The sequence below is a fragment of the Amia ocellicauda genome, chromosome 11 (assembly GCF_036373705.1).
Source record: "Amia ocellicauda isolate fAmiCal2 chromosome 11, fAmiCal2.hap1, whole genome shotgun sequence".
NCBI classification, from domain to species: Eukaryota; Metazoa; Chordata; class Actinopteri; order Amiiformes; family Amiidae; genus Amia; species Amia ocellicauda.
Genome location: NC_089860.1, coordinates 29,143,277 through 29,249,187, shown reverse-complemented (window position 1 = coordinate 29,249,187; position 105,911 = coordinate 29,143,277). Strand labels below are relative to the sequence as shown.

At 41.4% G+C, this 105,911-nt stretch overlaps 2 protein-coding genes across 2 annotated transcripts; both read left to right on the top strand.

Annotated features, from left to right (window-relative positions):
- Positions 1–32,863: 32,863 nt before the first annotated feature.
- Positions 32,864–40,944, top strand: myclb (MYCL proto-oncogene, bHLH transcription factor b). The gene is made up of 3 exons (XM_066717328.1): positions 32,864–33,356; positions 33,942–34,563; positions 37,863–40,944. Exons 2-3 carry the CDS (start codon positions 34,005–34,007, stop codon positions 38,468–38,470), a joined length of 1,167 nt encoding a protein of 388 aa, XP_066573425.1. The 5' UTR covers positions 32,864–33,356; positions 33,942–34,004; the 3' UTR covers positions 38,471–40,944.
- A 2,524-nt stretch (positions 40,945–43,468) lies between these two features.
- trit1 (tRNA isopentenyltransferase 1) lies at positions 43,469–83,045 on the top strand. The gene is made up of 12 exons (XM_066717327.1): positions 43,469–43,668; positions 58,189–58,329; positions 60,469–60,567; positions 61,587–61,744; positions 63,145–63,287; positions 64,030–64,141; positions 67,483–67,592; positions 68,928–69,005; positions 78,647–78,756; positions 79,479–79,596; positions 79,954–80,222; positions 82,197–83,045. The coding sequence occupies exons 1-11, from the start codon at positions 43,510–43,512 to the stop codon at positions 80,172–80,174; spliced, it is 1,449 nt and encodes a 482-aa protein (XP_066573424.1). The 5' UTR covers positions 43,469–43,509; the 3' UTR covers positions 80,175–80,222; positions 82,197–83,045.
- Positions 83,046–105,911: the final 22,866 nt, after the last annotated feature.

The following is a 105,911-nucleotide window of genomic DNA, read 5'->3' as shown; positions in this document are numbered from 1 at the left end:
AATCATGTTAACATTTACGTTTGTAAGACAGTTATAATGTATCCTGTTTCCGAATGGCCAGCTCCATTTATGGAAAGGGAAAAAACTACTTTACGACTTTTGAATCTAACCTGGAATGTGTTTAATCTATTTAAGTGGCTTAGTAAATAGTTTTACGGTCAGGTCCGGTCGTTTAGAACATATTTGGAATGATGTACAGTTTATATTACAAGACATGTGTTTTCCGAGGAAACAAAGAATTAGGCTGGTGACTCTTTAAGGTACTATGACATAGTATTATTATAATAATGAGGTGGTGAACAGCTGTGTTGCCGTATGTATGTATATGGCAACACTATCTGTTCACCTGTATGTATGTACATGTACCTTAATTGAACTACGTGCATGTAGTTAATTCAGACAATTGATAATAGAGCGCTCATCAAGTGATATCAATTAATCCATTTGGACAATCGTAGATCTGAATTCCTAATCTTTCCCTTTTCACACTGGGATTAATCCTTAAACGTGGCAGCGCAGGATGCTTTTATTCTGTAACTATTTTGCTGTTAGTTATTTCTGGGAAGTGCTTGAAAACGGAAATTGGCTAACAACGTGAAGTCTAATTATTAATTGTTAACCTTATATCCCGAACACAGACATTACATTTAATTGAAAGGGATTTAATTCTTAGCAATCATTGTGAATTTTCATTTCTGGCATTGCCGACATTGTCTTTTCAGGTGTGCTTCCAAAATAAATACATTAAAATACAATTAAAATAAACACAGCTTTAAAAAGCAGTTTGTCTTGTTCTGCATTTGTCTATTTGGTTAAGGTGTCGTTCTATCTTTCAGTTGATATCATTTAACCCTTCAATGGCTTGACTATTGTTATTTTACAAATGTGATATTCAAGTGCTGATGAGCTTTTCTACAAGTTGCAGGTGAAACCGCACCCTGAAGACAACATATTGTGTTATTAGAGGCAGGAGGCATTGAAATTCAAACCATTTTCACAGAGATCACCCTATAACACTAGATCACATATCTGTAAATAAACAGAGGGAATGCAAAAAAAAGTATGAAGAAAAAACAAAAGAAAAAACACACAAATAAACAAATATACCCTACAGCAACAGGATGCCTTTGTGCTCCATCAGGCGCTAGGTGCAGTGCTGTAGATGATCAGGTGAGGACTCAAGGTCCTCCACGTAGCGCTGGTCTACCTGAGATAATGTCAAGTTCATATAAACAGTAGTCAAGTTAAGACAGGTTATTCTAATACCGACAGGATATAGATAACAGGTTGGATCTAAGGTCACCATGGCTGTGTAAATACTACTACTAATAATAATGATAATACAATCATCAAGATCAGGATGATTAGATCATACTACTAATAATAATGATACTCACAATTATCTATATCATTATTACAATCATAATAATGGCATCAATAAACAATCATAAATTATGTAAGACTGTATTAAAACCGAAGTAAAATTGAATCTGTCTCTTCTATACTTACAAGGCCCAAGAGGCTGAGAATTAACAACAGGGCTGTTAATCGTACACTAAGTAATGTGTTCCTGATACCAACAACCCTATTTGTATAGGTCTTCCTATTTCCTGTCCTCAAACATTTACACTTACTTCCATTTATATTTATTATTGTGCTGTCTGTTCTGAGAGTAGTCTGGGTTAATGTTTTCATTGGATTCAGAATTTTTAAACACATAGCCCCATCAAGTCAATGCACCGCTCCTGCCTGAGACAATCTATATTGTTTAATTGCAATGATTATTTTTGATATGAAGGTCTAAAGGGCATATAGCACAGTTATGAAATGTATTGCGTCATAAGAAAGTTTACAGACGAGAGGAGGCCATTCGACCCATCGTCATACATGAGACTCTATGTCTTTATTGGAAGTATCAATACTGAACCTGTTGAAAGTAACTTATTTACGTTTCAAACCTCTATGAAAAATGCTTCAGGATTTTAACATTTAAAATGAATTATTACTGGTTCTTTATTTAATATTTTACAGAAATAGACTATCTGTTTGTTAACTAACGTTTGAAGCCTTCAAAAAGTTAAATTAAATCAAAACTGTATGATAAAAAACTGTTCAATTTCATCATATTGTGTTAAAAGCATTTGCACTTGACTGTGTCCTAGGTTAAACAGTAGCTTGCATACATTTGAACTGCTGTTTAGTCCCACTAACTGATAATTGCTTGAAGGGCCCAGTGCTCTTGTGCAAACACACTAACCTGTTCATGTCTTACAATAGTAGTATGAAATCACTGTGCAATTGCATTAATCTTATGTATAGTTTACAGTTCTGGGAATGTACATATACCTATGTGCAACACAGTTTGTAACTGGAAACTGGACTTAAAATGAACTTGAGTCAAACCAAAGTCATGTTTGACAGCTTTGCTAAATCTAAGAAAACTGAAGCAGATCAACAAATACTCAAATAAGTAAAAAGTTATGTCTACCTTTGACAATAAGTCTGCACAGATGGAGATATTATGGAAGGAATCAAAAGAACAGTGAATACTGTGCATTTGGAAATATCAATGGAAATCTACCCATTTGCCTGAAGAGAAAAGTATTTGATCAGTGTATATTAACAGTGCTTACTAATGGCTCTGAAACCTGTTACTAAATGCAAAACTTTACAGAAACTGTGGATGATGCTGCTGCTGATATAGATTTATTTATTTATTTGTGTATGTATGTATGTATTCAACCAGAACTCAACTCTAAAAGGGAAAAAGCCAGTCAGGCTTGTATGGTTGTGCTACTGAACAACTGGATTAAATAGTGTTCGATGTAGTGGATACTGTCTAGGAGACCTGTTTGTGGTAGTAATAGTAATAGTAATTGCTGAGAAGTGAGCAGCATTTATTAGTCTAGCAGAGAGAGTGACCTGCCAAAACTTACTGGTGTGCAATACGTGAGATGCAATGTTGATTTTCAGCTTCAGATTTCCAAGTAGGAGGAGTGCAAACATCCATACGGGAAAAGTTGGTGGGGTGATGCTGTAGCAAAGTTTTGCAGGAGGACAGTGCATTTAAACAGTGAGACCCTGGATTGTAGCCCTGTCACCCACATTGCGCCATAGCGAGCAAGTCAGGTCAGCCTCTTCTAGGGGGCGTGCTGGTGGGAGAGTTCTCTAATCGCATTTCACCCTCTGCCAACCGCCCCCTTTAGTCCATGCCAGCTGAAACACATCCACCTTGACTATCGGCCAGCAACCTCAAGAGGGTAACATTGGCAGGCTCTGGATTAAGGCCCCTGCCAAGTTATGTTTGGAAGTTGCTCTGCGGTGCAGTTACTGCTGACAGGGAGGGGCGTAATGAGCTACACTGACAACATCTTCTAGTGTCCTATGTGTTGAAGAGGGTCATCATTTTTATATGTGTCAGTGGTGCTGTGGGCCTGGATCATTTGTGAACAGAGATTTTGTCACTGCAGCTTTTTCAGTCCAGCTCAGGGTCTACCTTTGCGATTGCCTTTTGCTGGCACTTTGTTTTTCAGTTGTATTAAAATACACAAGTTATCAAGCTGGTCTAGCATTTGATTTTTGATTAAGTGTGCCACTGTTTTAACCATTATTCATTTAATGCACCTTGCTAGGCTCAGACCACCGTCTTTCAATACACTCATTGTGCTATGTTCAAACATAAAAATAAAAATAAGTTTCCCTTGCACTGGTTGAGAAAGTCTTTTTTTTTTTGTTTTGTTTACAGACATGGATAAGACAGTTTGATTTATTTTTGATGAGTTCCCTGAGGAATTATGGCAAAGAGACTGAGAACAAATCCTACATTAATAATTCCAAGGCATTTCTATTGTTCTGTGTTCATGACTGTTTATTTGTTCTTAGTATTATTATTATATGCTGCCTGTCTGTCATTTTTGTTATTAACACATATACATAAAAATACATCGCATTTTGTCAATCTCCTTTGGGGATTAAGGATATGAAAAAGATCCACACTTTCTTCCTCAGATTCACTGTACAGATATACAATTATTTTCACTAGATTGCATTTACACTACAATCTAAACTAATTAAACACTTATAATTCACATAAAAAACAAACAAACCAATCCTCAGTTGGCAGCTGTAATTATTGCATCTGAATTGTTATCATCTTCTGCATAAGGTTGCTGGAATGATACATTTAACCTTATAAAGCCTTATTTAGTAAGGTATCTGTAAGGGACAGGTATTTGAAGAGTAAATAAATAATCACTTCTCAATAGATGTGCCTACTGTTTGTATCTCAGGATGTTTTTCAATACATTGCCTATGACTCCGAAATGTCTAAATTGGTACCTTTACCACACAGGGAAATTATTACATGTAATTTAATTACACAACCTATTTTGTGTTATTTAGTATTTTTTCACCCACCACAGTTATTGTTACAATTAATACTCCTATTGTTACTACTACTGCTAACACTACTCATGGCATTTCCTTTGAGTAGGGCTAATGATTGATTATTACTATTTCGTTACCATACAAATAACATAGGAGTAAATTATTGTAACTTCTGGATGACTTCTATATAGCACACAGTTACCCAGATAGGCACTGTCATGTGTCATGGCAGAGACTCAATTTACCATCTATTTCTGTTCCTGACACTTATCTCCTTGAGACCCTCTGACAAGTGAAAACTGGACTGTACTGTAGCTTCTCATTAATGGAGAACTAATTAAATAGTCTCTGAAGAATCTATGAAAGGCTACAAATGAATGAACATCTTATTGTTAGTGTTCTAGTACCCAATTTATCCCACAAATTATTCGAGTATTCTGTAAAAAAGTTTGGGATTGCCATCCAAGCCCCAAGTCTTTAAGGCCATTGTGTTAGATGGTAAAACCTCCTGGACCACTGAAATGTCATATTTTTTGTTAGCTTATTTGGCTATTCTGAACAAAAGACCATTCTGAGCAAATGCAATATTAGAACAGAGAACAGAATGCGTTTGTCCTTTTTAAGTAACTGATAGTTGGGTGTAAAAAGTACTATAACATCAAAGAGTACAGCCCCTGTGTCAGAGGGATTTGAGGTGAGCTGATCTTTATTAGTTTGTATAAAACATAAAAAATAAATCTATTATTAGGTCACTGACAATGAGTAATCTTTTTCTTTGATGTAAAAAAGGCACCATTGTGAGACTGCTATAAGGACATTCATTTCCCATTGAAGGGATTCGAAAATTTGAATGTTTGCCCTCTGTTAGGTGCTTCGGGCCTTCAGGATCCTAATTTTGGCAGGTGCATCGTGAGAGAGGGAGTGTGTCTCTGGCCTGGATACAGATGCTGAACCCTGCCAGTGAGAAAGGCAGCCTGAGAGAATCCAAGCAGGCCTGTTTACACTTGTACAACAGAGGTGTAACTCTATAGTTATGTGGCAGAAGTATAACTTGCCTGAAATTATGACATACCTGTTCAGATGATACAGGATGAAGTCTATGCTTTTCATTTTTATTTTTATATTCCAACATGTTTTCATTGTCTACTATGTGCCTTTTCTCCTCCCCGTACCCTCAGTTGTTCTTTGTCTCTCTTGGTGTGTATAGTGCATATTTCTCCACTCATTTTCATTCTGACCTCTCCAACTCACCCACCTTCAACATACACAAACGCACACACTGTTTATAAGCACTTAATATAGGCTCCTCGGCAGATAAGAGTCAAAGTCCAGCCCTGTTGTCTATGTGGCAGCGTATGTGTGTTCCAGGGGGGTGAGTGGGGGGAGTTGGCTGTCCCATCCCTTTGCCAAGGCTGTAAGGAAACTGACCCAACAGCTGCTCTATCCTGCCATCCTGTTTGCCTTCCCTAGAACAGTACAATCCCACTACCCAGGATAGCGCAGGCAAACATAGGTCTCGGAAAAAGGCCAGCACTCTTTACGGGAAAACAAGGGATTTGTATTCATCTGCCAAATATCGCTAAAAACACATTACAATATGGGTGATATACAGCTCTGAAAAAATTAAGAGACCACTCCAAGTTCAGAAATCAATGTTAAGTGTTCTCTTTGGTTTGGCCTTGCTACTGACTCTACTGATCCTGTTGTGATTATTATAATTTATGCGGTCGACTTACAGTTTTCACAAGAAACATTTTCAAAGCATAATAAGTACAATAAATACAATCAATACAAAATTGCACTCCATAGTACAAATGTGTTCACAAGTGAAAAATATGTTGAGAGTTAAGTCCCAGTATGTGCTAAGGGCTTAACATAGAAAATGTGACTGTAAAATTATAGAAAATGCTATAAATACATACGGTAAGTAATCAGGAGCAAAATTTAACCAGAATACGAACACAAGTGCAGAGAGGTCCGGGAGATCAGGCTGCAGAAATTCAATGATTAATCAATGGTTGGTGATTTATAGTTTGTCTCTTAATATGTAAGTTGTTGCAGATAAAAGTATCTGTTTGTGTTTGCTGGGTGATTAATTGATTATGAATTATATTATGAATCAATCCTTTACCATCAGTCAATTTTCCTTTGACATACCCAGACTGTCCAAGAGTCATGGCACTCTTGAACAGATACAAAAGTCGGGAATCAGTCAAACATGTTTGAAAAGATTCAACCCCCTGCCCTCCCCAAAAAAAACAACAAAACAAAAAAACAAATATATTATCTACTGTCCCACTGAGACAACCCCAGGACTGTAAAAGGAAAGTCCTCAAACAGGAGTGAATTTTATTTTACATTTTATTTACAGCTTACTCCAGTCATTGTCTACCTCAATCTTTAAGTGAACGCCAGTCAGAGCAGAGCAGCATGTGTATGGTTGTATCTGGTATTATATTAAAGGCTTTGTGAATTGCTATGTTGCCTGTAATCAATGTTTTTCTTCATGCGTGTGTGCATATTTAAAGACTCTCACACAAAAAGTGGCTTAAATCTCTTCTTTTTCTGCCATGGTATAGTCTCCTCTAAGATGTGTTATGCGTTTCTTTTCACGTGGGCAACGTCTTTACATTATCAGGCTGTAGTAGGAATGTAAAGAAAGGCACGTGACTCTAGTGTTCTGGGGCTTGAAAACTCGCCCTCCACTTTCCTCCCTGCTTGTCCTTATAAACTCACATCAAAATATAAAAAGTCCCTGATATCAAAAGTCACTGTGCAGCCTTTTGTCCAAGGTGATTTTTGTGGAAGTAACATGGCCTTCCCAAAGTTAACCCACGATGAGTCAGTGGCAGGGCTGGGGTTTAGTCTGGGAGCCTCTTGGTAAACAATTCCCTTCTTCCATCCCTCCCTCTTTCATAAGCCTATAGGATTATCAAGGGATCACAGTCAAGTGTAAGGCTGGTTCCTCTCTTGGTTGGAGCTGTCACACATTGTTCCCACAAGTCTCAGCTGCAGTCAGCTGACCGGCTAAAACAGAATCACTGCATGTGGTGGAAACATCAACTGTGACATTCAGACAGGGGCTCAGACTCACATGATCCGGTATTTCACAGCTGCAGGTAGCATGATCTGAATTGTTTCTATTTTCTTTCCCATTGGCAGGTCTCAAAGTTAAATTTATAAACATGCTGCAGAGCAATAAGTCCTTTTGAGACCCAAGTATAAATATACATGTGTGAAAAGTGATCCCTAATGAACGTTCACTGCAGTAGATTTGGTATAGCAATTTGCCTGTGGTTGCCCAAATGCCTTATTCTGCATTCACTTTTCTGGGGAATATGTTCTCATAGTGGTGCATTGAGGCTTGCCATACCTGGCTAGGTTTTACCATGACTTCACTGTGATTTACTACATGGTACACCAGAGTAAAGTCTTAAAAGGGCTATTTCGATCTGAACACAATTTTTTGGTATCCTGCACTCTGTGCTATGTAGTATATTTATAAAGACTTGTAATTTCTCTCAATGTGAATATTACCATACAACTTACAATTGTAGGTGCGACCATTGAATGAATCCATTGACATATTGTGCTTATGAGGGGAACCCTGTTCCTGGGGGGCTGCAGTCAGTGCTTTGGGTGTTCACTTCCCCACCTGCTCTTGGCGCAGCATGGTAACAGTTCTGAAAGGGTCCCTTTATCAAATAAGTGCTTGAGTTAAGTTACTTAACTGAGTTAAGTTGAGGTGCATGGAAAACCAGAGGTCACTGCTGCCTTCCAGGACCAGATTTCCCCACTACTGATTTAAAACTCAAGCCTACATATTTACTGTGTGTATATTCAAGGCAGTTTGGATGGTTAATAATTATTGATATTCATTGCAATATATTTGTATCCAGATCCTTTATTCATGCTATCAGCTGAGTCTTAATGTTTACCTCAGACTTGTGACTATGTAATGACTGCAACGTCAACTTTGATCAAGGACCTTTGCTTCTGTTGATGTTGTCTTTTTTTTTCCAGAAGCCAATGCCCTCTCCCCTGCTTCCTGCCAGCCTGTTCGGGTTTCCTGGTTTTCCTTTAAATGTTGTTGCTGGTGCACTGCACACCAAGCCTTTGGAGTAATTGCAAGGGGTGAGAGTGAGTAGAGGGCTGTGCGAGTGAACTCATTGACTCGGTAACTTATGCAAGATAAGGGTGTCGCAGGCTGCTAATTAAATCGCCATGTTGGGAAACTGCTGTACAATTTTCTTATCAGTTGGTGAGCTGGTAGGCAGGTGTGATCTGGGCAGCATTGTGGCGTGGTGGATAGCACTGCTATCCTTACAGGTACTGGGAGCCAGGTTCAATTCAGGCCTTGGGTGTCTGTGGAATTTGCCCGTTGTAACTGTGTCTGTGTGGATTTTCTGTAGTTGCTCCAGTTGCCTCTCACATCTCAAAGATCAGTTAATTGGCTAATCTAAATTGCCCTGTAGTGGCGTGTTTGAGGTCACCAATCCGTCTGACCAGCGTGGTGAGGTATGACTAACTTGATGAAGGCTGATGGATGGATATGATAATTATAATCTTATCTGGGGGAGAAAAGTGATAAGAATTGCACTCTTACGGCATCTTCTAATGGTTGATTAGTTTGCACTCTTTTCCACTACAGATGTGTAATATGTTCTAGTAAACATATAGCAGTTTACAGTTTCATTAAAGGGCTGCGATCCTTAGTAGGAATTTGTCTGTGCGTAGGTCGTGACATGAATGTCTGTACATGGCTAGGTTACAATCTGTGATCTCTTTCCCTCGCTCTCTCTGTTTCTCTCAGACGATGAACTCTTCAAACATAGGACTGAGCAATCTCTCACCCCCTTGAACTGAAGGGCCAGCAGAGGCAGTGGTAATGTTGCGTTGGTGTGGGTCTTCTGGCAATGCACACTCCTCGATCATATCAAACACTGCCGCTGCTTCACCCAGCTGTCAAAGAGGGAGAAGCAGAACAACTGGTTTCCACACTGAGCCTCTTTGTCAAGACGTTCGAGAGACGCCTTGATCGCACATTTGATTTTTGTGGCTGAAATCTAATATTTTTCAAGTCAAGTCAAGATGGGATGCTATTTTGAAGTGGTTGTTTTTTTAGGTGTTGATTTATTTTTTCTTGTTGTTTGTTTCTTTTCTTTTTTTTTTAAGAAAACACCTGACACCAGCTGGTATTCAAGCTCTGTGGGTGACTCTCAGAAAGTGTTGATGTTATATGCGAATGAAGAGGGAAAAATTAACTTTCCTAGGAGACAGACTGGACTCTGCATTACAATTAAAGTCACTTTGCAGGCAGGTTGGGGACCAGTTTTTCATAGAGACAATAGCAGTGTGCAGCTCGTTTGTGGACAGGTTTGCCAATCAGGCCCGCAGACACACATGAGTGGGGTTGCTTGCATATTTAACAAAAGACCCCAGAAATAAAAGGTATGCGATCTCCTGCTTTGATTGGAAAGTGATGTCTGCCTCGGAAAATGGTCAACTAAGCTAGTACTTTTCCAAGCTCTTAATCTGTCCCCCCCTTACACCAATATCATATGATTGGTTGTGATAGAGTAGACACTCCCAGGTCCCACCACGCACACTGTGTGCCCTCCTAATCCATTCACCCACCAAAACTACATGTAGGATGAATATTTCACTGTACTTCTGCGATCTCTTTAAAAGTTGCTTTATCGCTTTATGAGTGATAGGTGGCTCTTCTCCTGCATGCATTGAATAAAATATCTGGAGATGAGAATCAAGCCGGGTCCTGAGTCTCTTTTGATAACAGAAAATAAATCCACTACAACAAATGCAGGTAAATAGTGCCTGCAGTGGATGTCTGTAGTAGCTGGTGTATGAATAGGCAGACCTGAGGGTGGGAGATCTACTTACGCTCCAGCAAGGACAGCAGCTCTGGACTTTGATGCAACTCCTTACTGGAGTGGAATGACAGCCCCTTAGAGATCATTCCCTGACATTTTCGACCGACGAGTGTTACCCGATGCACTGCGCCCGGCTCAGGACAGTTGCAGTTGCTATTATCTTGGTTGTTGGCTCCATCTGGTGGATTATGCTGGTACTATGTACCATATACGAGCACCTGCCACATTGGGAGAACAGCGCCCCCTAGTGGCAAAGCGGGGCTCAAGTTCTTTCTCTCTCTTCATCTCACTTCTGCTCTGCCAATCTATCTATCTACCTACCTACCTATCTATCCATCTATCTGTGTATCTACCTATCCATTGTCTGTGAGCCAATATAACACATTTGTTTAGGTGGGTTGAAAATGTCTGTTTATTCATGGTCAGTGGTTATGCACTATCAAAGTTATATGTGAACCTATTACTAGGTCCCATGAAAACCAGTGCCTTTGGCCAGTTGTCTGTTTCGGTGCTTTTCTCAAACAGATGACAGCATCCCTCACGATTTTCAGGCCACAGCATGAGGGACATTATATATATATATATATGGGTGTGAACTAACTACTCTGCCAAGTTCTCGGAAGCTGTTCAATTAAATATCTATGTAAATGGATGGCAAGTATAATTGAAATTATCACCCTGAGATGACACACAATCTCAGCCTGTGTTCAGGTGCTGCTGGAGAGTGTGATTCTAGCCACCGAGATGCCTGAGGTGTGGGGCTGCCATTCTGTACTTACATTAAACTGATCTCACTGCAGATCCTCTGAGATGACAGGATTACAAACCAAGTTCCACTGTTAATGAGATGGCTCACTTATGCCCCTGGTTCAGGTTTAACCCTGTCGCCAGATTACAGCACAAGCACCTTTGTTCCATTTTTTATTCTACATGCGGGCTGTTCTATTCCAGCACCTCACTTGTTAAATGTGTTGTATATCATGTAGTGTCCTGTACTGCAATTCTATCAACTGCGTAATTTATTGAATTATCGGGAGAATATAGAGGGTGAGAGGCAGGGGATGGATTTACACTAGTCCAACTTTGGGCTTAAGGGTGTTTACACAACTCTTTCCGGATATGAGAGCCTGTCAGAAATGGATTAATAACTTTCACAATGACTCAAATACACAAACAATAAAAGACCTAACCGCCTGGTTTAGTACAGGGATGAAGGAAAGGCGATTATCTAAAATAACTCCAAAGTCTCTAGCTCTACTGAATGCAATAGGTGGGGTTTCCTTGACTTATGGGGCAGTAAAGCTCTTCCCTGTCTTCTTGAGCATTGTTGTGGATCCCAGCTGGAGAACTTCTGTTTTTCATATTGGCCAGTTTAAATTTAGCTAATATCTGTTTTTGTCAGGCAACACTCCAGACCGGTCCTTAAATTGAGACATGCACATCAATGTGTGTGTTGTCAGCATACCAGAAAGACTGGCTTCCACATGTCATGAACAATGGGAGATGCCTAGGACAAAGGTGAAAGCCATTTATTTATTTATTTATTTATTTATTTATTATTATTATTATTATTATTATTATTATTATTATTATTATTATTATTATTATTATAAGTAGTAGCAGTAGTATTTTTATGTATTTATTTATGTATTTTTGCAGTTTAGATAGAGTGCAGGGGTACTTACATTCCCATCTCACTAGGCATTTTTATCAGTAACTCTGAGGTAAATTCATCACATACTCATCACAAGCTGGGAAGAAAACATCGGGTCAAAGATGTCCCGTATCCAACAGCAGTGGATTACAAAGACACAATTTTGGTTCAAAGATAATCAGTGAGCTCCTGATTGGGTCTGATTGATTCTATAGTTCTTCTATATGGAATTAATTCATGAAATGGAAGGTAGGAAATTATGTGTTACACTTATGACACAACTGTGCCATGTGCTAATGGACCACTGGCAAGGCTGTCCAGTTCCCTGCTGTCTTTTCTCAGCTGTCTGTTCCTGAGGATGCTTACTAGTGTTTATTTTTGTGGCAGGCACCTTTATGCACGATGATAAGGTTTACAACAGTACAATATAATCGATGAACAATAATATATTTAAAGCATTATACAATACCACACAAGTTCTTATGTAAGGATACAGAGCGTGCTAAATCCCCTCTGAAGCCTGTGGCACAAAATGGGCTGGTGCTTATTCACAGTTTCTGTGGTGTAAGTGGATAGTATTGACTTTCCCCTTGAAACGAGGTCAGTGTATTGAAAAGGCAGACCCCCAGGTCCAAGGGCACGGCCTTCGTACAGTTAAGAAAAGTGCCAAGCAAATGCAAATAATAAATTGGGAATTGTCTTTTAAACGCAACTGGGTTGGTCAGCATGCTGTGAAAGCATCAGTCATTCCCATCAGAGAAGGCAGGCAGTGGATTGTTATTGGCAGTCAAAGGCAGCAAGGAAGATTTGCAGAGTCTTAGCTAACCCTACGCTCCGTGTTGCTCTTCTCGCACCAGATAAAGCCCTGCCTGTTAAATAAGAGAGATTACAGTAATACCCTGGATTAGTGAGATCCGCAGAGATGATCTCATTAATCTGAGGCGCTTCTGTCTGAGTGACACTGTCCCCGGTCCCTCTCGATGAGGATGAATCACAGTGACTGAGCCTGTAGGTCTGTGGGGACGGAGCTGGGAAACATACAGGTTTTTATCTATTTTTCGAATTCATTATTTTTTTTTTATTAAAAAAGGTACTGGCTTTATCTGAAGAATAGTATTGAAACTTGATTTTAATTCCTTGCCATGCATAATGAACAACAGTTAGAAATTGCAAGTATTATGGTGTATTGTGGGCCCCAACAAGTTGTGTTAAAGAATACAAATCAATGCAAACCATTTAATCCAACATGCTGATTTCTGCTTGTTGTGCTGTATTAAAAGGCCTGGAGGAACACCAGGTTTAACTTTAAAATACTCCCAAGATACAATATAGATCAATTTCACCCTAGGAATCTGCATCAGTAGACAAAACAGTTTTGAAAACCTTAATCCTAGTCTCTTGTTATAAGCACAAGTGATTTTAATTGTTATTTCAGGGTGAGTGCTGATATTTATGTGTTTGTGTGTTTATTTTTGTAGATTCATCATTATTCTTTTTTATGATTTAATTATTCTTTCTTTCTTTTAAAATCCATATATCGGGCTACAGACCAGACTTGACAAGTGATTTAATATGTGAGTTAGAATAATTCTAGCTCTTCCCTGTCCAGTTTTGCTGATCCATCAGTCTGTGCCCCTGCTACATTATTCATGCACGTCATATACAGTGACACATCAAGACCCTTAGATTCACCCTGACGTCTCCTTACTGTGTCTGGAGAATCCCCCGCATCTCCTGTGCAGCGTGGCGGGGACTGTCTTGTCCAGATACAGGAGAAATGTGCAGATCTGAAATGTATGCATGGCATGGTGGCATTTTATTTAATTAAACAATTAACCAATTTTAGGGATTACTAATTAAGCAATTAACCTGTCTAAATTAAAAGCTCTATGGGACGCAAGGAAGATCAGTTGTGTGGTCATTATTCCAGCAGAGGGCGCACTGTGGCCTTATTTAGGGATGGGCTATTTTAGCTACACATTTTAGACGTGGATCGCTAATTAGGAATCGGTGGAATCTTATTAAATATCTTTATTTTTAGAGATCCAAGATAGTGTTTAACAGTACAGATAAACGTAATTACAAATGAAGAATAAACAACAACAAAGAATAAACATTAAATCTATGTATGTCTTTTTTTTGTTCCCGTATGACACTTTTTTTCTAATTTTTCTTTTGCTTATTGGGCTCATATTTACATAGGCTATTAAGGGTTTAAAAAAAATAAAGTCCTGGTGGCTTGATTAACTATAATAATAATAATAATAATAATAATAATAATAATAATAATAATAATAATAATAATAATAATAATATTCTGCATTTAAACAAGTCTGTCATCTTTTTATAGACCTTTCCATATATATATACAATTATTCAATTCCTTGAAATTGGAATCAATCACAGTGGTAGTCGACTCTTGAAGAATAGAATAGATTCCCAAAATTTGTATGTAACAGATTCGGAAATCGATTATGGAATTTGATTCACAAAACTGAAAGAGGTGATAGATGTTTCAATGTGTACTGCAGCAGTTATCATGTGATGTGAAGTGCCACAGCTACACACTGCAGTATTACTTAAACTCCTGTTACTGCACAGCTTTTTCTGAGCTTTGTTCCAACTTCCTTCAAGGCAGAGCCAAGAAATCAGATGAAAAACAATGAAAAAAAATCAATATCATAACTTTGTAACAATTACATGCTGCGTTTGAGTACAGCATAATGCTTTGTTTGGTCAAGCAGAATGTGAGCCTTGCTTTCCACCTGGGTATTCGGTGGCAGAAGGGCTCTTGTTCTGCCAGGCTGTCATTGGCTGTCTCTCTCCCTGGAAGCAACCCCGTTTTGGCATGAGGCAGACTGGCAGCTTTCATGGTCCTGGGCACCTCCTGCTCTTGTCTGGGCAGGGGATTTCTCAGGCCTACCACAGCAGGGCTTTAAACTGATTCTTGTTGCGAAAGTTAATCTGCAGTCTAGGGCCAAAAGCCATGGGCTGATGGCCCCTTGAGCTCCTCCCTGACCTCCTACCAGGAAGGCCGGCTCACAGCACACTCAGTGCAAGACAGTCAAAGAGGCCGCATATCTGCAAGATAGGAGGGCAGTTTGTTGCAAGAGATGAAGAACACCATGCCAAATGACTTATTAAGAGGAAAACATGCATTGAGGGGGATGAGAGTGAACTAACAATAATCAATCCACTGTTAATTTTGGTCGACAGCTGCTAAACTTCTGCCCATGAAATGCCAGCACATTGCTGAGGGGGTAAAATACCTCGAAAAACCCAGATTTTGATTCAAACTATACCCCTCATAGTCAAAATAAATAAAGACTTTAAAAATATAATTGAAATGATTGTCTATATGACAGTTCAACAAACTCTGAAAAGATTAGATCGATTAAATGGTATAGTTTAATGAACTGTATTCATTAAGCAAAAACACATCACTGAATAAGATTGTTTCAAATGGAGGCTGTGAACCTTTTAATTACTTTATATAGTAATACACTCACATTCTTTAGTTTACCTGGAGTTATTATTATTATTTATGTATGTATGTATGTATGTATTATTATGCTTTCTTCTCAACCTAAGCAGCTGTGAGCCTGGAGTAGTTTAGGAGTTCCCAGAGGTGCAATAACTAAACCTTTCAACATTTATCTTCTTCTGTTAGTGCCTGAAAGAAATAGCAAATTGCCCAAGTAACCAGAGCTCATTCACTGTGGCCTGGAAGCATGCAGGGCTGGCTGTGGAGGGAGAGTAAATCAGCTGGATCTGGGCTGGCAGACAAGCGGGTATGCTCTGGGCCCACCAGGCCTCTAAGTGTGGGCGACGTCGGTCACGGGCACTGTTGCCTGGCATCCCCGGGAGCTTTTTAGATCACTTATCAGCAGACAGTCTTGCCAGCTGTCCTTGCAAATGGATTTTTGTTTCACTCTGGCCAGAGAGCTCTCAACTCTCTCTTTGACGACTGGAGACAGTTGTCCAAGCAGCTGAGGCGCAAGCTGGAGAGACACAGAGGGAGGGAGGGAGAGAGAGCGAGGGACTGGAGCAGGGGGGTTAGGGGGAGAGAGGGGTCTCTTTATTTCACTAGATGTAACTGGATATTGCCCCTTTTGTATTTCAGATTCTTTTTTCTTTTACTTTGAAAAATCACGCACATATGTTCAAAAGTAACATTTGCTATCCCCCCCACCCCTCTCTTTAGATAATGGATTTGTGTTCCTTGGGCTTTTTAAAGTGGCTGTTATGTCTCACCATAGATTTGGTTCATTGTGGGATACGGGGAGAAAAGAAATGTACACCGCACTGTGATATAAATATTTTTTAGAGGCAGCTGCTCATAGTATATGATTCAACATTCGGTGAACATTTCTTTGGATTCCTGCTTGTTTTCCCTGATGCGTTTTAAATCATTTAATTAGAATCTCGTAGGGTTTTCTGTTTTCTGGAACTTTTTCATGAGAAATAGTTATTGCCTTCGGTATTTGTATGGTCCCAAAAGATCTGGTGACAAATCTGCTGGCAGGTTCTGAATTCTCAATGCCTTTTCTTCTGCCCTCTGGGTTTTCTCACAGTTTGTTTCCTCAAGGATTCATTTGGCTTCCCATTTATTTATATTATTATTATTATTATTATTATTATTATTATTATTATTATTATTTTGTATTATTTTCACTTGGCCTGTAAAAGCCTGTAGTAGTTGAGGAGTTCCAAGAAGGATAACATCTGTCAATTGACACAAAGAGATTGGTTATAAAAAAACATACATAAATAGCAAACAAACATACCAGAGCCAGTCAGGGAGAGACTGACCTCTAATCAAAGGGCTCTGCAAGCTTGTTTAGGTTACCATGGCTTTAGGAGGTGACAGAACGGTGGTCAGAAGCTCAGCCCACAAGAAAGCGGGTCAGCGACTCCACAACTGGCCATTTCACTTCCAACAGTTGCTGGGCTGACAATAAGGACTCCCCTGATTGGGACTCGTTTTCAACTGAACTAAACTGACGTCCTTCCAAATTGGCCCCGACACTCCACCTAATTGATTCTGCGTTCATTTTCACAATTGCTTCATAGTACATTAGAGTTAGACATGAAAGGAAGCCCGCTCCAAAAGTTGTTGAACTCAATCCAGTGTTTTTTTCCCCTGTGCTGTCATAAGGTCACTTCCCAGTAACAGAGCCCTGGCGCTGAGAGAAAACAAAATCAGCTTCCCAGTTTGTCACTATCATACATGACCGTGGTTGAAAACAACAGACATTGTGGTGATCAAAGAGGGACAACCACATCTTTGGGTTAAAATCAACAGATGACAAAACTGGAATGTGCTGTTCTCATACGGCGATGTGTTTAACCGAACTGTGTGACCAACAAAAAACAAAACAAATCAATAACGACAAATATAATTCATGCTCGTGTTGTTCCCTCTTGATTCGAGCACCACATATTTGTGTCCTCGTTTGAACATCACATTGTTTTGGTTTTCAGGGCCACCTGTTTTGTTCTCGCAAAGGACAGTACACACAAATAGAAGGAAAAGATACTGTTTTATTGGTATTAGTATTTTACATTACAATAATAAAAACAATCAAAACAAATTTTAATACTTGTGATTAATTTTTTTTTAAATCAATTCTTAAAATCACTTAAAATTTTTAAAATCTTAGTGATTAACGTAAACAATATACATGAACTTAAAATAAACAAGTGCACAAAACAATAAAACAAACTAGTGATTAAAGCAAAACTGTAAACCAACAAAAAATGGTCAAATACATTGAAATTAACTGAAAATGCACCGGACAAATCAAAAAACAAATAGAATGATAAAAATAAAAAACAAACCAAAACAGTCCGATGCATTTAAAATCAAAATCCTAACGGCCAATGTATTTGACAAAAGAAAAAACAGAACAAAACTAACCAAAAAACCCAAACAACTAGTGCTTTAAAAACAACTAAATCTTTAAAAACAGTTAAAATTCATTTTTAAAAGTCATTTTTAAAAAAACAATCTTTCATAAAATAGTTAAAAGATCTTGGACTCGGGCTCCAGCAGGGGGAGATGGCCATCCCCGGAGGTGGGTCCCATCATGGGACCCACCCATAAAAGGAAAAGATAGCCGACTTAAGATAAATCAAGGGGACATATATGAGAATGAAATGCTGAACATACAAAATGGCTATCCACACTAACCAGGTCAAACTTTACATCTGGGGAGTGGGGGCAGAAGGGGGACAGAGAGATTGAATACCAAGTTAACAGCTCAAATTCTCCTGAGCAATAGATTAACAGAGTGAAGTAAAGGAAGAGAATGGGAGATGGGGGGGTGGGGGGCTATTTCTGGAAAATAATTGTAGGAACTTGTAGCACGTCCTTCCTAAAAATATTACTTTATGCCGAAAATAATACAAATGTCTAAATGAAACAGGGAATTCTATTCTGAGTTAACAATGGGACTGATGACTAGTGTGTGCTACTGTATCATTCTTCAGACAGCCAAGAACAGCAATGAACTGACTTTTTCTAATGCTGCATTCCTGCTGTAAATGACTAATAACAAAAATGTAGCTTAAACTACTGTCCAAGCTTTCAGCCTGCAGGCTTTAAATTGCAAATTACTTTTTATTGTTTTTGGAAAGAATATTACATTAGAAAGCATGAGAGTTCATCGACCTGTTTGCAATCCATAATATATTCTGACATTTTGTTCTCAAATTGTCACCGGTACAGGACAGATCACATCAACATTACAAAGCTTCTGTAGATATTGAATTAGGTGGAAAAAGGGGAGCAAGCATACATGTCATAACATTCATAGTTCATAGTGCTTCCTTTCACTAAGTATATTATATATATTTGGGTGTATTTTATTCTATTTTAATTCATATTCCATAAATTACTGATGTAACATAGATTGTATGTTCTGCCAAAGTCACTGCTCTCTATTGTTTTGTAGCACTGTGCTTTGTTTCACTAAGAAGGTTGTTTATATTGCATGTGTGTTAAATTGCTTTCCTATTTATACATTTCCAGTATTCCTACTTAAAAAATATGTATTTGGGAAAATCAGAAATCCACAGTGTCTAACGCATTAAAGTACACCTACACTAATAAACCAGTAAGAGCTTTGAAGAACAGTGTCCTTGTATTCAACTTCAAATGCAACAAACAGGGTGAGAGAGCTTGTTTACAATGCCATGGCAGCCAGCGATGCTTGGAGAGCTGTCAGTAACACTGTCAGGAGTGGCAATCTTTTTTTCCAGGCATTTGAATTTGACACGATCAAACTGTCACTGTGACCGGTCACAATATAATAATCTTTTGCAGCATTCATCGAGGACGTGAAAAGCAAATCTGTGGTCACAGAGATCTGCACACTGAGGAGGAAATTTTCCCTCTCTTCACTCTTCCTCCGCTTAAAAACATTAAAAATGCTGAAATCAAGACTGAGAGAGTCAAAAAGAGGCTGAGGGACAGACCCCTGTGTTGTAACTGCAACTGAAGTGAACTGAATTTGCAAACAAACAATACAAGAAGAGAGAGTAAATAAATAAATTAAAGTTATACTAAATTAACACACTTTTCCAAAGGTTGTAAAGGATTTACAGTGTAGAGCATGTGTTTATTGGAGTTTCTTACAGCTTATCTTGTCAATCAAAATGCTTCCAAAGACCCCCCATAAATTACCATAATTTATAAAATGAATTCAGACTGTTGGTCAGTAAATAATTCACCAACTTTGGAAAATCAAGCCCGTAATAACGGTTCATATAGGTTTTTTGTTTTTTTTAATGCTGTTACCAATATTACTAAAAAGCAAGTGCTGGGTCAGCATTTTTCTCAAGTAGCGTTAATGAGTGTTTACAAAAATCAAAATGCAATTTGCAAGGAACAGAAGGAGTCTTCTTTCGAGTGAGCCCAAGGAGTGCTGCCGTCAGCGCATTGGTGACAAATGGCATTTCTGCCTGTCTGATGGATTGACAAATGATTACAGGGCTGAGATACAAAGAGCACGGGGAGGTGGCTGCTTGATCAATCACGCCAATCGACAGGTGTGATGTCTCGCAGAACTCCACACACATAGAGGAGAAGTCCCCGCTCAGCCAGCGCTGGGGCAACACAAAAGCCCCAACAGATGTCTGCCAGTGTAAGAGTTGCGTGGGGATTACAGGAAGCGGCACACACAGCCATCACGGCAGCAGCTCTGACGCCCCCTGACTAATCTTTGCCATTCTTCGTCACTTGATCTGATTGGGCTAACATCTACAAATATATATCTTTAAAGAACTGAAATCCCAATTGTGGCTGCTTCGTTCAAAACTGGGTCACATCTTACCAGCTGAACAGAATTCTAGAAATTGTCAAGCACCCTCTAGATGTGAGATTTCGGTTGGTAACTTTGCCTGTCTGCATTGTGTTTTGATAGGACTGTTTAAATTCACAGACCAATTAGATGAAACAGAAGTGCTTTGCAAGCATGTCCTGGCTTTTATAGAGGGAAATGCCAGAGATCACTACTACTTGTAGTGCTTGTGCAGAAAACAAACATACAGAACCAAGGTACAATACTCTGGATTGATGTGCTCTTGATGTATGCTCCGTCTTTTGCAGGCAGACCAAATCAGATGCTGAAAAGATCAAGCATATTCTGAATTTTGACAGTGAAGAATGCTGAGATGGCATTTAATATCACCTTCCACTGCAGCAAGAACCCTCGCCATTCAGATTTGTGTTGCTCAGCTGTCTGATCTGTTCTTCTCTTCTGCACTGGACTTTATTTCTAACCTGCCATGTAAGCTCTGTGCATTGCATGACAGAACAAGTCTTGTAATATTGGGGTTGGGTGTGATTCCCCTGGGTGGAAACTGCACTGTCTGGGCCTTGGCGTGTGACAGCTGGGGGAGGGGGGACAGGAGGAACTGAGCTGAGATTAAAGGACGCGATCGAATCCCCACCTCCTCCCATTTGGCTTCTGCTTCGATTGGCAGCAGTTTGGGGTCTCGAACAACAATTATTGTTATTGATCAGTGGGATTATAATACAGGAGTGCAGGGAGATGGGAGGAAAAGAGGGCAAGGGGAGTAGGAGACATCTGCTGAGAGCCCTTCTTTGGCTTTGATACTGAAATCATACTGCAAATGACAGAACATGTCCAATGGAAAATATGGAGGTCCATAGAGCTGGGCTGTAAACTAATAGGAGGCCAGGTGGCCCAATGGATGAAGTTGTCATCAGTTCAAGACCCAGTTTAGCCCCAGACATGTTGTGTGTCACATGTTTCTGGGCTTCTTGAGCTCTGTCATATGGATGCGACTTAAAACATTGGATCAATTATAGGGGACTTATAAGCAGTAATTGTAAATCACATTGTTCACCCTCCAGAGTAGACACTGTTAGTCGCTTGGCATAAAAGCCTCTGCTAAAATGACTGCTTATCATCTTTGTTTATGAATAGTTACTGTATCAACCCAACGTCCGGAAGGAAAGCCGATCAGACTGTACTGCAGTTTGCGTCCCCCGTCTATACCCGCACAGCATCAGATTCAATGTCCTGCGCCTCAGTTGTTTCTACTGAAGGCGCTCCCAGGCAGTTGGGTGTTGAACCCAATGTGACGTAGTGTGAGGGAATCCATCGCCCCCACTCTGCTGCTTGACTTCAGTCTCTGGCTGCCATTGACATGCAGAGGGCAGGACTGGCTGTCAATGCTGGGCTTTAAGAAAAATGAGGCCGCTACTTTGCATCTTCACAGCTGGCTTTGAAACACAATCCATCGGCAGCAGCAACAAAAAGAAGAAGCCCTTGAGCCCTGCTCTGTTTTCTTCTTCTCTGTTTTTCTTCTTTTTCACCAGCATTTCAAATGTCAAGAGTCTTTGTTGGTGTCTGGACAAAAGACAGCGCCACACATTACAGTATGGCTAATATATCTCATTAGAAGGTGTAATTGGATGCTCCCTGGATGTAAATCTGTTTTAGATTACACTTTGGGGGAGGGGGGCAGGGGGTAAAAAGATGGCTCGGGGGTTGGGAGGGCCCTTCATTTTAATGAAGAGGATTCCCTGAATGGCTTGAATTCCTACAGTGACCCCCCCCCCCCATCCCTACCACCACCACTGTCCTCAATAGGTGCTGGATGACTGAGTGGGTGTTAATGTGTGCTGCTTGACTTCTCTCCAAAAGATACCTTGCCCCCCCCCTTTCCCCTGTTTCACAAACATATGCTCCTCAAACAATTGGAGACACTTGAAGTTAAGCCTGAGTTGACCAAGGGAATAATCTCTTTAAAGGCCATTGTTGGGTTTAGCATTGTTAGCATGCAGAGCACAGTTACAAAGGACAGTTTTCCCAAAGTATTTTGTTAAAAGGGGGGCTGGGTAGTGTGAACTGAGGGAGGCTGGAGGGGGTGCATATAGGATTTTTATTTTTTATGTGCAAGGCTATTATTCCTCTCATAGTAATGAATATTTCTGCAGGACTGTAGTCTGAACCCCTGCACTGCTCCGTCAAGAGAACAGACGCTCCGGTCCATAACAATTGAGCTGGCACTGCGGACAGTCCCGATATTTCCAGAGCACAATCAATAATCACTTATCACTTATCACAGTTTAATGTTCATCGAAAGAGATATAAAAAGCAGGGGGTTAGAGAACGTGTCACACTGGGTGGTGCTGGAGTTGTAAAAGCATGCTGAGTCCATCTGTGTGCAGACTGGAAGTGAAGCGAACGCTGCCCGTTAACATTCAACGAACTAAACATCAAAGACAAAACCACCTCAGAGTTATTGTGCTGTTTCCTCACTGTTTTTCTTCAACTCCCTTTCTGTCATAGAGGACTACTCTTGATTACTTAATTTTAAAATCCCCTACAAGGTTGTGCATATGTGATGTTATATGTTAGCTCTTTCCCAAGGTCTTGACATTACATTTGTGAAGTTGCTTGGTGCGACAATCTGAAACCCTGCAACTGAATACTGCAACTACGGGCACATTTAACTTGAATGTTATTTTTTGTTGATCTGGAGAGTTTCACAGAGGAAGGTGGTCAGACAGATTTGTGTGATGAAGGGCTGGATTTAAACTTGCCATACTCAGAATCACAAGGACAGACAGAGAGCTGGATGCAAGAGGGAAACAACTGACTGACCCGATGTAGATTATTAATTATAATATGGCAGGAGTTACTGAGGATGACTTTCCTATTCTGATCCTACCATCCCTCTCTCTGCTTTGTGGGTTAGAAAGTGTTATCACAGTCCAGCTGAGCGCTCCTCCACAATGGCCAACAAAAAACATCAGATGACAGCTTTCGATGGTTTAAGTCTGGATTCTACTACGGTGTGTTTCAGTTGGTTAAATATACAGCTGGTTTCACAGACTTTGATTCGCACTAGTCTTGGCCTGTTCTACATAAAATAACATCGGGTTGTCTAAGACTAGTGCTAATCTGACGCTGAGAAAGCAGACCAGTGTTGCATGATGGTACAGCTGACATGTCCTGTTCCTTGAAAGCCTGCAATGCCACTGTGTTTATCCGAGGCCATATCCTAAGTAAATACATACATGCATTAATATTATTATTATTATTACTACTGCTACTACTAATAATAATAATGATGATGAAAATTCCTAACTAGAGGAATCCTGCTACCATATGTTGGCAGTTGACACTTTTTTTATTACATTTCTGAGTGAATTTGCAGCCCTGACCACCTGCTGCCACACACAATTAATGCTAATTAAGATGCAAAGTGGATTGTTCCTTCAGCAGCACAACCCCCCCTTCTCTGCTTTTCCCCCATTGGATAGACAGAGCCTCAACACAGACAGAGCTGATTCAATATAATGCATACACACTGTGGGCTGTGGATGTGTTGTGTTTGTAGGGATTGCCTGGTATACAAGATCTCTCCTTTTAGGAGATTAAAATAGCCAACAGCATCTTCAAATGCATTGACCTTCTCTCCCTCTCTCCCTCTCCTGTTTCTTTCTCTCGCTGTCCCTGTCTTCCACTTTTCCTCTTTCCTCTTTCTGTCTTCTCTCTCGTTTTCTCTCTCTCTCCCTTTATGTATCTCTCTCTATCTATCTCTCTCTCATTTTCTACCCCACTTCTCTATCCCTTCTTTCTCACTCGCTCTCTCTTGTCATTCTGTCTCCTGGTCACCTCCCCCTCCTATCTCTCATTCTCTCGCTCTGTCTCTCTCACCCCCACCCCCCTTTCTCTCTTTCTCCCCTGCAGCCCATCCCTGGCTACTAACCACAACCGTGCAGAGCCCCAGGGGCCAGGCAGCCGCCTTCCTGCAGTACTCTCCATACATTAACCTACAAACGCCTCCTCATGCATTATTTAGAGGTACTCTGTTGGCTGGTCTTTGAGTGTACTGCAGCAGAGAGAGGTGGGAGGGATGGGGTGGGAGTGGGAGTCCATGCTGGAAATGTATTATTAAAAGTTGGGTTTAAAGTACAGAGCAGATGAAAGACCTTAGACAGTGAAAGCCCCTACTGGAGCCATATTGCTGTTAATTCAACATATTAGGGCTAAAAAGGAAAAATGTAACAGAGAAGGATCATGGTTAAACAGCTATGTGGTCCTCTGCTCCATGTCGAGTCAGGACACCGCTGAGCTTTCATGATTCTCACAGTTACACTTAGGCACTGTGGTTTTTTTCCTTCCAATCCCGGTCTCTTGTATAATTTATTTTGCGTTTCCTGTGCCTATTCTGTATTACAGACCAAGCCTTATGTCTCTCCTGTCAGGATTTTGAAACATGGGCAAGTTTTCTTTTTTTTCTTTCCCTCACCCAGAAAATAAATGAATAAAATAAAAACATCTTGTCTTAACTCCGTATTTTGCTGTGGCACCCGAGTTGAATGCAAACTGATGATGTTCTCCCCGTTTACATTCCCTTCACCAACTACTTTTGTTTTGTTGCACTTTGATTGTAATGTGTCGTTCTGTTTGCTCATTATCAGTTTCAGGCTTCGAACAGGAAGCTGTTTTAGCTGGCAAAGCTCCCCCCGGCCTCTGTCTGGAGGCTGCATTATAAGTTTTGAACATTTTGATCTTCGCTGTAGTGTAATTTCCTGAGGTCCTGCAAGAGAGAGGGCTCATGTTTAATTCACGAACAAAACAAGATTTACAAGAAGTCACTAAAGTCATCAGTGAAAATGATTGTTTGATTGATTCATTTTTGCTGTGAGCTGTGTGAGTGCATGATGGTATGGGGGGTATGGAGTACTAGCTGTTTTAATGAAGAAGCGAGTTTATACGTGATTTTTACATCTCGTTCTTAAGATCATGCCTGTTCCATCACTCAGAGTTGAGAGAAGTATCCTGTCATCTAAAGTAGTGCCCAGTCATGGCCATGTGCAACCCAGTCAGTCTCTGTGAGTGTTCTTTGAGTAGTAACGTTCAGACAAACCCCCCTTCCCACACACACATGCACGCACAAAAAAACAACTACAAAAACAGCCTGTGTGAGAGAGGCATGATGGCCAGCAGAGGGAATGGAAAGGCGACAGATGTTCACAGTTCAGCTGCTCGGGATAAAAGCTCTCCACGGGGAAGAGCTGGCTGCAGGGCAGGGTCTTTCAATGCACTTCCTACTGTACAATCCCCCTGACACTGGGCTGGGGGCTCGGCCACTAGGACTCCCCAATGAATAGTCACACTGGTACCATGTAATGGCCACCTATGACTTGCAATTCAGCATCATAAACTTTCTTATGTTCTTCTCAGTTGTACATAACAATCTATATATATACACTCACCTAAAGGATTATTAGGAACACCATACTAATACTGTGTTTGACCCCCTTTCGCCTTCAGAACTGCCTTAATTCTACGTGGCATTGATTCAACAAGGTGCTGAAAGCATTCTTTAGAAATGTTGGCCCATATTGATAGGATAGCATCTTGCAGTTGATGGAGATTTGTGGGATGCACATCCAGGGCACGAAGCTCCCGTTCCACCACATCCCAAAGATGCTCTATTGGGTTGAGATCTGGTGACTGTGGGGGCCAGTTTAGTACAGTGAACTCATTGTCATGTTCAAGAAACCAATTTGAAATGATTTGACCTTTGTGACATGGTGCATTATCCTGCTGGAAGTAGCCATCAGAGGATGGGTACATGGTGGTCATAAAGGGATGGACATGGTCAGAAACAATGCTCAGGTAGGCCGTGGCATTTCAACGATGCCCAATTGGCACTAAGGGGCCTAAAGTGTGCCAAGAAAACATCCCCCACACCATTACACCACCACCACCAGCCTGCACAGTGGTAACAAGGCATGATGGATCCATGTTCTCATTCTGTTTACGCCAAATTCTGACTCTACCATCTGAATGTCTCAACAGAAATCGAGACTCATCAGACCAGGCAACATTTTTCCAGTCTTCAACTGTCCAATTTTGGTGAGCTTGTGCAAATTGTAGCCTCTTTTTCCTATTTGTAGTGGAGATGAGTGGTACCCGGTGGGGTCTTCTGCTGTTGTAGCCCATCCGCCTCAAGGTTGTACGTGTTGTGGCTTCACAAATGCTTTGCTGCATACCTCGGTTGTAACGAGTGGTTATTTCAGTCAAAGTTGCTCTTCTATCAGCTTGAATCAGTCGGCCCATTCTCCTCTGACCTCTAGCATCAACAAGGCATTTTCGCCCACAGGACTGCCGCATACTGGATGTTTTTCCCTTTTCACACCATTCTTTGTAAACCCTAGAAATGGTTGTGCGTGAAAATCCCAGTAACTGAGCAGATTGTGAAATACTCAGACCGGCCCGTCTGGCACCAACAACCATGCCACGCTCAAAATTGCTTAAATCACCTTTCTTTCCCATTCAGACATTCAGTTTGGAGTTCAGGAGATTGTCTTGACCAGGACCACACCCCTAAATGCATTGAAGCAACTGCCATGTGATTGGTTGGTTAGATAATTGCATTAATGAGAAATTGAACAGGTGTTCCTAATAATCCTTTAGGTGAGTGTGTGTATATATATAATTCAAATATCTGACAAAGTTGCTTATTTTGTCTTTGTTCATTTATCAGTGTATTAGAATTTGGATCAATACACTGTGTGCAGTACTTCAGTGTGATCTGTACAGATATGAGGCAGAAATCTAAAGCTGCTTGCGTTATATTACACTGTGTTAAGGTAACATTTAAAGCCTCGGAGTGCTGTTCTTTAGATAAAGAACCACCAACAGGAAGAAGGTGATAAATCAGTTGTGTGGTCTTTATTTTCATCTCCGTTTTATGTTAGTCTAGTCCTGGTGTGTGTAAATGAGGATTTGGGCTATATACCAGATCTTACCACCAGGGGTCGCTGTACTGACAGTCGCTCTGCAGCAGAAGCGCAATACCAACACGTTTGAACTCATCTAGCCATCCTTCAACCCAAGACTTCATCCTCCTCTGGTTTAGATCCGGATCGATCATCGCCCGAGTTTTTGTCCACATTATCGTCTGCTTATTCTGGAAAAGTGAGACATTCTGCAATACATTCTGTGAACTTCTCAAATGAAGAACTTGCACCATCAAAATAAACAGTGGGGGGAAAGGCAGAAAAGGAGGTGAAGAAGTCTGTAGTCCTGAATAGCAGGGGATGCTAAGATGCTATGTTTGGGGAACACAGGTCCCAACTCCCGAAAATGACAAGTCTCAGTGCTGCTGCTGCGGATCATCACATGGAGGAAGAGGAAAGAGGCAGGAGTTGTGAATGTTGTTGTTGGCAGGAGCTGTGCAGCAGATTGACACCCCGGCCTTTGATTGTGTCGAGTGTGGAGGACTGGCACAGGCAGCCTGCGTTCACTCTCCCTAATTACTGGCTCAATGCGCACTTCTAATAAGAGCCTCTCTAAGGCCTCTCTCCTCTCCCCCTGTGTCTGTCTGACAGCCCCCTCTCCCCCTGTTTATTAGGAAGTACCATTACCTCCAGAGGAAGAGTGCCTGCTTCCACACAAAGATGCAGATTTAATTATGGGGGGTGCTGCCTGCCCTTCACAGCCTGCATCGAAGCCGCAAGTGAGAGTTAGGTTGTTAAGAAAAATACATGATCGAATGTTTCATACTGAGATGGAAATGTTATTGTGAAAGCAGATTTTTTTTTCCACTCATCATTCTTAAAATTAGAATTTAACTTTCCTACAGTTTTATAGGCTAAGCTTTTTTATTTTTTTAAAGCTTTTAAAATTTTTAATACAGTATATTCACAGATGTGAGTTTAAAAATGCAAATTATTATCATGATCAATCTGTGGAGGGCCAGTGAAGATGAAATTATTACTTACTCTGCCCTGAACATCCACTCCACACACACACGCACACACGCACACACACACATGCACACACACACACACACACACATACTAGCAGTCACGGTCACAGTCATTCCAATATACAGCCAAGAACAGCGTGTACCAGTGGTTAAGCCTAAACTCACTGGAATTATTTTCCAAGAAAACACTCCATCAGGACACCACTATTTACTTCTTGCTATTTCTGATACAGAAAAAAAGCCCAAATTCAGTGTTTGGTAAAGCCACAGAATGTATTAGGCTAGTTTAGACTGCTTGTATGCCAAAGGATGTAAAGACCCTCACCTCTATTAAACCCAGCAAGAGATCAGGTGTGCTATACCACCAAACCCAGTAGGGGTGCAACAAAGCTGGCAAAATGACTGGCTCCATAGTTTTGGAAATCCCATTAAGTACTTGGGTGCCAAATGGAACAAATGCAGAATACACCCTAAGTAGAGGGGAGGCTGGGGCCGGATGGAAAAAACACACAATTCCAAACATTGTGTAACCAGAAGGTCATGTTGTGACTTCCAAACGTGGATGAACAGGGCCCCTTGTTGAAGGAGTCGCTGTGAGTGTGTGCATCCATCTGTTCCTGCAGCAAGTGCCTCAAAGGGAGGCACCTCTCTTGGGGTGGGGAGGGGGTGGCTAGTTGTCCAATAGGTGGCTGCCTCTTCTCTCATTAATAAGCACTGTGGGTGTTACTGCAGCACACAGTCTGATTGCAAGACACAATAGACAGGTCCCATTGAAGAAAAAAGGGGGCACCCTGGATTGCCTATTGGCCCATGCAGGAGATGCACAGGCTGTGATTGGACAAGACACATTCAAACTCCAACCAATTAAGGGTGAGAAAAGGCTCCTGATTTAGGCATTCTCTTCTTCTGTCCCTCTACCCTAGGGAGTGGAAATTCAGTGAAGTTCTGTAGTATACTTAGCTCAAGATAATAAAACATATATAAATATATAGCAGTTTTTTTTTTTTCAACAAATGTATTTGATTGTAACAAAACTGCTGTAGAATTCTGTCGGCTCAAACAACCACCAAAACCATTACCTTGTATCCTTCACTCCAATGATAATGATGATGCAAACTCAGTTTAAGCTTTGTGCATCTCCTAATCTTGTTGCTCAGGTTATTGCTTTTGAACATGTTTATCATGCTTAAATACAAAATTAAATCCAGACAGAAGAAACCCCACCAGGAATTATTGTTTTGTTTCTTCCTGTACAAAGTGACCATAGTTCTGTCTCTCTGTAGTGAAAAGCACAGCTAAGACACAAAGCAACACAATCTTTACAGACTGGACTGCCCTCGGGGCTCACAGACAAACTGGACTCAAAGTGGAGTATTTTGTTCGTTCACAAATGTTCTCCAAAAAAATATTAGGAAAGCCTCTAATACACATAAATCAATTGAAGTAACAAGTACGAAATGAAATCCCAAACCCGTAATAATAATAATAATAATAATAATAATAATAATAATAGTGGGGCAGTATATTATTGCAGGTTTGACATACAGCTGCATTCTGCACCAGACATGTGCCAGGCATGTCCAACACTAATTCGCAGGAATAACAACACAACAGTGACAATCATTTCGAGGCACTTCCATTTTGCTGTGCTAATAATGGCCACTGCAGGGAGGGCTGCCACGATGTGCAGTCATGTGTGCCCAAACAGATGTTCAACACAAATCGATTATATTATTTTGGATGCGTCTTTTTTCGGGCCGTCGTGGGGACTCCGCAGCTTGAATCATTCAATTAGGAAGGTTATTGATGGAGAGGGGGAGGAGGCTGGGCGCTGGGCTCTGGGGGCTGGGGGGTCGCTGCGCCTCCTGCAGGTACTCAGTCAGTGATCAATGTCAAGGTTCTGCAGCTCGAAGGGGGAAAGGTCAGAAGGTGTTAATGATGGCGACCTTGACTCTCCAGGGTCATCGTGGGTGACCTACAAGGTTCTCCTTTAACCCTTGCCCTGCTGGTAGCTCACCCTATGTGGGTCAACCTTCTCCTGAAGATTTTGTTTACCTTGGCAATAGGATATTTCAATCCTTTTAAGCACAGTCTAAAGATGCCGCAGGATAACCTGTAAAACAAGACTTTTATAAAACTTACATTTCTTTTTTAATTTTTGTTATGTGTTGTTGGGTCTTTGTTTTATTTTTCACAGCCATTTGGAATGTCCTAATTAAGGGGTCTATTGTTATTATTAGTAGTCGTAGTTGTAAGCCACATGAACAAAAAAATATGGACAATTGAATTAAACCAAGTGTAGTGTTGGGGTGGGGGTGGGGGTGTAGGTGTGAATGGGAGTAAAGTGGTAGAGCACTCAGATTGTACCTACCATTGTTGGCACTTATACTTAGCCTGTATTAGGAGGCAGAGTAAACAAACCCTGCTGATAATTTGACGATTTTATCATGTGCTTCAATTAAACTGGCTGTGATTTTGTTTGCCTTCACACATTCCTTTTACCATCTTACAGTGCGGTGAAACAGCAATAAACTTTTGCTAGCATGTCGTTTTCAATTTCGCACCGCTCTGTGCCGGGTTTCACTGTGCTCGCTTGTCCCCTGGTTTATTAGCTTTGGAACCACAGTGGGAGTTTGTTGACTTAGTGCACATGGCTTTTAACTTTTCTTTTTGATTGGGGAAATAAAGAGACGTTTGTTACTTGCTTTCTGATAAGAGATTACAGAGGAGTGTCTTGGAAAAAACATTTCCTAAGATGATTAATTATGAAGCTATTAATTATCATTTAATCTTTCTTTCTTTCTTTCTTTTTAAATTCACTTTTTAAAGTCCCTCTGTACACAACATTGAGCAGGGCTACTTCTAAGCTAATTCTGTCAGTTTGTAAATCCTCCAGTTTCCTTTATGCAGAGATACTTGTGGAATGTTGGCTATTGTTCCTGGTGATGAAGACAGGGCTAGATTTGAGCCACTTACACATACTTACAATTGCAGACAGTAATTGTTATTTAAATCATCTGTTTTGTGTTTAAAAGTGCCAATTTCAGCAAGATCCAAGTTGTGCAGGCACTGGCCTCAACATCATAACAAAAGTGATTCTGATTTTACAGAATGAGCTGCTGAAAAAAAAGGTTGTTTGAAAACCAGTGTAAGGGAAAATGCACTGAAATTGAACTGTATATAAAACAAATTACACAAACACTCACTCTCACACACACACACAAAACTAATTTTGATTTCTCACATTGTTGTGTAAAATCTTCCCCTGTTTCACACATCCCTCCACCTCTGAACACATACACAGTTCTGTGCTAAATCCTGGGACAGGAGTTTTTCCATTTACTCATCACACAGGGGACCAGCGGTAACCACATTAAAGCAAGTCAGGTGATGTAAGGTCAAGAACTCAAAGAAGCGATACAGAACAGTATCTGTCTCTCATCTCCCCTAGGTGAGTCTACATTTATTTTTGTGGTTGTTGTTTCTTTATCCCAAGTGTGCTTGACTATTTTGCTGGTATTATCACAATATATTTTTTTAAACTGTTTTTTTTAATGACTTGTTCATTTTATATTTGTGAAAGACACATTACAAACCAAACCAGCACTGGAGACACACAAGTCAGCCTTCACTATGCATCCACAGTATATGTTTTTATTTCATTTTTCTGCATTCAGAAAGTGAATGGTTTAATTGATGCACCATACAATATGTACATTTAAATGAAGACGACCCTGTTGAAAATGAGTAAAACAGACACCTCAACACATTTTTACGTTCTCTCTTGATTTACATCAAATAAATAAAAAAAGACCTGCGGTGTAATTAAAATTACCTTTTGTAATGTAGGTTGTATCTGTCCATTAAAACATTTCAGAATCTGCACTCTTTACACAGTACCCAAGTCCTTCTGCTCATCAAACTTCAAGAGCGGACGATCAATGAAAGGGAATAGACAGTTCAAAAATAAAACAAAGATGTGCTCATTTTTCCTGTGTGGAAACCGCAATCTGTCTGTGAAGTGTTGTTTGGCAGTTTGACTGAGATTAGGGAAGACCATCGACCCTGTCCACGTCTGGCTTCTGTCCCGACCCACGGGAGTTTGGGATCTAGAGTACAATGTATTGATCAACGGGATTAAAACACTGGGGCTGGCGGGGGGTATGTGTGCTTTATCAATATGTCTGCTTTTTATTAGGATTTGTCAAGGCTAACTGACGTAATAATAATAATAATAATGTTGATGCAATGTCAAACTGCTAACCTTTACAGAAATGCATAGAAAATGTGCAACACTAGACCACAAAAAAGTTTGACACAACAAGGCTGGAAAAAATGCTTATAACAACAACAACCACAATAATAATCATAATCATAATAATTAGATTTAAGGAACGTCAAACTGCTACCTTTTGTAGCCCACAAATGTGAATAGTTGAGTTGCTAATTAAAGACAATGTGTTCACCAGAAACTCTCTGATACAACCAGCTGCTACCTTTCTGCGCGTCAAACTACAGCTGGCGCTTCATCTGCGGTACATAGTAGCTGCGCCTTTGTCACACGACTGTACCTTTAAGGGGTGGGCGTGTCCACACCGATATTACCCGCCTTTATGCTAATGAGCCCGTCTCTCTCCCGGATCCCCGGCTAATATAGCGCTGCAGTCCTTTTAACAGCTCACAGCTTTCCCGAGCTGCTGCCTGAACCGCGGGCTGCTCGCACAACCCGGCCGTGCACCCCACTGTCCCGCTGCCCGGGATTAGGATCTGAGCTCGATGCAAAGGTTAATTAACTCTCTAATAGGGAGCTGTCGCATCATCTGCCACGCAAAATTGCAACTCGGAGAGAGGTGGTAGCTCAAAGTTTCTGCCTGCAGGAAGTGTTCAGAGACTGGTTCAGATCTCTTTTTATGAAGAATACAGGAAAACGCTTTTAATTGTTGTGCTCATTTTTCCGGCTTCTGGGAGAACTGTACGTTGCACACGCTTTCACCGTTTCCACGGAAGAAGGAAGTGTGCATGGGAAGGGTCTCTCTCCCACTGCCATCACACCGGTGTTTTAATTTGCAGGGTTTTTGTGCGTGCGTGCGTGCGTGCTTTTTATTTTTGATCGGATTTGGCACACTTGCAATTATTCGTTTGAGCAGTTATCACAGGTGAGTGTTGCTTTATTTTGATTGCCTGGCCCTGCTATGCATGCGAGGAGCCTCAGAGCGTAATAGCTGTTAAAAATACTTTGCTCTGACCCTGCTAAATGCACATTACCAAAGGAAGTGAGTGCCGGTGCAGTTGAGATTGAAGCTCTAGCTACCGCCGTGCATTACAATGTTGCTTTATTATGTAATACATTGCGAAACCTACAGATTTATACTCCAGTAAGTGAAGGCACATTGTATGCAGTAAGATATCCATCGTGTTAATTCGCTTTGTTCTTTCTCTCCCCCCACACCCCCCTTTAACCTATATGTGATTTTAACGTCCCTAATCTTATTTAATCTGCCGGTGTCTGCAGGGAGGTATCTCTCAGTGCAATTCTAAGGAGTGATGGAGGGTTTTGCAAAGGACAGTTTAGCAGCGGTATATTACAGTTAGCTACTGGGAAATTGTTGATTAGTTATTTTGTATCCTTATTGTCGTTACTTGAGCATGGACTGCATACAGGTATGCATTTTTGAGACGCATCTCTGTGTGTCACTGCTGCTCATGTTTGCTCTCCTTCTTACCTGTGCATTTCTTCGCAGATTGGGAGACAGTGTCCTATCCGAGCCCCCCCACCCCGACCCCCAATAACCCCGCAGCCACCAATGCCTGGGATTAATTCAAGCGCGCCTCGGTATGAAAACTGGGAGATGGAGTACGACCGGTACCAGCACTATTTCTACGATGACCACGACTCGGAGGAGGATTTCTACAAGTCCACGGCACCCAGCGAGGACATCTGGAAGAAATTCGAGCTGGTGCCCACCCCGCCCATGTCCCCGATCCGGTCCATCGACAAACTCGAGTGGGTTTCCCAGTTCTTGGGGCAGGACGAGGAGCAGGAGGGACAGTACAAAATTGACACCGAGGAGATTTTCGGCAACCTGAGCTCCATCATCATCCAGGACTGCATGTGGAGCGGCTTCTCGGCGAGCCAGCGGCTGGAGAAAGTGGTCAACGAGCGGCTGTCCGGTTCGGCGCAGGTCAGATCGCCGCACCCGGGCCAGACTGCCAGTGCCAAGCCCCAGCCCTGCCCCCTGGATACGTCCATTCTCAACAGCTCGGCTACGGATTGCGTGGACCCAGCTGCGGTGCTCACTTATCCGTTCAATAGTGGTTGTAAAAAACAGGCATCTTCAGGATCCGAGTCCCGCACGGATTCTGGTAAGACCTCTCCCTTGCAATAGCATTTAAAGGAACTGCGTAACTGTGTGTGGGCATGATGGACCACTAGGACTTTGTCCGGGGATTGGGGAAACACGCACAAACTTAAACATCCGTCTCATAGTTGTTGTAGTGGTGGTCACATTTTATCTTGAATGTGTAATATTCATTAAAAAAAAAAAACATAAGTTTTAAAACACCAGTCACAGTATCATGACACACGACTGTTTTCTTTCAAGTATAAAGACTTGTACAACAGCAACTACAAAAAACATATACAAGTTCTCATTCTGTAACATGTGCTTCTTAAAATAAGGTGATAGTTTAGTTCATGAGTTGGGTCACTAACTTTTCACAATGGAATACATTCACTCCTAAAGGAGCTTTTAAATAATTATGCTGAACTCTACACAAGATCAGTTGCGTTCCTTGAAACACGCACTGGGGTTTATTAAGCTGTTGGTGTAGTGCACCGCTTATTATTTGTTTGCTGCCATAAGTCTGCCCCTTTCAACTTGCAATTGCTATTGTTTCGGGTCGCTGTGATACAATAGCTCAGTTTGCCCCGCCCGGCACATCTGTTTTTATACAACTATATCCCATGCAGATTTCGAAACGCGTTGTGCTCCATAGAGCATGCGCAGTAGGGAGGTTGAGAGAGAGAGAAATGCACCAAAGCACTAGCAGACCGAGTGTCATCAGTTAATGCATGAATAAAACACCACGGTCTCGCAGATGACAGGAAGCAAAGTATGAGAGCAGGAATTGCATAATGGATCTAGCTAAACACATGACCTGAAAGAGTAGCCCAGGGATCTCGCTGCTCGGCTCTTTTTGCTGGGGTGAGAGATGACAGAAATGTTAAGAATTTCTGCACTGAGCGCCAAATCACCCCCTGTACACCACTTCAAACTATTCGTGTTATCAACAAACCTCTTATTATATGGATGGCAACTTTCTACGACTTATTTTCATTGACATAATTAGTATTATGATTGGGATCATTACTAACTTCATGCATACTGCAAAGCACAAATACTGATTGAACTGTTAGTTATGTTGGTTGAAGGAGTTCTGAAGCAACGATAAAAACACGGTGGTTGTGCTCTCTTTGTGGACAAGTCGCGGTGCTTTATATTGTAATTTATGTGCGGAATGTCATTAGTGGAGATCTGCTGCACCGTCGTTCTTAAAATTCCAGAACTGGCGCAACAATAGACGGGATTGTTTTTCCGTTCTAATGGGCGGGGCGAGAAGAGTCGCGGTCACGAAATCCAGCCAATAGCAGGACAGAGTCTTCGGATAGAACGTTGTGAAAGTCATTGGCGGCCAATCGGAGCAGCGGGGAGGCGGGTCTGAAATGGTGCGTCGCAGCGTGGGTTTCTTCGGGACTGAGCGGTTGAACTCGGTGAACTAGTTTTTAAATGGACACATAACACAACATGTGCATTGTAGAGAGAAGCAGTAAGTTGATGCCACATGTCGACAGTTACCCACGATTCCCGTTTGTTCTTAAGTTTGAAAAGTAGCTTAGTTTTGTGGTCGAAGGCTGACACTTAAAAGATCCTTTGTTCGTATTTTGTAATGTATACTAACGGTTGAAATCGTCTTAAGTGATGCATTTTTTTAGGATATCGTATTCATCACAAATACTTAAAAGCAAAACTAAGCCTCACAATAATAAATAATTGAACTAATACTTTTTAAATGGCACTTATATTAGACAATGGGTGTTTTTTATATATTTGGAGAGTAGCAACTATATAACATGGTTTGTAGCGTCTTGCAAAGTGATGAAGATAGGGGAGGGGGTCAGGGGGCCGAGAAAGTAGATGTGAATTATTCTGGTCATTTCGGGTGATTAAACCCATGCATATCGCCGTCTTCAAAATGCGATTGGCAGAGGGGAGGAATGGGTTATTTTGCAGCCACCCCTCTCCCCCGCTCCGTGCTCCCTCTTTCCCTTTGAAACCCGCACTTTGATTCAAGCAGGGAAGCCCTTGGGCGGGGCGATCCGATCCTTTCTGATTTATAGCCCGTGAAAGTGGCGCGTCAGCCGGGACGAGGAAAGCTATTCAGCGGCAACAAAAGCGCCCCGGGCCCCACCCCTCGCTCGGCCGCTCACCTCGCTTCAAATTCAGATTAACCCCATCGCCGCTGAGCAACAAAAGCGTGGATTCCGTTGCACGTTTCCCGGCCAACATGGAAAGCTGCGGCTGCTCGGACAGATCCAGTGTCTGCTTTCCAAGTCCTTTATCTGTTCCCCTGCCTGGGCGCATCGTTGAATCGCAAGGCATCCTTCTTTTGTTGTTGCTGATGCTGAAGGCATGCAAACGATCTCACAACGGGAGATGCATTGTAATTCCCTTAGCAGAACCCAATAAAACCATGCACTGTATCCTGTACAAGTGTGATCTGTTCATACTCTGCTTTTTAAAGTACCAGTGTATTCGAAAAATAAGCGAAATGCATTAGAATTAACTTTAAGTATATTAGTTTATAAAGAGAAATTTAATCTAAACAATAAAAACTTTATTGGACCCCCCCATACACAAATATACATAACCACCACCAAAAAAATGCACAGACACATACCTTGTTCTGGAAAAGAAAATTGTCTTCAGCTCTACTGACTTTTATGAACTCCTGAACATTGCTTCTTGATGGGTTATGGCCTGAGGCAAAACGGTTTAGCTGTTCTTTGTGGAGTTTGCTGAAAGTACAATAATGTGCCTCCCACAAAACCGGGAAAGTCATATGGAAACGAAGCTCAATAGAAAGAATGACTAAAACTAGATTCAAGATTAATAATAAAAAGTACCTTCTTGTTTCTTCATGCTTGCAGTGCACAATCTCAGACTATGTAACCAGCAGTTTCAGTCTGCAAACTAATTGTACCTGTAACAGGTTTAGGCACATTCATTTAGCTATTAAAGGTGTGCTAAGGTGTGGGATTCATGTTTGTTGAACACTTGGCATTAGATCGTTACACTCCAGGTGCACACTGCATTAAAACATTCAACACTTTGTAAAACCTGATTGGATTCAGTCAGTCAGTGATGTCGATCAGTGTGAATTGTGAGGGAGGGCTTATGAGAATCTCAATATGGGGCTGCTTTCCCATCACTGGCTGCTGATTTTGTCCTGAGATAATCTTCCGCTACCATCTGTCTTTATTTTATTTTCTTGTCGAACCCTGAAGCTGTATCAGTGCCATGTGTTTTTTTTAAATTAATTTATTAAAATAAAAGCGATGCAGTTTTGTGTTAACCAAGGTGTGTTGCGTTCTTGCCCTGCAGAGGACGAAGAGATCGATGTGGTGACAGTGGAGAGTAAGCAGAACAAACACCTGATGAACGGACGCAAACCGGTGACCATCACGGTACGGGCCGACCCCCACGACCCCTGCATGAAGCGCTTCCACATCTCCATCCACCAGCAGCAACACAACTACGCCGCTCCCTCTCCAGACACCCTCCCTGAGGATGATCCCCCAGTGGCCAAGAGAATCAAACGGGAGCCTTCCCCAGAGCCGCTGCTTCTGCCACCTTCTCCTGCCCCTACCCCCTCCCCTGAGAAGCCCTCCTTCTCACCCCAGCACAGTCCCGAGACCATGCCTGGGAGCCCGCAGAGCTCAGACACCGAGGACACGGACAAACGGAAGACCCACAACTATCTGGAGCGCAAGAGGCGCAATGATCTGCGCTCCCGCTTCCTGGCGCTGCGGGATGAGATTCCCGGCCTGGTGGACTGCCCAAAGACCCCCAAAGTGGTAATACTCACCAAAGCCACTGAGTACCTTCGCCTCCTGCATGCTAGTGACAAACACAAGACCCAGGAGAGGAAACAGCTCAAGTCCAGGCAGCAGCAGCTCTTACGGAAACTGGCTGAATTGAAGCGATCTTAAAAAAAAAAAAAAACTCAAAGGACAAACAAACGAAAGAACAAAATGTAAAACAATAGACATTGATGAACACAGAGAATCTTGACTTGCCTTTTGCATAGATGGAAGGTGTGTGTTTTGGAGGAGGGGGCAGGGGGTTTGTGGGGGTGATCTCAAAGACCCTTCTGGTATGATTTATTGCTTTTCTTTCTTTGCACATTCGCTTCAGACTGATGACAAGGCGGTCATCTGAAGGGACAGGAATGACACTGTGGTTCGCATTGAATTGAAACTTTAAATCCCATAGTTAAGCCTGGGTTGGGGAGGACAAGTGCCAGCTTTGGAAATAAGTTGCATCTCTTCCATTCAATACATTGTTGCCCCTTGGTGTATCATAGCATTCTTCTATACAGAATAATTATTTCAGATGTCCTGTGTATTCTGGGAGTGAAATGTTTTTGTTGCCAACTTAGCATGTCATTGAAAAGTTTTTACTTTCTTGCAACCTACACACCTATAGAACCACACAAAAGACATTGAAAATAGTCTCCACTTTCAGTATTTCTAGTAACCAGATATTGGTTCTTAATTGAGCTTTTGCAAGAGGAAAATTGTAAAGTGTATTGTAGAAAAAATACCAATAAGATAGTCCAGCCTGATCGCAAAACTAATTTTTAATTGTCACTTTAGTTTGGGTAAAGGTAATGGGTGGAAAATGGATATGATAAGGAATTGAGTCTGATTTGTGTAGCTTTACTGCATTACTCTCGATCCTTTGAAAGCAAATGCCTGGATTTCTGTTAGGAATAATATCTGAAATAGAATTCCTATTGAGGGCTGCATAAATTAGTTTATGATGTGAATGAAACTTGTATTTTAAGGAGCCAGACTAAGAGAGTCCTCAAATTTCATATACATCCCATTTTTGAAATCCGATTTTTATTGAAAATAACTGGTTGATATCTTGGTATTTTCCCATCAATGCATCCCTGGGACAGTGCTTAGTCCAGCCTTGCTGTGTAAATAGACCTTGGTGTGTTTGTGGATAATTGTACATAGCTGTGAATGATCCTGCTGTATAGATTCATATCTACTGTAAATAATTGTACTTCAGTTCAAGAACCAAAATCAAAACTTTTTGTTGAAGGACTTTTTGTTTGTATGTTTTTCTTGCGTTCTCAAACTTAGAGTGGACCTGTCAGGCTCTCTAAGTATATTTCAGAGCTTCTATTTTTGTTAAAAAAAAAAAAAAAAAAAAAATTAAATAAAATAACACTACTGTATTTCACTTTAACCACACTAGTCACTTTGTGATACTGTTTTCACTGCCTGTACTTTTTGTTTGTTTGTTGATTTTATATACAGTATCTGAAAACAAAGCAAAATTTTATACTATATTTTCCTACAATTTTCTGTTTGTGAAAGCTGGAGACTCTTGTTTTGTTTATTTTTTTTAAGGTTATATAATGTAGAATATACCGGTGGTTTGTGCTTGGAAATATTGGTTTCTTTCAACCATACTTGCATCAGGAGAAATCGATACCTATAGTGCATGCTTGCACAGACTGAGAGAGAGTGACACTAATAGATTTTATTAATAGTTTTTTTTTTCTTTTGTTTTTGTTTTTGTTTTTATAACCAACCCTGGCAGATTGGTGGAGGAACTTTCTAAGGATGTGTTCATTGTGCAATTTAATTAGGTTTCAAAGGCAAAGGGGGAGGAATCCACTAACGTCCCAATACATTCCTAAAACATTTTATATTCTGTTTTTTTTTTTATCGCCAAGGGAAGCTTTGAGGTATACATGTCAAAGCTTACAACAACCCTTACAACCAATCAGAATTCTTCCTTCCAATAGATTAAATAAATTGCACCTTTCCCCCCCATGATTTCTTAGTGGTGGGGTGGGAGGTGGGTGGGGGTGTGTGTGAGGAACTGATTAGAATACCATCTGCTGGTATAAAGGGAACTTTAAATGCTGGTGATCTTTTTAGAAGAGACTGAAAGAGATGTCTTGTTTTAGAAACCCCAATGCCCACAGTCTTTTTTTAACAGGCTGGTTTTATTCAGTTGAACAGTGGGCAGAGGTCATGTCACTTAATAAGTTTTAGCCTTTGCATTCCCTGCCTTTTGATCTGGTCTTGTGTTTATGTGAGTTGACTCTCCTTTGTGTTGCTGTGGGGACTGCTTGCCATAGGAATTAGCGATGCAATTTTCTTTATCTTTTCTCTTTCCCTTTTTTCCAGCACATACCACCTCGCTTTTCTTTAATTGTGTACAAAAGGAAAAAAGAGCTTTATGAATGACTGATCTCTGTGGATTTTGGTCCATCATTAGTCTGTGCTGTCAGCTTGTTCTTTTTTCATTTGGAATGCTAATTTGATTCTAGAATGGCTGCAACCTCAATTTGTTTAGCACTTTGTGTTCAGTACCTCATGAGAATAATAATTAAAAAAAATCATTCGAAAATAATAAATTGTTTCAAAACAGGTTAAAACATTGTCTTTTTGTTTCTGGTCTTTTAAAAATGATCTTTGAGTAAAGGTGTGGAAAAAGAAACATCTAAATAAGAAAATGGACATGAACAAACATCTCAAATATGTTCACTTGTATTATACATTTCCAGATTTTTAGCAGCATATTAAAAAAAAGTCTCTTTTTTTTTTTGTGTCAGATTTGAAGTATAACCATTTATATTAGCCCCCAAACCTTTGATTTGGTAAAAAAAAAAAGTAGAGTTCTTTATATACATATTTTAATTTCAATATTAGTATTTGGCTTTTTCTTTCTGCACACATTTTAAACCTTTTTAAATCTTCTTGTTGGCAGTTTTTCCCATTACCTTAAAGTTTACCTGAATTGGAAGGAAGTTACATAAAATGAAACCCTTTGACTGGACTATTTTCTCTGTAGATGTGGAAGGGGTTTTACATGTAGAAGTTGTTAAAGAAAAGACCATTATTATTATTACATTCTGACAGTAACTGATTCATGCCACAGTTTGTGGGCTACATATACCATACTTCCTACAATTATTCTATTTGATACCTATTATTAGTGTATTTGTGAGATGATATAGTGTAGTAAAATGCAGTATAATAAATACAATCTACAGTAATATTGAAATGTGTATTTCAGAACAATACAGTGCAGTACAATCAGGCAATGTCCATAGACTTCTCTAGGGTAATAGACTAGACAGTAAACAATGGCTTCATATATAAATAATGAACACAAAACAAAACACTTAAATACTTTTGCCCATTTCTCTTCTGTCCTACTTTCCTTCGCTCATTAAAAAATGAAAAGAACCTAATAAATGGCACTGTGTCAAATATTGCACTGGGTGGGGTCAGTCTACTTGCAGGAATGATAACTCCATGCCTGTCCGTGTCATAAGTCAGAGGAGCAGCTTATATACTACTGCTACTGACCTACCTACTAATAGTCAAAAACTAAATTGAAATACAACTGCTTATATTTATCTATGATACTAACTTCCATGCTGCCATATATAATACATTTTCAATAATCATTTTGCAAAAGTACAGTCACATGCAGACTGTACTTACAGACTCCCGCTCTATCACACACATGTCAGGTGCAGACCTTGGCATAGGCTATAGGGATTCTCAGTCTGTGCAAACAGCACAGTTTACGCCTAGGTTGTGTGTTTTAGGTTCATCCTATGTGAAGGAGCGTCTTATCAGTAATTAATATATTTCAAGCAGAAGAACACCAATGGAAAACAATTTACACACACTCATGATGACTACAACTGAGACAACCAAACACACATCACTGATCAGTGATTAGATCTATAGCTTCCCTTCTCCATCTCACGCCTTCAGTTTATTCCATCTTCCTATCTCTTATGTGGTCGTCTTCTATGTTTTTTAATCTCTTGGGATCCATTTAATAGCTTCCTTTGTTCATCTATCTATCGTGGTTATAGCGAGATTGATAGATTTGCTATCTAACCTGCCTCGGTTCCAGATAAAAAAGTATGTATGTATGAATGTATGTATTTTTTTAATTATAATTTCAAGTATTTTGTTATATTTTATAATGTAAACAACAAACATGGATGGCATAAGGTATATTCCCAATTGAGATATTGGAGATAAGTGTAATATTTTCCAAGAAGAACGTGTGATATGATTTTATGCTGCCGGGAAATCTTAATATCTAAGTCTGGTATGAACAAAAATGAATGTAACTGCTATTTATATTTTTGACATGTAATGTCCAGTCCACCAGTCAGAAACAAACTGATCTGGAGTCATTCTTAGACTGGATGATGACATGATCCCCATTCACAGACGCACCTGTGTGAGTGGGTGTGTGAACTGCGCTGCGTTTCCACGGAGACACGCCGTGGACCGCTCTCTTCTCCATGGCAACAGCATCTTCCACGTCCCCTGCTCGGCTCTATGGGTTTCTATGGAAACCGAGCTGGTTCTACCGGCTGAAAGTGTTGCTGCTCGAGGTGTGACATGTTGAAACGCCAAGCACACATGCGAAAGGCTAGTGTTTAAGTTGAGAGTAGAATGGTGGGCTACTGTTGAGTATCACAAACTATGCGAGTATTTGGTTGTGCATGACTTAAAACACTAAAAAAGAATACATACATACATACATACATGCATCCATACATATACAAATACATGCATGCATACATATTCACATACATAAATACATATACACATACATAAATGTTGCGCCCGAAGGTAAGGTCATTATCATTAACATATTTCACTGCTGTGAGTATTGTATTAATTAATCATAGGCAAAGAGAAAACCATAACCTGTTTTAGGAGACACAACACGAAATTGCAAGAACTGCAGCACGAATTCGAACAATGATCATACCACACCTTTATGTGGCCTATGTATGTATGTATGCATGTATGCACGCATGTATGTATGTAAGCATTTCACTGAGGGGGGGAGTGATGCTCAAACTCCAAGTACCAGAAGCATCCGTCCCAATTTCCAAGACAACGGCTTCTTCGTCGCTTGGTAACCGCTCGCTCTGCCCCCCCTGGCTCGCGCTGTCATCATGGCCGCCGCCTCGCTCGCCGTGCAGCGCGCAGTGCAGAGCAGCGTCCTGTCGCCCCTGGTCGTGATTCTCGGGGCAACTGGCACCGGCAAGTCCAAACTGGCTATTGAGATCGGTCGACGGATGCAAGGCGAGATAATAAGCGCCGATTCGATGCAGGTAAGCAGTTGTCAAAAGCAGGCAACGCGGGACACGTGAGGGGCCTCTTAAGCCGGGGACTCGCTTAGCAGAGCTGGCCGAACAGCGTGCGCGCCGAGCCCCTGAGCACAAGAGGCAGGAGCTGGGAAACACAAGGTGTACAGTGTTGTTGTGACAGCGGTGTTTGCAGGGCGTTCCTACACACGTCCGTTTTACGCACATTGTATACAACGATCTTGTATCAGCAACGACGTACTGCTATGATTTTTAGACATACTTAATGCGAAAAAAAGGTTGCACATTAATTCTAGGTGTACAGTGATATTTCTCTATGCTTGTAAACTTGTACTGTCATTTGTCACTGTGTTGTCAGTTTGCAGTATTTAGGCTTTGTCGCGTTATGGTGATTTACAATAATTGATAGAATCAGGTAACAGTGGCAAATACTTAAATGTGCCATGCCATGTCATAGTGGTTATCAAATATAGATGAGTTTCCATTGTTTCGCGGGATGTTTTTAGGTTTCGTGCATCGTTCATTTATATTTCAAACGGTTACTTTACATGATTCCATAAAAGGTATTTTAAGAAACAGCGTGAAAAAACAAATGCAGTCGTTTTTATAGTTAGTGACTGCTTCGTCATTGAGCACTCTTTGCACCTCATTTCGGTAGCTCGCTATTGAGATGTGATGGATGAAGGGTAATAGTACAAAATATTATGTTTCTGAATAATTCATAATGTGTTTACATCTGGAGACAAGGCTTCATTGTTGCTGACTAGGCAGCACCGAATACGGCTGGCTTCTAAACATGGAGGACCAGATGTAGTTGTCTGTAATAAATTCCGCAGTTCAGAACAGACTGGTCCAGTGTGAGAAACTGCATGGTCTCCTTCCTGCTCTTCGGAAATTACTTCATCTTCTAGTCAGCTGAGCACTGAAATTCACAAGCACATAGAGTCGGTCCCTTGTTTGTCCACTTTGCTTTTGTGCTGGCAGAAAATCCCTGGACATACAGGCCTATTGTCTGGACCCCCACCCGCCTCAACCCTCTGCCCTCCCTCACCACCTCACCCCAGACACCAGTGCAGAAGCCCTGATCCTGGAAAGCAGGATGGGATGCAGTGGAAATAGTGGTTAAAGGAATCACAGTGGCAGGCAGAAAATCTTGTAAATAAACAAACTACAGGGTGACCTATTGGATGCACTGTTATTGTGAACATGGCACATTCACAGATGAGATAAACATTGTAAAGTGAGACAAAATAAGTCCTATTGCAATGTAGAGATTGCTGTTTCTTCAGAGCAAGCACATGGGAAAACATTGATAACAATCCGAGAATAGAAAAGGGTGACACCAGGGTACTTTCCCATGTGTCAGTATAGCTCTATATGTATTTTGTTGTTGTTTTGTCCACAGTTTATATGCTGACATCAGTTTTTTTCAGTTTATAGTTGCAGTCTGTCAGACTTGTTTTTTAAGTTGTCTACTATCATGCCCTGTGTGTGTGAGATATAGCATGCCCTTCTTGTTGTGCCGTTACCCCTTTCAGAAGAATTAATCAAAATAACATATTTTGTTGTTGGTGGTAGTGAGGATGGAAAATAATATACATAACCAAAACCAAAAAGAAAGAAAAATACATCGTTTTGGTAAGGTTTAAAGGGTAGAGTGGGGGAAAAAACTATTTGATCCCCTGCTGATTTTGTACGTTTTCCCACTGACAAAGAAATGATCAGTCTATAATTTTAATGGTAGGTGTATTTTAGCAGTGAGAGACAGAATAACAACAACAAAATACAGAAAAACGCATTTCAAAAAAGTTATAAATTAATTTGCATGTTAATGAGGGAAATAAGTATTTGACCCCTTTGACTTAGTACTTGGTGGCAAAACCCTTGTTGGCAATCACAGAGGTCAGACGTTTCTTGAAGGTTGGCCACCAGGTTTGCACACGTCTCAGGAGGGATTTTGTCCCACTCCTCTTTGCAGATCCTCTCCATGTCATTAAGGTTTTGAGGCTGACGTTTGGCAACTCGAACCTTCAGCTCCCTCCACAGATTTTCTATGGGATTAAGGTCTGGAGGCTGGCTAGGCCACTCCAGGACCTTAATGTGCTTCTTCTTGAGCCACTCCTTTGTTGCCTTGGCTGTGTGTTTTGGGTCATTGTCATGCTGGAATACCATCCACAACCCATTTTCAATGCCCTGGCTGAGGGAAGGAGGTTCTCACCCAAGATTTGACGGTACATGGCCCCGACCATCGTCCCTTTGATGCGGTGCAGTTGTCCTGTCCCCTTAGCAGAAAAACACCCCCAAAGCATAATGTTTCCACCTCCATGTTTGACGGTGGGGATGGTGTTCTTGGGGTCATTCCTCCTCCTCCAAACACGAGTTGAGTTGATCCAAAGAGCAAAGAGCTCGATTTTGGTCTCATCTGACCGCAACACTTTCACCCAGTTTTCCTCTGAATCATTCAGATGTTGGCAAACTTCAGACGGGCCTGTACATGTGCTTTCTTGAGCAGGGGGACCTTGCGGGCGCTGCAGGATTTCAGTCCTTCACAGCGTAGTGTGTTACCAATTGTTTTCTTGGTGACTATGGTCCCAGCTGCCTTGAGATCATTAACAAGATCCTCCCGTGTAGTTCTGGGCTGATTCCTCACTGTTCTCATGATCATTGAAACTCCACGAGATGAGATCTTGCATGGAGCCCCAGACCGAGGGAGACTGACAGTTATTTTGTGTTTCTTCCATTTGCGAATAATCGCACCAACTGTTGTCACCTTCTCACCAAGCTGCTTGGCGATGGTCTTGTAGCCCATTCCAGCCTTGTGTAGGTCTACAATCTTGTCCCTGACATCCTTGGACAGCTCTTTGGTCTTGGCCATGGTGGAGAGTTTGGAATCTGATTGATTGATTGCTTCTGTGGACAGGTGTCTTTTATACAGGTAACGAGCTGAGATTAGGATCACTCCCTTTAAGAGAGTGCTCCTAATCTCAGCTCGTTACCTGTATAAAAGACACCTGGGAACCAGAAATCTTGCTGATTGATAGGGGATCAAATACTTATTTCCCTCATTAACATGCAAATCAATTTATAACTTTTTTGAAATGCGTTTTTCTGGATTTTTTTGCTGTTATTCTGTCTTTCACTGTTAAAATACACCTACCATTAAAATTATAGACTGATCATTTCTTTGTCAGTGGGCAAACATACAAAATCAGCAGGGGATCAAATACTTTTTTCCCTCACTGTACATTCTGGGAGCTTGCATTGACCTTCTTTCTGTGAGAAAAAAACTAAAGTGACATAGCCTTCTTTAGGCCATGACTGTGGGAAAAAAAGCCTGATTTGTACTATTTATTTGAAAATAAGAAACAAAAACTGAGGTGTGAGGCTGCATTTATTGCAACATACTGTTTTAATAGCTGCACAACCTAAAATGCACCTTTGTCATACCATACATCACATATGCAAATCACATTGCTTTCTTTTAGGACTCACAAAGTGCACAGCAGTATTTTGTTCTGAAACCTTGCATTCCTAAAATCTACATGTATACCTCTGATTAACTCAGATATCAGATATGGATATCTTTGTAGGTCATGTAGCATTCTGATACTTATGCCACTGACGTTAATTATTCTCCACAGAATCTTTGTCAGGCCCATAGTGTGTCGGCCGTATCCCCAAAGCAATGTAACTGCTGTTTGGAAGTTTTGTACTATTATTTATTCCCCCTCAAAACACTTGAAATTGCTGATTTTCTTTTTCTGTACCTACCAGGATCTGCGTTTGTAACGGTCCCACACGCACAGTGATGTCAGAAGCAGAGAATGTATGAGGATGATAAGCCTGATTATGTATGAAGCAGAACGCTGCCCTGTGAAATCAGCACGTCCACACTTTTGTTGCAATCTAGATTATTTGACTTGACCCATAACAAACAAGAAAGGTGCGTGAGAAAAAGTAATTTCTTAGGGCAGTAGAGGGAATAGACTCCTGTGGTTTGCTGTGGTCTGAACGTGAGGGAGGTCTCCTTTTCTACTCTCTCTCTCCCCCCATCTCTTCGCACTCCTTGTTTCACAGCCTTCAGGGGCAGATAGGAGTGGCCATCGGGTGACACTCAATGACAGGTCTAATGAAGCTGAGAGACTTCTCTCGCTGTGACCGCTTGGAAAATAGCTGTGCAGGACAGTTTCACAATTACATGAGATGCATAATGTGTGAGCAAGAAATAAATAGACCTAATTTGAAAAATGTGCATATATATATTTTATTACCTCTGATTGTATGATTGTATGGAATTAGTTCTCATCTTTTGTTGTCCTTGTACACTTAAGAGACAAAGCAATACTGACACCAGAGAGAGCCAAACAAATTAACATGGCTAGGCTGGCTTGGAGAACTGGTGTAATGGTGTTAATTATGCTTCGTTTTCAGATGATTAATAAGAACATTTTAAATCTCCATTGTAATTGTAGTTAAACTTTTAATCTTTGTTTAGAATAAGTGCCAACATTACCATATCAAAACACTCACCTTTTAAAATTCATTGTTTTTATTTTATTGCGTTATCAGTTTGACGGGTATGTGTGGGGCTCTCTGTCTGTTCTCTTTAAGGTGATAACTCTTGATCAAGTAGCAGTTTCTTTTTGCTTTAAACTAAACTGTCGATCCTAAAGCTCACCGCCTCACCATCACTCAAGAGAAACAAGCAGAGAGGCAAACATCTGATATTCTTGGCTATCATAACAGAAACGGAAGATGGTTATTTAATCTCACACCTGTGCATTTTTTTAATAATGTATTAATCCAGTAAAAAGTCATACATTAACAAATCAACTTTGTTGTCAATCAAACTTTGTTTTATGACTGACTGATTTTTTTATTTTCCTTTTCAAGGTGTGTCCAATCCTTTGGAATTGCTCAAATTAATAGGTTCAGCAAAGGTAAAAAATAATGGAGAAGTGATTGAGTTCTGAAGAATAGAATCTGGGCTACCCAGGCTATCAAGTTCTTGTGCTCAGGTTGGGATCCTGTAGTTTGACCTGCTTATTTCACTTGTGTTCTAGCACTGTTTGCAAAGGTACGTTGTGTTGTAAGTGAGGACATGCAGCATTACAAAGGTCTACAGGGCCAGATGAGGAGGACTGTTTGGGGTTATGAAAAACAGGGTTGGGGGGGCTAAAGGCCTTTCCATCAGGTGCTCGGCAATAAGAACTCTATAATTGTTTCTGAATCATCTAGAAAGGATATTGCCCTGTGGCCAGTTGCTGTAGGCATTGTAGATTTTGTGAGAGAGAGAGAGAGAGAGAGAGAGAGAGAGAGAGAGAGAGATAATGGGCTTGTTCTATTGAGATCTCTTACTTTGGAATGCAGAGAGGACATGAAATTCCTGTCCCATAGCAGTTTAAGTCATACCAGGCTTTGTTAGGCATCAGGCAGGCCTGATCGTGTTGCCTCTTGAAGTGCGTTTCTTTAAACTCCTTAATGTAGCTCAGACTACTTAAGTGGAGTATTCCCATAGTTAATTTTGGGGAAACAAAGACCCAGCAAATACAACCTAACTCCCCACTTAAAATGTTTTTATTTGTATTTGTATTAAAACCATAATTAGCTTGAAGACCATTTCAACCTGTTTGGTGTGTTATTCTAATGAAAAGAATTAAAGTTTAATGGCAAAGTCTTAACACACATCTTGCAGAACATAGTATGTGTGTGTGTGTGTGTGCTTATGTGTGTGAAAGAGAAGCTGACAGCAATGCCTCTTTTATGAGGTCAGTTTCCATGCCTCACCTCTGTGCTGTTTTCCCAGCTCCCTCTGGCTCAGGGATCAAAGCCCCATTCTCCCCACATTGTTCGGGCTCTCTGTGGAACGTTGACCCTGACGGAATGTCTCGGCATTAGTGCAGCCGGGCCAGAGAAACCAAAGGCGAGGCAATCGAAATCAAATCGACATGTCTTATATTAGCACAGTGAACGTCTTGCATTTTTCTCCTATTTTTAGAAAAGGTATTTGAATTGTTAATCACTAATAAAAAGATAGTAGGTGTTATTATTGTTGTTGTTCAGAAAAAGGTATTAAAATGCTGTATTAGGATCCATACCATTGTCTTGGAAATATTCAGTCTGGTTGAGAGACCTGATATGTTGGGATTTGACATACTTTGATAAAAAAAAAAACAGACATTGCAAGTGGGCACAAAGTCACTCTCTTTGATGGTGGCTGTTGTAGTGAAATGTGTCTTTTCGATTATCTTCGAAGCCTCCTTTACTGTTGCAGACCAGGCAAAGTAAGCAGCAAGTCATGGCTTGATGACTTGAGTCGTACTTTGGATGTAGGAGTCCAACTTGACCATTATTCGTTTAGTGGTTGTAATAAAATAAGAAATCCTGTATGTGAAAACCTGTTTTCTTTATTCCCATTCTCTTGTCCTTGAAGACAAGAAGGCTCTCCTAAGGAAATCTGGCCCCGCCTGTCACTTTGGTACAGTAAATTAGGTTACACTAATCAAATTCACAAGAAGTATCTTTGGAACATATCTGAAGTCAGCCCAGGCCTCTAGCTGGTCTTTTCTATTTTTTGCATTTCTTTAACAAGATTTGTGGGGCAGTGAAGCTGGTAGTAGGGGGAGTGTGATGTGTGTAGTGCCTCAGCAGACAGCAGTGGAAGGAGGTCATTATCATACTGTGGGTCGGGTTTCACACGTGGTTAGCAAAGGAACTTAAGACTGGGTTTTGTTTTCCCTTTCTTGTTTTTTCCTTTTTCTCAGGACTTGAGCCACCACTAAGCTTGGGAAGGCTGTGGAGAAGAAAAGCAGTTTGAGCTGCTTGGCGTATCCCTATCGTGTGGGGTCCCTGTTCTAGGTTTCTCGGGGGTAATTTAATGGGTCAGGCAACAAGGAGAATAGCACTGGTCCAGGGTAGCTTTAACTAGCAGCAGAATTACTTAGAAATTGATGATGGAGAACATATTCATCTTTTGACTGGCAGGATTTGTTTTTTATTCATTTGTCCAGTGCTAAAAGTCACACACATTTTATTTTTGACTGATTAAACCGTTAGAAGGCTTCCGAATTAGGAACTACAACTCCTACTGTAGGCCTAGCACATTTTATCTGAAAACATCTAATATAAGAATGTTTTTGTGAGATTCCCCTGGGACAGCATTTAATTGAAAACAGCAGAATTCACAAGTGTTGTTGTAACACCAGAAAAAAATGTTGATGCATCAGTCTTATACACTATACATTTCCGACGCATTCAGAGGTTTGTCTTGTATAGAGACCAGGGAAGAGAATGAACATTTTCATCCTATTTTGTCTGTCTGTGCCTACAGGTTAAGCTGACTGTTGATTAATAACGCAGCAGATCTGATTTGCTGTTGAGCTTTTGGCCATTTGTGTCCCTGCAATGTGAAAGGAAGCATTCAGCAGACATTCTAGAATTTCCTTGGAGAGCCCGACAGTGCATGCAATTGCCGGACAGCTGTCTCGCAAAAGTCGCCAGCAAGCTGTGTTTGTGGTTTAGCGCCAGTGTACAGTTGCGATGTACACGGCAGGCCTTATTGTGTTTCCTCAGCCAAAGTGTTCGCATGAGTGTGTCTGTGTGTGTGTGTGTGTTTTTTCTTTTGTTTTAATGTTACTTGAAAGGGTTTATTCAATTTAACAAGAAGGGAAATTCAATTGCGTTTAGCCATCTGCCGTGACTGGTGACTCATTGTGTGACTCTTGCAGGCACTGTTTTTCATAAGGCCTGTTCTGGATGTTAGACAGGCAAGTGAGATTGGTCATTGATAAATCTGAGGTCACATTGTCTCGGAATAAAAGACAAGTTGCAGACACCATTAGCCAATTGCTTTAAGTAGCCTTTGCCCTTATCTCAGCAAAAATTCGAGGGCTGCTTTGCTGCTGTTTATGCTAACATTAGTTTATTTTCTTGGTGTCTTGACCTAGTTTGCTGGAAGCCTCCTCCCTTTACAGGTTAAAGATCTGCCTGTCACAGCCTCCTGAGTTTGAGACTAATTTCCTGTGCTGAAATGCAGCCCAGTTCTATCTGTGGACAAAGATGGACAATGGAAATTAATACTATTGTTATAATTATTATTTTTTCTATGAAAATCGGGATAATGCTTTCCCTTATCAGAGGTGACTCACAATTAAAAAAAGAAAACCATTATAAATATACCAGGAATTGTAAAAAGTACAAAGCATGCACACAGTAGTAGGGTGTCCTAGATAATGTAAAGGCTATGTCAATAAAGTAAGTTGCACCGGGAAACAAAATGTACTGTACGTATAGCATGGAGAACTAGAGAATATTACCATACGTTTAAAGAATGTAGAATTAAGAATTTAACCACAAAATGAAGATGTTCTGTATTGGACATAACTGTTCATACCTTTCCGATTAATCAACGTGAATTCTGCGCCAAATACCAAATTAAATATCTCGCAAAGTGCAAATCAAGATGTTTAATTTTTTATTAGACATTAACGCAGAGTTGAAATTGTAATTTCTGCACCTGGATGATAAAAGGGGAAATCTGGACCTTTAAAATGAATAACTTGGAGATTTCTGTTTTATTGATCCTTTATCCTTAACAAGCTGAACACTCTTTTTAATCGATCAGACCAGCACCGGACCTGAACAAGAGAGATACAAAAAATACAAAGCTCCCATGTCTACTAGATTATTCTGAGTGTGTTGAGACTTGTATGACTTGGCCAACCCAGAAAAGATGAAAAAGGTACGAGAGAAGAGTGGGGCGCAAACGGGAGGAGGAGGATGAGGGTGATCTGAGGCGGTAAGTGCTCTGAAAATGAACTTGAGAAGCTCACGCGATAGGAAAAATAAATAAATAAATAAAAACCCACAAAGAAAATCTTCATAAATGATTTATTAGCCTTGTTTTACAGTGCGATTCCCACAGGATGGTACAGGAGGGGAGGAGGAGGAGAGAGAGAGAGAGCAAGCGAGCGAACGAACGAGAGAGAGAAAGATAGAGAGAGCAAATGCGTGCCGGAGAGCGAGAGAGATGGGAGTTAGTTAGGAGCAGGCCGGGGAAGGGAGAAGGAGTAGAGGAGGGGGTGAGTAAAGGGGTGGGTGTAGGAGTGGGGAAGGGGGGTGCGGGGGGGGTTCTGCAGTGGCCTGGAAGAATGGCGCTGTTCAGCAGGTCAGAGTGCTGAATCCTGAGTGGGGATGTGGGTCACGCTAAGGACAGGCTGCCTCTCAGTGACTGCGGCAGCTGTCTCGCGCACTGCCTGAGGTACAGTATATCTCAGCCTTGGCAGGCAGGCGGGCGGGCGGGCGGGCAGGCGCTGCTGGGAACACAGTGCCCTATTGTCTGGCTTGCCGTCTGGGGTGTTGCCTGAGCGGCGGCAGCAGCAGCGCAGCAGGCTCAATGGCAGATCCCGAGCATTGTGAGTAAGTGGGCTTGGATGCACAAAGAGGAGCTGGTGCTACAGCAATGTGCTAATGGATTTTCTTTCTTTTCTTTTTTCCTTTCTTGTTTGAGGAACTGAAGACTTATTTTTTCAAGACAGTAGAAATATTTGCTTAGTTGTTTTTTGTTTTATGAATTTTGATTCTTACTTTTTTCTGTGTTTTGCTGATCCTTTTTTTTTAAAATTTTTTTAATATAAAGTGTTTCAATTTTCAATTTCCGTCTTCCTCAGAGCGAAGGTGGCAGTGGAGGGATTTGTTTAGTTTGGTGCTGCAGTGAATGTAGATGTTTAGTTTCAGCGAGCAGGCCATACATTTATCATTTTTCCAATTGATTATTTTTAAATGTATTATTCCTCCTAGAAACAACAACAAAAAACGTCCTTGATAAATGAGATCCCAGCATCACGAGCAAAGGAAGCGCTGCCTTATTCATGAATTCACAATGAACTCGTTCGGTCGAGGGAATCTGCGGATGTACAGAAAGCAGATCAATCTTGCGCAGTTGTCTCATTGCTATTCACTTGGTCTCTGTTGGGCTGTGCTCACAGAGCAGCCTGTCTCAAGTGGCTCACAACATCTGAATGCTTGAGTTTTGCTGGCTGCCTCCCCAATTAGCAGGGTCTCGATCACCCCCCCCAACCCCCCAGCTCATCCACCTCTCCCTTTCTCACAATTCTTTCTCCCTCTCTGTCACTAATCTCTCTTGCTCTCTGTGCCTAAGCTTGCTGTTTCATGTATGCTGGTTTAACAGGCCCACCAATCACTTGGTGCGGTATGGAGCCAGAACATTACTTACTGCTAATATCTCTATCATTATTATTAATAATATTATCTCGCTGGCTCCTTTTATCACAGCTAAGTGGCTTCTCATTCTGCATTTAAGAAATGTAAACAGGTTTTTCGGTGTTTAAAGTTACATGTTGTAGAGTGGTGTAACAAAAGACAAACGTACATAATTGAAAGACTGTTATAATAGACAAAAGAACAGCTTAGGATACGGTGTAGGGTCAGGTGCTGCCCTGCTGTAATGGCACTGTCACACACCTACCACATGCCAGATGCAGTGCCAGCAGTAGAGGATTATGAGGCTCCAGTGTGAGGGAAGGAGAAGAAAAAAGATCACTATGGAGGGAGAGAGAGAGAGTGAGAGAGAGAGAGAGAGAGAGAGAGAGAGAGCAGGACAGGGAGATGAGGGGGAGCCCTCGGTGTGTAAATGGTACAGGCTTGATGGGAGGAGGTGGGAAGGGATGGATTCCTGAACACAAGCAATGGTGAGCGTGTCGGGAAGCTATTCCTTAAAGCTGCTGTTTAAATGTGACACGCGCTGCTCTGATGTCCCCGGTACAGCAACTCCCTTTACCCCTCTTTCAGACAAGCAAGTTTTAGCACTGGAAGGACAAGGCACACCTGTCTGAGTTGGAACTGAAGCTGGTGATGTGTTTCCTGAAGTTACTTCTGTGTTTTGCTCCACTGTATCTTCCGGTGTTGGATTGTATTGAAGAATATGCCATCTTTGCACTGTGCATGTATGTCTGCCTTCCTGGACAAAGGCATTGGTCTGATTGTTAAGCTTATAGTAAAATATAAGCTTATAGCTTAAAATATTTTAAGAGGTTTGAGTTCACTTCACATTTGTAATACGATTTCTTTGATACTTTGGTTGAGTTTGGGTTGATAATGTGAAATGTTTGTGCTTGTTGGCTATATTTGATTTTCCTAAACTATATTATGTACTCTCTATTCAATCACCATGTTTGTACAGGAACTCCAAAAAAAATCTCGTAGTCTTAAAGGCATATGGGGTCTAATGTGTCCATGTGAACAATGAACTATTTACAAATGTTTTCTAGATTGTAATATTTCAATAAAAGTACAGATGGAAAACCGTTTGCATAATGAGATTTGTTATATTTTAATGGTTAAACTGCAGCCGTTAACATCAATTTGAGAGTTCAGAATTGTCATACTGCAAACTGTAAAAATGCAAACAAAAATGATTCTGCTACCAAACGTGTATCATAGAGCCAAAACACAGATACTTTAAAATCTTTTTCATCCAGTCCACGTGAAACAGCAACACCACTGTCACAATAGACATGCTTGATTGACGGGCTAATTTCTGATGGATTGCAGCTGTATTTGTAGTTATTTTTGTGTGTAGAATTTATGTCATAAAATACCTACCAAGACTTCCAAGACTTTAACTTGAAATCAGTAGAACAGTTAAAATGAGATTGATGTGATAATTTGATTCAAATGCGTTGCAATCTGCTCTTCCTTTTGTTCCCTATAGGGAAAAGATGAAACGGCTGGTGTGAGATGGAAGGGGGTGGGGTGGGTTCACCAAACATTTGTTAACAGAATATTTATTCTTAACTTGCAAATATCCCAGAACTACGATTAAGTGAATTAAACACATGCTCTAACCCTTAAATGAAACAATCTGGTCTGGTTCATGCATTAATAGTTTTATTCATGATGTATTTATTGGTCAAAAGGAGATATTCAGTCTTGGTTTGTAGGGTGGGTGCTTCAAAATCCACTCACTGAACGGGTCCCTTGCGTTTCTGAAAGAGTTCAGCTGCTTGGATATTGAGTTACCCTGTCAGTCACCAAAAGGATGATTTAAATCACACATCCAACATTGTCTTCTTTGGGGCAGGATTCCACATCTCCACGTGCCGTTTACCGACCTTAGTGTGCTGTGGCTCGAACAGCTGAAGACCCTTTGAAAGCCCTTGGAGATTTGGGGAAATTGCATTGGAGAGACACGCACACACACAGACCTGCTTGCAGTACAGGAGATGAAGCCTGCAATATGTCTCGGAAAAAAGTGGAGAAGAGCAGATGAAACCGTTTGCTTGATTCTATTGATGTTAAAAACTTGCGTAGGGCGAGTACGTTGTCGTCTGGTTCACTAGATGTAATTCTACTGAGCCCAATTAGTCCACTCTCTTGTGCCATAAAATGTAGCTTTTAATACCCTACTGGGTTGGAAAAGAAACTCTACGACATCACTCAGTTTCTGCCCGTCTCCCTCCACGTGTTTATTATGCGGTTTGGATTGAAAAATTGCTTTGCATTGCTTTCCATCTGAATGTATTGTTTTTTGTATTCTAGTATTGGAGTCGGTGTTCCCATGTCAAGTATAATTTTGAGAATGAAATAATTCATGTAATAATAATAATAATGGGACCAAATACATCTGAAAAGCTTGAGAACAGCTCCTGCAAGATGACAGCTGTGATTTGATCAGGTCATAATTGGAAAAGGTAGCCATAGTAAATAGAAGCCTAGTTACAGTATAGAGACTTATAACAGGAAGCTATACATTTCTTTGACAGGCTTCTTTTTTGCATTGAGAAATAACTAGAATTTTATGTGGAAGCTTGAGGTAGGTTCTTATGTAGCTAAAATACTGAGCTACATTCAGACTATAAAACTGGTTCTCTTATGTTGAATGAAATGTAGAACTTGTCAATCAAGCAGTAGCTAAATATATTTAATGTCGCATTTCATTCTTTCTTATCCCATAGCCTTTCTTCTCTGTTGTCTGGTTACTGTAGCTTGAAAGAGATAATGCTCTTTAGCTGCCTGTACAGGCTGCTTTTCTTTTTTTTTCTGATCCCGTGCCCCTCTTCCTTGTGTTGGTAGGGGTTTCTTGCAGGGGTCCTGAATAATTCAAATGTCAGAATTTTCCTGTCAGGAATGGCACGCAACATAGAGGTTACAGCGCACCAGGCTGGTACAGGTCACTGATGGGGCATTCCACTTAGATCCGAGACATTCACTCACCTCAGATTGTCCCCACAGAGTCCACATGCCCAAAAAACACAACCCCACCTTCTGTTCTACCGCAGTTAATAAGGCAACATACTATGTAACACTAACATTTTTCGGCCTTAGAAATTGAACTTTTGGAATCCAATACTACATTTCAAACTTATGCTTAATTTGTTGAATTCACTGCGATTAAATTAAAAATGAAAACTGGTTTGATTTTTGGATGGAAAAACACTGCAGCCTGTCCTGTGAAGGAAATATCGATCAAGTTCAAGCCGCTGAAGCCAATATTGAACAGTACTGTAACTGTACAGTATTCAATTCTGCATTAATATGTAGTTAAGTGCTGAAATAAGTTTTATATTTTGATCAGTGAAATGACGGGACTGAAAAATGCAGGAAATAAACACATTACTGTGGTCAGCCTTTTCGTCTGTTTCCCACCAGCGTGAATTTGCTGCTTCAGTTTATAAGGAAGTAATTTGTGATTCCTTGCAAATGATGTTCTAGTTGTTGTAGTTGGTAGTGTTCCAAATTAATCTTAACCCACTTGCCCTTAAAATCCTGTGCAATATTGCTGAAGGCATCCTTTCAGTAGATATTCTGAATCTTGTTCTTCCTGTGCACGTAAAAGTGTAATTGCATGTGGAGGAGAGCAATAAAAAATAAATATAAACCAGTCATGCTGTGGCAGAGAAGTGTTGTTTTTCCTTTTCAGTTTTTTGCCTGCGGTGATGGTGTTACCTGGAGCTTAACTGGACAAGGGGCTCCTAAAGACCTGTGATGTGCTTTATTGTACCCGTCTCCTCCAGTGTGACCCTTTGTCTTCAATTACACGCAGGGGGAAAGAGTATATCTCCCAATTGCATGGCAGTTTTCATGCATTTTAGGATTTGCGGTCAGCAGCCTCTTGCAAGCAGTGAGCCAGCCGATACAGAAAAGCAACGTGTTGGATATATTTCTAATTCCACGTGTCTGTCAGTGTAGGTTCTGCGTAAGAAAATAAAAAAATAAATGGTAACAAACACGAAATACCTAGCACTTCTGTGCAGATGTTCATACAAGAGCCGGAAGCTTCTGTAAAACTGTAGAACTGTAAAACAACAAAACCGATTAATCACATGGTGCAATGGGAGTCTTGGAACATTTCCTTGCTGAAACAAGAGCACTTATGAAGCCCGAATAGTATCAAACAACTGGTAATGCAATACAGTGGGTGTCTTATTCCTGGAAAGCTAAAATGACTTGTTATTTGAGTCCAGGGCCAGCCTTGCTCTTTGCTGATAATGCTGCTGTGTACTGTAGGTGTACAGAGGCCTGGACATCATCACCAACAAGGTGACGGCACAGGAGCAGGCCCAATGCCGGCACCACATGATCAGTTTTGTGGACCCCCTGGTCTCCAGCTACACCGTCGTGGACTTCAGGAACAAGGCTCTCGCCCTCATATCCTTTCATCTCCACATGCACTCTCTCCAGGCCTCTCGGTGCAAGTCTGCTTGTTTTGCTGTTTTGTAGTTGTTAATGCTCATGCCAGTGAGCCCTTGGGTGAGCTGAATTATTCAATGTATTGCTGCATTGTTTTCCTGGCATAGAGATTGGCACTGTAAACTCTGCTTCCATCTCTACCCTTTAAAGCCTGGCTTGACAATCCAAGGTGAAACATTGCCTCCCTTGTCTTCCTGCTGAGAGCCATAATCTTGGCTGCTTTAGGCACGTCTGAGTTTTCTCTTTTATTATTCCCTTTGAAGTCTTGTAAGTTTCAAGCCAAGAGGACTATTGTCGTTGTTGTTGTTCTCCTCTTCCTCCTTCTCCTTCCTCTTCCACTTGCCCTTCCTTTTGCCCTTCCCCTTGCTTTTGCACTTGACCTTTTGTCTGACAGCTTTATTCAAGACAACGTGGCAATAAGCGTTAACAAACATACTAGTAGCAGCAGATTGTATAGTGCAAAAATACATTACACGCAGTGCAAACAGTGCTGTAATGCTAGGACCTGGCACGGTATGTTTTTTTTTTCTCTGATGGCAGAGGTCACTTGGGGGTCTTTACATTTGTAAAGACTGCACTGTTCCCAGCTGAGTATCGCTAGGATTCTTAATGAGGTGTTCGCCAGCCTAGTGTGTTTAAATCTTGCAGTAGTCTTATATAAGCATTTGGTGAAGGGAGGTTAGTGGGGGGGGGGGGTGGATGATGAAACGTCCCTATTTTTAGGGAGTTGCAGAGGTGGGAGCGAGTGTCTGCACTGATCCATGCAGGGATGTATTATTAGACAGGGGAGGCTGCTACAGTAATAGCAGGGTGGTGTGCATGCAGTCTGTCTGACAGCCAGGGCTGGGGCTCGCAGCAGCCTGTGGATCCCTGCAGGAGGAGTGTGTATCACAGCACATCAGTCGCCTGGCAGCAACTGGAGCAGAAGACAAGCTAAGAATAGGAGCAGCTGGGCCGGCTCTGGTTTTCTGTGCTCTGTAGGTGCAGAGGTATTGAAAGGCAGTCAATGGGCAGGATAATGCCGGAACCACGGCCCTCGCTTCACATGCCAGTCTCAGTGGCGGAGTCTGCAGGGCTGCCAGTCGTGAGCGTGCTGGCTGGTTTTGTTCCCTCACCAAGGTGGAGAAGAAGGCTGGGTGTCAGAGTGCAGTAGTGTGTTAATTTGGGTAAAGCGGGGGTGCGTGTTGTGGAAGGGGCCGACACCTGGGAATAAACTGTGCTCAGAGATACTGCCTGCTGGCCACTGTTTTGACTTCTGGCTTCCTTTAGATGAGGAACAGGATGAGGAGAGTGATTTTAAAAACATGTGGGTGTAGGTGTTCCTGTGGGTGTTTTTTTTTTGCATGCTGTAACTGCATATGCCCCCTATTTGTTTCGGGGGAGGGGGGGGGGTGATAGGTTAGTTCTTAAACTGCAAAATGTGTGAGGCTTTAAATCAGCTGTGTTGCACTGAAGTTGGATTATTTTGTGCTCTAGTTTGATTTAATTTCTTTGGTTCAATTGCCAGCTCTTGGTACCTCTCCCTCATGGTGTTTTTCATGTATGCTTCACTTAGGTGAAAAGTACACCCTCCCTTCTGTTTTTCACTTCACTACCAGCCCATGCTCACCTGCATGTCAGTTTGGCTTTTCTATCAATCTGTAAATCTATCACTGATCTTTCTTTGTTTATTATTTTACAGAACGTTGAGCCGTAGAGATGTTATAAACAAGTTGGTTAAAAGTGTTTGCAAGCACAAGGTGTTCAATGAAAGTATGAGGCTTGGTTTTTGTTTCTTTTGCTTTTGTTTCAGCATTTGTTAAGGTGTGTCTTCGCAAAGGCAAGGCATTCATAAAGACAAAAGCATGAACAACAGGGTGATTTTGGTTGTTTATGTATTCTCAATGAAGACTACAAGTGGCCTCTGGCATTCCCGTTATCAATACTGTTCAAATTCCTTTCACAGTACCTGTCTGACCCATTCTTTGCTCAGATTTGAAGGAGGTATCCTACGTTTATTGACTCCCTGTAATTGCTGTTCACAAAGGAGCTGTTCTCAAATGCTGGTGTCATTCCGAAGCACTGTTGTTTTTTATTCTTTCCTCCTTAATGACACACATTGAAGATATGCACCAGAGGGAGAAGATGCCCATTATTGTAGGAGGTACCAACTACTACATCGAGTCCCTACTCTGGAAGGTGCTGATAGACAACAAGGTAAGACAGTGAAGAGGGAAAAGAGGGGTTAGGAAGGAGTAAAATTAAGAAAACAATAGGAGAAAAAGAAAAGGAAAGGAACCTGGGGCCATTTAGATGTGCTTGACACAGGGCATCTTTGATCTTTTAAAGAATGAACGGGGGAACATGGTATTGAGTTCCAAAAAAGAACAAAAATAATGGCAGTAGGGTTAAAGAGGTGTCAGGGTCCGGGACGCTGTGATTTAGATGTAGGCTGATAGTTGGAGAAGCGGAATTCTTTGAAAAAAAGGGAGGATTAAGCCTAGAAATAGGGGAGTTTCTGACAGCATTAACGAGGGAGAAAAGATTAAATAATCAGTAGGAAGCCAGAGGTGTGCAAGGAGGGAGAAAGGCTTTGCATGGAGGATTAGAGTCTGCGGCAGGTGAGGGGAGGCCGGCGATCTGGGGACAATAGGGCTTCTCTGAAGGGGTGTGAAGAACAGCTATCTGATAGCAGAGATCAACATGAGAGGAGTTCAGAGGGAGAGGTGAGGAGTGGCGGGGGATAATTTTGCTGCAAATGTGCAGGGCTGCGGCTGGAAGATTGAACAGGGCTTTATCATACTCAGAAAAGGGCGGCTGTTAGTGGATCTGTGAATGTTTTCGTTACTTTTGGCTTGATACCATGCCTTTCCATACTGAGGGCTTTGCCAATTCAGGATACTGTGTGGGATTGTACCTATGTAGGGCAAAGAAGCATCATTCATCAGCTTGACAGTTTCGAGATGGGAAATAAAATAAGGAAATACAATTAACATGCCACAGGTCAGGTTAGAGATTTTGGTGTGAGATGGCTCAGGCGGATGGCTCAGACTTCATACAGTTAAATCCTTGGTATGTGCTAAAGTGAGGGGGTACATAGGAGAAGTTGTAGTAAAACAATAGTAGAACAAACACAGTTGTACAAATGTTCTAAATCATAATAATATAATATAAGCTGTTGTTTGGCATGGCAGTGGGTTGGTGGTGTGTGTCTCAGTGCTGCCTCTCATCCCCAGCAGGAGCAGGGGGGTGAGGAGGGGGCGGCAGGTGGCTCGCCCAGCAGGAGGGCAGAGCTGGAGGGCCTGGGGGGACCAGAGCTGCACCGCAGGCTGGAGGAAGTGGACCCCGAAATGGCTGCCATGCTGCACCCCCATGACATGCGCAAGATCGCCAGGTACTGCACTCTTCCGAGATGGAGAGGGAGAGAGGAAGAAAGAAAGGGGGGGCTGAGAGAGAGAGGGAAGGTATTAGAACATATTAGAAGGTAGAAAGAGAGATTGGGAGGGGGGAAAAAAGAGAAATTGAGAGAAATGTTCAAGAGAGGGAGAGATGGTGATCAGAACTGAGCACTGCACTGACACCGAGTGAGAGAAATGATGACCGTGATAGAGATGGATAGAGAAAGAGTGAAAAGCTGAAGATTGACATATTCAGAGATGTTCACACACACAGGGGAAAGCGAGAGAAAAGGAGAGACAGACATACAGATACAGAGACACTGATAGATGCATACACATGGAGAGAGAGATTGAGATTGACATGCTGATAGATTCAAGGATGGAGGGAGAGAGTGACACACTGAGACAGAGGTTGACACACTGACAGAGATGCCCAGATGTGGGAGAGAAAGGGACAGACATGCAGAAGCACAGAGACACACTGACACTGATTGTAAGAGACACTAAAATAGACAACCTATACATCAGACATCCACCAGACAGAAATATTCCCATCTACATTCCCTGTTTGACTCCCTTTCAATTCTCTCTTCTGTGAAAATTGTTTGGGGTAGGGAGAGAGAGGGTTGTTCAGTCTGCATCTGTACAACTCTCTTAAGTGCGACTGGGATTTGCTGCTGTTTCAGTTTGCCTCACGCTATTGCTGTGGTTGCCGTGGTTCGTTTTGACCTCACACTCGGATAAAGAGTCAAATTGAAAGGTAATTGCATTAGCATGACCGGGTTGCACTAGTACTGCCAAAGCATTTACAGAAAAGATGAGTACAAACTAAACAGGCAATACATCTGCAAAATCCTCTCTCAAAGTGGCCCCTTGGTTTTGATTAAACCACTTTCTGGGTTTTATTTTACTGTTTCATGGATTTAGCCTTCAGCACACCAGGTGACCCTTTCCGAGTGTCATGAACACAAATCATAATTTTTCTCCCTCCAGATTCAGCAATTGAAACTAGTCTATTGAAACTAGGGTATGAACTTTGCATTGACTGCTGCTGCAAAGTCAAGGACAACAAGACCTTGGTTATCTGTCTCTTCTGAAGCATAGATAACAATGAGATCGGGTCCCCTGCTCAGGGATACACACATGGCACCGCTGCTTCAAACATAAACCTGGGAAACAGCTCTTCCCCTCGGCCCGATAGTCTTCCCTTTCTACCATGTAACTATCTCTGCATTGGTCCTTAATCCCCCAGCAAATTGGGCAACAGCATGAACATTTCCCTCAGCCGGTTTTGGCGAAAGTCTTGCTCCCAGTAAAAACCTGCAGTTTTGGTCCCAAAGCAAATGGCCTCAGAGTTTCGCAGCCTGCCTGACCATTAGCCCTGGTTTCTATGTAGGAGCCTGCAGGTCTTCGAGGAGACAGGAGTGCCTCACAGCCAGCTGCTGAAGGAACAGCGAGGGCAGCAGGGGGCTGACGGGCTGGGCGGGCCCCTCCGATTCAAAAACCCCTGCATCTTCTGGCTGCATAGTGATCTGCAAGGTGATGCCACCCTACACATCCGTTCACATCTTTTCTCAGTCCGAACACATTAAGTGAATGTGGGCACTGCATTCATTTTTTAACATTTATTTTTCTCATTAATTTAAGCACACACCAAGCTGCAGAATGTAATACATACTGTATTTTTGTGTGCATGTGGTGTGTGATTTATAGTGGCGGAAGATGACTTTTCAGATCCATCTCCTAGGATGTTAGATCTGTGTTTCATAGGTAACTAGGTCAGGAGGATCACTGGGCAGCTGTGGAGATCTGGGGCTTCCTTAAGCCCCCTCTTCTCAACTATGGGCCTTTGGGAGCTTCTGGATATCTTTGATGTTCACTGCAGTACTTGGATCTGATTGGCTGAGGGAAGTGGAGTACCCCCTCTTCCTTTCCAAAGTGGAGCCATTCAGAACTGAATTTATTTTTATTTTTTTTCCTATCCCGCTCAACCTACTGTGTATTACAGGGTCAAACCTCTTTTATTCTCCCATTGCAGCTTTCTAAATGTCCAAATGTTTCAATGACAAATTAGTAATTTTATGGTGACTGCCTAATTTGGATTAACCTCACCACTAACAGTCCAGAAAGCAAGCGCACACCTCCCCACCTCATCAGTCCTTTTTCATTTAATGTTTTTAGGTAGCAAATGAAATCGTAATGATGAAACTGTTTGGCTCTTTAGGATGTGTTCCATATGAAGTAAAAGCAGGTATTTATGTTTGGATTTTCCTCCTCTCAGCTCTGGATGAAAGACTGAGCAAGCGTGTGGATGAGATGCTGTCTGCGGGGCTGCTGGATGAGCTGAAAGATTTCCATAACCGATACAATGAGCAAAAAATCCAGGACAGCAGGTAAGGGGCGAAAAACAGGGAAAAGTGGAAGTGAATTCAGGTCCAAAATACATTTTTTGTTGTTGTTTAAAAAAAAAAAAAAAAAAAAAAAAAATCCCACGATGCTCTTACCTGGTGTAACACCTTGCAGAACAGAAAAGATAAGATGAGATTATCTCTGTTGTCACAGCACAGCGATAGGCGTGTTATGTGAATAAAATGTCCGGGAAAAGATGGAGATATAAACAAAAGTTAAAACCTGTTCTCAGCAGCAGTTAGTGATGTAAGCATGCATGTCCTGACAAGATGTGTACAAAACAAAATCAAATGAAGGTGTTATTAATGAAAATCAGTTAATACCTGTTAAACAGTCGCATTACATTTTATGTTTTGTTTATTTATGTATTTATTTTATTCGGGAGTCTCAATGACCCTATGTTTTCCCAAGCTTCAGCATTTGCACCAGAGAAGAGAAATTTAAACCCATTTTGCACTGCGAGTACTCACAGAGCTCAGCAATCAAGAAAAACATGATCTTCAGCAGGTTGTGCCACACAAAAGAACAGGTTTGATGGAGGCCTAAAAGGAAACCCTGAATGACAGCGAAAATTGAGATAAGATCTAAAGAGTCACCCACTCTTAAAACCCCCCGTAAGTCTTGATGGGAAATCCAGCCTTGTCTAGATCAGACTGATTGATAATGCACTGCTTTAGTCAGCACTTGTGCACTGGAAGCATGCGATGATCTGCTGGCATCTATGGAGCCTCCCTGAAAACCTATTTTTGTTTTCCAAGGCGGAGAAACGCTTGATTCGCTTCATACAGTGATCAATGCATCAGTTATTTTTTTCACTGCTTCCTGTGGAGGAATAATTTTCAAGGTCAAACTGCAATGATTTCTTTGTCTGTCGGTTGGAGGGAGTTTGAATCTCAGACATCTAGTGGTCTGTAAATAGCAAGATATGAAGGGATTATTTATTTATTCGATCGTTTGTTCCGGCAGACTAATGTCTACAAGGACTCCTGTTGCACAAATGAACAAGTCACTCTGGATTAACCAGTCTAACTGCACACAGACACATATGAGATCGTTAACCTTTCGCAGGGTTGCAATGTGAATGTGCCATTGATAATTCAGCTGGGTACATTAACTAATGACATATGCATCACCATAATTTATCTTCTGACTTCCAGCTATTTAAATCCGGTATTATTTTGAAGACTGTCAGAGACAAAAGCATTGGGTATTGACTGATTTCGGCAGGGATTTCAATATATTTTCCACATACCTTGTCAGAACGGGAGCAGTGGAGTGATTTAGATTTCTGTCTTTGTTTCATTTTTGGTTTATGGTACTGAAATCTGCGTTCTGTAACAGTTAGCGGTTCCACATTGGGAGGCTATAAAACAGGACAAAGAAATTATTACAGATTCCAAACAAATAATTTTTTTTTTAAACAGCACAGCACCTGAAATACACTTGGTGTTACTTTCTGGGCATTGCATTGAAAGCAATCAAGTTTTTGTTCGTTTGATGCTGACAAGTGTCCTCACTTCAAATAAGAAAAACCTGCCATTCATGACAGCCTGCTAGACAAGAGGAGCCTTGGCTAGATACCAGGTACACAGTGTACTGGGAGTGCACCAGCACTAAACATTTGTGAGAGAGTGGGGGTAATAATCTAGATTATATCTGAGCTATTTTCATATTTTATTCAAGGAATTGCAAAACAGTGGGTGCATTTATATAGCTGAATTCCTTTTGAAGCGAGGGTGGTGACGTCATCTTAATGTGTGTCTTTGCAACTTCATTAATAAGAACTAAATTGACTCTAGATTGTGGTTCGGGGGATCAGCCTGGAGCATCACACGCGTGTGTATTTCTATTTCTATGACTGAATGCCTTCACAGACCGTTGCAGACAGGTATTCGCACCCTCTTTTTGATACAATGCCATTCACTAATTTATTAAGTGTGATGAATGTGAATCAGTGTGATAAATATAGCTTAGAAGAATATCCCTAGAAAATGTGTCGCCACAATATTTATCACACTTAATACAGCAGTGAATGGCATTGTGGTGAATCATTCGATATATATTTATATATATAATATATATTCTGAACAAAAAGTTGGACCTTTCCAACTGGGACAACGTGGCTTAGGATGCACGCCTACCTTCTTTAATGTACACATATCATTTTGGAGTTGACTGTGTGTGTGTATATAAAGTACAATATATTCCATTGAAAAATCTAAATATAGCTCATTACCTGTGTTGATTATTTTTGTATTGGCTTATTTGCTCATGTTTATCAAAGGTGCCAATAATTTTGGAGGTGACTGTATATCTATTTCTACCATGAACGCCATACAGAGAGGCATACGTACTTATACCGCATTCACACACACATCAGAGTGTGATTCAGCATCTCTGGCAGGAGAGCAGCAGTGTAGTGTGTGCAAAGGTGAGGACAGAAAGCCGGGCTGGGCTGGGATTGCACTGATGCGCCTCTGGCTGTCTGCCTTGCTGCTGCTGCTGCTCCCTCCCTCCTTCCCTCCCTCTCTCTCTCTCTGTCAGACAGTCTGATCGATCCGCTCTCAGTGCTCGGGGCATAGCACGTATTCCGGAAAAGACGCGACGCAGCGCTTTTCTCTTTTATTCACCCCTCTCCTCGTATTCTCCCTCTCAGCCTGTCTGTAATGCAGGGCAGCATCAGAACCTCCTGTGTAGGTCAGGCCGCGCCCTGTCACTGTCTGCCCCCCCCATCCCCCCTTGTCTGCAGTGGAAGCGTCAGGCGAGGAGACGGCAGCGGGCGACCCTGCATTTCTGAATGTCCTTCTCTCCTCCCCCTCCTTGCAAATCACACTTTGCAACCACAGCGTTTTTATTTCTTTGGAGATGTCTCCCCACCCCCCCTTTTCCTGTCCTGAACATTGACGCATATTGACCATCAGTAGCTAAGTCTGAAACCTGCTTTCTGGGCCCAAGTGTCCTCCGGCTACACTGTGGGGGATCTCTAGGAGGGGTAGGGTATGTACTGAGGTGGTCCGGCCTGAGCAGTGCTGTAATACAGAACTGGAATTCACACCTTCACATTTGCCTATTTACAGATACAAATATGTGTATATGTAATGGGGGGGGGGAGAGAAGTGGGATCTTAATGACACAAGACACTTAATTACATGGATACTGTTTGACAAGTTTTGCTTAGCTGCCAAGACACTCAAACTATTTTCTGTCTTTTCCTTTAGTTTTTCCTTTAGTTTGATCCCGTTCTTTTTTGTCTTTAATAATTTATTTTCTGTATTCTTTCTTCCTTCTTCAAAGTTTATTTCTTTCTTGTTTTCTTGCCACACAGCCAAGACTATCAGCACGGTATATTCCAGTCCATCGGCTTCAAGGAGTTCCATGAGTACCTGACCACAGCGGACTGCAGTGAGGCGGAGCTTCAGAGGCTGCAGAACAAAGGTGGGCAAGGAGAACTCCCAGCATGCTTCTTGTGTTGGGGCCTGTGTTCCTGGGCGTGGGGGCTTAACTGTGTTGACTCTTCCACCCAGAAAAAGGTTCACTTTCCTGAACATGTCTGCATCTGTACAGTGGTTCACAGTCGTGGGCTTTGTAGATGGAATTTGAGCCTGAGACGTCTGCGGGTGTGAGATAGAAGAATGGAAAGAGCAATGATGGATGTTCAGCTGCTGTCACCACCCAGGCCCATCGTTGCTGGATTTTTCAGAGTTGAGATTATTTTGGGAGTTGTTGTTTTTTTACCTTTTTTCTGTAGTGCAGTGAAGGAGATCGCTGGTGTTCTTGAATGTGTCCATTAGAATAACTTAAAAGGTTTTTTCTTCCAGAAGGAATTTTAGGGATTATATATGATTGCTGCCATTTGAGAGACTGGCTGTCAGTTCTCTGTGCTGTACATACCCTGTGTGAAAAGGTTCAGCTGATTTGAATGAACACTGGCTATCCCAAGCGTTTTTAGTTTTATTTGGCAGAGCCAGGCAGCCCCTCGCCTCTGGTAGCTCCGTTAGCTGTGCTATCCTCCTGTGTCCTGTAAACGAACGCGGCTGTTCAAATTAATTGCAGAGACAGCTGCGCCCAATACGGTAACTCAATAAAAACATAAACAGTCAAGTGATTAAGCTGCATTGACACTGCTTGCAGAAAAGTAATGTGCTGCCCGAAAACTGCTTCCATGTATTTTCTCTGCACTGCTTTTCAAGTTCAAGGGACCCTCTGAAAGGATAACTGCACCCGACTCTTATTATAGCACTGGTAAACAGATTAAAGACGTTTTAAATGTACTTTCGTGCCGATTGTGCACAGAGTTGTCATTAACAGCAAGTTCTTTCTTATTCATTCTGGGTTTATAGTTCTTCACAGTCTGCTCTCAACATTTCATTTCATTTTTTGTGTATGACCTCCACCCCCACCAAGATTTCTCCAAATCATCTACACAAGAGGCTTTTCATTCCTTACATTTATTTTTTCTTCCATTGTATAAACATGTTACCATGCCAAGTAAGCCAAAAGCAGGCTTGGCACTGGCAGAACATCCATAACGTGTTGGACAGGAAGTTGTAAAGGAAGTGCCCAAGTGGTGAAATGCAGAAGATGTACGCTTGCTCCCTGAAGAGTGATTGGCAGCTTTTCCAGCTTTTCACAGTCCCCTCTGTTTCAGTGCTGTGTATCCCAGGTGGGAAGTTCCCCAAGCGGGAATCAAAAGATGAAGGATCAAGCTGAGAGTAACGCACACACCTCTCTGTCCCCCCCTCCCTCCCTCCCTCTCTCACTCACTGCCAGGTGTCGAGGCACTGAAACAAGCGACCAAGCGCTACGCCAGAAAGCAGAACAAGTGGGTCCAAAACCGCTTTCTCAAGAGTAAGTTTAAATTTCTCACCCCCTTTAAGCCTGCCCGGGTAACTGTGCTTGGCACAGTTATTTTCATTTAATCTTGCATGTTTCAAGCTGCAATCAAATCATTAAATATGATGAACTGAATTGTGTTTAGTTTTAATAATGGACTAAACAGCAAATTTTGCCTGTTGCCTGCAGAGAAATATGATTATTTTGTTTTTTTAAGAGGTGTCTAAGATGAGGCGTGTGGGTGTGTTTCATGACTAAGGAAAACTGAACTGCTGGTTCTAGTTGCTGCTGTAGAATAGCACTCGGTGTACAGTGCTTTGACAGCTGCTGTGCAGTAGAAAAAATGGTTTGCTTCTGTGAGGAGCATGTTACTGCGTGTGTGTAAACTGCTAAAACAGTGCAATATATTTTTCCACGTTTTATTTGACAGAATCCTCTGTCCAAGGCAACTCACACTCAGGGACACAATTACATTACAATGGCATGTAACTGTAAAAGTTTGCATATTACAAAACCTATGTGGTGGAGCTGTGCTGTAGTTGCTGCATGGTGTACCTTTATTTGTCTTTATTTGCTTGTATATTTTATTGCTGCTTTCTTAATTTTTACGTGGAGAGCGAATTGTTGTATGTATGTGCCTGCGCCCTTTTCCTCGCTCTTTCTACTTTGTGTGCCGTCTCCTTGTGAATGCTGACAGAGATGTCGCTTCTTTTGCAGAGGCAGACGTCAGTAAATCTGCCGGCTCTGTATTATTTTATTTCTCCTTTCAGTCCACCTGCAGTCTTGTAAACAGGGCCGCGTTTAATGAGGCTTTTATGGCCAAGATGGGATTTGCAAATTAAAAAAATGAGGGAGTTGGGAGGGCAGGGGAATAAATAATAAATAAATAAATACATATAATTACAAGCAGAAAACAAAATTGGCGGTGAAAGTAAAATTGGCCTACAGATGCCCGTAAACCTTGCATCACACAACACCTGAAACCATAAATTCTAGCGTTCTTTACGTGCTTGTTAAAGTAATATAATAAATTTAAAGGTACGCAGTGCAGTTTGGAGTCACAGTGTGTGTCATTGTCTTTGATGGCTATCTTTGTCTTAATGGCCTGTGTCATGCCCTGGGCCAGCAGAGCTGTGAGGGCTGAGTTCTGCTTCCTTCATATGACATGTGTGTGTGAAGTGAAGGTTTGTTCCTGGAGCAGGGGGTGAGAGACAGAAGGTGGGGGCAGCGAGGGGCTGGTGTAAAATAAAACCTTTTGCGAATTTCCTTTCCTGGGGGTTGCCGGGGGGTGGGCTTGGGGGGAGTTGTTTGTGGGGGGTTTACTGTGTAGTTATGACCCCTGTCTCCGGCTTGCTTGTACTGTTTGCATACTTGATGTAATGGCTCATTGTCCCTTGGTCTGGACTGGCCCCTTGAGGAAACGTTTGATCTCCTCCCTGTGTCGGCCCTGGGAGTATATCCGTAAACCATCCATGTTCCCCTTCTTCACTCTCTCTCCCCAGGCTGTCCTCATGAACAATGATGCCTCTTGGGTTTGTTGGGTGAATCTGTGAGGGTTGTGGAAGGCACAGCAATTGGAAGGTTTTGTTCAGATAGAACAAAGATTCTTTGACTGGAATTCTTTGTTGAATTGACCACTCAGTGACATTGGGTCTGATTTGTGCCTGTATGTTTTTCTTTCGACTATAATTATCATCCCAGGCTAGAATGAAAACTTGGTTTGCCAGGAAAGCTTACTCAAGAAGAAGGATTTTGTCAATGGAAGCCTTGACACTGTAGAAGAAAACCGCACTTCATAGATTTAACTTTGAAAGGAAAGTTCTGTTTTTTTGTGTGTTTTTGGTTTGTTTGGTGATTTCAGCTCCTGTTGAGTTTGATACTGATGTGAAGCCAGGGGAGCCGTGCTTTGGGAAAAAACACGAAAAAGTAATAATATTACTTATAAAATGTTTAACCTCTCCTTCAATTCCTTTAATACTCTTTCAAACTGAAAGACTCTTTGTGTCTGAAATTAACCCAAGATGACGGCAGTGTGTCTGTGGCACGTTGGAGGGGAATAGAGAGCACTCTTACTGGGACAATGCAACTTTGTCGTGAGCACTAAACCAATTTAGGGATGTGACAGAAGCTCGTTTGATTGAGAACGTACACTGAACCCCAGACCCTCCCCTCCCATGTGAGCGAGAATCTCATTGATTGCTGAGTGGACACAGTGCTTCAGTGGCTAACTATCCCACGTATTTATAAGCCATAGTAGCTGAGTGCCTTTGGTCCTGAATCTGCTTGTTCATCAGCCCCCGTTTATCCCCTCCGGTGCCGATCACATACAGAGCTTCTAAATTGCCTTGGACCCTAATTAATTTGCATGATTCTGTCATTTTACACCAGCCTGTCTTGTCTGACTGTAATCTGCTCTGACTTCCGTCTAGTTATGTTTCCAGTCTTGAGTGGTGTTTGTGTTTTTGGATATGCAAATGTCACAAGTCTGTGCATCTCACTCCATGTGAATTCAAGTGAATTATCTATGGTTTTCTCCTGCACCCTATTACACACACACTCATTCTCCTCTGCTTCCTTTTTCTTTCTTGTTCTCTCCTTCTCCTCCCACTTTCCCTCTCCCTCTCCCTCCCACTATCTCTCTTCCTCTTCTCTCTCTTTCACTGTCTTCCTCTCTCTTCTGTCTCTCTTTCTAATTCTCTAACATCCTGCTGCTTTATTCCTGATCCAGAGACTACAGTCGTTAAGCAGCTTCTGTCTTGACACATAGCACCCCCCCTTTTACACACCTCTCCCTCCACCCAACCGAAGGAGTGTCCCGAATTGGCATTGTCCTGCTCAGCCCCAGAGTTTTTCAGATCCCCGCCTGGGGAAGAAATAGCCCCTAGCATGCCCCCCTGCCCTCCTGTCTCCTGTGACCCTTGTAAGCCTCACTGGAATTAGCTGCTTGGAATTTCACCAGTTTTGTTGGACTCTTGAGGCTGTCTGCTTGCTAATCTCAGAGACAGTCCCCTTTCTCCCAAAAACACTTTAAAGTATTCACCGCACCCCGACGTTTGTCACCTCTGAGTACGTTCAATAGTTTTTTATGTTTTTATGTATGTGAGTGTAAATACTAGAGCCCGACCGATAGTTTTTTTTTTACTGATCATTTCCAGATTACCGATATATATATATATATATATATATATATATATATATATATATATATATATATATATATATATATATATATATATATATATATATATATATATATTTTTTTTTTTTTTGTTTTGTTAGTATGCAATACAGACATTTTCTAGCATGGCATGCCTCAAATCTCTGCCTGTCAGAGAGAAATTGTCAAATTCAAGCAGGATTTTTACATTTTTATATTTTACATAATAAACTTAACATTAATTTCCATCATAAATACAACCAAAAATCAAACATTGTAAAAATTAATTTAATAAATTAGAATAAAGGAGAATAAAGGAAAAATATGCATGTTCTATATATTAGAATGTAAAACCAAATAAACGTATTTATTTATTGTCTGAAGTGTGACCAAGGATTTTATGGTAATATATGTTAATTTGGAATTTGTAATGTTGAACTGCGCTGTATTTTTGCACTTTTTATTGCGCTTATATTTTGTAAGTCACCCTGGATAAGGGTTTCTGCCAATAAATAAATAATAATAATAATAATAATAATAATAATAATAATAATAATAATGATTTGAAAAAATATTAAAAAGGCCTATATCGGCCGATAATATTGGTGCTCCGATATATCTGTCAGGCCCTAGTAAATACATGGTTTTGTATGTGAATCTTTATACATATATGTGTGATTGTATGCGTATTGCCGAGCTTAAAATTAATTTAGCGCATTACGCGGTCTGTGTGCCTCCCCCTGTGCTCACTCCCGCTGCTCTATGCGATCTTAAGACAGCGCTCTCTCCTGTTTTTACACTATCGAGCTGTTAAGATGTGCAACGCAGAGCCTTCTCCTATTGAGTTACAGGGCTAATGCTATACATCCTACAAACCTCAGTCTTCACCTTATTGAATTTCATGTCTCAGAAAAGCTTCGCATGTTGGATTTTAAATCTTGCAGTCTCTCAGTGGCGATTCTATTGAGCGTACAGCCCCTCAGAGCTCAACCACATGTATTGAATGTCTTGCCTGGTGCAATCTCTAGCATTGTACCTCTTGTTACACATGTGAGGGGGGGGGGGTGGACCAGAGTGTACAGAATACTCAGCTTGTTTTACTGCCAGCTCATCGCTTTGCTCCAGACGGCTTTATTTTCCTCCCAGCTGCAGCAAATGAAGGGCCGCTGTTGTTCTGACACCAGTCCCTCTTTGAGCCCTGGGTGACACCACTGTTTAAACGATTAATCCCTCGTCACTTCTCTCTAACAGGGCAGGTCAGAGTTCCAAAGGTCATATACCCGTATGGACCCAATCTGCACTTTGTCCGATATCGTTGCTCATTCGATCCAAGCCAATGAGAGGAAGACGTTCTGTGCACCTTGCTCGTCCAGCTCATTTCCCATCGATGTCGTAGACATTGAAATACAATACAACAATGATCTTCACGGCACACACCTTGACCATGCCTGGTCATTCGCTCCTTCTCGGTAAAGATCCAATCGCTCTAGTGCTCCTTCTGTCCTTTGCCATAGATTTCCAGTGCCTCAGGGCCTAGTTGTCATGAGCCCCATTGCCCCCCCCCCACTCTCTGCTTCTATTAGATCAGCTGCAGGGATGGCCAGCTAATCAAAGTTTTAAGACCTCAAGGATGGGCTCAGACCATAAGGAATCGGTTACTCCTGCACGATAAGAAGGCCTTATGAATAATACGCAGAATCTTTAAAATTGATCCTGAATTTCTCTGGCATCTAATACCGACTGGTCTAATGTGTAGTGAGTGAAGAGTGTGGCTGCAGTATACTGTACTAGCTACAGTCTGAGCCAGTAAACAAAGCATTTACAATGGTCAAGCACCAGCTAGCAACTCGTGCTCCTTCTTCAGGCAACGTTTTTTGATATTCTTGGGCCAATGCTATGCTGATCAAACTGTGCCTGAGTACGAGGGAATCCTGGTCACATACATTTCCTCTTGCTGGTGGTCTGGTGCTGCAGTGAGCTGAAGTTAATGGCTGTCTGGGTGTGCAGTGATAACTTTTAATCTTTTGACAGCAGGGATGTAATATAATAGATTCAGACAGCAGGTGTGGGGTAAGTGAGCTGCGACACAAAAGTATCACCTTACCCTTACTTGCTTGAACGTTTTATGGAAATTACCGAAGGACTTGAAAATAATTAACAACCAACTCCTACACCCCCCCCACCCCCACACACAAAATAAATAAATGAAGTAATAAAAAGGGAAGTATTTGTTAAACGTTTCATGCAAAGCAGCCATATCATTTTAAACTTTTATTGACCCTGCGCTTGAATACACACACACACACTAGCCCATGTGTTGCTCTCGGCAGCTACTGGCAACCTTCCCTTGTTTTGGTTGTGATGCAGATCGGACCTTGCCTGGGCAGCGGAGGGGGGGAGGTCAGGAGAGGAAGCACAGCTGCCTTCAACTGCCACGCCTGGGATCACTGCCAGCAGGCCCTGGCAGTTTGCGTTTTGGGAAGAAACAAACATATAAAAAAACAAAACAAAAAGAAAGAGAAGGAATAACAGACAAGAATGAGAGAAAGACAGAAAGAAAGAAATGAAAGACAGGAATTAAATATTATCAGATAAAAGAAGACAGGTGCAGGCGCGCAGGGACGGACACTCCCTGACAGGTGTGTGGCGTAATGCAGGACAGGTATGTGCTTCCTCTGTGCCGGCGGTGGCAGGTGGGAGGCAGGTGTGCAACAGGGGGCTCGGTGGGGTGCTCGGTGTTCTCTGATTTGAATATGTAATTACAGCTGGTAGACACCGCGCCTCTAGGGGCGGCTTGTCTTGCAGGCCCGGTCCGACCTTTGATCAGGCCCGGGGCCCCGCGCTGCACGGCCCCAGTGGGATAAAGGGAGCAGTCTTCTTACTCCTGTTACAGAGCTCATCCTGTGTAGTTTAATGGACCGGTCAATTGTAAAGACACTTCTAAATGTCACGGGGCAGCTCTTTTTCATTTATTTTCTTTTTGTCCTTTTTTTTTTTTTTGTCAGCTCGAACAGACACAGGGATTATTTACCAAGATTTTCCTAGATTTCAGCTCGCTCCTATTCCGCATCTGTCTGCCCCAGGGCTCCCTCGCCTCCTCTGTCTTCATGGCTTTTCAGCGCACTCTGAATGTTTCCTTTGACAGCGCAAAATAATCGGCCACTGCGCATATGGCCAGGTACAGTCTTGCCTTCCTTCATCCCCCCCCACCCCTCCCTCCCACATGCACTGTCATAACTTTTAAAAGTGCTGCAGCTTTGGAACAAAGGAACAAAGCGACTGGGCGGCTGTTAGCGCTTACACAGTAATTTTACCTTTCAGTAAAATCAAGCATCGGATTTGCAACCACATGTGTGGACAATGTGAGCAGCGATACAAAGTGTGCAATAAATTGTCTGCAGTGTCATGTAAAATATTTCAGGAGAGGAAGCTTAAGTCCAGTGTGTACATGAGGATATTCTTATTCTTTCTTATCTTGAAAAGAAAATTATTTGGTTATTGATGAAGTTTGCCTCGGTTTTGGTTTCTTGGTGTGGTGTACGCTGCTGGGCTGTACGCTACTGATGCGTGGCAGCTACTGTTTGTGGTGTGTCATGAGGGAGCAGGTGGTTTGGCAGCGCTTCATTGCAGAACGTCACAGGCAAGCCGCTGTGACACCGGGCACTGCCGCACGCCGGTGGGGCTGCTCTGTGCTGCTGGCTGGTCTCAGAATGACCCATCTCTTTATACTCCAGTCGTCTAGCTCCTGCTAAGGACAGTAATCTAGATCCCAGTGCAAAGGCCAGAAGACTTTAAACTTTATCTGGTTTTACATCGGGCCTCCTCGCCGATTTTGATTTATTTTATTTTTAACTGGATCTCCATAGTCTGACTGATTGCAAGCTCGCTATACACTAACTAACCAGCCATGTAGTTGAAGCAGACGGTCTGGGGTCATTCAGCAAAAGGGAGTCAAATTCAAAGTCAAATGAGTGGCACCTTCTGAATGTTTTGTATTATATCTTTAGTCAGGGATTTTGTAGGCATATAGTCAGGTGCATGATTAAACAATGATACCAGACAGGTGCTAATGATCATCAATTAAATATGTAGGTTGAAACACAATTATTAACTGAAACAGAAACAGCTGTGTAGGAGGAATAAAACTGGGAGAGGAACAGCCAAACTCAGCTAACAAGGTGAGGTTGCTGAAGACAGTTTACTGTCAAAAGTCATACACCATGGCAAGGCTGAGCACAGCAACAAGACACAAGGTAGTTATACTGCATCAGCAAGGTCTCTCCCAGGCAGAAATGTCAAGGCAGACAGGGGTTTCCAGATGTGCTGTCCAAGCTCTTTTGAAGAAGCACAAAGAAACGGGCAACGTTGAGGACTGTAGACGCAGTGGTCGGCCAAGGAAACTTACTGCAACAGATGAAAGACGCATCATGCTTACTTCCCTTCGCAATCGGAAGATGTCCAGCAGTGCCATCAGCTCAGAATTGGCAGAAAACAGTGGGACCCTGCTACACCCATCTCCTGTCTGGAGAAGTCTGGTCAGAAGTGGCCTTCATGGAAGACTTGTGTCCAAAAAGCCATACCTCTGATGTGGAAACAAGGCCAAGTGACTGAACTATGCAAGAAAACACAGGAACTAGGGTGCAGCAAAATGGCAGCAGGTGCTCTGGACTGATGAGTCAAAATTAGAAATATTTGGCTGTAGCAGAAGACAGTTTGTTTGCCAAAGGGCTGGAGAGCGGTACACGAATGCGTGTCTGCAGGCAACAGTGAAGCATGTTGGAGGTTCCTTGCAAGTTTGGGGCTGCATTTCTGCAAATGGAGTTGGGGATTTGGTCAGAATTAATGGTCTCCTCAATGCTGAGAAGTATAGGCAGATACTTATCCATCATGCAATACCATCAGGGAGGCATCTGATTGGCCCCAAATTTATTCTGCAGCATGACAACGACCCCAAACATACAGTGAAAGTCATTAAGAACTATCTTCAGCGTAAAGAAGAACAAGGAGTCCTGGAAGTGATGGGATGGCCCCCACAGAGCCCTGATCTCAACATCATCGAGTCAGTCTGGGATTACACAAAGAGAGAGAAGCAACTGAGGCTGCCTAAATCCACAGAAGAACTGTGGTTAGTTCTCCAAGATGTTTTGGCCAACCTACCTGCCTTCAAAAACTGTGTGCAAGTACTGAAGAACTGATGCTGTTTTGAAGGCAAAGGGTGGTCACACCAAATATGGATTTGATTTTTCTTCTGTTCACTCACTTTGCATTTAGTCAATTGATAAATATAATCTCTATGTCTATTTTTGAAAACATTCTTACTTTACAGCATTTCTTCACACCTGCCTAAAACCTTTCCACAGTACTGTATGTGTGTGTGTCCTGTCTGTCTCTGTGTGTGTATCTTTCTGAAGGAATCAATACAGAGACAGCTCTGCACAAGCAGGCAGGCTAGTCAGGAGTGCTGACATTGTCAGAACAGGGAGATTATTGAGCGTCTGTGAGTCAGCAGCTTTCCAGGACCAAAGGGACCTTTCCTCACAGCTTGCACTTAACCCCCGCCCCACCAGGGCACCGCGCAACACCCCAACCAGCTGCTAGCATATGCGTACTTAACCGCTGATGAACTAGAAATGCACTGCATCTCGCTTATCCCTTTCCGACTCTCGTCTCTTGCAGGAAGCCCTACATAACTGTTCTGTATCTGCCCCAGTGCCTTGTTGTGCAATTAAGGAACAGCGACCTATGCAACACGCTGCTCTCGAGTGCTTTCCAAAATGTATTAATCTTTGTTACTTCCCTGTGAAAAAGCTAAATAAAATCAAGAGCATTGGTGACTGGAGCATGCAAGGGGAAAGAACAAGAGGTGAAGCTTTGTTTGAGAAACTGAAAACAAAAGTGAAAAGTGAAATGACTTCTCTCTAGTAGAAAAAGTCAAGCAAACATTTTTGGTTGTTGGTTGTTTTTTTCAATTCAAATGTCAGGAGATGATAAAGGAAAAATAATAGAATGTCCTCCGATTTACTAGCTTATTCACGGTCCTTTTCATTTGTAGTCTTGTACACATTCACACATAGAAACAATCTGTCAGCAATCAAAGGTATTATGTCAAGAGCATCTAGATGCCTTCCTTCATATTATATAGTACGATGGGCATCCCAACAATAATGTGATTGCTCTGCTGTCCAAAGAGCAGCTATGGGTATGACTTTTGACATCAGGCCTTTCTACATGCACAGGAAATGAATATGTGTGTGTTCCTTTCCATATTTGGCTTTGATTTTGTTAATTGAGTTATCTCTTACATCAACCCGCCAGGTGAGATGGTGTGCTTTTGACCATGTTACAATTGCTGATCCAATTACCCAAATTTAACATGACCGCGTTTTATCTTGACTTTTTACGCACCCACAGCCCTGTGTGGGGCCTGCGCGATGTCGGGGGCGCACATGTGGGGCGTCAGTGTAGGGGAAGGCTGACAGGATCGTCTCACTCTCTGCAGGGCCCGGAGCTAACGTGCCCCCCGTGTTCGGGCTGGACGTCAGCGATGTATCACGCTGGGAGGAGACGGTCCTCGCCCCGGCCTTGCAGATCCTGGACAGCCTGAGGAAGGTAACCATGCTAATGATGCCCCTTCTTTTCCCCTGCCACCAACACTGTAACCCCGGGGAAAAGTTCAGCATGGGATAAGCCAATCTAGCAAGCCAAGTCCATGCTAAGCAGTAAGTTCATGGATAAGCTTTAGATGTAAATCTCCCAGCTGTTTTTCCCCCCCTTATTTTATTTTTAACCGCAGGACAAACTGGCAGCTCTGACTGCACTCGCATATTTTCCCCCACAATCTGTCTCGGTACACAATCCCAGCTTCACCCTGTACACCCTGTCGTGTGTTTCGCTGCAGTGGGGTGTTTATACAGCTGGTTTCCAAATTATTGTGACAACCTCCTCTACTGCACTCTGTTCCAGTTAAAATCACGATTATTATATATTGCTTTGCTAATATTAATACATCCATTCATGTGAAACTGATTTTATTATTTTGTTATATGTTTTTTGTATTTATTGTTTTATTACTTGGTGGTCCACTGTGTTCATAACTGCAGCCATTTTGCCATTTCATCATTTTATTTCATATTACATTTCTCTTTATTGTATTGTGCTCCGAGCTCCTACTACAATATCAGATGAAGTACATAATAAACCAATAAACAAAAAACTGAATGCAATATTTTGCTCTGGGATGGATTGCCTAAGGGCTTGTTTTGTAAGTTTTTTATGTTTTTTTTACACCCTGTCTTACCATTAACTGAATGCTTTTAAACAAACGTCTTCAGGGGGAACAACCATCCACGGAGCCTTTGAGATTGGCAAACGAGGAGAAACGCAACAAGCGCAGCCGACACGCATGTGAGCTGTGTGACAGGGTGATCATAGGAGACCTGGAGTGGACAGGTAAGGGTTAACCCGGCACACAATTTTCGTTTGTGTCACAGTCTCGCACATTGTCCCATGCCTTCCTGTATTTAATATTTCACCTGGTTTCGGTTTCTGCAGAAATTATGATAAAACAAAAACATTAACAGCTTGTGATGGTGGGGACTGCTAAGTGTGGTTTTTGGTTTGCTCCAGTTTGCTTCAAATATGCCTGACACGGCACTTTTTGAAATAATAATCTACATGTTGTTCTTTGAGAATACTCCTAGACAGCCCACTGCACAGTGGCTCAATGTCTGGAATGAGTATGAAAATACATAGGTATAAAACTTTAAAAAATAAAATAAATGTGGTGTTCTCTTATCTTTTTCAAAGCACATTTAAGGTCCAAAAATCATCTTCACCAGCAGAGAAAGAAGAGGAAACTGGAATCGGCCTCAGGCACCCTGGCATCTTCTGGTGCTTTTTCTCCCAGTGCAGACTCCCTCTGCCAGGATAGCGTCAATAATCCATGCCCAGGCCCTGATACGGCCTGTGGGCACACAGACACTCTGGCAGCCCCCGAGACGGACAGTTCAGTCAGTACTGTGGTCTGACTTGCTGGGCTCTTCTGAATTGAAATCCTGGTCTAAGGAGAATCCCAGGTCTGTACACTCTTCTCTCAAATGTTTTATTTTTTTCAACTTCAATGTAAATAATTAATTAAAAAAACAGCAGCAAAGGCAAGCAGACACACCCTTGGTCTGTAGTTTTTTTTATTGAGTGATTAAATCCAAGACCCAGCCCTAATCTTTATTCCCATTCACTGGCAAGAAATCTTTGAAGGTGTATTTTAATACATATTATATACACTCACCTAAAGGATTATTAGGAACACCATACTAATACTGTGTTTGACCCCCTTTCGCCTTCAGAACTGCCTTAATTCTACGTGGCATTGATTCAACAAGGTGCTGAAAGCATTCTTTAGAAATGTTGGCCCATATTGATAGGATAGCATCTTGCAGTTGATGGAGATTTGTGGGATGCACATCCAGGGCACGAAGCTCCCGTTCCACCACATCCCAAAGATGCTCTATTGGGTTGAGATCTGGTGACTATGGGGGCCAGTTTAGTACAGTGAACTCATTGTCATGTTCAAGAAACCAATTTGAAATGATTCGACCTTTGTGACATGGTGCATTATCCTGCTGGAAGTAGCCATCAGAGGATGGGTACATGGTGGTCATAAAGGGATGGACATGGTCAGAAACAATGCTCAGGTAGGCCGTGGCATTTCAACGATGCCCAATTGGCACTAAGGGGCCTAAAGTGTGCCAAGAAAACATCCCCCACACCATTACACCACCACCACCAGCCTGCACAGTGGTAACAAGGCATGATGGATCCATGTTCTCATTCTGTTTACGCCAAATTCTGACTCTACCATCTGAATGTCTCAACAGAAATCGAGACTCATCAGACCAGGCAACATTTTTCCAGTCTTCAACTGTCCAATTTTGGTGAGCTTGTGCAAATTGTAGCCTCTTTTTCCTATTTGTAGTGGAGATGAGTGGTACCCGGTGGGGTCTTCTGCTGTTGTAGCCCATCCGCCTCAAGGTTGTACGTGTTGTGGCTTCACAAATGCTTTGCTGCATACCTCGGTTGTAACGAGTGGTTATTTCAGTCAAAGTTGCTCTTCTATCAGCTTGAATCAGTCGGCCCATTCTCCTCTGACCTCTAGCATCAACAAGGCATTTTCGCCCACAGGACTGCCGCATACTGGATGTTTTTCCCTTTTCACAGCATTCTTTGTAAACCCTAGAAATGGTTGTGTGTGAAAATCCCAGTAACTGAGCAGATTGTGAAATACTCAGACCGGCCCGTCTGGCACCAACAACCATGCCACGCTCAAAATTGCTTAAATCACCTTTCTTTCCCATTCAGACATTCAGTTTGGAGTTCAGGAGATTATCTTGACCAGGACCACACCCCTAAATGCATTGAAGCAACTGCCATGTGATTGGTTGGTTAGATAATTGCATTAATGAGAAATTGAACAGGTGTTCCTAATAATCCTTTAGGTGAGTGTGTATATATATATATATATATATATATATATATATATATATTCTAGAACATGACTCTATACATATATATTAAAATATGCAATATATATGTGTGCACTATATATCATGTAACACATGTAGAGGACAAAAAATAAGTGATCAAATAAGCTTGCTGGTGGAGTCATGGTTTTGATTGCTTTCTGGTCCAGTTGTTAAACCTTAAGCCTGGGGAAATCCCATATCATCAGAAGCAGCTGTCTAAACTTCTGAAATGTAAAAGTAAACTCTGAGCAACTTTGTTGGGAGGGGGGCGATTTCTGATACTATCATTGTGGGTGAGATTTTGAGATTGACTTTCAAACAGCAGCTGAAGCCACAGCAGCATGGTAAAGAACTTGATCTGGGAACCCCAGAGAAGTCCGTTAGGCAAAGAGCTTGCATCGCCAGGCTGCAGTCAAGGCCACACAAACACACTGTGCAGAAGAAGTGGATCTTTTGCGGGAATTCCAGCGGGATTTTTTTAAGTAAGCATCATTAGAGCCTGATCTTTTAATTTTGTTCTCTTGCTAGATGAGCTGGCTGCCGTTCTCTGTGGAGCCCACCGCTGAATCTCTGATTTGGAAGAAAGTTTGACACTTGACTGGTTTAAGACACTTCCTTGTTTCTGCAAAGTTGCAGACACAATCCCCCCCAACACAAAATAGCTTCCCCCGTGCCTACTTGTCTTTGTGCCTTAAACTGTACAGCAATCCCTGGAATACAACATTTCGAACATCTGTCCAATTTCAAAAGGGAGAGCTGACTAACCCTGTTTTTTGTGGTTTTGTTTATCTGTGGGGGCGATCTTGTCAAGTTCATGTCCAGGATTTAACTCTGTGCCTTCTAGAACTGCGATTATGCACTTTATCAACGAGTACTCGCTTCACAGCCTCAGGGATGCGTGTCCTGGATGAGTTCATCAGACGTGACTGTTCTTTATCTACAACAACGGATTCCTCCTTAAAATGTGTGGAATATGCCAGCTGCAATTTTTTAAAAGCCATTTATGGTATTTGTGTATTTGGAGTACTGGGTAGTGCTCTAGTGTTTACAGTTGTTCCCACAGAGACCTTTTTTTTTTTTTTTTTTTTTTTACCAGGCCTTTGATGTTCCAAAGACATATCCATATCTGCTTGAATTAGTTTGTAGTTAATTTAGTCTGTATATCATTCTCATGTGCCATCTACTGTGCCCTGTACCTACGGATTTCAGATTTCACTGTGTTTGTCTCTCTACTTCCGCATGCATATACTGCAGCATTTTTGCAAATCAATCTCATGGTATATTTTTTTTACGTCTCTGTGAACAAGGTGACTTCTGTTTAATTGGTATTTTATAAAACCAAACTGTACTTAATTAAAGCCGTGATTTCACAACTGCCTTTCTGCGTCAGGTTTTAAACAAGGGAATACCTGTTCCAAATATCATTTCGCAAGGATGTGAATTTATCCGAGATGATGTTAATCCCTCTTCTGTCCGCCCACATGCCCATAGCCCATACTTTAGCAAAGTAAACCTATTGAGCAATGCTTTCTAGATATTGTTAACTCATAGCTTTCCGCTATAATGTCCTACCATTGCTTTGTCGACCAAAGGCTACAATTTGGAATGGGGTGGTGTTTTTTTTTTGTAAGTGAGGTTTGTGTCAGACTGGCGGGTAAAATAAATCAGTATTGCTCTGATGCACTGGGTAACTGAAAACAGACGCAAATACTCGTCAGAGTATGCAGAACCATGTATTCCGCTGATATTTCATGTGTTGTAATTCAGAAGTTCAAAGGTCTAGCTGGTGTTTCCTTTCTCAGAGGTAGTTTGTGCTCATGCCAGCTCCCAGGACCACGGTTAAGGAAACGGAACAAAGTTTGGACCGGTCCCTGCTGTAAAACACCAGCAATGTTGGTAGTACAATATGTCATCATACTTACTGCTGGTCATGATGCCCTCGGAACGGCCTCTGAAGAGAAAATGTAATTCCAATTACTGGCACAGGGAGGCTTGTCCCATTACTTCTTGAATCTGTGTGTGTGTGTGTATTTAGTTACACATAATACACACACACACAGGACACTTTTTTTTAACACTATTTAGTGTAGTACATGAAAGAACCAGTAGTAAATACTGTAAGAATATCATTTTTTTTTATGGTTAAATTCTGATAGCAATTATTAAAGCTGGAGAAAATAAGGGATATTGTCTGCACATTGCATATTTATTTTTCTTTTGTTTCCATTGTGTTTGTGCTCAGAAGGAGGGTGTTTGTGCAGGCATGGAACATTCTACGGTTGTGAAAGTGAACGCCGTTGCCAGCCGATGAACTGAAACGTGCGTGTCTGACTCATTGCCTACTAACCTGGTTTCCTGCTCCCTGGCCCTGCCTGGAATTCGATTAGCAGGTGCACGCCCGCACTTTTACAGCATGAATGAACAAAACGGACTCCATGCTTGTTGTTGCATTCACAGTACTGTGAAGGACACCTGTGCAGATTTCCTCCTTCGGGTGTTTATTTTTCTTGTATTTTTTTTTTGCTTTATGAGCGAGTGCATTGTGTGAGTGTGTGTGGATTATTTAAAACTAGGTCACTGTAACCATGGCTCACCCTGAGCTATCTTGGGTCTTGGATTACATAATGTGAATGATTCAGATTGTTTTCTTTATACTCTACCCCATTGTCAGCTAAACAGACAGCTCTGTGGGAGACAGTTAGTGTCAACTGCAAAGATCAGCTTTTATTTTTTTTATTTTTTCCCTGTCTCTCTCCTCCCCACTGTCATGGGAGCAAGGAGCGAGGTGCTTGAGGGGCTTAAACAGTACTGGTATTTATAATACATAATTCATCATTTTTATTGTTCGCAAAAGGTGGGAGCATAGTACTCCGACAGCTGTGAACAAGAAAGCAGTCAACCTGCATTCATTTTGTGAGTTAGCTCTGTGTATCTGCCCAGTAAACCTTTATACATGCCAGGTTAAAAAGGGTAATTTCTAATACTGTTCCTTATATATATAATGTTCCTTAATTGTTTTAAAACTTAGGCCACTGATCTGTCCTGGAACAAAAATTGAAATTGCTGTGTCCTACATTTTCATATTGTTATCTGTTTATGTCAGGTTTTAAAAGTATTTTGAAGTAACAACATGCTCTCTTGTGTTTCTGCAGGACGGGACACACTTAAGTATTTTCTTCAAATTAAAGCCTCTTGCTGAAGCGATATGGTCTTTGTGGCCTGCCAGTTTAGATCACACCGAGCTAGGTGAGGTGCAGGTCGGGTCTTTAAGACGTCTAAACTGTGACAAGGATTGCAATGATGAGAAGGAACAAGGATCCCTGTGTATATGTAGCAGAGTATTTCTGAGGGCAGAGTATCTTAGAGATTTCCAGTATAGAGCTGCAGCAAGCTTTACCACGGAGAGGCATGGGGGGAGGTGGGCCCTTAAACTCATCTGTCGAATCTGCAGATAATCCTAATCCTGTTAGACAAAACACTGCGGCCATCTGTGCCTGGCAAGACAGGAATGCTGTTGAGAGGCTAATAAAGCCTCTTCCAGTGCTGTCGATTTTTTTTTTCTCTCCTTTTTTTTTTTCTTTCTCTTTTTCCTCCCCCCATTTACTAGCCCCCTTGCCTATGTTAATGGAGGCGCCCAGTGTGTCATTTGTACAGTACTGCCATCATGCAGGCAGAGGACGCTCTCAGGGTTACTGGGTCAATGTTAATCCAATAGAAAACATAAAGGATTTGATTTTTCCCAGACTGCTTATTATTCGTAGGATCTTGCCAATAAACAGACTCATGTTAAAACAATCATTACGGGTGCTTGTGGAGTAAAAATGCACATTTGTTTTTTCCATAAAAAATAAATGTATTTGAAAAGGGGAGGGGCTTCCTTCTGAGGGCAAATTACCCATCTACACAGTTTGCAAACAAAGACCATTGTGTTGCAGATTTATTTATTGCTATGGCTTCCTTGATGAAGTTAATGCCATCTTATTTGAATTTGAACAAGGTGTGGTCTCGGCCTTTCTTTTCTAAATGGCGTTGATTCAGACATGATTCAGTTCTGCTTGAGAGGCTTATAAAACACATATCAATAATAATAATATGACTGATGATCAGGATAGTAGTAAATGTAGTAAATACAAATTTTGTAAAGTGCTTCTCAATTGAAACAGATGCTGGGTGGCAGAAATTGTGAGTTTCTTTCTCTATTGAATGTGGAACAGGAAGGTATGTTAAGGGAAGCATTCCTCCTGAATTAAGGAACTGGTGGTCAGAGCAGAGCAGTTTCTGCCCTCACTCAGGAAGCTGGAAATCGAATGTTCTTCCTGTGTGATCCTTCTGAGGCCAGAACAAAGGTGTGTGTGTGTGTGTGTGTGTGTGTGTGTGTGTGTGCACACATTTTCATTTGTTCTGTTTTTATGATTATTATTAGTAATGCCTTAGTAATGCCTTAAAGATTACCATGGAACGATATCCTCATCTTGAAACCCAGACTCTTTCCTTGTGGTGTTCTGCTTTGATGTGACCGAATGCCGCTCAGAATAGACTTACAGGAAGCTCAGGTAACAGCTGCCTGTCAGAGTCCACTGCGGCGGTGATAAGATTTGCTCTTTTAATGAGCATTAAATCCCCTGGCCGGCTTCAGGAGACCTCAGACCCCTGGTACTGGTTTCAGTTTTCACTTTCGCTCTGTCTTTGTCGAGGCCTTTTTGATGAACGTTTCTTAAAACTGGGGCTTGCTTTTACAAGGCTTGGGTTACAATTTCACGGAGTCTTTATTACAGGGCTTTGATGCTGTTCAAAAGAAGTCCGTGTTTGGAAATGGAAGGAAATGCACACTTTCACGGTTGTTTTAGAAATGGAATTGTCTTGTGATGTCTTGGGGAGGGGGTGCTGATCAGGTTGAGGCCCGACAATTCTTGGCATCACTGGGTATATGTTTTTACAACATTAATAGTGCCACTCCTTGCTTCAGCTTGTTGTTTGTTTGTTTGTTGAGTTGGAGGGACCTGTGGTTGCCCTGACAACTTCCTTCCATCTCTGTGTGCCTTAAAAGATTCAAAGCCAGCATTCAGTTTTAATGTCTCTTTTTACCTAAAATGCAGCACAGTGTATGTCTCCTTTTGAATCATCAGTTTGTTTAGTTGCTCTTTCCGTATCTTTACAAAATGTTTATTTTGGACAGGCTCCTTACAGCTCCCCTGTGGTAGCTCGTTGGTTGGAGACATTGTTGCCATTTCAGGTTGCCCCCCCCATTCCACAGGAGCTCCTGTTCAACAGCTACGGCCTCAGGGCAGGCTTTTCTCTTTGTCTTTGATAAACTGGCAGTCATTTCTAATCAGCATTGGCCGTTTAGCATGAGAATCCGTGCCTATTGTCCCTGCTCTGTGTGTGTGATGTGCCAATTGTTTTGGTGTGCCCCCCCAAAGAGCTTTAACTTGCTTGAAAGATGCCCAAAAAGCATACCCTCCCTCCTTCCTCCCCCACACACACTCAGAAAGAAGAGGAAATCTGTTGCAGAAACCAGAGGAAGACAGTGTGATCTCCTTCCCTTGTTTGAGTTGGCCGCTGAGCCAAGTTCTTGCCCCCGTTTGAACTTCTCTTCGGATGCCCTTCTTCAGCCACAGGCATCCTCAGACTCAATACAGAACAAGAGCTGGCATGGGGGTGGGGTTTGGACACGCGATGCCGGAGATGAGGATGGGAATGACGCCTTGAATGGCCCAGAACTTCAGAAAATTGCAAATACCTTCCAAACAACCAACAATCGCTTGAAACTGTACAGGATAATAAAAGGATATTGTTTACTGGTGACCTTTTTTACATATAGATTGTTGAGATTGCTTTAGTACCAGATAGCAGATAGCAATGAGAGTCTGGCTGGTTGGAGGTTATTGCCTGTAGTCTTTCAACAGAGAACTTTCTCCGCTTCTGAAAATATCAATAAGGCCCTTCTGTTTATGTTACTAAAATAGCAGGGGGAGAGGAGTAGTATGTGCTCTCAAAGCATGCTCTTGGAAAGGCCTGAACAAGTAGATCTGCAACATGTAATGCAGAATTAGCTTTGATGTAAGCAACCATGCAATATTGGTTTGTTTGTTTGTTTTCTCTCGAGGTAGAACTTGTGCAGCATGGGCCGTGAATTGTTTGTTGCCATTGCTTGAGTAGAAGCCAATGTGCTTACATTTAATACTTCACTTATTCAGCACTGAAGGGGTTTCATTCCACTGGAGGCAGAAAACGAATGACTGTCCCCGTGCGGCTGTAAGTGAGTCTGCATGAGAGTATTCGTGTGTCTGTCTTTGTCCTGGGACGTCTAGCACGGCTCACAAAGGGAATGTGTGTGTTGCAGTCGGCTGGCAGTGCCGGGGCTGCCGTTGCTCCTTATCTGTCACAGGACTTCCAACAGACCAATAAAAGCCATCGTTTCTTCTCACCGCTGTTTCCTCTCCACAATCACTGTGCAGACAAAGGTCAATACCAGTATTTGCATGGGCCCTGATAAGAGACGAGAAACACTTTCGCATGGGATGGACAAGCATTAATACAAGATGCAAAGCTTGCAGGGTTGGGGTTATTGATTCCCCCACTAATATACTGTAATGGTTAATGATTTCAACCAGCAAATAATGATTACACACAATGCCTCCCTTCCATTTCCTTTTGAACACTGCACTTATTTAAATAACTTTTTTTTTTTTAACGAACATTGTCATTCTGAAACGTGCTGGAGTGCCTCAGACTTTTTGATTCTGACTTTAATACTGTTGCGTTTCCTAGAAAAAATGCACACTGCTCCCTAATTGTGTGCTTCTAAATTAATTTTGTCATTATTTTTTGTCACATTAATGCTTGGAATCCCCTTCGTTTACGCTAATTGAAGTGAGCGAGTGCTTGGAAATTGTTTTAGCTGAGGTCAGAGGACAGCAGTGATGGATTTCTCTTAATAAACACTCATGCTTATAAATTGGGGGGGAGGGGGAGTTCCATGAGCTAGGTGGAACTGAACAGAATAACATTACTTTTTGTTACTTTTTGTTCTTACTACCATGTATTCATGTACATGTACTGTATTCTGTCTATCATTGTGAAACCCAGAGCTGTCTTGTTGCAGACTTCTAGGAAAAAGGAAACTGGCTGCCGCTGTCCCACTGGCATTCCCATCTTGTTCCCATTGCTCGTTCTAAAACAGATTTTCAGACTTTTTTCCCAGACTGTGCAGTGTGTGTGTGTGAGAGAGTGTGTGAGTCTGGGAAGAATGTGGAAACTCTAGTTCTTGTTGCAGCTTAGCATGTTGCCATAGTCTCAACACTTCTGGGCAGGAAAGTGCTACTCGCTGGGAGCTCAGAAGACAGGCTCTGCTGAAGGGGCTCTGGGGTGGTCGTAGGAAACTTTGCAACACTCATACACTCATTAGTGTATTATATAATACCACAGTGCCCTGGCAATATGCAGAATTAACTCACCCTTAACATATAGCAAGCTAAAGAGCAGATACAAGAACCTATGACTGTATCTGCTTCCATGGCTGTGTGTACAATATAGGGCCTAAACCAGTATATTTATAACACATTAGCCAAATAGGGAAATTTAGGAAAATACAAGGTGGCATTCACGTTCACATGGTCAGACAGTTTTTGATGTGAGAGAGACTTGTAGCCTTCTTAGACTCCAAACCACACTTTTGAACATTTACTTCCCATCACAATTTATACGGCGTCTTTTACGGTTTGTCACAATCTCCGCAGCGTTGCTCATCTCTTCGGGGAACACAGCGGACGGCATCTTTATGTGAGGTAACAGTGTGGCACTGTGTGTGTGTCTGGCCTTTTCTTTTCCCCCACTGTGTTTTTTCCTGTGATGCATTGTGTAAACTGTGCCTGATATGAGGGAGTAAGAAAGTCGTCTGTGCTTTTTTCCTCCAGGCTTGAGTTGGAGTGTAATATTGACATGTCTGTGGCTGTGTGGGCAGATGGCTTTCACTATAAATGGGGTTTGAACCCATGGGTCACTGTAGGTAGTCCAGCAGATGGAAACCTTTAGAATAACTTAATTAGCATTTATTTGTTTGTTTGTTTGTTTGTCTATTTATTTATTCGTTTTTTAAATACCAGCTCACTGAAAACTGAGACTCCATCAGAGCTGTTGGGTTTGTTTTGAAGTTGAGTCTTTAATTTCCTGGAAACTCCTTTCAATACATAAAGGTTTGCAACCATTTAAATTGAAGCCTGGGCTAAGATTGAAATATGACAGACTAGGGTACCATGATATATCTGCATTATGTTTTTACAGATAATATATTTAGCTTTTCCCTTGATTTGTTCGTTTACTTTTTCTTTGCATAAATAATCTGAGCTCTTGTGTGGTTTGTTTAAATGTGTGAAGCATTCTGTGGCAGCTTTGCAAAGGGTACTATAACACAAATTGATGGATTGATTGATTTAGATCATGCTTTTGCATGCCTGTTCACTTAATGATGCTTTTATTGTGGCTTGCTTTCACACTACCTGATTGACTTACCATGCTCTGCTGTAGTTTGACCAGAGTATGCAATGTGAAGCTTTTATATTGGTACTCGTGCTGCATCACCGATATGCAATTCAGTTCAATTAAACTTTTAATTTGGTATAGCACTCTTGCAGAACAGATCAGCTCATAGTGCTTTTTAGTCAGAGAATGGAATAAACAAAACAGAAAGGGTTTAAGAAGCACGACTGATGAGTCAAGTGTAGTGAAATGAGATAAAACCATTGAGAGAGAGAAAAAAAGTTTTGGGAAAATAAATCTCTAATGGTTGTTTCCCTTCCGGGCAGTAAGTTAAAAAGTCCAATATGGTTTCCCTCGACATCAGAGCTTTGCTACACCTCACCTTCCCTTCAGATCACATAGTTTTGTATCTCATACATTTATGTTTATTTGCGGCTTGAAGCCAGTGGGCATGCACAATACAGATAATAAAGGAATTTGCCTATAGACCCCTGGGTCACAGCCAGGACATCCCAAGTGCTGCTCTGGGCCCAGCGGTTTCCCCCTGCAAAGTGTCAGGCGGATGTCTGGCCCCTTTTAAAAGCTTTCCGCCGCACTCCTCTTGGCTGGGGCCGGAGGGGTGAAGGGGGGTTGGAGTGTGTGCCTTTTGTTAGAGATTGTTGTTTCACCACTGCTAATATCCTGTTGTGTTATGTAACTAGGTACTTTTTTCCATCTCTAGTTAATTTGATGTATTTATTCTTCCCCAAAGAGAACTGCTACTCTGAATAATTATTTTAATTGGCCATCAGGATAATTTGTATACTAAATAATTGTATGTATTGTGTATCATATGTGTCTGTGCAGGTGAACAGCCATGAGTTCTCAGTACTAACAGGAATATTCAAAGGAATATTGTTTATGACTCATGTTGTACCGGTTGTTGCTGACGTTACTGTTTTGGCTTTGGTGTGATCAGTTGAAATTGGACCAACTTTGCTGTAGAGCTCTGCGAAAGTTACACTTTCCAGGTTACCTGCAGCATGTGATCGTCCGCTGTACCGTGCAGAAAGAGACGATCATTAAAACTGAAAAGGGAAGGTCAGTGCAACTAAAGGCCACACCTGAATAACTGTGGAGTGAGCTAATTGAGAGCCTGTTGCATGGAGATTTGAAGCTCATCCCTCGGGGAGGTGTTTGCACTCACCGCCTCCCTGTGAAACAGTTGAAGAAATCCGCGCACCCCCCTGCCCCATCCCCAGAGCCGAGTGCGGGGTTTTCCCTAAACAGGGCTCCCCGCAGCCGGCGTGCGAGTTGTTTTTTCACACACCACGCTGAGATATGTTATTGATGTACTATTTTCTTTATAAATGTCATATTTGTCTCTGACTTGCTGCCAAGTAGCAAAGGAAATTGTGCAAGATTGTAATGTATTGTGAAAATTAAAAAAACACACGCACTGTTGCGGCGTGCCACGGGGTAGGGAAAGTGGTGGATGTGCCACCACTCCCCTTAAACAGTGCTGCTCCCCTTCAGACCGTCGCCCCCTCCATCCCTTCATCCCTCCACTTCGCCAGGCTCTACTCCTGCCCCTTGCCCGTGGAGGAGAAAACATGAATGTAGCGCGGCAAAGTGAGTGTGAGAGAGATGGTGCTGGATATCGGGCTGCACTCTCTCTCTCTCCCACTCCTCCTTCTCTCTCTCTCTTTCTCTTTCTTTCTCTGTGCAGGACTGTTCAGCGCCTGTTGCTAGGTGACGGACTTGGCTCGGGGCCCAGTGCTGAGAGAGAGAGAGAGAGAGAGAAAGAGAGAGGCAGGCAGGCAGGAAGGAAGGAGAGTGGCTGAACTGACTCTGCAGCACAGGGGAGAGAGAGAGAGAGAGAGCACAGTCAGGCTGCATTTCCCGCCATTCGACAGGCTGGGGGGAGGGGTCTGGCCCAGGGCCCACACAAAGAAAAGAAGGCTTCCCGCCAAACGGCTAAGTATGCAAACTGCCTACTGGGCGGAGCCAACCGTCTCTGGGCCTGTGTTAACTCCTGCAGTGCCAGAGCACAGCGCGCTGGGACTGTTGCAGGCAAGGCTCTTCCAGCCCTGGGAAGTGGGGGGGGGAGAAGGGGGGGGTCTCTAATTTGAACGTCAGTTTGTTTGTCTTTTGCATTCCCTTAATGATGCAGTGTCCTGCACTTGTCCTTGCTTTTGCTCGACTTTGCCAAGCTAAACAGCAAAAAAGCACATACCCCTGCCACACACACACAGCACCAAAACCGTGACACAACGCAGGCCATAGTGGGGCTTTGTGTGCTGCTTCAGACACTGCAGGCATCAGTGTATGTTAGCAGCAGTAAACCAAAACAATGCAACCAATAAATAATCGAACAAACAGCCCAACTCCAGGGACAGGAGCTGTGGATTACATACACTTTTTGACTCTTTTTGTCTTCTTCATATCACCTTATCCTACACCAGTGTGGTATCCAGTATGTAGCTGTTATATTCAGTAAGTGTTTCTTATATATTCCAGGGTGTCATGGTCAGAGGTTCCCTTGATGCTTTCTGCCTCACCCTGCCTCTCCAGCGCACAGGACCTAGACTGAATTTTCAAAAGAATCGGGGCTCAGATGCACCAGAAGACAGCTGTTAGCAGGGTATCCAACGTGTCTGCTGCCCGCCCTTAGTCCAAAGAATGACTGCTGCTGTCTCGCTGATAGATGGCCTGAGTAATACTGTGCCTGATTTGCCATTACAGTTCCTCCCAGAGGTGTTCCGTGGCAGGATTCTGAGCAGGCCTAGAATCATTTCCCTCGCTGCACCACGCTATTCTCCACAAACCTGTGTTATATTGTCAGTTTTATGAAACCGCGCTGATGGAACTAAAGGTCCAGCACATCAAATTTAAAAGCTGGAAGTACACCCTTGACCAAAATTCCTTAATATACCCCGGCGATCACAGTTCCCCTTGAAAGAGACAGCCTTCACACAGCACATGATCTCTGGTCCTACCAGCGGAGAGAGGCTAGTCCCACTTTTTTGGCATGGAAGTGGATAAAGAGAAACTATTAGGAAAGGGGGAGGGGGAGACTGTGGCAAAGTGGCAGTTAGCAAACTTATTTGAATGTGGAAGTTGAGTGCTATTAGTAAAATGTTCCCCGGGGGCAGGCTGAAGCATAGTTTAGGAAGAGTGAGCATGGAGCATGGAGCTTTGTCTATGCACATTTTTGTATGGGGGGGGTGGTGGAATTGGTCACGGGCCAGGTCAAATTTACCTGACAAATGAGTGACTCATGCAAATCTACTGTGTCCAAGAGATCATCATAACTTTGCGTTATCAAAACAGCCAGGGCTTCTGTGGGCTGGAGCATGCATCCAATATAGCTCTCACTCAGGGGAAGCTCCCCCATAGACCCTGCAGTAGGTATCTGATTCTATCATGCCAGGTGTACCCCCTCTGTCATGCGTAAGAAGAGTCATTATTCATAAAATACAATTTAAAAAAATAGGAAAATTATAACCATCCAGCAGGAAAACAAAAGGACATTTTCAAAAGCTGCTGCCTTGGATTAACATGCCAGTCAGTTAAACCACTTAATTTCTGTCCTTAATGGATTGCAACGGCTTATTCTGTATCGTTTCAGAATCCTTGTTGACTTTCTGAAAGACGGCACCGTGCTGACAGCTGTCATTTTGTAGGATACAGTTGCAACTCAATTAATGCTTCCGATGTCATTGATAGACACTCGTGACTGCTCGCCATACAAAACTGGTACTGTAAGGTTTGTTCTCTAACACTCGAATAAACTATGGGCTCAGATGAACAGGAGTGATTCGAAATGCCAGTTCACTACTGTGAGAGAATTAAGGTGGTTAAATCATTTCAGCTGAGGTCAAATAGGGACAGAACAGAAAATGTGTTTGCACTTGTTTTGTTTTTGTAGATTTCCCATAGAATCGTCTGAAGGTGAGTCAGTACTTAGTTAGTTGATAAACATATGAATAATTCCCATGGCCTTGGAATCAAGTGGTTTAATACAGCAACTCTGTACGGGAGCTTGTGTCATAACCAGGGTTTCCATGTTTATCTTTGAAAACCAAGTCTCTTTATTATACTGATTTTAGTGTCTGTTTTAAAGAGAAAATTATGCATGTCTTTCGGTGTCTCCTGAATAAACACAGGCTGTTGCCTACAGAATGATATGGTTTGCAGTGTGCATTTAGTGTTTGAAAAGTATGTTCCCCCCCTCTTATTGAAAAGAACAACAAGCAAACAAACAATAATAATAATTGAAAAAGCTCCCTGTCCCTAACCTTCAGTTTCTTGGGGAGAGGGGGTGGGAAGGAACAACAATTAAACCTTTTCATATTCCTGCTCCACTATTTAAATTACTTTGTTTAAGTAATTGTTTAACTCTAAAACAGCCATGAAAGATCCCTTTTCCGCACTCATGGGTCCATCTGGTGACAGGTATAAATGCGCTTTTATTTAACATCTTGCTACATATCAGGGACGTTTCTTAAACATGGGGCTTCAGAACTTAATTCTCTTAATAAGTATGTCAATTAAATAATTACAGATGTAGCGAAAGGTTGGCTGGGAACCCATTGTTGAGGAGTAATATCCCTAACACAGCAGTAGAGTTGTGCAGCTGTCTGTTCAGTGCAGGTAGACAAGAAGGCACAGGCGTCGTGCTGGAGAGGTATTGGCCGTGTGTGTATGTGTTTTCCTAGGGTGAGATGTTTTTCTGGAAGCAAAAAGCAAGTAAACAAACCTGCAGGTCTGCCCATTCGCGCTTTTCTCCTTCTCCCGCCAGCATTCCTGTGCAGATGGCGGGCTCTCTCTGCCTGTCTGCCTTTCATCTCCTCACACAAAGGAGCTGTGGCCGTTGTGTGTGGGAGTGGGAGTGTTGGTGAATGCGTGCGCGGCCGTGTTTTGCAAACAACCATAACAGCTTTAATAGCCCCGCTAGCAGCTCCTGATGTTTAGATAGCCAGGACACACACTTAACTCCCGTGTGAGCTCAAGTAAAAAAAAAAAAAAAAAGAACTCCCAACCGCTGGATGTATGCGAACCCTGGTTTCCTGACAGGGAAGTTCTCAAAGAGATGGATACTGATTATTTTTTATCCCCATTTGTTCTGACATCCTGCCCCCCCATCTTTTTTGTCTCTTTGTTTTCCTTTTTATTTTATTGGTCCTTTCTTTCCTTCCATTCCACCCTTCCCTCTTTAATTACTTATATGGACAGTGATGTTCAGTGTTAGAGCAGTGAGGATGGGTTGGGTTTGCACTATAGGGGTGAGAGTGCTGGAATACTGTCTGTCTCTCCGTCCGCAGACTTCATAAACTCTCTCTCACAGCTGTGCTGCTGAGCTGCCTTGAATCATGTCATGATTGTTATATTTCATAGCAGACACACTTATCCAGGATGCCTTACAATATATCACATTATTTATTTGTTTTACATAGAATTACCCATTTATGCAGCTGGGTTGTTACTGAAGCAATCTAAGTAAAGTACCTTGCTCAAGTGTACAACAGTAGTGTTCCTCACCTGGGATTGAATATATCAATGTAATATAAATGTAACACAATTTAGCCTCAATCTACCCCCAGCATCTCAGACCTCATCACTGTGCTCACAAAGGTAGACATTTATAAAGTTAACACGGATAAACTGATACACAGGTGAAAATTAGGAGTAGCTGGTGGATGTCCAAACTGCAGCAATATCCATCAGTGTTCACCAGTCAAGAGAAATGTTGCAGCTATTAAATTATGTGGTTCGGTGGTGACTAAATCTCTCAGGAGCTGCATGTTCAGTGACTCAGAATTTGGCCAACATGGAAGTGAAACTTTTATTCTGTTTTTCTAGTTTTGTTAAGTCATGTTTCTTGCTAAAACACAAAAAAACTGCTATGGGAGAACATTCTGTTCAGACACTGATGTCCTCTTGACCGCCAAAACAAGTATTAGTCTTATGGCGCCACCTGCTGGCCCAAGATGGTAGAGCCAAGGAAATATAGAGAAATATGTAATTAATCCATTACCTGTTCTCAGCGTGGAGATTTCGGAGATTTTTAAAGTGTTTTTTGAACGAGTGCTTCTTACGTTGCCTGTAGGCCATGCAAACTTTTCTACTACGTTTTCTGAATGTCAGTGGTGCTGTGGGGTATAGTATTCACACCCCTGTGTTGGGGATAGGGATTTGAAAACCAGAATGTCCTGGGTTTATTGGGTAAGTAAAGTGGAATATCGACTGGAATATTTTCGCAGTGCTGGAGAGTGGAAGATGTATCCCAGTGATATAACGATGTCAAGTGTAGTGAATGCCTTTATGGACCAACCGATGACTTCAGTATAGCCTGAACAATCAAGAGGCTCACTTTTCCTGGAGGATAGTCTTGTCTGTACATTATTGTCTTCTGTTTAACACCAGTATTTAATGTGTATGTCTTTTGACAAGAATAAACTGTCATATTCACAATACTTGTCCAGGTCGTCCCGCCCTCATCCAACACACACACACACATTTTACATATCGATTGCCGGACAAATGTATTGAACATACATATTGTAAATACATTGGTGTAAATTGACTGTAAAGAGTTTTTCCAGTTAAACCACAATGGGCAATAATGTAACTTACACGAAGCCTCCAACAGAAATGACGGTAAGAAAATTGGCTTGGAATTACTCAATTTGTCTAATAATTATTAATTAAGCGGATGTCAGTACACCCACAGTTAAGATTAAACGCTAATTAACCTGCTTTTATCGTAGATTTAAAAAAAACTTCCGACTTTGCAAAACATATTCTGTAGCCTATTTATTTAATACATACATTGTGTCAGTAATTAACCCGATGGCTACGTCGTCAAATTCATAAAACTATTTTAATAGGCGATAACATTTTAAATACTGAGCTGAGCCCATTTCTGTCTCCAGCTTTGGTGGGTGATTTGTTTTATACAGACTGTATATTTTAAAATATTAATGATAATAATTATAACTGAATTGCAATGATAAGCTTTGCCCTAACCTCATAAAGTATGTATGCGCCGAAATTGATGGGATGGCCCATCATACTGCCGATAAATACCACTTCCCATTGAAGGTACAAATGGTCATAGACACCTTTAGCTCTCCAGTCATACACTATGGCATTTAGAAGTGGTGTAACGCTTTTAAATGCTTACTTAACAGCAAGAATAGTAAAATCAAGCAAATAACATTAAAACATAATCTTTGTGCAGTTCAACACTGCTATAGTACTGGATTTGAGTCACCTGACGTCACTCCCAGAGACTTTTAAGATATTGCAAAAAAAAAAAAAAACGACCCAAACAATAATAATAACAATAATAATAATAATAATAATAATAATAATAATAAGTAATACCCATTATTATTATTATTATTATTATTATTATTGTTATTATTATTATTGTTTTTTACTAAGATTCCTTATGCACGTAATTTGTGACAGATCAGCACGACTCAAAATATTTAAATCAAAACATACAGGAAAAGTAAATAAAATAAATTGATAAAATCGATTTTTAAATTAAAATTCGTATTTTCAACAAAATTAACGGTTATGCACATGCGCATTGCTGATTTGATTCCCAGAACATATTATTCAATATTGATTGTATTTGTTTAATAATCCAGATAGTGTATTAAATATGTAAAGTGTAATAAAATGGAAATCATTGATGTATTCAAACACGTGTGCCTATTTAACTACCATGAATGTTCATTTGTTTTTCTGCTGCTTTTTTCACCTAAAGTGTCATTAAACTCAGCCGCCACAATACCACTAACTTTAACATTAACATTAAAGTAAGACCATAGGTTTTGATACGTTTTCTGTATTTCAGTGTATCTGAATGTTGTGTGTATGATGTGACTGAGAAAAATCGGAATTATTAGGAGCACAAAACAAAGTGCGGAAAACCTCCATGTTGGCGAGTGAACGGGATCAGTCGAGGTCATGGCGGGACACTCAGGTTGTGCTTTGTGCCGTCATTTCCACGTGTGTGGGTCCTGTAGGCTAATTTCATATCCCGAAGAAGACCTACTTGTTAACATAGAGCTAAAAAATGTCAGCATCAAATCACTTTTGACATCTTAACTCACATTAATGTGTTTTTTCTACACAATGCTTTAAATGCATAATACAATAAAGCGAATTATACCTTCTGCACTTTCCAAAGATGAATGCTTCCAAACAATTGATTGCAGACTTTTCTCCAAAATCGAATTTAAATAAATATATAATACTAAATACATATTATATCTTATTGTAGAGTAAAATATATATTTAAACTTTAATGTTTCTGGTTGGTTTCTATATTAACTACTTAAACGACAGCGGAATTAGTAGTCTTATTATATGAAATCTATGGTTCACAATCATACACACGGCGAGTACAATCACACATGCGCAGTATGAGCTCAGACGCTGCGGTGCGGACGGACTGACGGCAGCGCGAGCATCGCCGCGTCCGAGTGACCTGCGCGCGCAGCTTCCGCCCCAGAGCGCGTGAAAAACGAGCAACCGTCGCTGTGTACACGTGGCGGATGTTAATTGGCGATTTGATAACGTTGGTATCTTTTTGTCACGGACTAAATCACGTTTCTTAATTTCACCTTTAATAACGTAACGGCGAATATGACTTCAAATGTGTCTTGACGTGACCTGAGGGGCCCGGCAGACGAGACAGAGAGAGAGAGAGAGCGCCTCAAGATCAACTGCGTGAGGTGAGTTCATTTATTACAGTATGACATAATTTGCTATTAATTCGTATAAAATACTAATTAAACTATATCATATAAATATATGAGGTATTGGTTTTGAAAAGTGTTAACCGGAACAGTTGGAAATGGCGGCTACGGTGACGTGTGTGCGTTATCGGTGAAAAGGACGGTGTGTCTATGATGTCCACACGTTCAAATATGGAAATGCAGTCACTGCTCGCTATGGGAGGCAAACACACGCTGCCTTCGTGTTATTAGATCAGGTACGTAGGACCTCTGTATTTCTATTAATGCTTAACTTTTTTAAATGTTCATTGCTTGGATTAAGACGTCTGATGATGATAATAATTATTATTATAAATGTCTGCAATAATAACCCAAATATTTTATAAATATAAATGTTGTCCCAAATATTGTTACCCGGCAGTAGTTAGCAAGGTATAGGTGCTAGAAATAACATCACTGACAAATAGTGTCACCAGTGTTATATAAAACAGTGATGCATTTTCCTTAAGTGTCCTAGGCTGGGATTAAAACTGATACAAAACTACACAACTGTACTCGGTTGCGGCTGCATTTTCAGTAAGATGCAATGCTAGTCTATTATTGTTTACATAATTAGTGAAAAATGTATTTGTTTTAATAAAATAATTAACATGATCATTCCATAGGTTCAGTGGAGGAGGTGTTATACCAGCTAGCAGATCATCTTGATTTATTTTTTAGAACAAAGAAAGACACGAGAACAGTTTCCAAAAAGAAAAATCAGACTGAAAACATCTGAGGATTACATCAGGCTTGACGGAGAAGGTAAGTAGACTATTGACTCATAGTTCATGCAGCATTATGTGGTAAATGCAAAGTTTCAAATGACTGTATTAAGGTAAACACAAACTACAAGTATACAGTCCTTACTAAAAACATAAATGTAGAATGTTGTACATAGATTATTAAAATGTGTTGTTGTTTATTTGAAAACATTTGCCATATTTAATGTATTTGATTTTGTTTTACAGCAGAAGAAAAACATCAATAAAGGCAGTGCTCTTTATAATACTACAAAAATAGGCACTATAATACAATTATAGTACCAAAACAATTTGTATTAACTTGATTCATCCAAAGTGACAAAATTGAGCACCTGTAAACTGACTTCTTATCACCCTGACCTGTGCAGCTTTCTGCTCTCAGAAAGCTAGTAAATATTCATATTTCCATTCAATGGACAATATAATGTGAGCTCTAATGATTGGCTTATTCTCATCCTAAAATCTTACTGTGTTAATGTTATATGTTTTATGTTTTATAACTACTATGTCATAAAACTAACATGTTTTTTCTTATTTATTTAGTGTATGCCATCAACAAACTAAGAATGAAGGATTCAGACTTCAATAAAGCACTACATTCAAAAGCTCTCACTTCCAAAAGGGCAGTTTTGATGAATCGTGTAAAGTAAATCACGGCAGGGGAAGAGCAGGTCATATATACACTACTTAGAAATGTCTGTGAAACTTGTTCAGTTTGTCTTAGTTGTTGAATCTTTTTATGTTCATACAGATATTTACACGTTAAGTTTGCTGTAAATAAAAGCAGTTGAAAGTGAGAGGACGTTTCTTTTTTTGCTGAGTATATATATATTTATGTTTTTCCTAATGTCCTATTAGATAAAAGTTTACAGATAGTTTTCAGTGTGTTATGATTTATGTTAGACAGTTATTTTATCTACTCTTATTTCAAGTATGTGAAGGGTATTTTGTTGCTGTAGTTTAATTTAAATTGTTTTATTATCATAATATGGCACTATGTAGAAACATGTTTTTAGGTTTAAAAGTTAATCTGTTATTATTATTATTTTTATTTCTTGGCAGGATGCCCTTATCCAGGGCGACTTACAACATAAGTGCAAAAATACAGAGAAGTACAAGGCATCAGTCATTACAATTCAACTTAGCTAAAACATAGCAATTCAAAATAATACATTTTACAAATTCCAATTTCCAATTTACACAAGTACAGTAAGAGACTTCCTACATCCTGGACGGTGAAAGCTAAGTGCTGATGTAGGGTTACAGACGAGGGCTACGGGAAAGGGAGCAAGGAGGAAAACAATCAAGAATGCGAGGAGCATAATAAGCTGAAGTGCTATCTAGCAGGGATAGAGGACTAAGTGCTGTCGGAAGAGATGCGTCTTGAGTAAGCGCCGCAATGAGGTCAAGGACTCTGACTTCGGTGGGCAGGTCGTTCCACCACTTAGGGCTCAGGGATGAGAAGGAGCGGCTCTGGAGGAGGGAGAGTGGAGAGGAGGCAGAGTTAGTCTTCTGGCACTTATACTTTCATTTATGTATTGAATACAATTTTAAATGTAGTTTTCAATGTGATATTATTTTACAGAGGGTGTATAGGAAGTACCTTCCATTTAAACAATTAGAACTTGGCTGTTAGTGACTACTCTAAAATGTGTAATCTTTGAAAGAAACATTCAAATACCTTTTATGACTGGTAAAGACAATCAAAATATGGATCAAGACATAATTAGTTAACTTCTTGTTACAAGTGGTTTGCACACCATGAAGTAGCGGTAGACTAGGGAACATTAACCTGACAAATTATCTGTTAGCCAGAAGATTGCCACTACTGTTTGCCAGAACAGCTAATTTGCATATGAAAAAGTGAAAGTGAAAGTTTGCTGCTAACATTCACCACAAGTTTGCCGCAAGTTTGCGGAAAACTCGCCACAACAGTTTGCCAGAAGGTGTATATTTTGGTAAGGGCATGGTATGTTGGTGATTTAAGAGAAACAACAACAAAAGTAAATATAGAAAACACTGTTTGCAAATTATAAACTCATATGACCAACGTTAACACAGACATAACAGGACTGATTTCACATTAATTAAGAACATCATGGTTTTATTAGCTGAACATTAAAATGTTATAGTTTTGTGATTTGTGATTTGGCTCAAAGACTGGCATTTATGTGTTTTATATTAAGTAGGTCTTGTTAGGGATTTGAAATTAGCCTACAGTAGCTTTATATAGTGCACCTCCACTTCTAATTTTGCTTCCCTTTAAAGTGTTTACAGTCAATAGTATCATATGTATTCAGTTAAAAACTATAATAAATTAAGATAGATTAACATTCAAAATAATCATAATTCCAGGAGCTGTCTGATTTCTGGGTCTGCATCAATACTTGAATTTGAGCGTTTCTCTCGTGCACAGAGACCCCAGACCAGAGAACAGCGAACATCGAACAGAAACCGTTGACCAGTGGCAGCGTTTCAGTCCTGTGTGGGTGGGTGTGAGGCGTAGCTTGCCCATAACAGCAGTTGGTTTCAAAATAACGCATCAGGAAATAACTTTTCCCGGGAAACACTTGAAAAAGGACTTATTTCAAAGTAATTATTTCACTCTTTTCATATAACCAAGAGTGCATCTGCAACTCATTATCTATGTTATCTTTCAAATTCTAAACAGTTCCCTCAGAGGGTGTCGAGAGACTGTCTACCCTCTTTGTCTCAATAAGAGGACTGATGGGAAGAGACACGATGGAACACCATCATAAGAACATAAGAAAGTTTACAATTGAGAGGGGGCCATTCGACCCATTGTGCTCGATTGGTGTCCATTAGTGACTAAGTGATCCAAGGATCCTATCCAGTCTATTTTTGAATGTTCCCAAATTTTCAGCTTCAATCACATCGCTGGGGAGTTTGTTCCAGATTGTGACGCCTCTCTGTGTGAAGAAGTGTCTCCTGTTTTCCATTTTGAATGCCTTGAAGTCCAATTTCCATTTGTGTCCCCGGGTGTGTGTGTCCCTGCTGATCTGGAAAAGCTCCTCTGGTTTGATGTGGTCGATGCCTTTCATGATTTTGAAGACCCTGTTCCAGGGTGAAAAGGTTCAGTTCCTCAGTCTCTCAGTAGGACATTCCCTTCAGACCTGGAATAAGTCTGGTTGCTCTCCTCTGAACTGCCTCTAGAGCAGCGATATCTTTCTTGAAGTGTGGAGCCCAGAACTGTCCACAGTATCCAGATGAGGTCTAACTAGTGCATTGTACAGTCTGAACATCACTGCCCTTGTTCTCAATTCTACACTTTTGACAATATACCCTAACAATCTGTTTGCCTTTTTTATTGCTTCCCCACATTGCTTGGATGGAGAAAGTGAGGAGTCCACAGAGACTCCTAGGTCTTTCTCATGCGTTACTTCATCTAGTTCTCTTCCTCCCATAGTGTAATTATAGTGGACATTTTTGTTACCTGCATGTAATACCTTGCACTCGTCCACATTGAATTTCATTTGTCAGGTGTCGGTCTACAACTGAATATTATCTAAGTCCCTTTGAATAGCCTGTGCTGCCGAGATTGTATCTGCTGAGCCACCTATTTTTGTATCATCTGCAAATTTGACAAGTCCAGATCATTAATATAGATTAGAAAAAGCACAGGCCCTAGTACTGATCCCTCACTCCAGTTATTAGCAACTCCTCTAATCGACACACTCTGTTTCCTAGACATCAACCAGTTCATAATCCATCTACTTACATTGCCCTGAATGCCTACAGCTTCCAATTTGAGGATCAGTCTTTGGTGTGGAATCTTATCAAAAGCTTTTTGAAAATCTAAGTATATCATATCATATGCTTTCACATGATCTACAGCTGCAGCTGCATGTTCAAAAAATTCTAATAAATTAGTGAGACATGATCTGCCTCGTCTAAACCCATGTTGACTATCTAGCTCAGTTTTGTCCACTTTCTTGTGGATTGGTGTGACATTTGCCATCTTCCAGTCAGTTGGCACATCCCCTGTTTTAAATGTCATTTGGAATATTTTAGTTAGCGGCCTATAAATAATTCTGCTTGTCCCTTTAGTACCTCCTCCTCATTTATCAAGATCTCTCTTCAAACTGGACTGATTGTTAACCTGTGGCATGTTATCCATTTTTTCTTTTGTAAACACCTTCATTTAGAACATTTGCCACATCTTGTTCATTTTCCAAGATACTTCTATCTTTGCCCTTTATCTGTTTCACTTAATCCACTTTATTGTCCTCTTGCTGTCATCTCTATCCCTTTTGTATGCGCTATACAACACTTTCTTTCTCATAATATATTTTTGCATACTTCTGTTAAACCATTTTGGCCAATGTTTCTTGGTCCTCAATTTGCTTAGTTTTGGTACAAATTTCTCCTGAGCCTCTAGTAGTATATTCTTAAAATATAACCATCCATTTTCAACTGACTCTGTATCCAGTGTGCTCCAGTCTACCTCTTCTAAGTGCCGCCTCATACCTTCAAGGTTTGCTTTTCTAAAATTGTAGATCATTGTATTAGACTTGGTCCTTGTTTTTTGAAAGTATGCCTCAAAGCTAACCATATTGTGATCACAGTTTGCCATTGGTTCTCTAACTAGTGTCCCTCTGACTCTATCTTGGTCATTTGAAAAGATCAAGTCAATGCATGCACACTCTCTGGTTGGTTCCCTGACAAATTGAGTTAGAAAGCAGTCATTTACCATCTCAATAATTTATATTTATGCTTCTGTAGTCCCGACTAGGCTTTCCCAGTCTATGTTTGGGAAATTGAAATCCCCCATTATAACAGCCACATCCTTGCTACATGCAGTCCTGATTACACTGTACAATGCAACATCTTGCTGAATATCTGAGTTGGGTGGTCTGTAACACACTCCTACCACAAATCATCCGGATCTTTTATTAAAAAGTTTGACCCACAAATATTCTGTTCTGTTACTAGGATCTAATTTGAGTTCTTCTGCCTCAATGTCATTTCTGACATATAATGCTACCCCACCACCTCTTTGATTTTGCTTGTCTCTCCTAAACTGTGTGTATCCTTTCAACTGGTATTCATCTCCATCATTTTCTGTACGCCATGTTTCTGTCACTTCTGTCATCATAGTCACCCGCCAGCACTGTGGCTTCTAGGTCTAACATCTTGTTTCTTATAATCCTGGCATTGAGGTTCAAACATTTCAGGACTTTCCTACTAGCAGTTTCCCTTTGTTTTCTTTCCTTAGTGGAACATCCCCCATTGTCAGAGCTCCCTGCCCCCATGGTCCCTAGTTTAAATGAGTATCAATTACTCTGCATACGCTCTCCCAATGCATTAGCCCCCCTTCTGTTTAGATGTAGACCGTCTGGTTTGTACAGGTTCCATCTATCCCAGAAGAAAGACCAATGCTCTTTAAATCTAAAACCCTCTTCCCTACACCAAGAATTCAACCACGTGTTAAACTTTCTAATCTCTGCCTGTTTCCCAGGCCATGGGTTTAAATTTGTCTTGCAGAACTTTTGCTCTACCTTTTCCTATGTCATTGGTTCCAATGTGGACCAAGGATGTTTTTCACTATTCTACTACTCAGCCTGCTCTAACAGTTTTGTGAAACCATACAGGCTGCTGTAATGGAGGGAGCAAAGTTCAACGCCCAGCCTGTAGTAGAACAGAATTATTTGCTCTAACAGTATAATGTAAATTCTAGAGCTGATGACATTGACTGGAGCTCAGACATCTAGTCAACAAGGAGCGCAGGGACATATAACATTTAAGGCATTGTGGGATATATTGGCCTGAAAACTTGTCTTAAGTTTATTCCCAAAGTTCCATTGGTTAAAATAATTTCAAATTAATGTAAAAGTTGTAGAAGGTCACTTAATTTGTTCTCTCAATTGAGAGCATAAATTCTTTCAGATTAATGCTGAGTTTTAATCACAACTGTTCCACTAGAATAAAAGTTTGATGAACATGCGCTAAGGATGGTCGCTGTGTTTAAGGTGAAAGAAGACCTGCAGGGAGAAACATCAATCACCTCTTGAAAGTTTTGGAGCAGGTGTTTTTATTTTTGTCTTCCCCAAGCTGTCCGGACAAAACACATTTATACACAGATGGAAACTGTGAAATTTGAAAATCCAATCTTATATGTAGTGTAATATAGTTGTAGTAATGTATATGTAATGTAGTTATATTTTGTATGACCTTACAGAAATTCCTTGATTGGTAAACCATAA

Excerpts from the sequence above, each read along its gene's own strand:
- trit1 (XM_066717327.1), top strand. The coding sequence starts at position 43,510 with ATGGCCGCCGCCTCGCTCGCCGTGCAGCGCGCAGTGCAGAGCAGCGTC. Across the intron at positions 64,142-67,482 it reads CAAAAAATCCAGGACAGCAG|CCAAGACTATCAGCACGGTA; the intron begins GTAAGGGGCGAA and ends CTTGCCACACAG. Across the intron at positions 79,597-79,953 it reads AGGAGACCTGGAGTGGACAG|CACATTTAAGGTCCAAAAAT; the intron begins GTAAGGGTTAAC and ends TCTTTTTCAAAG.
- myclb (XM_066717328.1), top strand. The coding sequence starts at position 34,005 with ATGCCTGGGATTAATTCAAGCGCGCCTCGGTATGAAAACTGGGAGATG. Across the intron at positions 34,564-37,862 it reads CGAGTCCCGCACGGATTCTG|AGGACGAAGAGATCGATGTG; the intron begins GTAAGACCTCTC and ends CTTGCCCTGCAG.